General features: G+C 31.8%; 3 protein-coding genes and 1 long non-coding RNA gene across 4 annotated transcripts; 1 reads left to right on the forward strand and 3 right to left on the reverse strand.

Annotated features, from left to right (window-relative positions):
• Positions 1-9,107: 9,107 nt before the first annotated feature.
• On the reverse strand, positions 9,108-10,573 carry LOC136980750 (uncharacterized). The gene is made up of 4 exons (XM_067276943.1): positions 10,040-10,573; positions 9,883-9,951; positions 9,706-9,795; positions 9,108-9,224 (listed from the first exon to the last, which is right to left on the reverse strand). The coding sequence occupies exons 1-4, from the start codon at positions 10,571-10,573 to the stop codon at positions 9,108-9,110; spliced, it is 810 nt and encodes a 269-aa protein (XP_067133044.1).
• Positions 10,574-13,886: 3,313 nt separating this feature from the next.
• On the forward strand, positions 13,887-93,766 carry LOC136980769 (HCLS1-associated protein X-1-like). Its single transcript, XM_067276959.1, has 7 exons — positions 13,887-14,033; positions 18,053-18,255; positions 29,114-29,214; positions 57,911-57,962; positions 90,624-90,763; positions 93,353-93,506; positions 93,572-93,766. The coding sequence occupies exons 1-7, from the start codon at positions 13,972-13,974 to the stop codon at positions 93,676-93,678; spliced, it is 819 nt and encodes a 272-aa protein (XP_067133060.1). The 5' UTR covers positions 13,887-13,971; the 3' UTR covers positions 93,679-93,766.
• A 19,080-nt stretch (positions 93,767-112,846) lies between these two features.
• LOC136980770 (adipokinetic hormone/corazonin-related peptide receptor variant I-like) lies at positions 112,847-114,480 on the reverse strand. The gene is made up of 2 exons (XM_067276961.1): positions 114,313-114,480; positions 112,847-114,088 (listed from the first exon to the last, which is right to left on the reverse strand). Exon 2 carries the CDS (start codon positions 114,036-114,038, stop codon positions 112,908-112,910), a length of 1,131 nt encoding a protein of 376 aa, XP_067133062.1. The 5' UTR covers positions 114,039-114,088; positions 114,313-114,480; the 3' UTR covers positions 112,847-112,907.
• Positions 114,481-118,148: 3,668 nt separating this feature from the next.
• On the reverse strand, positions 118,149-124,894 carry LOC136980771 (uncharacterized). The gene is made up of 3 exons (XR_010881599.1): positions 124,749-124,894; positions 119,172-119,337; positions 118,149-118,254 (listed from the first exon to the last, which is right to left on the reverse strand). It is a non-coding gene; the product is annotated as an uncharacterized lncRNA (long non-coding RNA).
• Positions 124,895-137,083: the final 12,189 nt, after the last annotated feature.

Here is a 137,083-nt window from a genome sequence, read left to right on the forward strand (position 1 = left end):
TAATGATTTACTCCATCCCAACATATTCAAATTCGTATCCATTCTCTTACAACAAGACAAAATTAATGCATTTACACATCATTTTGCCGTTTAAATGTCACTATCTTTCATATCGCTACCACAAAGCAATTGAAACTCTCGAGGACAAGTTATACCTCGATCTTCGCAAATTTAAAGCCACTCGTAAAAAAAAACTTTATTATAATAGACGTTTTTAATGTTTATTTATACGTTTATATTTTTATTTTAATTTGTTCTATGACGTTTAGCTGGGTATGTTATCTAATTGTCGTACCGGGAATAGCACTTATTGTCTTTTTCTCTTTGTAAAAATGAATAAATCAAAATTTCATTAAGAATCTCTAAATTCTTTAGTATGGTAATCAAATAAATGCATGTATAATGCAATTAAACTGCATGCATGCATTTAAAAATGTATTATAAAATGACATGATAGTATAATATGAAATGAGTTTATGCATTTTAAAATCCATTAAATGCAGTTACTTGTTCACTATACTAAACAAGTAAATGCATCCATTAACTAGGAATGCATTCGTGATGAACATCAGCTTATAAGGCACGACAAAATTTAATTTAGTTCTTCTTAAAGCAACTTTATAGGCAGATAGAATTATGGATGATCAAAATTGTGTTACGTAACCTGCAGATACGAGTGAATATTCCATAGTCTCACAGTTTGTGCCACTACTGCAAAATGAATTCGAACATCGAAGAAGAAATTTGCACGAGTTGTTTCTTGAGACCCTGTTGGACAGCAGCCCTTATATACGGTGTCGACTGCTACAGAATTTGTTCCTGTAAACAGCCAATATATTTTTTTCAAAGTCAAAAAGTAAAAAAACTCTATCTTCAATGTATTCAGTTTTTATTGTGGCAATTTTCTGCCCTCTTTTTATGGCAATGGTTACCGGGCAATGGTACGATATATTTAAGAGAGATGCTAAAATAATGAAAACTTCATTTCTATTTATATTCTGCATCTACTCAATCATCCTGACCTTCATCAACCGCAATAAGCTCGATTTAATTACTAAATTGAAAAACAGATATTTCTATGAGAAATTGATTTTGGAAAATAATACTCTAATGAGAAACGTCTCTTTTTTCGTTTCGTTGATTGTAATAACATTAACGATTACTTTTCAAATTCTCAATCTGACTGTTAATTATCCTGCTCTAGTAAACAAAGAACAGTTTCGATTTGAAGCTCTCATTTGTACAGTTGAGATCGCATTTGTAGCGAGTTTAACTATAGGAGGAATTGCGTACAGTCTACTGTTAGGCGCCTTATTAATACTTGTTCACCAGAAAGAATTTGAAGAACTTAATTACGAAATGTCTACGATAAGAAGAAGGGACAGAAATTTAGATATAAAATTACAAAATTTGATGATCCGTCACCAAGAATTGTGGATTAACATCAATCAGTTCAACACAAAAGTCGAATTGTCATTCGTAATCTTTTACTTCTCTATAATTTGGGGCACCAGCTTTTTGTATTACGCATATTTCTACGTTGATATGCCTGAGAATCTTAGAATTTGGGTGTTGGCAGTGATGATTGTTTTCTCATTCATCTGCATTATCTGTGGCTGTTTGCTATGCTGCATCGCTTTCACGGTACTTCGTTATTTACACTTAATTAATTCTTTACATTTTTAAACCTTTAATTTAATTTTCGATTTATTAATATAATTTTGATAATTTAGATGCAGAATGGATTTCAAGAAATTCGTCAATTTGCAATCTGCCATTTGGAACTGGAACGAAAGCTGAAAGTACAGATTTATTTTCATTCTACTTTTATTATAACTCGGATTTACTTTAATAAATTTAATATTAAATACTAATTTTTTTGTTAGATATTGAATTTCATGAAAAGATTCGGGAAAGTGTCTTTGTGTCTCACTATAGGATGCTTCTTTTGTGTCAACAAGAGGATTCCTCTGAAGGTAGGTTCATCGATACCTTTAAAAAGTTTATCAACGACACATTGAAAAATTTTTTACTTGTCTGACTGTTGTTTTTATGAAAAATTTTAATAATCTCTTTCTGCAACTGACCAGTCGACTCTCTTCTTAAATTAATTTTTGTCTGCAATTTACAGCGAAATTAATAATAATAAATAATAAGGTAACAATTATCATTATAGAATGTTTCGTTTTCAAGATTGAATTTTCATGCCGAGAAAACATTTTGCGATTTGTTCTTTGTTCGCATTTTATCCATGTTAAAACTATTTATAATTACAAAGCGATTTATCATTTTCATGTTTTATCTGTTAGTAGAATTTCACTTGCACAGAACACTACTTTCCAATGTTTCATTATGTAAAATTAAAATAAAAATTGAGAAATTATACAAAAAATCTGTCTAACATGTTAATTAATAGTATAATTATTTTTAATAATATTTTATATTCTTCATTTGCAGATGGCCACAACGCTGCATTCTGTGTTTTCGGGATTATTAAAGTTGAAGAATGCATCCAGAATTCCTCGGAGCTGTCAGATCTTCACAAACATCTCTCATTCGAATGAAAACAGCTGAATTTTTTTTATATTCATTATAACGTGAAAAATAGATTTTTTTAAATTCACAATCACCAGTAGTGAAATAAACATTATTCAATAATAAGTGAATCAGAATATCAGAATGAATAATGATTTAATTGCAGGTTATTAAGACACTTGTACTATAATTGATTTACGGTTCGGTCTCGAAATTTTTCAGTTTATTTGATTTATTGATTTTAGTTATCTTTACGCAACCCAGTTTTAGTTATTTTGAAGCGACGTGTATCAAAAATCAGTTATCTGAATTCAGTAGTTTTTATTTGCTATACTGATTTATTAATGTGTAAAGAGACAAAGAAAAATGGTAATTATTGCATCTACCAAGTAACGAATGGAATATCAAGTAATTATTTTCGGGTTACTGTTAATAAATATTATGTGACGGTTCATAAATTACAATAGCGTATTATTATTCAACACAGTGTGTATATGCTTCTGAACTGTTAATAAACGATGTATAATCACACTCCTTAACAGCACTGTTTTTTGCGACATAGTAACTATGTCGCAAATAATGTAACCACTAATACGTAAGTAGTGTAGAAGACACAACACTAAATATATAAAGAATACTTTTTACTATCGAAAAGATTTTCAGAAATTTTGTAATGTTTTCTCCTTTTTAGAGGTACCAGTGCTCCTTGGTCTTCCTCTGGGTGCGTTACTAACGATGTCTCACTTTCTGCAGTTTTTACCCTTCTCTCCGTCCTGATAGCTATGACAAACTTTCATTCACTTCTCCCTTCTAAAGTTACATCTCGTTTGCATTACTCCCTAAAACTGAAATCAATGCTTTTGCTATCGTGTTCGAACTTATTAATTACTCAACACACGATGACATCCGTTGTGGGAAAACACCAACTGAATTAAAAAGGCAATTTTATTGCCCACAGAAAACGAAAGCAAAAAATAATAACTTTTCCTGTCCTCTGGGCACAAAGGAAACCTATTATTTTACTGTCGTCGTGTTCACACCTAGTTCACAAACGGGTAACGAGGAAAAGGCCTGACATCCTAAACAGACAGTTCACGAAAAGTGCCCAAGCACCCATCAGGCCGACACCGTTAAAGCCTCGACCATCACACTTCAGTCGTTATTACACATGCATCAAATTCTCAAATTTAAATAGGAATAAAAATCAGAAATTAATCATTAACATTTTCCTTCGTTTTCATTTAATACGTAACAAACGAACTCAACAATTGACCGATTGTTGGTTTGCTCTTATTATTGAGAAGAGTGCGAATTTCGAAGATTGCGAAAATGAATTTTGATTTTGCTGGGTATCGTCCCTTGGCTGATCCCTTCGGGTGAGAGATTTTTAACATTTTATTATAAGTTACTCAAATAAACATTTTCCGAACAAATTATAGGCTTAGAGTGAAAAATCTCGGTGAAAATTATAAGTAATTAATTGAAATATAATTAACGACAATTCTCTTCTATAAATTTGAAGGTTTTTGATTAGAGGAGATTTATAAAAGTATATTTTAATCGATTTTAAACTGAAATTGTTATAACTATTCTTAATGATTAGCGGAGATTCCAAGAAATTTATCTTTGGATGTGATCATAAGCTTAACAGGTTACATTTAGGGGCCTCGAGTTAAGATTTACGAGACTTAACGTAAAATACGCTAATTTTCTTAGTGGGAAACAGCAAATTTAATAGCTTAAGCAATCGGACTTTCGGCTTTTAAATTTAACTTTTATTTGAGGAAGGACTCAAGGTCTGTTTTATACTATAGTTTCACGCCTCTTCGATCGTAAACAGTAACTAATATTTTGAAATTTACTAAAAATTTAATCTATTTATAACTCATATGCTCGAAATGAAATTTACAAGAGTTTAAAATTTCAATACATGTAATAAAAGAACGGCAATGGGCTTAGCTTTATCGATAATTTATAAAAAGCCCTTCCATTATTCTAAATGATAATATATTTAAAGTACGAAGCCCTAAAATGTACTTGGTTTAGTTTATACTTTGATGGAAGTTTTTAAGATGTTCTAAATAAAAAGTTTTCTTAGTGTAATAATTGTTTTATAATATTTATTGTATTCCGATGTTTCTTTTCTTACATTTAGGGAGAGATTGGATATGCACGGATTCGTCAATCCGAATAACATGGATCATTTTAGATTCCGTGCAAAGAAGAAGAGAGGCCTCCTACAGCAGGATAAGTCAATAGAAAGTACTTCTGAACGTCTTAATGTATTTGACAATAACGTCAAACCAGCTTGTAGAGAGGTTCGACCTTTGTACAGGAGAGTCTAATGATGTGTTCACTTGTTTATAATCGATCAGCGCCGCCGTAACTTATCCGTTACAATTCCCAGACACGCACCTGTTATCAAAGAGTTGACCGTTACGATTTGACCGTTACGAGATTGACGGTTGCGATTTGCGCTGATTGATTATAAACAAGTGAACACATCATTAGACCCTCCTGTATGAGAGAACGTGCGATCGTCTGAAAAGGTAAACTATGCTACTGATTACATACATAATAATAAGTAATACAGTACAGGTATGAATCGCTTAACGACGAAAATGTGTTCCGAGAAGTATATTGTTAACAGTATACTTGCACAAAATGATGCAGTAGGCTATATTATTCAATCCATGCATTCTATATGTAACACAATAATATGTATAGTACGGTATTTAAGTATCTAAATAAATGTAAACACTAGAACAGGTAGCCTGTAAAAGTCTACGAATTATTCGGCTCCATTCTAATCTCACGAACCCTTCCGTACGATCCGTCGTTTAGGGTTGCATATCTATATATATAATCGAGACGAGAGCCCAAACGGTTAAAAGTTGAAAGTTGAAATTTGGTGCACAGTTAGGGTACCAGATATAAGTTCCAAAGTGTTAAGTAACAATGGAGAACAAGAGAAAGCGACGTGCGAGATTTACCGGTCGCTGGAAAAAAAAAGAAAAAAGAAAATGAGTAATATGTTAGAACACATTCGATTTTCAAATTTAAACAGATTAGTTCGGTTTTTTTCGACCTTTCTTCTTTAGAACATTCGATGAAAACCGAAGGATATAATCAGAACACGTCGTGAAAATCGAACAATATTAGAACATTCCATTTTTAAATTCGACCTTTCTTTAGAAGAACTTAGTTCGTTGATGAAACTACTCTTTTTTTTGTGACTGTAATGTAATAATCTTAATCTTCGCTATCGTTACTTTTGCTCGAGCAACGCCGGGCCTACTTGCTAGTATATTGATATATATGTTACTAAATTTCCATACAGTGTTACAGTTGTTTTGCCTTTCAGAATGACATTAATTAAAGTAAAGCACTAAACCGAAGCACTTCGAACGATAAGAATTATTTATACAGGATGGACTAAAATTCACTTTACCATTTAAAAATGAAATAACTATTTTACTTTTAATTATTTTATAAGGTTATTTTTAAAGTCATAATGTACACATCTTGGAGATTATTTTGGCCTAAACAAGAAAGATAAGATCTTTCAAATGACCCCGTTTTCCTCTTCGCAAAGGGGATCCCTTCCTTTGGTATAGTGGCTTTTGGCCGACTCCGAGTTCTACACACAAATTTAGATTCGACTTAGAATATGCTCTACACCTCCACACAATAATAATAAACTTGCTAAAGCGACATGTAATTACTTTTTAGTATTGATTAGCGAATATATTAAAATATTGTATTTAAAATTAACAAGAAACGTTTCAAAATCATGTATTTATTGCTAAGTAAATTCTTACTTTCTATGCTTAGTGAGAGATTGGTTGAAGAAACTACTGAAAGTAACATCGAATATCGTGAGAAAAATCCATTGAAAAAGGTCGGATCTTTCTTTAAATCAATGTGGAAGCCGGTTAAGAGGTATGTTTTTCATGTACATACAATCGAAGCTCGATTTAACTCCGTCAATTTTCCGCCTCTCAAATTAGAATAATTCGAGTGCGGCGCTAAACCGAAATACCGCAAAAAAACAATATGTAGTATTAAAATCTACACATAAGTTTGAGTTCAGAAGCTATGTGATTTGACGAGAATGACAATTTTCTCGTTTTATTTAGCGCTATTTGAATGCGGTATATCGAGATTTGACGGTTTTCTCTTCATCCAAACAAGTGCCATATCCAATTCAATACAAATATCAGTTAAAACTGAAAAACTAAAGATTTTTCAACGGTAAACTGAATTGAAAATCTTACTGAAACACTTAATAGAAATTTGTTTGCTAACTTTTCCATGAAATATAATATTTGCAGTCGATCAATAGAAATAAGCTTGAACCTCGATATAGCGCACTCAATATTTTCTGATTTAATCGGCATTCAGTTAAACGTTTTCAATGAGGAATATCCCTTGTGACGTTTTTTTTTTTTTTTTCCAGAACCGTGTGTAAGTTGAGAGGGAATGAGGCATCCGAATATGCTCGGTTGAATTAAGATCTCTTCGACACTATTTGAATAGATTTATTTCCGATTTGATCCGAGTTCGTTTTGGGTAAGTGTTTATAGTAATATTTTTCCATTTTACGTTAAACATTTAAAACTTTTTAAACACTGTATATCACAGTCGATGATCCAGTTATACAAACAACACATAATTAAAGGACGATATGAACAAGACAAAAGCTAGAAACAGATTAATGCTATTGCGATGATATATATAAGTAACATAGCTAGGCTTTTAGGCCCTCGGGCTTATATATGTATTATTGTCTCTGTATTGGACCAAAACTGGAATCCAGTATTGTGTCGATATTTTGAAAGATCTTACACCATATCGTATCACACGGCTTTACATTGTATACATTTATACAAAAGGGCCTCATATTTCAATGTCTAGCTAAGGACGAACATTCTAACATCGCTAGTGATTTGATGACATACTTGCCTAACAAGCTCGCTGTCGAGAAGTGACCAGAAAGGTCATTTGTCTCTCCTGAAATACTCCTTCCTTTTATTAGAAAAATAATTTTAGAAATATGTGAGGTCTGTAAGAGTAAATATAATTTAATTGCCAACGCATCGAAACAAAGTAACTAATATCTTTGTGCGACAAGATAGACCCTATGAGAAGATAGACTCTTTTAAATCCTATGAGAAACTATACTATTTGCTTGTGTTTTACGTGTTTATTATGAAGATAGATGAGAATAACATACTTAGAAGAAACCTATTTAAGAACCATAATTTTATTTTATCGGTTTGTTACTTTATATCATTAGCTCTCTGAGAAAAAATCCTGGGATGCACTCGACTCGTAACACTGCAAAATAACACAAATGGATGTAAAGATAAAAGTAACTATAGAATACATTTAATCACATCATTCATGGTTTACTTATCAGATTACCAGATTTCAATTTAATTGTTGATCTCGTAAGTGATTAAGCACAGGAATTTTCCTCATCTAATTCATTTTGACCAACTAAACTTCGGATAGGATATTTTTTCTTTTTCAAAAGGCTTTCATTCCTGAGAGAACTAAGAGGGCAATTTCACATGCCCATTGTGGATTCATCCAGGCAGTGAAGAAATGGGACCGCCATAGCCCGACTCGCATAAATACTAAGGATTTTTGATTCGACTGAATTTGTTCCCGGTGGTTAAAAAATTAAAATTTGAACGATTTAATTACAATAAATGTCGTTAGCTTCGATTTTAAATCGATTAATTATCGCCAATGCCTGATAATTTTAAAAGAGATTGAATAATTTATATTCGGTACTGAATGAAATGTAATTAAAACGAAAATTTATGCACAGTCTATATTTTAAATTATGTCTAATATTTAATTAATTTCAAATATTTTATTATTACATCCTTAGAGGACACATTGTGTTTGGAACGTTGGTTGAAATATTGAGAATATTAAGTGAACTTAATGTATTTAACACTGCATTCAATCCGTTTAATTACAAAATTTGATCTGCTTTTTTGCCTTTATCTCAAGAATACGTCTTAATTAACAATATGTTTCGAAAAATAAATAACAGTGCTGTTAAGGAGTGTGATTATACATCGTTTATTAACAGTTCAGAAGCATATACACACTGTGTTAAATAATATGAAATAATATGCTATTCTAATTTATGAACTGTCATATAATATTTATTAACAGTAACCCGATGATAATTATTTGATATTCCATTCGTTTCGTAGTAAATGCAATAATTACTATTTTTCTTTACACATCGATAAATCTGCACAGCAAATAAAAACTACTGAATTCAAATAACCGATTTTTCATACACGTCGCTTCAAAATAACTAAAACTGGATTACATAAAGGTAATTATAATCAATAAATCAAATAAACTGAAAAATTTCGAGACCGAACCGTAAATCAATTATAGTACAAGTGTCTTAATAACCTGCAATTAAATCAGTATTCATTCTGATATTCTGATTCACTTATTATTGGTTGATGTTTATTTCACTACTGGTGATTGTGAATTTGAAATAATGATTTTTACGTTATAATGAATATGAAAAAAATTCAGCCGTTTTCATTCGAATGAGAGATGTTTGTGAAGATTTGACAGCTCCGAGGAATTCTGGATACATTCTTCAGCTTTAATAATCCCGAAAACACAGAATGCAGAGTTGTGGCCATCTGCAAATGAAAAATATAAAATATTATTAAAAATAATTATACTATTAATTAACATGTTAGACAGATTTTTCGTATAATTTCTCGGTTTTTATTTTAATTTTACATAATGAAACATTGGAAAGTAGTGTTCTGTGCAAGTGAAATTCTACTAACAGATAAAACATGAAAATGATAAATTGCTTTGTAATTATAAATAATTTTAATGTAAATTAAATGCAAACAAAGAACAAATCGCAAAATGTTTTTTCGGCATAAAAATTTAATGTTAAAGACGAAGCATTCTGTTATGATAATTGTTACCTTATTATTTATTATTATTAATTTCGCTGTAAATTGCAGACAAAAATTAATTTAAGAAGAGAGTCGACTGGTCGGTTGCAGAAAGAGATTATTAAAATTCTCCATAAAAACAACAGTCAAAGAAGTAAACAATTTTTCAATGTGTCGATGATGAACTTTTGAAAGGTATCAATGAACCTACCTTCAGAGGGATCCTCTTGTTGACACAAAAGAAGCCTCCTATAGTGAGACACAAAGACACTTTCCCGAATCTTTTCATGAAATTCAATATCTAACGAAATAGAAATTAGTATTTAATATTAAATTTATTAAAGTAAATCCGAGTTATAATAAAAGTAGAATGAAAATAAATCTGTACTTTCAGCTTTCGTTCCAGTTCCAAATGGCAGATTGAAAATTGACGAATTTCTTGAAATCCATTCTGCATCTAAATTATCAAAATTATATTAATAAATCGAAAATTAAATTAAAGGTTTAAAATGTAAAGAATTAATTAAGTGTAAATAACGAAGTACCGAGAAAGCGATGCAGCATAGCAAACAGCCAAAGATAATGCAGACGAATGAGAAAACAATCATCAGTGCCAACACCCAAATTCTAAGATTCTCAGGCATATCAACGTAGAAATATGCGTAATACAAAAAGCTGGTGCCCCAAATTATTCCGAAATAAGCAATTACGAAAGCCAATTCGAATGTTGTGTTCAACTGATTGATGTTAATCCACAATTCTTGGTGACGGATCATCAAATTTTGTAATTTCATTTTCAAATTTCTGTCGCTTCTTCTTATCGTAGACATTTCGTAATTAAGTTCTTCCAATTCTTTCTGGTGGACAAATATAAATAAGGCGCATAACAGTAGGCCGTACGCAATTCCTCCTATAGTTAAACTCGCTACAAATGCGATCTCAACTGTACAAATGAGAGCTTCGAATCGAAACTGTTCTTTGTTTACTAGAGCAGGATAATTAACAGTCAGATTGAGAATTTGAAAAAGAATCGTTATTGTTATTACAATCAACGAAACGAAAATGGAGACGTTTCTCATTAGAGTATTATTTTCGAAAATCGATTTCTCATAGAAATATCTGTTTTTCAATTTAGTAATTAGATTGAGCTTATTGCGGTTGATGAAGGTCAGGATGATTGAGTGGCCGCAGTATATAAATAAAAGTGAAGATTTCATTATTTTAGCATCTCTCTTAAATACATCGTACCATCCAAGACAAAATGCATATTTGCATAAACCCGGTAACGATTGCCATAAAAGGAGGGAAGAAAATTGCCACAATAAAAACTGAATACATTGAAAATAGAGTTTTTTTACTTTTTGACTTCGAAAAAAATATATTGGCTGTTTACAGGAACAAATTCTGTAGCAGTCGACACCGTATATAAGGGCTGCTGTCCAACAGGGTCTCAAGAAACAACTCGTGCAAATTTCCTCTTGGATATTCGAATTCATTTTGCAGTAGTGGCGTAAACTATGAAACTATCAAATGGCTACTCGTAACTGCAGGTTAAGTAACGATAATTTTGATCATCCATAATTCTATCTGCGTACAAAGTTGTTTTAAGAAGAACTAAATTAAATTTTGCCATTCCTTATAAACGGATGTTAATCACGAATGCATTCCTAGTTAATGGATTTTACCAATGGTAAACAAAGTAAATTTATTTTATGTATTTTAAAACGCATAAAATCATATTTTATGATGCTATCATATAATTTTATAATACATTTTTAAATGCATGCGTGCAGTTTAATTACATTATGCATGCCTTTATTTGTTTACCATACTAAAGTATTTAGAGATATTTAATGAAATTTTGATTTATTCATTTTAATACGAAGATAATAAGTGCCTCTGCGGTACGACAATTGGATAACATACCCAGCTAAAAGTCATAGAACAAATTAAATTAAAAATATAAATGCGTAAATAAACATTAAACACAATAATTATAATAGAGTATTTTTATACAAATGGCTTTAAATTTGTGGAGATCGAGGTAAAATTTATATTCGACATTTTCAATTGCTTTATGGTGGCAATATGAAAAGGATTACCTAGTGACATTAAACGGCAAAATGGCGTGATAATGCAGGTGTTTTGTCTTGTGGTAATAGAAGGGATACGAATGTGAATGTATTGGGAATGGAGTAAACCATTAAAATATTAATAAGTATATATTTGATCAAAGTATTGTATGCGTTTGAAGAAGAAGAGTAAGCGGAAACAGGCAATGCCGGCAGAGTCTGTAAAAGCTAGGCGAGAAAGTTTATTAAGAGTTAAGTAAATTTTAAACAATTAAGTTCATACAATAGGAATACTGAGGCCGAGACTCAAACGGATAAAAGCATAATCAACAACAGATTGCACATTAGTAAAAAATATTGCACGAAATGCATATTGTTGGATACACATTTTAAATTACACTAGGTCATTCTCCGACGAATAGAAATTTTTAAAATCAAAGTTTTCTACGTGTAATTTCAATGACAGTCTGCGATAGATTATTAAACAGAGATTTGAACGCTATTGGCTATTCGTAGATTTTGGCTATCGAGAACTAAATTAATGCTGGAGAGTTTTTTTTTTTTTTTTGGTATTTATTGAACAATTTAATGTGTTGAACGATTTTTTTATTTTATTTATACCACTTTGCAGTATGAGTTGGTTGTAATTAGCAATTTTCATGTTATCAGCGTAGGGAATGAATAAAGAGGAAATAAGGGATAAAGATTTATTAATACAAGCGATAAACATAAGATTACTGAGAATTGAACCTTGCGGTATACCAATTGTTAGATAAAAAGGATAAGAATGAATTAGGATAGTTTGACTTTATACGTAATGGAGAAAAATTATTACCCTTTCCGCGCCTACTGCAGCTGTCAGAGGCTCAAGTTAAGATCGTTCCATCACTTTCTATTGATCCTGAGGACCTATTCTGAGTTGTATCGGTCTACATGCATCACCTCACCGGCCGCCCATTCTCCCAAACCACTCATCAACAAGCCCACCTGGACTTGCAATCAACACAACCTCGCCAATGAACTCTTTGGTAATGACTTTTTTCTTAGCTACTGCCCATGTTGCACTAGCTTTTGTTCCCTACTGTCTTCGGACACCTTCTGTGTATACTATTGTACAGGCTGGCATTGAGCCCATGGAACGCGGTACTGAGGGGCATATCCTACTCTCTGTAAATACTCTGCAGGCCATTGGCCCTCGAAAGGCATCTTCGCGTCTTTCTTTGATTCAATTACTACATAACTACTTATCAGGCTATGTGCCCTTGTACCCGCGACGATTTTTTGATTCTTTATATACTTGTACACATTTTTGAACTTGACTTTAATAAAAGGCACGTGACAAAAATATAATGTTAAGTAAACTGTGATTGGTTAAAGCGTAACAGCTATCAATAGCATGGAACCCAGACGCATCTCGACCGACTACTCGTAGCGAAACCTACTTAACGTGGAGCACAGAATAGCGATTTGTCTAGAAATTACTAGAAAAATTAAAATAGATTAAAATTTGATTAACTTTTGTGCCAAACAATACTAAAAGAATTTCTATAGTTATGTTGCAAAATAAAAAAAAACAGTGAAATGACCACTAATACATTTAATTTATATTCTGTTTTATAATAAAGTATTAATTGATAAAATATACAGTATAATATTAAATTTACATAAATTCAAGCATCGATAAAAATTGTAGGAAACGGAAAAAAAAGAAGCTATTTTAACGTGGTTACTATGGCTGTCACCAGATACCGCATCATCGCAGTCTTTCTGCTCGTAAAAGCAGACGACTATTTCAGACAAGAAAAGAAGTCATCTGCGCATGTGCAAATGTTTTTTTTTTTTTTTTTTTTTATAGAGAGAGGCAGACGGCATTTGAATTTTACAAACTACTAAAAATTATTAATTTTATAAATTAATTAATATTATTTATTAAATATTATAATTATTCACATTTTACTAATAAATATAATAACTTTAAAATAATTTTTTGATGTTAGTTTTTTTTTGCTAAATGTATCGCTATTATGAATAGAGAAAAGAATTAAAAGTTTATTTTGCATTAATTAAATAAATAAAATAATTAACCGCGAAAAGAAACTTTTTCTTATGAAAATAAACATAAACATTTTTTCAGTTAAACAACAAAAAATTCACTAGAAAAAAAATACTCTCTTTGATTTTCGATAAAGAAAACGCTAGACAAAAAAATAAATATAAGAAAATTTTATTTTATATTATAATAATATATTAATATTACATTAATAGGTACAGTAATATTTAAAAATATATAATTTATAAATAAATGATTCGTATACGAGACGACAGATGGCACTGTAGACGTAGTCGCCATTAATGTCGGCTTACGCTTTTACTCGAAGAGATTTCGTCATTTGAGGAGATTCGAAATGGATTTCGATCGTTTCTTCCGAGGTTTTTTCAACATTCCTCGGAGACGCGAGGAAGAACAGTAAGCATTACCGATATTAACCTTTTAAATCCGAATAAATGTTTCCATTTAAACGTGTGTGTTTGCGCGATATTTTACATGATTATATAATAAACAATATTTGTACGGATTTACAAGAACTTTTCCCTAAATGTTTAGGTAATTATTCGGACTGATGGGGATAAAATGAGTTTAATAACCAAGAGACATTTGATAATATGTCATTTGTACGAAAATAAAATTAATTTTTGTTGCAAAATATAAAATAAAACATTTGTTTCAAAGGGAATTTTATTTATTATAAGTCATTGGAGTTACATAGAAGTTAGGGAATTCGTTAATATATGTGTATATACAGACAAAATATCTGAAAGAAATTCCACTAGATAACAGAATATAGAGTATATTCAGCATTTAATATTCCTTTTTCGTGACATTCTTTCGTTAAAAACACATAATTAAACTTAGATTGACTGTACGAGGTACGACTGTACAAAGTGACGAGTGGCGATATACCGAGGGGAAAGTGCCTTTCGGGAAGCTGCCACCCATTTATATGTGGATATGCAAACAAAACTTCGGCCGACTTGTCGGCAAGGTAAGAACGTGCTAACGACTTCCGATATTTGGTGTTTTTTCTGCTCGGTTGCAAGTAAAAGCACTAATTCGTCTCGACGAATGGAAACGTTATATTGTTTCTAAGTTGCATTTAAGTTTTTCTGTGTTGACAGTTTAATACAAAAGAGTGTTCTAATCGCTGTACTTGATATCGTTTTTGTCGTCAAATATTGTGCCCGATGCCCAATGAAGTGGCTTTTAAAGTCACTTTATTGGCAACTGTTGATGTAAATGAATCGAAACCATTGACATAATACCTTTCAAATGATCTTTTGTCATTGGCTCACTTATCCAAGCAAAGTGCCTACTGTGAAATACTTTATGTATTAAAATAGAGTCTTTGGTAAAATAGACTTGTAGCTACTTTTTTTTGTCCTGTTTTTGTACAGTTTGGTAAGATTTTATCTCTTCTTGATGCCATTGGCAACCTGCCAAGATTGTAGACAATTTCTATACAAGTAAAAGGAACAAAAGAACCATAATGACCATGAACTACAGGAACCACTTTGTGAGATAAGACCCACAGTGTTGAATCATTTCAAAAATTAATGAAAATTTGAAATAAAGGAAAAAAAGTAGTGTGTCCTAGTTTTCCTGCTTTTGTGGCATGAAGTGAATTGCTAATTTATGAGGTTATTTGCTGATATCTATTTAGTACAAAAAGTCAATACTATGTGGTACTTGTGCTATCAAGCTGTATACAAAAGTTATATGATAATTTGATTATTAGATTTTTTTTTACAAACTGTTAAAAGGAACTTTGAAGGAAAAAGAAACAGTAGGATTAGTTATTAGGTATGACTTGTCTAGTCAAAAGAGACGTAAGAAGAACATTTCATAATCATTCCTAGATTTATAATTTGGCAATTTTGTTCATATTGGGATGTAAACCATCCCAATACGAACAAAGCCATAGCCAGCGTAATGGGGATTAACTTGTACATTCTCATAGAAACCCATGCATAAACAGCCTCAGCATCTTCAGAAGACTTCACAATTATATTTTTTCACTCGGTCCCACGAAATTTTGAGCTAGTTTTATCTACAACGTTATAAATATTCTAATTATGGCAAACATTAATTCATATTTAATTATAAACTTTGATATACAATTTTTTCTACTTATTTCTGAGCTAAATGTATTTATATTTAATAATAATAAATTATTTCAAATTTATATAATCTGTATGAATTATATAAATTCAATAATTATTATTTGTAGAATTAAAATGTACTGCGAATCGAGACCTGTCTGTACTAGTGCGAGAGTTATTTATGCTTGGAAGATTAATGATGTGCTTGCACTGAGCACCTGCTAGTGTTGTATATCTTCTTTGAAATTTAATCATCAATGTAACAAGTAAAAATAAAAAATTTAAATACTCTATGATCAAGAAATGTTTATCATTTCTTGATTTTAATGTAGAGAGTTCATAAGAGCATTGTTTAATAGCTTCTTTTAACTGGAAGATTAAATGAGAAAAATTATCACATCATTATCAATTTTTATAAACAACTATAATAGTAACAATTTAGAAGTGCATTAGCAACTTATACAATTACTAATAAAAATTTCGACATTAAAAATCAAGAGAAAAGCCACGAAAGAAAGCATTTGGATTAGTGTTTGTCATTTCCCAGTCTTTTGCTTGTCCTGGGATTTCGGGATAAAAGTGAACTGCTATCCAGGATAGAATTAATTATTTTTAAGATATATAAAATATCTTGAAATCAAATGATATAATTACTTTTTATTTTTTAAAATAATTTAATACATTCCGCAACCTCCAAAATCATATTAATAATGCTGTGTAAGATGTATATTAAAAATTACCTTTGAATTACGTAGAAATTTTCACAAATAGAAAAAAATTTATTAAAGTTTGCTGGAAATTGCATACAACAACAACAACTTTGAATTAAATTGAAAATTTAAAAAAAAAATGAACTTAGATAAACTTTTAACTTAAAAAGTAATTTTTGTTTTTAAATAAAACATAATACAAAATATTATTGTAAATTTTTATAATAAGATTTTAAAAAGCAAAGATGGTCAATATTCCTATCACTTGATCTGGTTCTTATTTAACTGATGAAAAGCCTACTACCAAGAATGCCGTTTCCAATTCAATTCATGTGGGTGGATTTGTCTTTAATGTATTTAAGAGAAAACAGATTTTGTGTTTTTTCACCTTTAGCCTGGAAGATTTCTAGTTTATTTTCAAGATCGTAATACTTCGTTTACTCTCTAGTTTTTTGATTTGTCTACCTCGGCTGCTCTAATGGAAACATCAAGCTTATAGCCAAATAATTCGGCAGTTTGTTTGTATTTAATAATCAGGTTTATGAAGAAAAACTTTGTACTTGCGGACTTTGTACTCGTTTGTATCCTTGCCCAATTTGCACAACCTGGCGTTACGCAGTTATTGAAGCTACTGGGCACGGTTAAAAATTAAGACAGCATAAGCACAATTATTCCAGATATTACAGGTTCTGACAAGTAAAGAATTTTTAGAGTCCATTTGTGATAAACCATAACGAGCCAAAATTTAAAAAACTAATAAGTACTCATTGTTTTAAATAAATTATTTATTTCTAATAAGTAGGTTTAAAATTAATAAATACAAATGAATTGTGACAGTTTATGAGTTAATTATACTTTCTATTTACAAAATTTCCTCAACCTTAACACAAAATAAGAATAAAGTGAATTTTTAAGAAATTTGCGGGATTTCCCGGGTTAAAAAACAACCGGGATCCCATTCGAGAAACCCTAATTTGGATTTCACGGTAAACAATCTACAATCACGTTTTTACACAAATAACTCAAGTTTTATTCATATAGGAACTTCACTTAGTCACCTCTTATGCATGTGTTATTCAAGTATTTCGTGTGATATGAAATTGATCAATGAGACTATTCATTATTCTACTACACGAGTAATTAAAAACAGTGTTTAGATTGGTGATGGCCAACCTGTGACCTGACAAATTTTAGATGCCTGTATTGAATGTTTTAAAAGTACTGTGTTAGGTTTCTATAAATTATACAAAGTTTAAAATTTATCAAATATTTTTTTTTATGTAGTGTGAAAACAAGATCCTAAAACTGTGATGGAAAGTCTTAAAGGAGTCTCACATAAAAATATCAAATAAACAGGAGCAGATTTTTCATTAAATGAAATGTTTGAGCCAAGATTTGAAGTTAATAAATTTCAAATGCATTTTGACCCACCTCTGGAAAAAGGTTAGCCATTGCTGATCTAGAACCTATCCAGAAATTTAGTTTTTTGAGAGTTGGGGTCTATAAACAAGGATTTAAACATAGTTGTGGCATTTTCTACAAATCAGTCTCATTTTTACTTTATTAATATAATAAAATTTGGCAATAATTAATATTTATTTACTGTTTAACTTTTCAGGAGAGATCCTTTTCAAGATTTCTTTGAACAGCCAGGATGTTCGGAATGCGAAACGTGGGAAGATGACCAGTCCGAGTTCTTTGGCAGTAGATTTGGATCTTTTGGTCACGGTTCTCTCTTTACGGAAGCTTCGGAAATGTTTAAGCACTTTGAGGAGATGTTTCGTAACATTGGTTTAGCGGAATTTCCGTCGTCTGGCTTTGGTAAGATAGTTGTAAGAACGGTACTGTACATTATTTCATTCTTAAAAGAATTGACACACAATCTCCTAAGATTGGTATTTTATTTAATATTTCTGTTGCCCATATTTGATGACATATCTTACTATGAATTGGAAAGTACACAAATACTTTGTTTTATGTATATTTAACACATTAGCTACTCAAAGGAACAAACACGAAAACAAAAAAGCTATTTGTAAAGTTGATAAATTGATTATTTATTGTTTTAAATTACTCTGATTAATTTTACATACAAATATATTTTTAGATAGTTTGTCTTTGTCACATTTTACAAGTTATTTAGGTGTAATTTTTAATTTCATTTTATTCTACACTTTTATAACAATTTCAACAAATGAAACAAATAAAATTTTGTATCAATGAACTGTGTATTGGGATGAACGAAAAGTTTTTGCACTTTTTGAAAGAGAGCTCAAGATCATTTTTGAAAATAAAATATTTTTATTCAATCAACAGTGTAATCTCCATCACTTTTCAATGATTTACAAGTTTGTTTATTCCGCCTGCATAAAACGTTTCTACATGTAGTCACTTTTGATTTTAAAAAAATGACTACATCAAATTTTACTTCAAACCAAATGACTGCAGTAATTAATTGGACTATTTTATGCTACAATTAGTAATTAGAAATTAAGTATTTTGGTACTAGAGGTAGACGTTAGGTGCTATCTCTTATTGAAATTAATAATTATAATAATATAATATTCATTAAATAATTTAGAACAGTCTGGAAGAAAAGAATAGGCCCTGAATGAGAGTCAAACCCTCTGCTTACCATGTGGCGTGCTGTCCAGTTATGCTACCTTGACCTCCGAGCAATTCTTTGCTTCCAGACACATGTAAACCTTTGATATAACCATTCGTGGTTGCTCACAGTGCTGACTAGGGATGACTCCTACACCCATAACTTGTGTCGTTCCCAGTCAGCGCTGTGAGTAACCGTGGATAGTTATATCAAAGGTTTAAGTGTGTCTGGAAGCGAAGAGTCGCTCGGAGGTCAAGGTGGCATAACTGGGTGGCACGCCACATGATAAGTAGATGGTTCGACTCCCATTCAGGACCTATTCTTTTCTTCCAGGCTGTTCTAAATTATTTAATAAATACTAAGTTATTATAATTATTAATTTCAATAAGAGATAGCACCTAACGTCTAACTCTAGTACCAAATTACTTAATTTCTAATTACTAATTGTAGCATAAAATAAGCTCAATTAATTACAGCGGTCGTTTGGTTTAATATTAATACATCAGGCTTTGGGATGTTTGTATATAAATTTCACTTCATCAAATCTTTAAAACTAATCTTGTTTTTCCTGTTCAAATAAGTTTGTAATGCTCAGAATAGATAAAAGTTTGATTATACTAAATTAGGTAAGTACGGATGATGGTCTAAAGTTTCCCAATGTAATTGTTTTATTTTTTGTTGCATAATCAAACTTATGTGGGTGAACATTATCTTCAGGAAAGATATTCTCTTTCTGGTTGACCAGGTGCAGGCATTTCTTTTTAAGATTTTCATTTACCCAATCATTGCTGACAATAGATGTCAGAAATTTATAGTTTTGTTTGGTTCTAAAAACTTATAATAAATTATACCATTCATATCCCACCATGCACAAAGCAGTATTTTTCAGAATGCAAATATTGATTGGAGATTCGAAATTGCAGACTGTTTTCACTTCAACCACTGTTTAATAACATTATGATAAATACCAATTTTTCATCACAAATTACTAATTGCTTTAAAAATAGTCTTTGTTTTTGATGATTTCTTAGTGTGGTACATTTTAATATTCAATCATTTGTTTTTTTTTCACTTAATATGTAAAAAACTCAAACATTATGTTTTGCAATCATTTCAAGTCAAAGTGTCTCAACAATACCTGTTTGTGACACATTAAGATTTGTTGCAAGTTTGAGTTGTTATTTGTTGATTCTTAATAATTTATTTCTGCAATTTTTCTCTTTTGACAGCTTTTGGCTGTTCCGTTTAGTGTGTATCGTTTAGTTTAAAATTTTCTGAACAGAACTTTTTAAACCACAATTGACATGTTTAAAGTTTAGGAGCATTTTCTTTGTACATATTAGAAATAATTTTTACTGTTTGTACAGCAGTATATCCTTTCTGAAATTCATAATGCATAATATGCTGAATAAGCATTTCATCTGCAGATTTTTTGACTTGATTTTATTCAAACAAAACATGAAGTAAAAAGTTTAAAGTAAGCTTCCAAACAAAGAATACAATCTCACATCATCAATAATGTGTTAAATTTCACAACTAGTTGAAATTAAATCGCACATCTGTGTTAAGTAGTGAGAGCTGTTAAAAATATGCAAAAACTTTCCAGTTTAATTAACCTATATGTACAGTGGAACCCTAATTCTTATTACCCTAATTATCAGAGGTAATGCAGACCAGTGCTGTCTTAGAGAACTGAAAACACAGATAAAACAGATATCCATGGCCATTTTGGATTAAAAATTCTAAATATAAAAGATTTATACAATATATCTTAGTGAATTTAATTATCTAAAGGACAGCAATCTATACATCACTTATTATACAGCTAGTATATGTAAAACTTCTATAGTTTTAAGAATAAAAATGTATATTGTAGTTACAGTTTAATATGAATGGATTGTCTCACATTGAAATTAAATGATAAAAAGTAACAGAAATAAATCATTCTGTAATAAATGTCACTTTTTTTTAAAAACTTTCTCTCTTGAATTACACCATAAGAAAAGTAGCGTAGTCACTTACAGGTTTGCTTTGGATAATGTGGAACATCTGTTAATCAGAGCTCAGATAATTGGAATTCTACTTTAAAAAATTTTATACTTATTAAAATGTATAAGTATTATAATTTTTCATCTATAATACTTTTCCTTGAAATAAGCAACATTAAATTTATCTTTAGTGATGTAAAAATACATTATTCAGATTATTTTCATTATATTTTAATCTGTAGATCAATTTGCAGCACTTGAAAAATTAATGAAGTATGTATACATGTTCTAAATACGTACATGTTCATTGCATATATTTTTATACTTAATTTATAATACAGTTAAATATTCAATTTAGATGATTCTTGTCATCATTATTGTTAATATGATGATTAATTTATTCCTTTCTGATCACAAAAAATACAATTATTAGCGAGGTTGAGGCCGAAGTATTAAACTCAAAAACGTGTACGTCGGGCGTTCGGCGCCGCTTTCCTGTAAGCCTAGAAGTTTGACAATGGCGTTTGGAATGTCGAACACGATTCCACTGACTTTCCAAACACCATTGTGAAACTTCTAGGCTTACAGGAAAGCGGCGCCGAAAGTCCGACGTACACGTTTTTGCGTTTAAAACTTCGGCCTCAACCTCGCTACTATTTTATTGCTTTACTTAGTTGTATTGGAGTTACAATGTAAATTCCTGATAACACTTCATTCTAATAGTGCTGGATTTTATTTGTCAATAAATTAATTGATATATGATGTAAATAATGTTCTTAAATTAATATCAAAAAATTAAATGTATCATAATTTTAATAAGAAATTATATTTAGACTTCCATCCCGTTTTATTACCTAAATACATTTGATATTTGAATCAAAAATGAAATATCTTTTTACATGAGGATTTTTACTTTCCTGGCTGTTATAGAAGAGGGAAAGTTTGGCAGTCCGGCAAAAATTAACCCTCCCGAAGATTTTTACACTTTTGGAATTAGGACACCTTGAAATGTCAACAAATGCATAAAAAATTGGGGGTAATTTCTGTATGTATAAGTGTTGGTGTGTGTGGGGGGAACACAATTTTGTTTACTCTGTCTAAAGCTTAATAAGTCTTGTGCTTTTTGTTGAAAATTGCTGAAATTTTGCAGAGAGCTTAGTGTATTAAGGGGATTGATGCTATTAAATTTAACCCATCTGATTTGATCCCTGATCCTCAGTGGGATAGTCTTCTACCTAAACTGCTCAGTTATCTGACCAATGTGATCTAATAGCTGTAACCTGTAAATACCATAAAGTCATCTTTATACTGTAATACCAACCAATAGCCAGATTAATAATGCTGCTATTAATATTTAAATTTAATTATTAATAGTAGCGTTATTATACCCTGATATAATATGGCAATTGTTTGGCTTTAATCAAAAATTGGGTTATTGGATGTTTGTATTTGCACTGTAATATTCTCTCAATCCAATGTTTAAATGAAATCAAAGTCAGATTGAAAAATAGATCATTTTTAAATGACCACAAAATTGCATTATTCATAGTAACATTTTTGATTTAATTTATAAAAGTTAAAATTTAATATTTAAAGTTTATTAAATTTAATTTCAGACTTGAATAATTAATAAATAAATTTCAGTTTACATAATCACCTGCAAGAAAATAAACCACAATTTATTTTTGTTAAATGAATTCAAATTCTGATAAAATTATTTAGTTAATATTTAATAATTTGATTACATTGTTTATTTACTGTCATAAATAGCAGTGGCAGTAGTAGAATGTCTAAACTCCTTCACATAATAGATTAAACTAATCAGCATCTGTCAATGTAAAAAACATTTTGAACACTCGAAACCCACAGCTTCCACTTGCCAGTTGCGCCACCCGAACCCCAGCAAGCCTTTGCTTCCAGGTGTATTTAAATTTGGATATAACCTTACGTGGTTATCCAGCCAATGCTGTGATTAACTGCTTAAGGTTATATCCAAATTTAAATACACCTGGAAGCAAAGGCTTGCTGGAGTTCACGTGGCGCAACTGACAAACACTTGAAACTGTTGTCGTGCAGATTAGATGCTACTTTTATCCTGGACTTATCTTGGAGTTTCTTTGATTAAATTTTCATTGCATCTGAGTGATTTTTCAGGATTTTTTAGATTTGAACACAGTAATTTCAAAATACATTTAATATTCTCTGTTATATTTTATTTTTTACTATTTTCTTATTAGTAAGGAAATAAATGTTTCTTATTTTGTTATCAAGATTAATTTTATAATATATTTTAATAATAGTTTAATTTATCAATAATTTTTAGAACTCCTTATTTAATCCAGCTGTTCGTAAAGTAGAGAAGGCAAAGTACTTCGCAGAGGCGGAACTCAACCTCTACACAATGCTCCTTATTTAATATAAATAGGGGATAATATTAATGTTAAAAAATATATTGAAATGTTTTACATATTTATAATCAAAATTGTTAATTAATAATTTTTCTATTGTCAGCTTTATATTGATTGATCATTCTGCTATTGGCCATTACACTGTAGCTTTACGAAAGTTTTTTAAGTTCTATTTTTTATTAGAAGCTAAAAATTAGTTAGGTTGAAATTAATTAAATAATAAATAAAGCACATCTGGTGAATATTTTTGCTCATTTATACGGTTCCTGGATGGTACAGTTGATTGAATCACGGAGTAATGCAAAGGGTATGGGTTTCATTTCCCGTACATAAATTTATTTTTCCCAAATGAGAACAAAATCTTATTGTTTAATCCTTTTACTGATAAGAATTAGAATTTTTCATGCTTGTAATTTTTGATAATATCGGCTCTTCTGAGAAATTCTTCTACCTGAAAATGTTGATTAACTTGCTTTGCAAAATCTACCACTAGACCCTACCAAGCAAGAACCAAACCTGCTGTTGAAAAGGTTAATAAATCCACTTATTTTTTACAAATAATTTAGCAAAAAATGAGTAATACATCAAAAGTAGCGAGTGAATTAATCACTCACCTTTCAGTTTTGCTTCTGATCACTCTTACTACCTCTATTTCATTTATTTATTGTCTTGAACCACACTTTCTTTGCCTAAGAAGTAATTCCTATTTAAATACTAGTTAAGTCACATTCTTGTGTAAAGATTAATAATTAGAAATTGATTTTGAATTTAATTAAATAATTTAGAAAATTTTATAAGAAAATAGATTTTAAATCCCTGCACCGGGTTGATCGTCTACATGATAACCTGAAAAAGCATTAAGCATTTTAAGGTTAAGTTTGGATAACAGTTTGGGTCTTGGTTATATATACAGGGTGTCCGAGAAGTTACTTTGCAGTGAGAAGTTTGTAATGACATTGAAATTAAACATACAACACTGCGTAAGTCCACGAAACCCATAAGTCGTGTGTCCTGCATTTTCACTTTGCAGTAGATGTTGTTACCACTCAGTCACAGACATTCTGGTTTTTGGACTACAGTTTTGAAAGACTTCTTTGCAGATCACATAATCTTCTGTGGAATCTGGTCCTCTAGGTCTGACCTCACTCTCCCAGATTTTGGGACCTCCATAGGACATTTCCAGCATTTGCTGTATGAGAAATTGCAATATCATATGTAAAACTTTACTTAAACCTTTTCTATTGCTTTTCTTTTCTATTTTCTATTTCTACAGTAACTTTTTTGACACCTTATATCAGGGGTGGCAAACCTTTTCGAGCCCACGTTCCCAATAGTAAGCGTACGTAGCTTTAAAGTTGTTTATGCATGCCAAAGTTTTAGACTTTGAATAATGATATTTAAATAAAGTAAATGAATATACTTTAATTAGAATAAATGTAAAAAAGCTGTTTGAAAAAAGGAGGATCAAGTGATAAATCGAACAGATGATAGATCCTTATGTCAGATGATTTCTCCTTATGCACCGCAGGTTCGCCACTCCTGCCCTATATGAATATTCTTGAAACTTCCATAGGAAACCATTTCTGTAATGTTCTAATTATCATTCAGAATTTTCTGTGTTATTAATGGTAATCCTATAAATTTACAAAATTTATAAAATTCAGCCATTTAATGATTTTATTACAAAATATTAGAAAGTAAAATTTAAAAAATAATCATATGGCTTCTTATCTTTTTAAAAGATTAAATTTGGTAGATATTTTTGATGGACTAATTAGAAAACTTTCTATAACTAACACTTAACAAGCAAAGAAATAATTAATTTTGGTAGTCAATGCTATATTCATTAAAATAAGATCCAAAATTCTTAATTACATTTTAATGTGATTAACTCAAAAAATATTAATATACAGGAAATGGTATCATTCTTCTTGAAGTATTAATATAATTCGAAAAGAATCCTACCATTTTAAATTACTGTAATTATATTAATTGTCATATGAGAAGTATGTGATGTACAGTACTGTACATCAATCAGTAGAGTAACTGTTCAAGTTTCATCTGCCGTCTTCATACAAACGTTTTTGCCTCTACTGCCTCTAAGAAATGTTGTAAACAAAAACATCAACTCCACAACGGAGAAGGCATTTTGTGTTCTGTAGTTTGCAAAGTTGGAATCAGTCTTTGTGAAATATGAGTTTCTCGAACATATTCAAAGAGATTCTTCATAAAAAAAAAAAATTCTTTTTGTGCAATGATGACTGATATTGACTTTGCGAACTGCAGAACACAAAATGCCTTCTCCGTTGAGGAATTGATTCATTTTTGTTTATGATGCTTCCTAGTTTTTGTTCGTTTAATTACGACAATGCAACATTCGTATTGTTAAACACAAGATCGTGTTGTTAACTCAATCACTTGGCTTTTGACTCCACCTTTATTTAGTTGAACTAAATAAAGGTGGAGTCAAAAGCCAAGTGATTGAGTTAACAACACGATCTTGTGTTTAACAATACGAATAAGCAATCTAGCACAACACGGTTTCTCTATGACTGACAATGCAACACTTGGGCGATCTGCCTAGGGTGATGCTTTCCAGGGGTCTTTTTAAGGGTAGCTGGCCCCTATGTGGAGAAAACCCAGAAAATTCTATGTGGCCAGCCCGTCCTGGCGAGGTGTGAACCTTTCACCAAACTACCAGTGTTCAGGGAATTGAACCTCTTGGCCACTGGTGGGCCTGATGCTTCCTAGAGGTAGCAGACAAAAGGATATTTGAAAGTGGATGTTAGATGAAATTCAAACAGTTACTCCATGAAATGATGTAAAAACCAATACTTCTCGGGTAATTATGTTAATTATTACAATAATTTAAAATTTAAAATAAAATTCTTTGTAGAAGACCCTGTACTATGTTTATTTTTCAAAATGAAATTGTTGTTGTTATAAAGTAATTAACACATGAAGATAGCGTTTCAAAAAATAAATATTTGAATTTTATGTTAATTAATTGATGGCTTTTTTATGGTTAATAGTACTTTCAGCTAGTTCTTTAATTGTTTTCATAAAAGAAGATTCCAATGCTTCTATATTTTACACGTAATCCTAATATTACTTTATTTATTAAAATATACATGAAGTTATATGGTTTCTTTTTTGTGAAATTATTATCTATTGAAATTACTGTCTTGTCCTTTTGTAGGAAATTTGAGACTCAGAATATGAAATTTTAGTTCCATTTTGAAGAAATTTAGATCTCTAATGAGGTCATTCAGTTGTGAATAGGATTTGAAATATAGAATTCTATCATATCTTGAAATAGCTGAATTTTATTTGACAATTAAATTTAAATGCAGAAAACAAAACCTTTTAAAAATCCAACAGCGATTTAATGCATATGAATGTTTTCTATTGTTTTCAATCACTTTCCTTGGGCAAATACCTCAGAACAGGGAATGAAATGAAAAACAATGTTAAAAATTTAAAATTCCATTTAACAGAACAGTGTTCTGTAAACAATTTGCAGCAAATCTGTAACCTGGAATTTTAAATTTTTATACTCTGTTTCATTTCTTCTTCTGATGTATTTACCCAAGGAAAGTCATCGAAAACATTTGCATACATTAAATCGCTGCTGCATTTTGAAAGGTTTTGCTTTTATGTCGTCGTACATATCCAGTCAGTTCTTCTTTTACATTTCTGAATTACTAGAAAATATAAAAATTGATGTGAAAAATTAGATATATCATCATCATTAACAAGTGTATCTCATTTTCACTTCAATTAAATTTTTTTTTTTTTTTATTATTATTAAATATTCCATTCAGTCAATGATAAGTGAAAAAAGTATTGATTGTTTTTGATTTTGATCTAATCTTCATGCTATAAAAGTCTTTCATAACTAATAATCAAATGTTATAGCTGGATTCTTATTGGCTACAATATGGCTAATTAATTAATCAGATATTAAGCAATTTAGATTTGAAGTAGACTATTAAGCTGCTATCTTCCGTTAAATTTAATACTTTTTTAGAATATGATTATAACACTTACGTGTTGTGGCATTACAGGAGTGGAGTCCTGGAGAATGAACTTGTCCGACAATCAGAGAATGAACTTTTATACTTTTTTAGAATATTCTCAAAGAAAAGATTGGCGTGGAGTGAGAGATCCACAACTTCCCTTTATCAAGCAGTTGCATTTCCAGTTACACTACCCAAACCTCTGACAGATCTTTGCCTTCAGACCAATTAATTCAGACCATATTGGTCGCTTATTTGCAAGACTGGGAATGGCTGTGTCCCCACAGTCTTCTGGGTAGCATAACTGATAATACATCGTCACTGGCAGGAGTTGCAGGTTCAAGCCTCACTCCGAGTCAACTGTTTCTTCCAGAATACACTAAATTAAATTTATTTCAGACATTTTACCAGTGCATATTATGTAAGGCTTGTGCTTTTAGCAACGATATGGATATGCAAATAATCCAATTTAATAGAAAATGTTATGCCGTGAAATATTTGTGTGTCGTATTTGATAGTGTGTTCCAGATTTCCACTTGATATTTTGGATTACACTAAAAGGAAATAGTATATACTTTTTCGTGTGGTACAATGCTATAATCGACAATATTGCTCTATTTTCATTAATGGCTGAGATTACTATAGCTCTCTTTGATAGAAGGGTGGAGAAGGCGGAAATTTGCACTATCATTCAGTACATGCCGGTGTAATATAGATTGGAAAAAGATCTACAGTAATTGCCCAATCAATTGTTGAAATAATTAGCTATGATGGACTTTTGTTACCACCTCGTATATATACAGTACATAAAGTTCTCAGTTGTAGGAATTGAGCCACTTTCATTAGCATTTTTATATCTGTTCAAGCAGAATCATCAAATAGGTAAAAGTAACCAAACAGTGGATTACTCCATTCTTGTATTAGAATTTATCAGAAATTTTAATTTATATTTCATTTATAATTAACTCAAAATACAGCTAAATCCAGTAACAAAATACAATTTAATAACCAACTGATGTTTTCAATCTTGTTTAAAAATCATCTTCAGGTTTTAAAGATAGAACAGAAAACAACTTTGAAAATACAAATGATTGAATCATTTGAATCATATTACATATCATATGCACAAGGGTTTATAAAATGACTCAAATTGTTTGATAATTTGTATTTCCGGAATTTGTTTTCTGTTCCGTTGTACTTATATGTTTGATTTACAGTACAGTACAGTAGTTTAAAATGTAAACTTGAAGATATCTTATAAAATAAACTGAAAATATTCATTTTTAATTAAATGTATGTAGAAATCGCAAAGGTATTTAGTTACTTTCCTGGAAAAGGAATGCTATTCTAATATTGTATATTATAAAATACTTTTATCTTAACTATATAATGAAGATGTACGTCACATAATAGGTTAATACGGGAACTTTTGGCTCTATTTTTAATTACTGTATTAAACATTTCTGTTTTCGATTTAAAGAAATTGATGTATCTAATTAAATTATTGTTTTTTTACTTATGTAAAATTCTAATAATTACAAAATAAATGTTATATTTTAACTAATTAATTACAGTTGATTTGCCTAATTAAATACTAATTACATTTATTAAATAATCAGAGGTACTTATCTGAATTAATTTAATTTTTATATTATACAGGTACACAATTTCCTCAGATAGAAGAGGCCAATCCAAGAGACAAAATGTTGAAAAATCCCGACACGGATGACGGAATGAATACAAAAAGAGAGAACTTTTCTGTAAGATTTACTTTTTATATTTCTAATGTGTTTACTATCAAATAGCACGAATATAATATAAATAATATATTTGTGATTTAGTGTACAGTAAACTTTTCTTAATTCACAGTTCGATTATTGAAAAATTTCTAATATTTTATAGATTTTGTCATTGGTTTCCTTATTAGTTCAAATTTTTAATAATTGATTTGGATAAATTAAACAAAAATATATTACATTCATCTTAAAAATAATATTGCTTTTACAAATATGAAAACATTGCTTTACTTGTAAGTTAAATATTCTTTACATCCACTCTATGCACTTATTTATAATCTCTATAATTTTTCTAGAAGTAAAACTACCTTTCTAAATTTTCATTTCTTTGATTTAGCAAAGCTGATAATTAAGTTTACTATATTTAAAGTAGATGTGTTTACGTTAAGTAACGTTAAAGTACTGATGGTCCTCGACTATATTAAAGTTCTACTCCGGGACTCCCATTGTAATTTGGAGGAAAAGTAATTGTGATAATGGTGCATGATTCCCAAGGCCATTCCTAATTCTACATCTCATCACATAAATATGTATATTGTAATCAGTTGGTGTGTACTGTACAATACATGCTGTTATATGATACAATATCACTTAGGTGTATTGCATTTCCAACCAACATTTAATATTTTAATTAATTAAATATAGCATTTTATTAACACAGGGATTTGTTGAATTAAACAGGTAGATAACATATTCAAAGCCACCAGAAATCATACTGAAGGAATATCAATCTTTTTGAGGAATTTATAATTAATTCTTAATTATTTAAATTACTCTTTTACCTTATTATAAAATTGAAATTTGCATATTAACTTTAATTATTTTGTTTTTGTGGCACTTACAGCTTATTGTTATACATTGTGTATTTATTGTACAATATTGCATTTAACACTGAAGCCAACCATTGCTGTATGCTATTGGGCTAATTAATGGCTATAATAATAATGAATTACCAAACGGTTTGATACTAGATGGAGGCGTTAGGCACCGTCTCTTAATAAATTTAATAGTCATAATTTTTAATCGAATAATTTAAATCTACCGGAAGAAAACCAATGGAAGAAACCAAATAAAAATGAAGTTGCTTGAGAAACTGTCATAACAACTGTTTTTTTTTTTTTATATTGGTGATCCTTTCATTTCTGGTTGGTATAAAAAGTAACCTTGTGAATGGTTTTCTATTTTGTTTTACTTTTTGACTAAGACATCCTCTCTTTGCTAATTTGAAACTACACCAGAATAATAAGTCCTATTTATAAACAAGACCTATTTACATTGATAATATAAAAAACAAAATTGAAATATTAAGACAGAGGTACGAAGAATTAATAGTAAAATATTAATTAATATTTTAGTCATATTTAAACCATAAATTATTGGGATGCAATTCTATTGATTACAATGAAATTACACATATTAGACTCTAGTTGGGAAGTATTGAGATAGCAGTTGAGATTTAACATAACCCCAAAAACTCAAAATAACTAAATAAATAATGTAACTAACTAAACATATAACTATAAATAAAAATTCTCCTGCTATCTCACATTTTTATACATCACTGCTGTACTGTGCTTAGGCACAGTGAAGAAGTCCCTGAATCATGTTTTTCATTACGGATAAAGACTAAATTGACCCAGGATTGCTTGTATGGTTATTATTATTTGAATATGTTTTTTTTCTTTTTCATTGTAATAAATAAAACCTAATACTAGTGTTGGTAATGCGATAGCTTAATAGTGGACTAATAATTGTTATTACATACAAAACTTTGTAATTTCTGGAATTAGTGCTCTCTGAAGTCATTTTCAGATAATTGACGCACTATTGTACAGTAAGAAATATCAGAATAATAATAATTTGATTTTTTTAATACTTCACTGTGACTTGATAGGGTAATCACAAAATTTTTGATATAAATGATGAAATTAAACTTCTATATTTGATTAAATTAAGGAGAATTGATAAATTATAGATAATTTTTTTCTATTTAAATTTTGGGCAGGTTTTCTACAGAAACAATAAACCTAATTGAAACAAATCCATATTATGGAAAGAATTTGTTTCTGTAGAAAAGTGACTTTACTGTTAATTTTTGGAATTGATATACTTTTTGGGCATAAATTATACCAAAAAATTGTCACAAAATTTAGAACTTGTTTATAATGTTATAGAACCATTAAAATTTTATTTAACGATGGGTTAATTCTAGTATGCATCAAACGGTTCATCGATGAATTATAATGTACTAAAATGTGTTCCGGTATTCACCAACAAGGTTCGTCAGTGCAGCGATCGATTCACGTCACACTTGTCGGGCTATGGTTATGGTGAGCTCTGACAAAGCGGTATGGCCTTTTCCATGGTTTTATCAACATCATTTTTACTACTAATCTATATTAATCCAAAACTATTTTGATAAACAGTCTGCAAAAACCTATGTAGTAGTGCTGTTTGCTTCTGCCATATATTCCAGTAAAAGCTTATTAAACCATTCACAGGTGCATCGGTTGAGGCTGAGATTGATCCATTCTGGAATCTCAATATGTTACTTAGTTGAGTATAGGTATTATGTTTTTAAAATAAACAAATTTATTCCATTTTCTTATTATGTTAGATGCATCTTTCTGGTTGAATATCTTTAAAGCTGACAATTTATTTAATAAAAGTATCAGAAATTTTTTATAATCCTTCACATCTAATCCTTTTAGTTTTCTTTTGAGACTTAACATGAAATTATCCCTTGATATAAATTTTAGATATAACATTTGAATTTTAAAAGAGAGTAACAAATAGAATGGTTTACAGAAAGCTAATTCACCAATTGTACTATATTTATTACAATTAAAATAGTTTTTCAAAATACTCATAAGAAAAGTGCAAGTACAGTACATTGCTTTGATGTAATGGATATGTGGGATAAAATTGTTTGCATTAAAACATAGTATCTAAATGTGATGTTCAGCTAAATTTGTTGTTGTTTAATTAACTGAATGTATACTATAAAGTTTACAAATCACATGAAGCCAAATATGAAAAATGTATAGAAAGATTACTACTATGACTCAAGGGCAATCTACAAATTTGCATCTTTTAGTTTTCTCTCCGCAATGTATTTCCATGCTGATGGTAACTCTTCAGTGTCCCTAGCTTTCAGACACCTGTCCATTACCCTGCTTCTGTATATTTCTAACTTTTCTGTACTCATCGCTAATGATCACAAAAAAATCACACCTTTAATTAAAATATCCAGCAATGAATTTAATAAAATAAGAACATTTTTGTCCAGTTTCACTGATTTTCTTCAGTTACAATAGAATGGAACAATTGCTTCGTCATTGCTGGCTTTTAAAGGTGTGATATTTTTTTTTTTATGATGTCTCTCCAGTTAGTTCAAAATATATGGATAATTGCTAATGATGGTGAATGCACCAGCTTCATGATATTGGCCTCCTCCCATATTACAATTGAGCTTTCCACCTGCACCATGATGGACAACACTGTCCTTTTTGATGATGTATTTATGTTCTTTAAGGCGTATTTCCAGATTTCTTTTTGTGACTCCGGTGTATTTTTTGTTGACCCCAACTGTTTATTTTCATGCAGAATTCTATAGACTCCTGCTTGTGCTTCTTTTTTTGTTTTTTCTTTGTCATTTCGAAGAAGTCTGTAAATGGTGTGCAATCTTTTGAATACCAGTTCTGATTCTTTACAATTTGCAATCTCATTTATGATGCTCTTTAAGTTTTTATTATATGTGAACTTAGATATCTTACTGTTTCTTTTCGTTCGTCTTTTGTCTTCCTTAAACCTTTCAATGGAATCTTTGACCAATTTCTTTTTGTATCCCAATGTTACAGCAATATTTTAAATTCTGTTAAGCTCTCTTATTCCATCATTGATGCTAGTACAATACAGAAAAGCTCTTTCTGATCAGTGGTCAAAAAGCCAAAAGTTTATACGTGTGCAGATCACTGGAGTATGACAAGATATATAGGTGCAAGTATTGTCCACTGAGGTGCATATGGAAGGCTCAATTGTAAAATGGGAGGAGGCTGACATCATAAAACTGGTGCATTCACCATCATTAGCAATGAGCACAAAAAAATTAGAAATGTACAGAAGTAGGGTAATGGACAGGTATCTGAATGGCTAGGGATGCTGAAGGGTTACCATCAGCATGGAAATACATCATGGAGAGAAAACGAAAGTATACCAATTTTTAGATTGCCCTTGGGACAAAGTAGAGTACTCTTTCTATACATTTTACATATTTGGCTAATCATTGTATATTTACACATTGTAATTATATTACATTTCATTTTTTATTATTAATTCGAGTTTGGTTTTGTGTAATGTTCATCTTTTTAAAGTTGTTTTGTGTTCTTTTATTCGTATTTAAATTTGTTATATTTGAAATTCTGTTAGACTGTTATATTCTAATGACACAATGTAATTTAACTCTTGAATATGGCTTGCAGAGCAAACCGAAAATGTTTTCCTGGAAAAGTAAGGTGTATGTGATTTACATTACTGTTGAGGGTGTGTGATTGTAGAATTGGTGATTGTAAATTTTTATTAATGCTTTTATGCATTTTTCTAATAATTTAAATGTTTCAATTTTTTTTGGAATTTGAATTGTTTTATTTCTATAGTGTGAAACACTTATACATAAAATTTTTATATTACAAAAAAATTTTGCAACAGCAAAGCTTATTTAACTATACAATTATATGCTATTAAATGGTACTGTTTTAAATTACTATAATTATGTTAATCATTATCTGAGAAGTATGTGACAAACACCAATCAATACAGTAACTGTCCATGTTTCATCTCTCATTTGCATTCAAATGTCTTGTCTACTGCCTCTACGAAGCACGATAAACAAAAATAGCAACTCCACGACAGAGAAGACATCTTGTATTTTACAAGCCAGAATCACTCATCATTTGCAACACAAGTAATCTGTGTGGACTGTAGAATTGTGGCTGCCATGGGAGGAGTGACAACAGAGGAAGAATTTGAGTATCGGTCAGAAGTGTGCCATATGATGCGAGGTACACAAATTGAAAAATTGTAATGGGCAAATGTGAAACTTGAACAGTTTTCTAATATTTTAATATACATTATAGTGTTCTCACATAGTAATTAACAATTAAAATAATGTAAAATGGTACAGGGTCTTCCTAAAAGAATTCTATTTCCTTAGCTAAAATTATACTTGATTGATATTTTTAGTATGATTTATTGTAAGTTTGGATGCGTATTACAGTATTTTGGGAGTGGAAATACTAAAACTTTTAAAGCATTCATTTCTTATTGCATAGAATTTATAGTAGAATAATATACACACATATATGCAACAAGTAAATACTTCTATTAAGAAATTCATTACTTTTTAAATTATGAAATTAAGAAATATAATTTCAATTACATTCTCAGAACAACATACTCTAATGTGTGTTATTCCGAGAATTACGTATTGCTCTAAACTCTAAAATTAACTTCAAATTTATTCTGATTAGAAAATTCAGCTGTTTATTTTTACTGTCTCATAACAAAGTTACCATGGCAATAGCCTTTATTGATTTGTACAATCCAAATAATATATAATATCAAACTTTCATATATGATATTTTAAGCAGAAATGTAATAAAGTTTTAAACAGCAACTAATTATTAAATATTAATACTCTTAACTTTCAAAAATATTACAGAAATACAAAAAATTCTCATTAAATATAATACTGAAGAACTAGAATGTCCCTTGATATCATATAGAGAAAGATGAAGTCATTAAGGAATTTTTATTTTTCTATAATTAATTGTTTAAACTTGAGAAAAATATGTCATTGAATGCTCAAAGATGCTTATTTCAACTACAATCAACTAAAAACTCAAATTATTAAATCTCTTCTTCTTTTTTTACCATGATTATTTTTTCTTTGAAATCATTCCAAATACAATATCTTGCCCATAGATGGGGTAAGACAGGCTGCGTTTTGGGGTGATGTGAAGTGGTTCAAATTAAAATTAGTTTTCATAATTATAAAGATCAAAAAACATCAAACTAGCAATGAAACAATATTTAAGGTTTATTACAGAAATTTTTATACTATAGCAGTTTATTTTTTCTTGAAGACATTAATGCACAAATGTGAATATCATCATCAACTTCACCAGCAAATGAGCAATATGCCCAGATGATGTTCAACCTTCTGTTGAAACAGAATACAAATATCCACAGAAAAGGCATTCAGTGTCAAGAGAGGTATGAAGTAACTTCATTTTGATTAATTATTATGCCTTTGTGTCCTTTCTATCTTAATTTAAATTTATTTTGTATACTAGTACTTTTTATATATTAACAGGACTTATTATACTGGAAAATATGGATGCAGATATTTAGTCTTACAGATCAAAAAGAATGTTTTTTATTTAGTTCACCCGAACACATACACTTTAAACTCGTGTTTCGGACTCGTTCGTCCCTCCTCGGCAGGCCTTTAAACGACGCTTTCTACAATTAACAATAAAAAAACACTTCTCGGTACAATTATAACTAAAATTAATTAAAACACAATCACTTCACGACAATAAATTAAAAATTTGTACAAATTCTGCATTTCCGAACTTCTTTACATTTCCAATTAAACCTACGATCCACAGCAACCATACAATTCGACGCATTCCTAATTTTTATACATTAAAATCAGTTTAAAACGATAAATTTAATTATTATCTAAAATATTATTATTTCAATTGACTTACTTCGTTTTGTTTATTTGTTTCTACTTAATTTCTATTCTAATTCTTTCCTTTCTCTTCTTTTATACCTCTTCCTCCCCCCTTTTATAATGCTTATCCATGATTGGTGAATCTCTCTACCGTTGTTGCTATTCATTTTATTATTTTGCCTAATTCTATTTAAATGCTCATACAGTTGTCTTTTATAATTGTTTTTTTCCTTTTTCCTGATTTTTATCGTATTTAGATCAATTTCACAACCTTCTGTATTACAATGGTCAGCTACTGCCAAATTTGCATATTTTCCTTTGATTGCTCTGATAGGTCCAAAGTTGGCCGAAATAACAATGATACAAATAGACGTAAAGAACAAAAATATAGAAAGTATTGAATTTTACAGCAGGTATGTGGATGATTGCATAATAATTTTTGATAAAACGAAAACAAATGAAAATATAATTATAAATAAGACCAATAAGATTAAAGAGAACATCAAATTTGAATTGGAAAAAGAAAAACAGAATAGCATAAATTATTTAGATATAACCATCGAAAGAAAAAATAATAGATTAATTTACAAGAAATATGTTAAACCAATACAAATACCCAAGATAATTAATTATAAATCTGTTATCCCAGTCAGTACGAAATATAATATATTTAAAATGTATGTGAATAAAAAGCAAAGAACAAGTGAAATAGAAGCACAGAAACAAGAAGAAGAAGAAGTAATTAAAATGTTTATTTTAAATGATTACCCAAAATGTATATTAAAAAAATGGCTTGGAAAACTAGGTAATGACAAACAACCAAAATCAATAGATAAAGAGAAAAAATTTATTAAGATATGTTCCAAAATTATTTGAAAGAATTAAAAATGTAATAAAAAATAGAATCAACTTAATACCAGAAAAAATAAATTCAACTAAAAAACAATTGTGTTACAGAAAAGAAGAAAAATATGATATAACAGAGGAGAAAGGAATAGTGTATTCATTTGATTGTAATTGCAATCCAAAGAAAACATATATAGGAGAAACTAAAAGAAAATTAAAAATAAGATTAAGTGAACATATCAGAGCAATCAAAGGAAAATATGCAAATTCGGCAGTAGCTGACCATTGTAATACAGAAGGTTGTGAAATTGATCTAAATACGGTAAAAATCAGAAAAAAGGAAAAAAAACAATTATAAAAGACAACTGTACGAGCATTTAAATAGAATTAGGCAAAATAATAAAATGAATAACAACAACGGTAGAGAGATCCGCCAATCATGGATAAGCATTATGAAAGGAGGGAGGAAGAGGTATAAAAGAAGTGATAGGAACGAATTAGAATAGAAATTAAGTAGAAAAGAATAAACAAAACGAAGTAAGTCAATCGAAATAATAATATTTTAGATAATAATTAAATTTATCGTTTTAAAATGATTTTAATGTATAAAAATTAGAAATGCGTCGAATTGTATGGTTGCTGTGGATCGTGAGTTTAATTGGAAATGTAAAGAAGTTCGGAAATACAGAATTTGTAAGAATTTTTAATTTATTGTCGGAAAATGATTGTGTTTTAATTAATTTTAGTTATAATTGTAGCGAGAAATGTTTTTTTATTGTTAATTGTAGAAAGCGTCGTTTAAAGGCCTGCCGAGGAGGGACGAACGAGTCCAAAACACGAGTTCAAAGTGTATGTGTTCGGGTGAACTAAATAAAAAACATTCTTTTTGATCTGTAAGACTAAATATCTGCATCCATATTTTCCAGTATAATAAGTCCTGTTAATATACAAAAAGTACTAGTATGCAAAATAAATTTAAATTAACTTCATTTTGCCTCACACAACAATTCCTGATCTTGCCTCAAGATGCCATTTTGATGTCTTGCTTAAACTCCTTGATAATCAACAATAATAATAAAAGATATTATACAGTCATGTGAAATTAAAAATTCTCTACTTATAGAAGGTATCAAAATGTTAAGAAATTTTGCATTACTTACATGTGGGTGTTTTCAAACTGTAACAAATTATGTTAATTATTGTAAGTATTGTAATTACATTACAATTATTGATGTAATTTTTGATGTCAAACACATTTATGTCTCCAAAGACAAGAAGCACTGAACAATGACATCGATTTTACCATCATTTACTACTTTTGTGTGCAGATTTACTTGTAATATTTCTACTAAATTAAAGCATTTATTAAATGCCGTACGTGCTATACTCCTATCTTGCCTTACCTTCCCCTGTATCAATACAGTTCTGTCCAAAATGTGTAGTTCAGGTTCTCCTTGGGATTTATGTTATCCTGAAATAGATTGACTGTAGTATCAGGAATGCAAAGCATAGTGATGAAAAGATAGATGTACCTGTTTTAATGAAAGAAAGGTGAAGAATATGGTGAAGAATGGGGTGATTACAATGCTTTAATCAACACAGTTAAGAGATAACAAAACTTTGAATTGCAGTTAAAATGACTTTAAAATTTACACGTAGGAAACCAAGAGATTACGTATAAACCAGCATAACTTGTCTGGTTTATAATTTTGCCTTCATTTTTGAAAAATTTACACTCTGCAGTTAATCATATTGGGTTCTTTCTACAGTAATTATGTTACACTTATTTTGTTACACATTCAGATATTTATCAATACAAAGAGTGATTTTCCTATATTGGATTTTATATCCTTATATCCTATACTGGATTTTATGATCGATGAATAGTATAAATATATAAATAAAATATAAATATACCCACATAACAACTCTCAATTGTATCTGGTTTGCATATTTTTGTGCAATTAGGGCTTACAATACCGAACTAAAATCTGAATACAGGCATTTGATATTTGAAATTTGAAATATCGGGATACCGGTATTAAAACCGGTATTATTAATAAAAAATTTACTAGTTATATTTTTACCATTTATATTTTATTTATATTTTTATCATTTTTAGAAGGTGAATTTTTAAATGTTTTCACTACTTTTCGAATTTTTGAAACTAGAGATGATATACCAGTATGTCTAATATTTATATTACTTGTAGTAATACTAGCATCTAACTCTATAATAATTCCATAACCATCTTCTTCGTCGATATCGTCGTCATTGTTGTCATCGTCAACATCATTAACATCGTCATCATTATAATTTTGCTCCACATCAATATCCACACTCGGGTTCAAAGTTGACTTATACGAAACATCAGTAATTGCTAAATTTATGCAATTTGCCATACATTGTTGATGTTCAGCCTCTATAATTTTTCCTAATTTTACCATAACCGACGCACCGTCAGTAGTTACTCCAACTATGTCTTTAGATATATCTAAATTAAAATCTTTCAATTTTTCTTCTACAAGGGATAAGCATTTTTCTGCTGGAACGGATCCGTAAGCGCGCACTAATCCTATATTCCACATTGTTCCTCCAACAGAATGTACATTAATGTTTATGTAGCGCCGATTACGAATAGATGTCCATTCGTCAAATGTGATACTGAAACGTTTACCTTCAGATTTCAGTCTAGAAATTTCATGCACTGTAGACTGTTTAATAATTTTACTATATTCAAGTACCATATTTCTAATAGTGACTGCAGATTTTGGTATGTCTTTGAATCCTCTTGCCTTTAAGCCTTCTCTTATGTCATACAATTTTATAAAAATATTAAAAGACAAACCATCACAAGCTGTCATTCGGGCAAGCACTTCTGAAAGTTTTTTGTTTTTATTATTTCTAAAATACTTTGTCATTAACAATTTAGGCTGTTTAGAAACACTTGATTCGACATCATGGGGGGATTCACATTTCTTTTTAAGATTTAGTCCATGTATCGTTTTTAAGTGAGTATGAAGGCCACTTGTGGATCCTCCTGTACACTTTATTTCTTTCGCGCACTTTTTACATTTAGCAACCTGTCCGTTTTTTTCAATCAAAAAATGATTCCAAACTGAAGTTTCGTCCTGTCCTTTTCGGTGCTCCGTAAATGTATTCATCTTTCAGGGGGTATAGCAGTTTATGCCTATTAATTTTAATATTTGTAAATTAATTACACTCTAACTTACGGTAAGTTTATATTTGTATTAATGTATCATATAATTCATATGGATTAATCAGTATTTAAATACCGTTATATAATTTTCAATTATTAGAAATAAAACCAGAAAACAAGTGCACATAATCCACACACCACAAGACACAACGGAATGAAAAATAAAATTGAAAATATAAAATATAATTTTACTTGTAAACACTACAGCTGATTTGCAAAATTAAACAATCTAATCTAAACTATTTAATAATTTTTGTGTTACACACTTTATCTATTTGTATAAACGAGACCTATTCATTGGGTAGTAGACGTAAAACATAAACAATCGCTTTATATTGCCGACACCGCCGCTTCTCGATGTTGCCATACTCGGTTCGGTATGTGTAATAAATGTGCCTGATATAGATTTTAATACAATGAAATTGTTTGTATATCTTCAAAAAAATTTCTTGTAATTAATTAATATTATTTTAAATTAGATTTATATTGTGCATAAATTCAATTTTTATCAACTAATGTAATACCAAAATACCGGTATTTTTACATAAATACCGGTTTTTAATAACGGACAAAAATCGTCCGGGATTCCGGTATTCGGGATCCCGGAATCCCGGTATTGTAAGCCCTATGTGCAATCCTTACAGTGTAAAGCCATAGATATAACTGAAAAAAACAGTATATGGAGTAATATATAAGTGATTGTCAGTATTGACCATCAATATAATCGATCATTGAAATGAATTCTCAAACTCATTGGTGTCATCTGGATGATGTGACAAAGCACATATTGATGACACACCATTTAACAGGATGTTGTCAATATGTGTGCATTAAATAACATTTAGGTTTATTATTTAGTGTAATCAGTTTATTATAAGTTTTATATTTTTGATAAAGATTAAATGATCACTAAAATAAATTTTCTCTTAAGTAAACTAAATAAATAAATATTATCATTACATTAATCATATGATGTATATTTAAATTAATAAAAGAGAGCACATGATTTCAATAAACAATGTCAATGTCCTACTTCAGCTACAGTGTTTAATGTGGCCATATTATGGTCATTCTGTACAATTCTACAATTGATATTTTTTTAGCATTAGTTCAGAATCACCCTGAAGCATTCAGTCTGTAACAGACCACACATTCTTGTTTAGTATTTCTGTAAATATTGTTTAAATAAATTGAAAAATAGCACTAATAATAACTAGCTGCGTGTTCCTGCCATTGCTCAAGTGAGGAGGTGGAGATTGGTGAGGTTGAGTTGGGAGAGGATGATAAAAATAATGATCTTAATAACTAAAATGTACATTTATTGATTTCAGTGGTTACAATAATGAAGCTGCGAAAAGTTTCTCGGGCTAAAGTTAGCAGCAGATAGTGTCTTCACATAAATGTTTATATACAAAAAATTCTCAATGACGGGAATTAAATACTAAGCACGATCAACTAAACCTTTAATCTCTGTTTCTGCATATCCCAGTTTTGAATATTGTTTGGGACCTGATGCAGATTTTGATTAAGATTGAAAATGTTCATCAATTTGACATTAAAATTTTTGTCGCTGGAAGTTAAAGGTTTCGTTGATTGTGCTTAGTGTTTATATACAGTTAGGTCTTGTCAGCATTGACAAAAATCTTCAAATGGTCAGAGTATTGTCTTTACGGGTATACCTCGGGTTACGTTGTTTTGAGTTGTCGTTCTCGATTATACGTCATTTGTCAAAAAAATATATGGAAAAATAAAAATCGAGTTTAAATCATTTTATTCGATTTTACATCTACCACATCTACTTGACTTAAATACCGGTTAACTTAATACACACTCACTTCGTTTAACCTTAATATCCGGTACTTCTTGATCGTCCCAACGAACGTTTTCGTCCTCTCCGAGGACTGCCTCAGGTTATTCGAACAAAAGAATAAATTAGAGCAGGATTCCAATTTTTTGAATTAATTTCTCGAGGAACTTTCAAACTATTCGAATATAATTTGACTATACGCGTGCGCTATGACGCGTTGCCTTTTTCGTATTCGTCACACACGTAACGCCACGCGTGCGACAGAGTGTTGCCGTCTTTGGTGTTTATGCATTTTCCAGTGCGTCCGGCCCTGTATATTTCTAGGGCCTCTAGGGCTCTGATGTCATCCGTTTGCAATGCTGAGTTTATCAATTTGGCGTTGTTCAGGTCAGCGTGTATTTCTGGATCTGTGGCGTAGGTTGATAAGGCGGTGGTACACCGTTGATGGCTTATATCATACCTATGTTCTTTGACCCTTTGTTGGATTGATCTTTTCGTGGAGCCGATGTATATCAGTTCTTGCCCTACTCTGTCATCTCTTACTGGGATACTGTATACCCCCGGTGCTCTAAGAGGGTTCAATTTGTCTTTGGCGTTGCGCAACAATTTGTAAACATCTTGTGATCTTTTGTATGTCACCTTGGTACCCGTTTTGGTTGCGATTTCTTTGTATAAGGTCTTTAATCGCTGGTTGTACTCGACTACTGCGTATCGGCTGGTCTGTTCCTGCAACCGATTACCGTGTGTATTTTGCGTATCTCTTGGTCTGGCATAGGTTCCTGCTAGCTTTCGTATTAGACTTTTTTCGTATCCATGTGCTATCGCGATGCGCTCTATCCTCCGTAGCTCCCTCTTCGTATCTCTCATCTTGGAAGGGCATATACACACCCTTCCAAGATGAGAGATACGAAGAGGGAGCTACGGAGGATAGAGCGCATCGCGATAGCACATGGATACGAAAAAAGTCTAATACGAAAGCTAGCAGGAACCTATGCCAGACCAAGAGATACGCAAAATACACACGGTAATCGGTTGCAGGAACAGACCAGCCGATACGCAGTAGTCGAGTACAACCAGCGATTAAAGACCTTATACAAAGAAATCGCAACCAAAACGGGTACCAAGGTGACATACAAAAGATCACAAGATGTTTACAAATTGTTGCGCAACGCCAAAGACAAATTGAACCCTCTTAGAGCACCGGGGGTATACAGTATCCCAGTAAGAGATGACAGAGTAGGGCAAGAACTGATATACATCGGCTCCACGAAAAGATCAATCCAACAAAGGGTCAAAGAACATAGGTATGATATAAGCCATCAACGGTGTACCACCGCCTTATCAACCTACGCCACAGATCCAGAAATACACGCTGACCTGAACAACGCCAAATTGATAAACTCAGCATTGCAAACGGATGACATCAGAGCCCTAGAGGCCCTAGAAATATACAGGGCCGGACGCACTGGAAAATGCATAAACACCAAAGACGGCAACACTCTGTCGCACGCGTGGCGTTACGTGTGTGACGAATACGAAAAAGGCAACGCGTCATAGCGCACGCGTATAGTCAAATTATATTCGAATAGTTTGAAAGTTCCTCGAGAAATTAATTCAAAAAATTGGAATCCTGCTCTAATTTATTCTTTTGTTCGAATAATTTGAGGCAGTCCTCGGAGAGGACGAAAACGTTCGTTGGGACGATCAAGAAGTATCGGATATTAAGGTTAAACAAAGTGAGTGTGATTTTACATCTGTCCGCCACAAATATTGAAGTGGTAATATCACCAGAAAAGTGTTAAAAGCGTGCACATTCATATTAAAATATGTACATTTACTGGTACAGTAAATGTTAATATAATCATGATAAATCCTAGTGAACGAAATATGAATACAACACTGTGACTCTGTGTTGTCATCTTATTTAGCAGTCTTTAAGTGCTTAATGTTGGCATTTTCCACGGTAGTTCCAATATCTACCATTTGGCATCATTGTCAGCGCCACTCGATATTGGTAAATTTAACAAAACTGTATTTGTTATTTAACCATACAAAATCATCTTATTTTATAATGTCTTAGAGCAAACCACATTCACAAATAAAGAGTCCACGATGTACTGTAAACATCTGCAAATTGTAAACATCATTTACAAGTATGTACCATTACATATATGTATTTGTAAATTTAGATTACTTTTTTCTTGTACTGTTTTAAAAACTAAAATTTATTTGTTTGTAAGCTTAAAATAGCTTATTAACCATATATTATTAAAAATGCATTTATAAATAAAATACAGAACTGGGAATGGTTATTTGTGGTTTAGCCCAGTGACAAGTAAATTCGACTTAAGTCGCTTCTCCTGGAACCAATTACCAATGTAATGTGAGGTATACCTGTATTGACAAATCTCAGTTCTGCCTGGAAACAGAAAAAAGAATTTTAATGATGTGAGATACTGGAGATAGGGAATAATTTTATTTAATAATTCAAAAATTAAAATATTATTTGTTCATTAAAAACGACACATTTTTATAATTTTATGGAAAAGGATGAGAAAAGGGAAATAAACCTTTCTTTTTTCGACTCTCAATTTCCCATGGCAAGATGTTATCGCATATTTCCGACAAACATCTGTCAGTTTGAGTCATGATGAATATTCTGTCATATTGATAAAAAGCCGCCACCCAATTGGAAGGGGTCGCATGGTAAAAGGGCAGAGATCCGAATCTTGGTATGGACAGTCTCCTAGAAGCTAGTAGGTCAAGTCCTAGTCCGTCTGCCTCTCCTAACCCTCGGGCATTTCCAGACCTCGACCCTCTCGTCGACTCTCATCGCCTCTCAACAAAAGATTCGTTGAACGGAAAGAGGTATTATGCTTGAACCATTGTAAACTCTCTCTCGGTAATTAGAGGTGTACTTAGTCTCTCGACCTAGATATATTTTTATACCATTTTTATTTATCTATCACTTTACTTAACTCATTAAACTTTTGTTTATTTGATGTTGATTGAATTTATTCGGAAATTGGACCCTATCGACTTATCCACGGCACTCCCCGCTCGATGTTACTTGACGAGGATGTCATCTATTGTTATGTTTATTTCACACCTCCTCTAGCAGCTGACTTATATGACTGTCTACATATCAAATTTTGATTTCTTTATTTTTTATAGAAGTATTTTGAAGAAAATGTTGCCCTGAAAATATGTTATCCCAAGTACATTCTTGCTTTGTTAGTGTCTAGAGCTGGCCCCACTTGCTTACAGTAACCATAGACAATTATTATTAGTGCAAATTGTTATTTTCTCATTTGTGAATTTATATACAAATTATATTAGGTATGTAAAAATGGCAAAAAAAGTGTCATGTATGTGTACAAAATGCAGAACAGAATAATAATTAATAGTTCTGATTTTAACGGACAAAAAGATTAGATCACAAATTGACAGATATGAATATACTGTAAGTGTCAGGAATGTGCAAGTTAAAAAACAAGTTGTTATTGTGCATGCACTTGTTATTAGCGTAATAATCAATTAATGTGTTTGATCAAGATAACTTTACCATGCATTAGACATGGCCAATTTGGCATTTAGTGCAGATGATTCAGATTAAGTGTATAAATGAAATTAATTTAACCAATTAATGCCATTAAAACTTTTTCCAGGGCTTTAATGTTAAGTTTTGGACTTGGGTGCCTTGCATCCACTGAAATCCCGTGTTCAATCCTATGTGTGTGAAGTTGTTTCTGATCAGTTCTACACTTGAATAAGTGAAATGGATTTAAATTGTTTTTATTTAACCTTCTTATTTATTTCATACACTTATATTATTGTTACACTATTATTTTGAAATTTGACTATAGGTTCTGTGAAAAAAATGCACATGGAAAAAGTTATACATAGAAAAATCCCATTGTAGTGTAATGTTACAATGTAACATACTTTGTCTTACGGCATTAAAACCAACATTTTATTCAAAAATCTCAAATACTTTCTTGCTCTTTCCCTCTAGTCAGGTAGCAGTTGATAAAGAGCTGCAGTTAATATCAGTTGCAGTACATAAGGTGGGTTATACATCTGCAAAATTCTTGCTTGGTTTACTGCATAAAAAGAGCATGTTTCCATTATCATCTGAACACACTAAAAAAGATACCTTGCCTAAATACAGCTTGCAATACCATACTTAAAGTCACTGTCATTAGCTATTGAATGCATACATACATACATACATACCCTCACATTAATAATTCAAAAAAGGGTGAGCAGCAGGCAAAAGGAGATTGCAATCTTATAAACTATCCATTCTGCAACTTTCTCCACACCTTCCTCTCCAGACATACACAAACTCATGCCTCTTCTAGCACACTTTCTCACATTCTCTGACTGAACACCTTATGATCTTTCAGATACTCATCCACTTGTTCCAACCAAGACTCAAAAAATTCTGGTTTATCATTCTACTGGCTCTGCCCAACCTATCTTACATAGGCTTTTATTCAATGACAGAGATAATGTTGTCTTGCTGGAAAAATCTGGGATAAGTGCTATATCTTTACGAAACCATCTCTCGGGCGACAGTCAAACTGCAGATTATTACAAAGAGTGTTTTAGTTAGCTATATTATAGAAGTTTATTAACTTTTATTTTTAATAGTTTCTAATCTCTATTTTCAAGTGTCAAATTTCTTACATTCCATGGACATACATCTCAAACATTTTTAAAAAGTGTTGTCCATTATGTTCTTATTTTATGTAAATATGAAAAATGCCTGAAAAGGATAGTTGTAAACTATCAAAACTACTTGCAATTTTTGAACAAAACATTGGTTTTAATGTTTTAATGCTATAAGACAGAATATATTCCATCATAACATTACACTAGATCATTATTTGGCATGCAATTAACTTTCTTATTCCATTGTGATATGTATGTGCACACAAAAAAATTACTCACACCAAAAAGGGAGTGTACACACAAAGGTGAAGATGTATACACAAGTTTGGTTACCATAAATGTTTATAATATTAAATAGCCATTTATCTCCCATTTATAAGCATGAATATGTATTACCTATATTTTAAATTATCATCAATATCTTATGATTAAAATATTTCATATTCATATGCAACAATTTACATTGTGATTTTTATAAAGTGTAATTAAGTAATAATTTTATGGTATAAGTATATTAATTTGTTGGTAAAGTACACAAAATTGGCTTGTGTGTGAAGTAAGTTTTAATGCTTTTGAGTATAAATGTTTGTAAGGGAAAATACAGGAAATAAAAGTGAACAATTTTTTGTCAAACATTTTATTGAGAAGAAAAGGAAAAAAAATAATAATACACGCAGTTATTTATTGTGACATGGTCACAGTGCCGGGCTGCAATTTTCAATCTATTCAATTTAAAATATATACTCGCCGCTTAAAGTTAGTAGTCGCTTTCCCCTGTACATTGTAACAATTCCTTACTGTTCAAGTTTTTCCTATTGTAATACCAGCATCACTGTGCCTATTTTGTGGTACTCGGGCTATTACTTTGTGCATCTGCCTTTATTTCAGTTATTATTTTTGAATTTTGTTTTTAACTGCATATATTGTTCTTTGTTTTCTATGTTGTAACCCATCCAGTATTGTAAATATCTGTGTATTCATCCCATTTTGTTATTTTTGTATAATTTTAGTTCCAATAAATACCGATGCAGCTCTTGATGCCCCCCTTCATTTCCACTTTCCAATCAATCTTTCTCTTTCTTTTTCTCGATCTTAAGTTCTTCCCAGCCTTCTTTCTTTTCAACCCTTAGGGTAAAGTCGGTTTACATAACAGACAGCCCTCTAATCCTTTATAACAACAACAACAATAGAGTCGTGCCAGTCGTCTATCTAACACCTATCATAGGAAAATTTTTGAATTAAAATAATATGACTTCCAGTTTGGACCAGATGTTTATATATAGTTGATCAGGACCTCCTGCCCTCAGGTTTTCATATCTGTTGTTGTCTCTCATCTATCTAACTTCATTCTCAAGATTAAGGAAAGACAGACGGACAACAGTGGGAATTTATAGGTGTAAAATATTTTAAAATTGCAGCTCAATTAATAAAATAAATTTTCTCAGAAAAATAATTACTAAATGTTGTGACACTATTGACTCCCCGTTCCCATTAGTTTTGAGATGTCACGATTCTATGGAATCATGTTATCCGAACCTTCAACCAGGACCTTTACAACTACAAGAATTCAAAATTTTTTGTTTTTTTAATGTCAATATGAAGTAATTTCTGAAGTAAAGAAAGATATTATTTTAAATTTAAATTACGTATGGCCTGTCTAGTGTACACAACTTTTTAAAATAACCATATTGCCTAAAATTCTTCAAATACTTAATATTATTTGTGTTATTTTGTTATTACAAAATTAAAGTTATAACATAACATTTAAAACTATTAATGTACTTTAACAAGATGAAATAATTTAATAAGTGGATTTAGTAGCTTAATTTTTCTTCAGCTAATTTACTTGAAGCTTCTTGTCCTCTAATTGTTGTTTTTAAATCTTATAGTATATTGATAATTTAAAGACGTCGTATAGGAATGTATTTTATTTAGACGGACAAACTAAATTGCATTTTGGGTCTCGACTCCTCTTCGGCTGCAAATTATACAAAAAAAGATAACAGAATTTCTGAGTAAGCCCAAAAGGAAAATTGTTTAAAATAATGTAAAATTATTCAAATTATACCAAGTTAATAAACTATATAAGACTGATAGTATATTAAAAAAAAACATGTGACTGACTTGGGAATATTTTTATTTACTTATTATTAATTATTTTATAAAATTATATAAAAAACAAAAAGATGGTTGGAATAAAATTGATTGCCTATGAAATTTTTCTTCAATTTTATAATATTTATTGGGCCGCAATTTGAAAAAATTGTAGATCTATAAATTCCCACTGTTGTCTGCCTTCCTTAATCTCAAGAATGGAGTTAGATAGATGAAAGAAGAGACTAGATATGGAACGCTTAGACAGGTGGCCCTGATTAAATATACACAAACTTCCAATACAAACTGGAAGTCGCATTATTTCAATTCAAAACTTTTCCCCGTAAGGAGTTAGATGGGTGACTGGCACGACACTATTGCTAACAGGAAAAGTATAATGTATGGGGGCAAGACACTACTAATTTGAGGTGGAGAGCATATATTTTAAATTAAATATATTAAAAATGATAAAAAGTTTCATCGTGGCATTTTGACCGTGTCACAATAAATAACTGCTTGTTTATATTCTTATTAATGTAAAAAAAGGTAAAAAGAATATTAAAATGTTAAGTAAAATAAACAAACTTTAAAACTATAAATACCTTATTTTAAAGAAATTAATTATAATGATGGTTGAAAGAGTATACAAATTATAAAACAGTATAAATTTATGTTAAAAGTGTCATTTTATGCATTAAATTTATCTTTGTATACTAAGTACAATTATCAATTAACAGGACTTTATTATACTGGAAAATTATGGATGCAGACAAATAGTCTTACTGATCAGAAACAATATTTTTTATTTATTTCATCTTTATTTAAGCTATAATAAAGAACACAGAGGCATAATAATTGTCATTTTATGCACTTTGATCAAATAAGAAAAGACGCTTATACTCGGTATCTTGTTATACTGGGTGACCCAAAAGTCTCTGTACAGTAACAAATCAAGCCCACCAGCGGCCGAATAAATAAACCATTGAACGTTGGTAGTTGGTCATTAGTTCATGAATGACCGATGGCCACCATGCAGTGTCCTGGGTTTTCTTCCTGTGTCTAGCAACTAAACAGAATCCACTTTCCACATAGGAAGTTCTGCTAGAAGTTACCCGTTTGGCAGATCACCCATGCATTCCATTGCCTTACTCCATCAATCCACTGACACAGATCTTAATAGTAACATTTTAATGTTTTGTGAATAAAGTTACATTTCACCTTTGGTATGTATGGAAACTTTTGGAACACCCTGTATAACAGTTTTAATTCCCTTTATTTTTAATTGGACTCTTCCAAAATCAAGTTAATGAACATTGCCAGATCTCACTTAAAACTAATCCATTATTTAGATTAATTTTATGTTTATAAATCATGTAGTATATTAATTATTTAAAGACATTCTAATTTAATATATTCCTTTCATCTGTTTTAACAGATTTATTGTTTGCATAAAATGCATAATGACTTCATGGACTCCTGGTGTCCTATATTAACTGACGAATTATGCTGAGATTATTCACAAATGAAGAAAATTGACAGTACAAAAATGCATTATTTTTTGAATTTGCATAATTGAACATAGTGCAGAAAACTGTAATTTTTTTCTTAAACCTGTAAACTGGCTTTTTTAATAACCAGAAAGAAGGTCAGTTAAAGCTCAGTTATACTTTTTGATGGAACCGTCTGAAAAAAACTTATAGCTATCCATTCTTTACAAATAAGCCAGGTCAGACAGCAAATCTGCATTTTGGGAGCAGGGATGCATTTCAAGAGGGTAATGCCAAAATGGCTGATAATTACGCTTATAAAACAGCAAATTGCACATCCCAAATAATAATGAAAAACCGTCACAGGAATAACAAGAAAGTAAAATAAAAAATATCATAAACCACAAAAATTGCAACAAATTATATAAAATAATCAGTAAGTTTAGTTTGACATTTTTTGTTTGTATTTCATTTGTGGATAGTTCTAAATTGCTTATGCATTCAATTTTCTGAAGAGAGTATTCCACATAGGAAACTAACACAATATAAAGTTGCATTTTCAGAAGAAACAGTGAATAAAAATAATGTAGGTTTCTGGAAAAGTATGAGGCAAATAATACCAGAGTTTGCTACTTCTGCATTAAAGGTATTGTCAGTGCCATCTTCTAGTGCTGTGTTGAAAGAATTATTTTAATTGAAAAAAAACATTGTAAGACCCGATAGATGTAATCTCACTTAAGAAAATTTAGGTGTCTACATCAGACTGACTATTAACTCGACAGTAATCAATAGCATTCACTCTGATGAGATGTATCAGAATGACAATAATAATTAAAAAAAGTAGTAAACCTTCACTACAAACAAATACCACTATGAGAGTTTTTCTACAAAAACAAGAAACATCACAGTTACAAAAGCAGTAACTCTAGCAGATTTAAATAACACCCCATTAAGCAATGGTGGGCTCGAAAGGCACTCCGTGGCAGGCATCCCTATGACTTGACAAAAATACGTCAAACAGCTGGTTAGCTTGGGGATGCCTCTTTTGGAGACAAAAGTGTTCATGATTGCCATACAAGATTAGGTCATAAATATTAAAACTACAGAAAACACATACTCAAAGATACAACACTCACAAATGACACATGCAGAAAATGTCACTTCATGCCAGAAACTACACAACACATCACTTCTGGTTGCAAGCTCTTGGCATAGACAGATTATTTACACAGACATAATCAAGTAGCAAATATAATACACCAAGAGCTTGCAAAGAAACACAAATTAGTAGACATCCACGAACTATACTACAAATAGATTCCACAGACAGTACTGGAAAACAACACACACACTGTGACAGAGCCATAATCACAGATAAAACAATTTACCACTACAGACCAGACATCACACTTGTTGACAAACATAATAAAATCACATACCTTATAGATGTATACATTCCAAACACTCACAATATACAAAACACATGCACTGAAAAAATCAGCAAGTACATGGAATTCGCCCAGGAAATAAGGCATCTGTGGAAGATGGATAGACTGCTTATTGTACTGTCGTTCACTCCTGTACAGGTGTGATACCACACACACTACACAAAAGCCTGGGAACATTACAGTTGAATATAAATGCATACATCACACTACAGAAAGCCACTATATTGAATACATGTTGTATTATTAGGAAATTCCTGAATACAAACACACACACTTGATACATTTATTTTTGTTTTGTCTTGGTTGCTGTGCTTTGACTCTGGTCTGGCATAGTACACAGCCATCTGTGTCAACCAAATATAACCTATTACACCCAACATAATAATAACAACAACAGCAATCATTTAATATTGAAAGATTTTATCCATAATGGGAGATAAGCCTGCAAAGACAAATGAACAATATCAAACAACAACTTACAACAAAGTTACAGTCAAATCCCACACACACAGACTTAATTTATTATAGTTTTTTCTTTAAAACATATAATTTGTTGTCAATAAGAATTCTTCATCTTTAAACTTCAGTCTAGCATATACATAATTTAAATTTTATTACCTTATAATAATATGACAAGGAGAATTTTGTGTACACGTATGTGATAGCGGAGGTTTTTTTGTGCACACTAAGTTATTTTTGATAAAATTTCAGCTCTGAATGAGGCAGTTGGTACTTTACCAGAGCTGTAGACCATGCCTGTATGAGTAAAAAGTCAAAGGAACCATTGGTCTTCTTTGCAAAATACAGTCCTTTTGATTGTTAAACTCATAGTAAGCTTAATGGAACTCGTAGCATGGCTTTGATTTCACCCTGAAGTACAATAGTGTTTGTCATGTTTTTTTGAACTTTCAGCCATCTCTAGTAAAATGGAAAACAGTTGATTTTTAGCATTGTTTTGAGAAATATTTTCACTTTTAAATTTTACCTCATTTTTTTTGAGGATCTTTTAAGATCCTCAAAAAAAATGAGGTAAAATTCTAGATAATTTCAAGGAACTGTATTAAACCGAAGTTAACATGTAGACTATCAGTTTTTTGACTTTTTTACGCTTGCAGACATGGTCCACAGCTCTGATTAGGTTTTCTATATAGTATCTATGTAATAAAAATGTGTTTTTTACTTTTTTATCCTCAATTTGAATGTTCTATATAATTCTTAATAGAAATGTTTTCTTTATCATTGAGTATTTCATTAATTATGAGATCTTTTTTTTTTGTAGTATAGTTTATTTTTTTCTTACTCTTAATGCATTCCAATCCAGAACTTCATATCTATCTTCTGACAACAAAACTACATTTTATTATATGTTGTACTGTACATATTAAAAATTAAAATTACAACTGAAGAGTTTGTTTGTTAAATAAAGAATAATTATTGTAGAATTATGATGCAAGGTATTTGCATATTATCATAAATTTAGATAAATGTTTAATAATTGTTTAGATTTGTTATGGTTGAGGATGGGGAACATTTTATTTTCAGAAAATTCATTTATGCTAATGGAACCTCACTGAATGAGCGATGTTTCGCATAATGAGTGATAAGGAGAGTGGAAGTTCTAGATTGTGCGCATGCTCCATCAGTTTGTGTTTAGCACTCGTTCCGCTAGCATCTTAGTGTCGCTTGTGATCACACATTTTTCCAAACTTGTGTTCATGCATATTACTTATAAACGTCAACAACCATAGCCCGTTATATAATAAACACGCCAAACAATATGCCGAATTCTCGGGCTACGTAAACGCTATAATTAAATATTAGAAATTAATTAATTCGACTAGACGTACGCAGTTATACTGCCATCTCGTATTTAATGTAATAATTATAATTAATTAATTTTTAATATAGATATTTCTAAAATTTAATTTGGAATTGATCATTAAATTTAATGCGAGATGGAAGCGTAACTGCCTACTTCTAGTCAAATTAATTAATTTCTAATATATAATTATAGCCTTTACGTAGCCCAAGAATTTGGCATATTGTTTGGCATGTTTATCAGACATATTATCTGTGACTTTTTTCTTTTCTGCAAATCGAATTTGCATTCAGGTTGGTTCATTCCACGCTAGAAGAAAAGATGATGATGATGATGATTCATGCTCCTTACCAATGTACATTGTATAATTTTCTTTGTATAAACATTATACATAAAATATTTGAGTATTTTTTCGGCATGGAACGCATCATATTTTACATCAATTTATATGGAAAAAATTGTTTCGCATTACGAATACAATTCTGGAATGAATTATGCTTGTTATGTGAGGTTCCACTGTATATATTAACTGATTAAGATGATTTATATTGTAAAAAAATGAGTCATACTAAATTTCTGATTAATTCTAAGCTTCAAAGAATAAAGCTGTAAGATTTGCATCACAAATATTTTCAGAAAGTGAATAAAATATTTAATTTGAGAAAATGTTTATATATGAAATGGAAATAACCTTTAAATCCAGCACAGATTTATGAACAAACAAACGTTTTCGGCTAACGTCGGGTCAAAGTTACAACACATATATTTATTATAGAATGACTATATTTTCTAAAATAGAATGTAAAATCTATAGGTTGTAACTTGTTGGCCTATAGGTTGACCTAATGTTGGCCTATAAATAGGCTGAAAATGATTTCTATTCGTTAAATTTGTACTGGATTTATGAAAATTAAGGTCGTTTCTCTACAAATTGATCTTTTTACCAGTTTTAAGTTGTATTGTTTTACGAATTAGAATATTTTTGCTCTTTTATTTGCATCGGGTCATTTTGATATAAAAATCCAAATATCATCATTTTGCAAAATTTGTTAAAAAAAGAATTACTTGATTTATGAAAATTTCAATGCAAATTATCAGTGTAATTGTATTTAATTGTAATTATAAACACATATATTGAATTTATGATTTAATTAATTAAGCTCTACACGTAAAACCAATAACAATAGTCATTTTCAAGCTAAAAAAAAACTCTTTTTTAGCGTGATTATGATCATTCAACACAGGTGAAAGTGTTTGCTTTTGTAGTTTTGATATTGTTTTTGTGTGTAGTGCTTAATTATGTATACACAGTTTGAGTTGTTGAATTTAATTAAATAGATGTATTTATATATGAAATGGAAATCAAGCTAGATTACTTTCCATGATAAAAAAAATGCAAGTTTAAAACTACATAAATATTATATATATACAGTTAAACTACTTCAATAATTGCTCATCCAGGTAAATGGTCATGTTTTCTTAATCCTGTCAATCTTCTATAGACATTGGTATAATTTAATTCTCATTAATTTATCATTAGATCCAATTATAACTTTACTTAATTGATCCAAGTTAAGGTCAAGGTCAAGTTTTTCTGTGTTCATTTTATTCCAAAAATAGGATTAGTATTATTATTATTTTCACAAAAACAAAAAAGGATAAGGATTTTTCTGCTTTTTTTTTTAACTCTCCATCTTCAAGAAGCCTTTTAGTCATGCACATCATTGATTCAGCTAAGCTTATTATAATCAGGGTGGTCAGAAAATGAGAAATGGGACTGGACATGTCAGGATCATCTACAAATTTTCTAACCCAGGCTTAAACTTGGGTCTCCCGATCGACAGTCGTCGGCATTTACCACTTCATTTAGCTACCAGGTTATGCTTATCAATAAGCAGGAATTTATTCTGTTCCCTGTTCAATGTGCCTCAAATGACTTTGCAGCACACCTGTGTCTTTTAAACAAATAAACAAAATTGCTCCTTAGGAAATGTTGTTAATGAAATCGAAGGCTTTGTTGAACTGCAATTTGAGAAAATTGTAGACGTATAAATTCCCAATGTCGTCCATGTGACCGTCTGTCCTTCCTTAATCTCGGGAACGGAGTTAGACGGGAGAAAGCCGAGATCAGCTATTGAAAGTCTAGCGGATGGAGGCCCCGATTAACTATATATGAACTTCCGGTACAAACCAGAAGTCATGTCATTTCAATTCAAAACTTTTCTCCTGTAAGGAGTTAGATAGATGACTGGCATGACTCTATTGCTAAAAGAAAAAGTATGTTGCACAGGAGCAAGACACTAATTTGAAATGGAGAGCGCATATTTTAAATTAATTTTATTTAATTATTTGTGCGATTTTCGTTTATACGGTAGCCGCGTAGATCTTGTTTATAAATAGGAGTTATTATACTGGTGTAGTTTCGAATTTCAAAAAAAAAATAAAGATATTGTAAGGGAAACAAAGATATGTTGTCTTATTTTTGACTAAGTTTTCCTCCTTTTTGCTAATTCGAAACTTAAGCCAGTCTGATAAGTCCTATTTATAAAAATGCTTTGTTTACTTTCCAGTTAAACTTTTTCCAGAAGTTCTTAGTCAGGTTAGTACTTTCTGACTAAAATTTGACAACACAGTTTGTGATTTTCAGCTTAAAGAAGTCATAAAGATGAAAATACATTATAGTCTTTGGAAGAGAATGAGAATTAATTAATTTTGATAGAAAAATCAAACTTTTTGAGGACAGCTTTTGAAAAAAAGCCTGGATTTCCCTGGACTAAGTTTAATAATCTGTCAGCAAAAATAGCATCAAGGTAGTCAAGTGCAAAGAAGAGAATAGGAAACAGCCAATTAATTCAAAATTTAAAAAATTAAAATTAAAAATTGTACACTAACTTCCTCCATTATATAATATGAATACAATTTTAATGGTGAATTGAAGTGAGTTAATGAGCGTCAATAAAGCAGATTATTTTAAGTTTATAATTATAATGTAACTTAATAGATAACTGTATTTTATTTGTTTCCATTAAAGAACTAGGTATTGCATCTCTAATAGCACTCGATAGATGAAATATTTCGACCCCCATTAAAAATTATTACTCTGCCTAACTGATCAATATTTTCCGGTTCTGTGGACAACCAGTTGTCAAGGTTGTTCCACTATGTATTTTAATTGAGAGAATATTTTCTGAGTATTCCACAAAGCATTAACAGTTAATGAGTATATTTATTTAGGTGCCAAGACAGTATTTGGCAATTTTTCAATTTTATCATAAGTTGTATATTTAAGTAGAGTATATTTTAATAATTTGAATAATATACATTTAAAAAATAGTGAATAAAGAAACTATAATATGCCTGGCTTTTCATATAACAATTGTTTAACACAGATGTAATTTATGTTAACTAACTAATCACTGTATTGACTATTCAAAAAAATTACTCATATATTACTATGACGGAAGAAATGATTTGTAGCTTGTTGCAATTGCTATAATAATTATATTTAAAAATATTCCATATGAATTTGCAACTGAAGATGAATCATCTTGGCTTTGAAAATATTAATACAAAAATAAATAATTAATTATTTTAAAGTTTATCAGATGTATTAATGTGGAAATACACCTAATTCATCTAAACAAAGTAAATTGAAAGCAAACGCATTCTAAAATATATATATATTTCAAGTTTTTAAGTTTAAAACTTTGGACACACAACTGGAGTAGTAGTGATGTCCAGTTTCTTAAGCTCAATACACAGTTTGCTTGGCTTTTTGACAAATCATTCTCTCCGAGATGATTCATTAACCAATTACTTCTCATTTAACCATACCAGGAGGAGTTTTCCATCTCGATCGCACGCAGTCTCCTGGAGGTCAACGTCGTCACATCTTTAACCACATCTGCTGCTCTAATTGCTTATTGGTGCATTTAGACTTTGACATCTTAATTAAAATGGCCTCCAGATACGGCACACGTGTATCTCTTTCATACTTCACAATAAGTTCTTTTTTCACTTCAATCATTGATATTACAACCTTCCTTTTGGACTACTGTTGTAGTTGTAGATAGGGGTTATATATATAATCAAACACGCCTAAAATAAAGAGAAAAAATATACACTAAAACAAATGACAAAATACAAGAGATGCTTTCACGGGGAAAGACAACTTAGGCACATAAAAGATGGCAATTACACCGAGAAAGCATAACAGATGACACTTTTCATTGTACATGCAGTTTGAACTTCTCTCAAATTTAGTGTTCAAAGTCTGGAACATTCAAATTTAATCAATGGAGGTACGAGATACTATCCTATAAAAAAATATTGTGAAATTTTAGATGTTTTCAAATTTGTTAATGGAGATGGTCAATACTGTCTGTTTACTAGGTGTTTATTGATTTATAATCATTTATTTTGTGCATTTAAAGTATTTAATTAATTAATTTTTTCTTTGATAACTAATTGAATAATTCAAACAGTCAATTTAATCAAAAACTTAAACAATTTGTTTCTTTCAGATTGGTAGTTGGATTGATTCTCAGAAAAATTTACAATCAAAACAAGATATGGGTAAATTTTTAAGTAATATTTTCTCAGTGTTTTCTCAATATATTTATAATTTCACATAATAAATTGGCAGTTAATAGCTAGATATATATTATCTAATTAAATATCTTAGTTTTTGTCAACTTAATTACTTTTATGCACAAATATCAATTAATCAATACAACGATTTTTTCATTTTTTCATAAAAATATATAATGACCCTACAAATTAAAATATAATTGATTAAATAACAAATCTGTGAAGTTCTTATAATTAGTTTATATCAGAAAGACAGACAAATTAGGAAATTATTAAGTGAAATTTTATTGTAAATAATAAGTTTATTACAGATTCATTATATATTTTTATCAATTAATTAATCAATATGATATTTATGCACGATCGTATATTAAAAATAATCATTTCTAATTATGATATTTTCCTCTCTTAAATGATAGATTTAAAAATTTATTAATTAGAATGCACGTTTTTCATATTATTAATTATCAAAATAAAAAACAAATAATTATTTTGTAGCAATAATGTTCGGTAAGAACGAGTCACATTCCAAGAAAAGCAATCAATTTCTGAGTCAGAACGAAAGTGGTTTTTCCCACGACTACATTATTTGGTTTAATTTTAACCTTCTTCGGAATTGATCTTCTTGTTACGCAAATTCTATTCCTGTTATTATCGAGGAATAAAATGTTTCGGTCGTAATAATTTTCTCGTGCGCAAAACGAATTTAATTTTTTTTAATATTAAATTTACAGGGTATCGTATGTAGCGATATAAAGATGTTTTTTTAATTTTAAAATAAATCACTCTCGTGATTTATTCTATAAGCAAATATACTTAATAATAGTTTTAATGTAATGAAAAATACTTTTCGATTTGAATATAACAACCACCTTCGTGTAATACTTATTTCTTTTAATATCTGGAATTTATTTTTAATTAATTTTCTCCATTTAGATTAAAAATAATTAATAGAGAATAGTTTTGTTGTACACTAAATTGATTTAAAATAAAAATTTATAGTATAAATGTATATGTATACGACTTCTACTTTTGTAAAAAGTGTGCGCACAAAATAGCCGATGCCATTATAATCAAACGAAAGGTAGTGAAACCAATCTTGTTAATTCAACTCAAACTACTTTTTTTTAAAGAGTAAAAAATCGTTTTAGAAAATTCGAGCACTTTCAAATTCAAATTGCTTTCTCCGGTATGAAAACTAATAATTTCATTTGCATTTGAAGGACTTTCTCGACAAATGCATTGTCCAATTTGTTAATGTGCGTCATTCGGTTTTTACTTCTTATTATGTTTTTATGCATATACTTTTTTTTATTTAATAAATTAGGTTCGTTAATTTCAAAATTTTGTATTAAATAAGGAATTTAGATGTATCAGTTTTGACTGAAGAAGATAAATATAGGCGAAGAGTTTAATCTTTTAATTTAGAGTGTGTTTTACATCCAGTTTTTTTAAGTATTTAGAAAACCGTTAGTTTCTTTTTACGCGGAAAGAAAAGAGTTTAGTGTCCTCATCACTATTCTGGCTTTAAGGGGATGAAACATGCTAGCTTGAAATATTAAAAATCAAGCATTTAAATGGTATACTAGTAGTTAACTATGAATTTTAGACAAGAATAGCTTAAAATTTGAGAAAAAGTTTCTTAATTACGCAATATAATTCAATTACTTTAAGTTATCGTTGTTATTTTAAACATACAATACATTTAATTCTTTATCATTTAGAGCAGGGTGGTTTAAACTACTTTTATTCACCAACTCCTTTTTACCTGAGACAATCTGATACAGGATCTGTTATATAGATACACAAAATAAGTATAAAAATAAAATCACTTACTGGTAATAAATCATAAAACAATTTATTTCAAAACATCTTTTTGATGTACGTATTATTTTACGACTTATTACAGACATAAAAGTGAGATGGATGTCCTTGTTTACTTTTACATTAAGAATTAAATTTTGGCCAAATATTTTACTGCAGAAGGGCATCTTCAGAGTTAACCGACATTTGATTTTATAGTTGTCGATGCGAAAATGCCGCTTTACATAAATATGTACTACAAAATTTTACTGTCGGCAAATTTTTCACGACTTCCTTTGGGTCACGATTCACAATTTAATTAATCTACATATATAATCGAGACGAGTTAATAATAATAATAATCAGCACGGAGCCTAAACAGTTAGGAATTGAATGTTGAAATTCGGTACATATCAATAGTTAGGGTATGTAACGAGAACGCACACTAAGAAGGGATTTTTCAAAATACATCCCCACGGGGAGAGGGACAAGATTAAGTCTTAACACTTCCATCAACAATGGAAGTATCAAGTTGGAATTGTTAAGAGAAAGCAACATGCAAGATGTAGATGCAGTTTTTTTCGTTTTTACAGGAAATCGAACATATTTTTAGACCCATCTAAAAATTCTCTAATTAGTCCGGAAACAGGGGGACCCAATTCTTGCATTCTGTGAAAACGGGTAAGGTTGACTATAACGTAATAATCTTAATCTTCGCTATTGTTACTTTTGCCCGAGCAACGCCGGGCCTACCTGCTAGTTAATTTATATTTAAATCTTTACAGAAGAAACATTAATTTTAAATTGCATTTTATTATGTTAAATTGATGATAATTGAAACTTTTTTCCAAAACATGTTTTACTATTTCGATTTTGTATATATTTAATGAACATCAATAATATGATTTGTTTAGATTCCCAAGATAAATTTATTAAATTTGTTCTAAGCTGATAAATAAAATTTCGAGCAAATTGAATATTTGACACGATTGATTCAGTTTTGTAAAGTTTAAACCAATCACCAAATATAAGCCTGAAGCGGCATTTTAATTTTCAGGCTATATTAAGATTAATTAAGTTAATTAATTTTGAAATTTGATACGACAATAGTTGGTTAATCAATACGGTTTGTAGTAATTCCAAATTAATTTGTCTAGAAGTAAGATTGGACAGAGATCTTGATCACATATAACTAGTAAAAATGTGTGGCCAATAGATAAGTTTCAGTTGAAGATTTGATTTTTAATTGCTAATTCTTTTTACGAGCTAGTGATGTAAGTGACTAGCTTTAGGCCAAATTTCAATAATTAATTAATCAATCAATAAGTCTGAAAATAAAATGCTGGTTTAGGTTTAAATTTAATTTTAAATAATTCAGAAAAATAAAACAATACTTTGGTTTTTAAGATAACATCAAAGAAATGCATTTATGTGATTAATTAATAATGTATTAATTTTTTACTGTAGTTGTACTCTGATTTATTGAAATAATGATTTAAAAAATGAATATATACTCTATTTGTTTAGTAAAAGTATTAGTCAGATTCAATAAAATTTATTTGAATAGATGAAAATTTCGGGTAGAAAAATAAAATAGCACAGTTGAAAGCTGACATCAAGTATGTTATCAAAAATCCAAAATACCAAACAAAATTTTATTCAGTACGAGACTCAAAGTTTAACACTTGACACCTCACAGAATGCCATAGCATCCAAGCTATCTAATACTTCAAACACAATTTGTCTATTTTTAAAGATGTTTATAATTTGCTTAATGTTATTGTAAATTATATTAAGACAAAAGAAAATGTTATCACTTATTATTAAATTTTCTTAATATTGTAAGTTATTCAACATGCATTAATGCATGTGCATATATATGGTGATTAGAAAATCTCTGTATAAACTTTAATGGGAGATAGAGAACACAAAACAAACCTTTATCATTATTAAATGTATACCCACAGATGCCACAACCAGGCTTAGTGCAACTGCTCACATGCTTATGCCATGATTGTTTTCGACCTACTGTAGGATTCCTTTTTCCGTGTCAAGAGTGTACAGTACCTAGTTCTCTGCCAACTGATATCTTGCATGTTTACTCAGACTCTTTCACTTTCACACGGTTGCCAGTGCAAATGTGTAAGTGTTTGTTGGCTTGATACATGTCTATTAGGGTACAATTCATGGTACACGCTAAAAGGGGCTTCTCCACTGGCTACCCGATACACTAAATGCATGCCAGCAGTCTTAGCATTTGTGAAATGTGCCATATTACAAATGTGGAGTTTGCATTAAGAATGATATGGTGACAAATAGCTAATTGCTATGCTGCCCAATTAGTCTCTCTAGCACTGACAGCAATTGTGACATTTGTGGACATACATTTAATAACAATTGGTTTAGTGTTTCCTATTTCCCATTAAAGTTTGTACAGAATTTCAAGTCACCCTATATGTATACATGGTGGTTCATTTTAATCAATTCACTGGAATAACTTCAAAATTACACATTCTACAAAAAAATTCATTCACTCAAAAATATTAGACTGTAAGAGGTCCACAAAATGGTACTGTTGGTTTCATCATAGATGACACTGAAATTGCTAAAAACAGGGTGAACTGCAGTTTCTTAAACATATCCGCAGTTGAATCATGTTAATTTAAACCCTCTATTATTTTCCTTTAATTTATAATTAACTTAATGCTACAAAAATACACAGGTGATTTGAAACTTTTAGTGTAATATATGCTAGTGTATAAGTCAAACTCAAGATTTGTCAGCTTAAAATTCTGGTTTAGACATCAGTTGATTTCATCCCAAACCTGATACACTACTGTTTACGTTAAACTAAAACTGGAATATGGATATGCTATACAGTAGTTTGTGTAAAAGCATAGCTCACTCCACTTTCATTGAGAAACTAACTGTAATATCATTTAATAGATGCATAAATATTCAATAAATCAGATATATGTATATATATTTTATATATTGAATATTATATTCAGTCAGTTTTGTTTAATTGGGGCAGCTGCTTTATTGGGTCAAATCTCAAAGAACGGAAACCAAACTAATAAATTAATACATAATTTAATCACTTAATTGGGACAGTAGCAGAAAAGGAATTTAGCAAGTTTTGATATATTTTAGTAATCTTCTGGAAATATGTGGGCACTACATACACTAATGTCCTGTAGGCCTAACCGTTGGCAAAGACAAAGCGATTTCGTCTTTTTCTCGGGCAGTTCGGTTTTTCCGGAGAGGGTCAACATAGCGGGACGTATCACACGGGAATTTTGTCTGAGGCAGACCTGAATGCAAGTTACTGACTCTGCTCTGGATTGGATCGGACAATCCCCTTAAAAGCAAAGAGACAAAGATTGCCGTACAATTATTCAAGGTCTCTCAACTGAGTTGGAAGACAGCTAGAGTTTCCTTGGAAAGTATTGTGTGCATAATTACGTCTAGATTCAGACAGCACACATCCAATTGTTGAGACCATGGCGAATTCTACAGACACTCCCACCAAGTGGCCCATCTCCAAGTAAAGGAAACTGTGCTTAAAGGAAGACCATAAAATGACTTTTAAACGAACCCTTTTCTTTCTCCCTTTTTAGATAGAACATGTTCTAACTAAAAAGAAAGAAAGAAAAAATTGTTCAATCAGGAACAGATTGAATGGTCAACCCTTGTGTACATCACTACTAATATTTGGCAACCCTAGCATTATGCAAATCAGTTATCTATCGTCGTGAGTCTGGCAAATTTATAGTACAAATATTTTCTGTACTTTGGTTTAATAAAGCATTAAAATAGGTACCTAATTATTATTTTTTAACTACAGTAGAGCGTCGATAAGTGGAACCTATTGGGGACTGGGGTCCTTCCAGTTAATGATTTGTTCCAGTTTCCGACTTTGTACGAAAAATTACATTAACCTGTCCGATGTTCAAATTTTTCTCCATTGTGTATCGCTTCCTGTTGAATTTTTCTCCGTCGCGTGTCGCTTCCTGTTGAATTTTCGTCGATTTTAAGCCTAACGAAAATTTTTATAATAATCATCGAGGCTATCGTATCGTTAAAAATTATTTCTGCATTTTGTACAAACAAAATAAATATATTAAAGAATATAAAAAACATGAAAATTATACTTTAGAAGTAAATTTAGTATCAAAAACATTCGATTCAGCACGACACAGTCCGACTGAAAATCGTTCCACTTTCCGGCCATTCCACTTACCGACGTTCCACTTATCGACGCTCTACTGTACTTATTTATTTACCTACGTATTACATATTTTATTATAGAATTTATTATTAGTTTATTTAATTGGGGCTGCCACTTAACTTGGCCTAAATGGATTAGCCCCAATGTGTCCAAATTAAGCGGAATCAATTGTATATAGCAGGGGTGGCCAACTTTTGTGCACATAAGATCTACTTTTTATCGTAAAAATGTGTCGCGATCGACTTGTTGTCATAGGCATAGTCTAAGTGGGGAGGGGAAAGTGTGAAATACATACTATGTTTATACACTGTTTCAGTACGAAGTGCACTCATTGCTTATGAGTCGAGTTATAACTGCATGCATACAGTTGCGTTCGGTTACAAATATAATACATTAAGTCAAGACATCGCTAGCGATCGACCAAAATTGGCATGGCAATCGACTTGTTGGCCACCCCTGGTATATAGTATATAATATAGTATGTGTATATACAGGGTGGGCCAGCGAAAACGAAACAGCAGAGTGTTCGTGTTCGTCCAAGCAAAGCGCTCGGACAGGTCGATTTTACTCTCAAGGGGACATCTTTTGCAATAAAGTTTTTGCGATTTTGAATACAACAGACAACAAAAAATTTTAAAAACTCATTTATTTTGTATTAACTAAACAAGCATTTATTTTGAAAAAAATGTTTGTTTAGTTAATATTCAGAATCGCAAAAACTTTATTGCAACAGATGTCCCCTCGAGAGTAAAATCGACCTGTCCGAGCGCTTTGCATGGACGAACACGAACACTCTGCCGTTTCGTTTTCGCTGGCCCACCCTGTATATATTACATACTACTAATTGTGGAAGTGCCTCAAGGAAATGGAAATCTCATCACATCTTACCCAGCTCATACAATCGTTATATACTAAGAAGACACTGTAAGAACACCATATGCTGATACAAACTGGTTCAAGATCAGAAGGGGTACCTGCCAGGGCTGTATCCTTTCACCATCACTATTCAATCTGTATGCAGAGGTGGTGATGAGGAAAGCAGATTTGAATGAGTCTAACATTGGAGTGAAAATTGGAGGCAGGAACATCAATAATCTCTGATGTGCAGGTGATACCATGCTGCTCGCAGAAAGTCAGGAAGATCTTGAGCAGCTGCTTCTGAGAGTCAAGCACGAAAGTGCAAAGGTAGGGCTGCTTCTTAACTTCAAGAAGACCAAAATAATGACTACTGCATGGAATACAGAACTCAAACTAATGATCAACAGCGAAAAAATAGAGGTAGTGGAAAATTTCATATTTCTCGGGTCCAAAATCAACCGTAATGGAGATTGCAGTCCCGAAATCGGAAGACGCATAGCCCTTGGACAAACCTCGATGATCAGTATGAACAGCTTTTGGAAGAGCAAAGACAACATCTGCCTCTAAATTAAATGCAGATTACTTAGAGCGATTATTTTTCCTATTGTCATATATGGATTGAAACTTTGAATCTAAAGAAATCGGACAGAAGGAAGATAGATACTTTCGAACTGTGGTGTTGGAGACTGCATTTGCGCATTCTATGGACAGTACAGATCACCATCAAAATTGTCTTAGATGGAGTCAACCGAAAATATCACTGGAAGCCCAGATAACCAAACAGAAATTATATTTTTTTGGTCATATAATAAGAACCAGCTCCCTCCAGAAGATGATCATGCTGGGGATGGTTAGTGGGAAAAGAGCACGAGGCCAACCAAGGACTCTGTGGCTCGACACAATCAAAAGTGACACTGACTTATCTATAACAGAATTGAAGGAGACCGTGCAGGATAGAGAGGCATGGAGAGCTTTGATCCATAGAGTGACCGAGAGTCAGACACGACTAAACGGATAAGATAGATATATATAATAGTATAATATATTATGCATATATTATTAAAAGATATATCTTATAGCATAAAAAAACAATCAAGACAATAGGATCTACATAAAACATAACTTACTAAAGATTTCTAACAGTTACTTATCTTGGGAAGAATTTTGTATTACTTCAGGCCTATGGGTAAACACATCAAAGCCAAAATCAATGTCCCCAATAAAATATTAATAGTTTACACAACTTAATCTCTTGATATTACTAATATGTACAACATACAAAGTGTGATCAAAATGAAATCAGATTTGGTCTATAAAGATTTTAATATACTTAACTAATTTAAATTTGGCCACCATTTTCTTGAAAGGACTTTCCCTGAATTCATAAAGCAATCTCACCGCTTCTGCCAAGCCTCAAACATTCCTCGGAAGTCATTATTTCAAAAATTTCGAAGCACTCATTGCAGTTTGGACTCCCAACTGTATTGAAATGCCGATCTGCCCCTTATGTTCAGCTTCATTTTGTGGAAAAAGTCATAAGAGGCTAAATCTGGCTAGTGAAGAGGGTGAGAGATGACTAGTCACGTTTTATTTGCTAAAAATGCTTGCATTTTGAAGGCTATATATGAGAAATTGCCATGATGGTGGAGCCAGGTTTAGTTGTTCCACAGTTCTGGTCTTTTGCAACAAAAATCTTCATGCAGTCACTTCAATATGTTGCAGTAAGAGTCTGAATTCTTCGTTTGACTGGGAGGAACAAATTTTCAATACACAACCCCCTAGGATTAAAAAAGATATAAAGATCAGCATTCTCTTTGCCTGATTTGTCTTGTCTTCTTGGATCTTGAAGATAGTGGCTTACTCGTGGTTTAATTCCATACCCTCCCAAAGCATTTTGAGAGTCTCTGCGGCAGATTTCCCAAATTTAATGCAACATTTAACATTTGCTCGTTTTCAAGTTCCTTTAGAATTAATTCTTTTCTTGAACGCTGAAAACATTTAAAAAAAAATTCAATTCATGTTTTAGTATCATTGTTATTTCTAAATTAATTCATGTAAATTATAAAATAATTCCTTCTACATCCATGCTTAAGTAAGAAATTACATCATTAAAAAAAGCTAATGAAATAACACACACTCACATACGATGTTAAATATAAATCAAAATTACAATAAAATAAATGAGACGATATAACATAAATGTCAGTTCAGTTTTACAAATGAATTACATAACATGCAAAAACATTGAAAAATACATTAAAATAAACAATTTGCAGTAATAACATTCTCGACCCTTTGTTTTTTTTATTTGATCGATGTAGCTAAGCGATAAGTTATTTGCCACTTGATAAATAACTTTGATTCTAAGAAATGCTTTACGACTTAATGTTGTTTCAGTAATTGCTAAACATTAATTTCCACAGAGACCAAAAAGTCTCTTCCTCTTTACAGTTAATCACTTTTCTTCAATAATCTTATTATCTTTTTTTTTTTTTCATAAATCTACTATTAAGATCTTTCTCTTAATTAAAATTAGCTTTTTTTTCTCTTTAATGCTATCCCGTTTCTTCAAAATTTGACATTTTTTACGTTAACTTATTTTTGTAACTAATTTATTTATTGTGTTATTGATGTAATCTTACTTTAGTATTCATTCTCTCTAATACGGGTATGAAGTAAGTTATTCTTTTCTATTTCAGATATTGTTGTTCCTAATTTTATTAAACATTGATGAAAATCTATGTTATCTGGTATTGATACTGTAGCTTCTTAGTAAATTGACTGTCTGGTATCTCGTCAAATTTGTCGACGGAGGCCCATTTTTATATATGTATTTTCTAATTTTATACTGTTATTCTGTATTTATTTTCTTTTTATGTTAATTTTATTGCGAGATGATGATCATTTCTGTAACATCTTTTAAAATTATAGCTTTTGTACAGCCCTTTTTTATTTTTAATATTTTTAAAACAGTAATTTTGCTTTGTATTTATCAATTAAATAAATATATATATTATTATTTATTTACAGTTTAAAGTTGTAAGAAAATATTGACAAATAAATTACGTGAATTGTCATTAAGTTAGAACTGTAACCTGCTGATGGCCTTTCAATTAGGTCAAAAATGTTAGTTAAAATAAAACGATTTTGTTGGAAATTAAAAGATGTGTTAAGTATATGAACTTGATCAGTAGTTATAGACACTTAGACCCTGTCAAGAAAGGCTTTGATTTTATTTTTTACCTTGCCTCCATTGATTAGTAAGGAACACAATCCCTATTTGTTTATTCAGTATACCAGTAGATCCACAGCATGTGGGTTCCTGTCCGTGGTGAGGGGACCTCCCAGAGATGGTTTAGTATCTCTTCTTTACCATCCCTGGGATCTGAACGCCCACCCACGTGTTTGCCGTGCGTGGTGTCCCGTATGCCGGAAAGGGGGATCCTGGTAGTTGAGGGGCAACATACCGTCCCCAACACACTGCTTTGGCCCCTGCTTCGGATAAACGGGAGGCTCAAATCAGGCTCCGTTTGAGTCAATCGGCTGGTCGTTGAGTCATTGTTGACCTCGGCTTGGAGTCAACCGATCGATGCAGACCGGGCAGACACGTCAGACAAGATGTGCTCTTCTTGACTGCATTGTGAGGGTATAGCTCCTGGGAAACCCTGGTGTGACGGTCTATGGGAGTCTCCCATGTGACGGCATCCCCTTGTTGGACTCCATGGTGGGTGGGGTCACTAGGAGCTGAATATTAATTCTTAAATATGGATCCTAAAAACAACAAACAAGCGACAAAGAACCAGACCTCCAGCCAACCCGCTTACTTAATAGTACATGCAACTGGAGAAAAACCCCTTGCTAAGTGTTCTCCTTTTTTGATTCAAAAGCTATTTGAATCAACCATCGGGCATTTAAAAAAAACGCAAAAATTGAGGTCAGGGGATCTACTAGTAGAAACAGCCTCTCCTCAACAAACAGTAAAGCTTTTGTCAATGAAGACTCTTGGAGACATGGCAATTTCGGTCACACCACACGTAAGTTTGAACTCATCACGTGGTGTGATATCTGAGTTTGACTTAATGTCTGAAGACGAATCAGACATTCAGATCGGCCTCTCAGACCAAGGTGTCACTTCCGTTCGACGCATTTCGATCCGCCGAGACGGGAAGTTGATACCCACAAAACATTTAATCCTCACGTTCAACAACCCTGCATTGCCATCCTTTGTTACAGCCGGGTATCTGCGCTGTGCAGTTCGTCCGTATATTCCAAATCCGCTGCGTTGCTTTAAATGCCAGCGATTTGGACATTCTCAGACGTCTTGCCGAGGCAAAAGCTTATGTGCACAGTGTGGAACTGAAGGTCACGACAGTACTGAATGTAAAAGTACTCCACACTGTGTGAACTGCAAAGATGCCCATCCTTCCTACTCCCGGAAATGCCCTGCATGGCAAAGAGAAAAAGAAATTCAACGGGTAAAAACTGAGAAAAACATATCATATCCAGAGGCTCGTCGCATGGTCACTCCAAGTGCACCTATGCAACAAAAGACATTTGCTGCCGTGTTGAAATCTACTACGACACGTGAGGTTCAAACAGATATTTCTGTATTCCCAAGCGAATCTTTTACACGCCATGCAAGATGCTTATTGATCCCATCTACCCAATCAGAAGAAAAGGAGATCACAAAGACTAAAACCTCTGTAAGTAAATCAGGGGTAACAACCAGAAATGTGGGTTCTAAAAAAGCCAGTAAGAACCCACTTAACAAACAAAGAGTGAAAGCAGCCCTCTCTAAAGTTTCAAAAAAATCAGAAGCTCAATCTGTGAGTGAGTTTTCTGACATATCTGACGAAGAGCCTAATACGGAGGTTACGAAACCAAAGTCACCTCCAAAAGAGAGACCCCCTGTTAAATTAAAGAGGGATACCCTCGCAAAGAATGCTACCTCAAACACATAATGGATTATAAAATAATCCAATGGAACTGTCGTGGTTTCCGCAACAACTTCTCTGACGTTAAACACCTGACATACTCTACCTCATCTCTCTGCGTGGCACTCCAGGAAACACATCTAAAACCTGGAGAAAGAATTTCTTTAAAAGGATTCGATCTTTACCGTAAAGATGACGACAGCCACACCCGCGCCAGTGGAGGTGTGGCTGTACTGGTTTCAAACCGCATCCCGTCTTTACCGGTACAAATAACAACAGAACTGCAAGCTGTGGCAGTCAGAATTTCAATTGGCGTTACTGTCACAGTTTGTTCGATATACTTGCCACCAGATGTCAGAGTCAATGACGATGAATTGGATGCCTTGGTTGAACAGCTGCCAACTCCATTCTTTCTACTTGGTGATTTCAATGGTCACAATCCAATGTGGGGCAGTCCCGACATCAATCGTCGTGGCAGGGCCATTGAGAGATTTATAGGCAATCACCAACTGTATATATTTAATACCGGAGAAGTGACATACTTCCATGCCCCAACAAGAACATTTACTGCCATTGATTTATCATTAGCTAGCCCAAACTTGTTTTCAGCATTTACATGGGGAGTTGGATCTAATCCACTCTCTAGTGACCACTTCCCAATATTTTTAAAATATCGAGGCAGAGAAAGCTGTGAAACAGCCTGTCCACCACGCTGGAAATTTGAAACGGCAGATTGGCCTACATTTTCCTCTTTGGCTAACATCACTGAGGAAATGGTCAATACTGCCGATATCAATGATGCAGTAGAAGTTGTCACATCGAGTATTATTCAGGCAGCCGAAAAAACAATGGGGAAAACGTCAACCAGATATCCAAAACATCCGAAACCATGGTGGGATCAAAATTGTGAGGTAGCATTTAAAAAACAAAAGAAAGCATGGGGGATCTTCAGAAGATACCCCACTGCTGAGAATTTGATAGCTTTTAAAAAAGCAAAGGCAAATGCCAGAAAAATAAGGAGGCAAAGCCAAAGGGATTCATGGAGGAAGTATGTATCTAGCATAACATCTTCCACCAGCTCAAAAGCGGTCTGGGATAAAATCCATAAAATTAATGGAAAATATGCTTCTCACTCTCTGTCCATGCTGGAAAATAATGGCACAATAATCAGTGACATAAAAGGTATTGCTGATTGTTTGGGTGAAACATTTTCGTCCTCATCCAGCAATAGTATGTATACAAAGGATTTTCAGGCTTACAAAGTGCAATCTGAAAAACAATATCTAAACTTCCACTCTCCATCTAATGAGGAATATAATGTGCCATTCAGCAGAATAGAACTATGTACAGCAATCTCTCGCTCGGGGAATACTGCTGTAGGCCCGGATAAAATCCACTACAGCATGATTAAAAATCTATCAGACAATTCCCTCAGTAATCTTCTGAATCTGTTTAACAGAATATGGACAGAACATACTTTTCCAGACTCTTGGAGGCTATCTATCATCATTCCCATACCCAAGCCAGGTAAAGACCACAAGAATCCCTCTAATTATAGACCAATTTCTCTGACTAGTTGTCTCTGCAAACTTTTCGAGAGAATGGTAAACAGACGCCTGATGTTCCTCTTAGAGGAAAAGAACTACTTTTCACCACATCAGAGTGGATTTCGTAGGAACAGAAGTACCACAGACAATTTAGTAATTCTTGAAACATCTATACGCGAAGCGTTTGTTAGACGGCAGCACTTAGTGTCTGTGTTTTTTGATATAGAGAAGGCCTACGATCGCTGCTGGCGATACGGTATACTCCGTGATCTGCACAAATTCGGATTGCGGGGTAATTTGCCAATTTTTATAAAAAACTTCCTGCAGAATCGTAGATTCCAAGTCAGGATGGGCAACACTTTTTCTAGGCCTTTCACACAAGAAGAAGGTGTTCCTCAAGGTTGTATTTTGAGTGTGACTCTGTTCCTAGTAAAAATTAACAGCATAGCTAAGTGTCTTCCTCCCAGTGTGAAACACACTCTGTATGTGGATGACTTTCAGATCTCCTGCCAGTCTAGTAACATGGGTTTCATCGAGAGACAGCTGCAAACCTCGCTAAACCGCATAGACAATTGGTCCAAGATCAATGGTTTTACTTTTAATGCAGAGAAGACCTCCTGTATCCACTTTTGCCGAAGGCGTGGTTTGCACCTGGACCCGGAAATTCACCTAAATGGGGTTAAAATCCCAATAGTCAATGAGGCAAAGTTTTTGGGTGTTGTGTTTGACCAAAAACTGACGTTTTTATCACACTTGCGCAATTTGAAGAGTAGATGTTTAAAATCTCTGAACCTTTTAAAGGTACTGTGCTGCTCATCCTGGGGAGCAGACAAATGTTCTATGCTCAGGATTTATAGGGCCCTTGTTCGCTCTAAGCTGGACTATGGATGCGTTGTGTATGGCTCTACACGTGAATCTACTCTTCGGATGCTGGATCCAATCCACCATCAAGCATTGCGTTTGTGCACTGGTGCGTTTCGAACTTCTCCTGTACAAAGTTTGTATGTGGATGCTCATGAGCCTCCACTATCTCTTAGGAGAGAACAGTTGTCTCTTTTTTATTACATTAAACAGAGATCTCAAAATAAACTTTTAGCTGATTGTTCAGATAGTCAGCTGAGGAGATTATTTGCAGCTCGCCCAAGTAGTGTCCCTACATTTGACATAAGAATGGAGAATGTAAGCAGCACGATTGACCTGGACACAAGCAACATTTCGCAGGTCGAGGTCGATAATATATCACCTTGGTCAATTCCTGTGATAAACGTTGATTTAAGCTTAAAGCAGTTTTTAAAAGAAACCACTCCAGACTACGTTTATAGACAGCACTTCGCAGAAATTCAACATCGTGACAGGAATTTAATTCCTATATACACCGATGGATCTAAATCGGATGACTATGTTGGCTTAGCCTTTGTTTGCCAGGATGAAATCGTGGCAGAACAAATAGCACCGAATTCTTCCATTTTTACTGCGGAGTTGCAGGCTATTTATTTAGCCCTAAAGTATATAAATAGGAAAGGTCATCGTTGCTGCGTGATTTACACTGACTCAGTTAGTGCACTTCAGGCTTTGATCTCGTATGAACCTAGTTTTCACTCCATAGTGATTAAAATTCGTAAGCTGATTTGCCATCTTTTTGCGAGGAATTTCTCTATAAAATTTTGTTGGGTCCCAGGCCATGTAGGTATAAGAGGGAATGAAGAAGCTGACGCAGCTGCAAAGTCAGCAAGTCCTTCTCAGCATACAATGCATATTGAAGGAGGTGACTTGAAGCTAGTTGTTAAAAAACGACTAGAGGAGAGATGGCAAAATGTGTGGAACGCACAAGTCCACAATAAACTACACGAGATCAAACCTGTGATAGAAAATTGGACACAGAAGAAACCTTATGACAGGAGATCTGAGGTCATTCTTACTCGTTTGAGAATTGGACATACTCGACTGACTCATCAATACCTTTTGAAGGGTGATGACCAGCCTGTATGTCAGTATTGCAACTGTAATGTAAGTGTTAAGCACATACTGAGCAATTGCATCGCCTCTGAACGGATTCGTAGGCAGCATTTTGGAAATGCAAGTTTTAAAGAGATTTTGGGCCAGAGGCCAAATGTTGATAAATTATTGAACTTTCTAAAAGTTACAAATATTTATAAAGAAATTTAATTATTTATTTATTTATATCCATATACATGTTGTTGTTATACACAGTTTAACTGTTGTATATTTTTGTTATTGGTTTTTTGTTTTTTGTTTTGTTCATTTTTATTGTTATTTATGTACATATATATACCGTAAGTTGTGGCGCAGCTTGGCCTATGTGGCCCTTGTGCCAATAAACTTCAACTAACCAACCAACCTTGTTTATTCAGTATACCAGTAGATCCACAGCATGATCGCACCATCATAACAATAAAGGAATTTAGCATGATTTTGTATTCACATAAAGGGAATTGGAGTCTCTCTTAGCATCCCGTTCACATTTCACTGTAACGGGCCTGCTTGCTCGATATGCAAGAGGCTAAGTGGCAGAGCTATGTGGTTGGCTATGTAATTGATTTAAAACTGATGCAACTTGCACAAAAATAGCAACTACATTGGTCGGCTAAATGTGATTCTTAAATGAAAAATGCTTGGGCACTATGAAAACTCTCCTCCTCTACTTTCTTAATGTCCTCAACAGGTTGGTTCCTATTCTCTGGTGTTCAATATAACTAACATAACCTATCTGTAATATCACGGTTGTCAACTGTCCAGTCTTGAACCAAACTGTATGATTCTATGGGTCTTGTCTGGTGTCCAATTGAGAGATCAAACCAAATACTGGATGATTTTATCCAAATAATGTACTGTGATCATTTTCTAATAACTTAGTAAAAGAAAAATTATCATAGTAAACTGTTTTTAAGTTTATTGACATTGATTCAAGCAATATAATGTTCTATTATCTTTTTTAATGTAGAACATGGATTATGTATACTTCCTTGGTGATTTTATACCGATGCCATTTTGAGCAAATAGGTGCAGTGATTTTCTGGAGGTTGCATTTTTCCATTATGAATTAGTTTACTTTGCATCATAATTACTTTCACACATCAGCATTCTTTCATGTGCAATGTAGTTAACAAAACAATATAATTGACCATGGTGCCACTGTTTGACAAACATGCAAAATAAAACTTAGAAAAATATGCTGCCAAGGGGTATAAAAGTGTCAAAAAAGGTTAGGAATCGCTGCCATAATAGAACGTCTTCAGTTTAAATAAAAATTTCAGGCTGAAAATACAAATACAAAAGACTAGTGGTTTCTACAAAAACTGGATGCGTCGCCATGATTATTCTGGATTATCATTATTAATAAAGTTATCGTTTCTTTAAACATTATTTTATTAATGTTAATTTCTTCTTAAATTAAAAGTTATTAAATTATGTTTTTCTAATTGACTGATTATTTACTGTTTAATTGGTGGGAAATACTTAACGAATATTGGAGAATTAACTGTCACTTAATAATTAATTATTGGAGGAGCTGATTGGCACGATTAACAATTAGCAAATAATTAATCGGTACGTCTCTAATCTGTACCGTATTAACGTGAATGCTAATAAACTAATTCGATACCAAATAATAACAAAAAACAAAACTCGCTGTTTTAAATAAGGATATTACAATAGACTTAAAATAATTTAGTTGGATGTTAATAAACTCAACTGTTTGTGTTTACAGGTTTTCTTTATATCATTTAATTTAGTATTTCATGTTTTGTTTCCATAAGATGATAAAAAAAATAACTGCATTTATTTATTATTTGATTATTTTTATCTATAAAGTTCTCATAATGAGTCTAGGCATTGTTATATCCACACCTTGATGTGCCCAAATTTATATTATAGTGGATGCCTCTTATTAAAATCGTGTTTATTGTTATCATATACTCTTATTGTGATCACTTTTCAAAGTCCCAAGATATATGTGCAAAATTCATTGTTTAATGTGATCGATGCAAAAACATTGTTTACAAATGGATGCACGAAGATGCAGATTTCACATCATCAAAACACTAACAGATGAATGGCCTAAACTTCTGAATTTTCACATTGCTTTGTTTATAATGCTGACGAGATCTGGCCTTTATTTTTGTGCTATGTCAGAACAAACCTACTTTACTTATTGAAAAATGAACATGAGGCTGTAAGATCTCCAAAGAGTATCTGACAGTCATGTATTGTGTAAACAGGGGAGAGGAGGAGGATTTGACCAGTGATAGGAAAAACTTTGAGGGGATGAAAGTGTTATTGAAAAATATAACAGTTTAGTCTAAATGTTACTTGATAATACAATTAAAAGAACTAATATAAAAGTCAAATTATAATCTTTCGTAATTGTAATAATAATTTGAAATATCTGATAAGTTTAGTGTTGTCATATTTTCTTGCTTTATATATTAGCTCTAATAATAATTTTAATATAAAGCAGTAATTGTTTTGGACGTCTTTACATCTTTATTGAGCTGCAATTTGCAAATTGCAGACCTAGACATTTCCAGTGATCTCTCTCTGTCGTTCATTAATATCAAGAACAGAGTTAGTTAGATGACTAGCATAATTTGATTGTTATCAGGAGAAGTATGATGTACAGGGACAAGACATCGCTAAAATGCATTCCAGATATGAAAAGCTCGAGAGCTAGAGATCCCAATTAACTACCGTATATCTCGGCGGATAAGACGAGGTATAAATTTTCGTCGAAGTTGTATAGTTTTAGCTTATATCTGTCCTATAAGACGACCCCAAACTATTAACGACCTATGAATTTAGTTTAGATCAGCGATCATCATCTGAATAATAATACTGTATAGCGTATACAGAATTATGTCCTATTTGTAATTTTTCAAATAAACAAATTTATTTTCTTGCATCTGGCAGCACTGCCTTACAATTGTTGCAAGTATTCGCACTGATTCGGCATTCAGGTAATGACCTTGACTATTCACAAAAACGTCGTATGGGCTATTCTATTTTGTGGACATGCCCTACTCTCTGCTAGTAAATAATTACGGTTTGTCCATTTTTCTATAATGGTTTTAACTTATATAAATTTCAATCTAATTTTTTGTACCTGTCCTATAAGACGACCCCGGATTTTCGGGGCCTTTTTTTATGATTTAACTATCGTCTTGTCCGCTGAGATATACGGTATATACAAACTTCCAGTCTGGACCAAAAGTCACGTGATTTTGTTTTTTAATTGTAATTATTTATTGTGACATCACAATAAATAATTTCTTCTCATCCATAACGCATTGCGCAGTAAAATCATAACATGTATTTAGAGTATTCACAACATTTATCTGCTGTCAAAATGCTGCAAAAAAAGAGATCCAGAAGCTCTAAAAAGAATAATATACAGGAGTTATATTATGTTTAATTAAAGAATGATATTTATAATCATAATTGTGATTTTTTTAAGGTGTTACTGAAAAATGAGTATTATATTTTGTTGATAATCAAAAATACAACATTGTAAACAAAATTGAAATTTAATATGTAAAGATATTTCAAATGCTTTTTATAGGAACTTACTTATGTTATTTATAGTTTAAGAAGAAAAACTGATGATTTTTTTGTGCATCTCGCACACAAAATACAGAAAACCGAACACTTGCATTACTAATATTTAAACTTTTCAGAAATAAATTATTAAACCAGTACCTTAAAAATAGGCATGTAAATTAGCTGAGTAAACATGGTATTTTTCTTTATGTATTACAATAGTATAAAGAAAGATAGAAAGTCATATTCAAGATTAATCTATATATGTATAAGCAAGGACGGATGTTTGTTTGTTTGCTCGCTATACACTCCTAAATCATTCGACCAATTGCTACAAAACTCGGCAGTTACATTAACATACTTCTAACTTACATAATGTCATACACCCCATCCCGAAATATTGATTTGATTCTGTTTACATTGATTTGCTGGCATGAGATTTGAGAATAATAAACTAAATATAATTTTAAGAAATATATATTATATTCACTTAATTACTGTAACAATGATATAGTGCAAAATAGATGTGCCGTTATGCTATTACTGCAATGGGTAGCACAGAGCACTTGCCTGCATGGAGTGTAGTAGAGTTTTGCCCCTGTACATCATACTTTTCCTGTTAGCAATAGAGTAGGTCTGGTTATGTATCTGACTCCATTTGGGGAAAAATTTTTGAATTAAAATAACGTGACTTGCAGTGCAAACCAGACATTCCTATATAGTTAATCTGGTCCTCCTGCTCTTATGACTTTCATATGTGGTCTTGACTTTCATCTATTTAGCACCATTCTTGAGATTAAGGAAGGACAGACAGACAAGAACAGTGGAAACTTATAGGTCTACAGTTTTATCAAATTGCAGCCCAATAAGTACCCTCCAGTAACCAAGTGGATAAAACCACCGAACACCGGTAGTTGGTCGTGAGTTGACGCATTGCCAACAGACTGAACACAGAGTTTTCTGTGTTATCTTCACATTTGTAACATTTAAATAGAGACCAGCTTTACATAAAAGTCTTTCTGGGATGTCTCCTCATTGGCAGATCACTCGTGTCACATTGCCATAACCAAATAAACCAAACCAATTTTAATAATTTTCTATAAACTCAGTATTTATGAGGACATGCTTAACTATCAAGAAACCTGGACATCCCACCTCCTCCCGATTTTATTTCCCCATATGAACTCTTAAACCCATTGCCCCAAACTTCTTTCACTGATACTGCTTAAAGATGTTCTAATGTTCAGCCAAAGTAATATATATGCAACGATTTTAAGGCACAAAGTACAGCTATAATCATTTTTTTGTGTGGATTTTTATTTTCCCTATTTATTATCATAGCAACATTGCTTCATTCAAAATTTCCTGCAGTTGTAGTTTTATGTAACATGCACTTCATTCACATGTTGAGTCTTACTGTCAAATATGCTTCCATTATTCTTATACCACTCTTTGTATACAAAGATTAACTTACATAAGGGTTTATCACACAAGCGAACACATTTTAGAAATTCTTTAAATTGTGTACAGTAGAGGAATTATGAATTTTTAAAATGTGTTAGATCAGTCACTCGGTGTGATAAACTCTTACATAAATATTGTAAATATAAATCAAATACTATAATGTAATATAATAGAATGGTTAGAGGTATGGAAATAATCTAATAAATACAAATACGTCACACTAACCTTATATAGCTTTGCAGTTAATTTTTGAAACATAACACTAACGTTTTCGGTCCACCCTGGGACTTTCTTCGGGTGGAGTTCTATAAAAATAATTTTCTGGTGCGAACCAAATTCTATTTAGCTTCTGATTCTAATTTAGGCATTCGAAATTGGAACAATTAGAATCAAAAGCTAAATCGAACTCGGATCACACCAGAAAATTTTTTTTATAGAACTTCTATTATTTTCTTCTCCCGAAGGTCCTAGGGTGGACGGAAAACATTAGTGTTATGTTTCAAAATTAATCGAAGGCTATATAAGGTTAGTGCGACATATTTATATTTATTATCGCTTAGTTCGTCCTACGGGTTTTAATCTAATAATCTTAATGTTTGTACTTATTATTTTCCCAGACAATGCCGAGGTTACCTGCTAGTGTCTTATAAAGAAGCAAAAGGCTTGGCTTGCTAAGCATTAACAAAACAGAAAGTGAGATTTTGTTAAGATAACTTAGGTTAATGTAATTTTTTGGGAATTTCTCAGAATATAATCCATGTTGCAAGATCTGTTGATTTTCAAATAATAAACCAGATAATACGACAAAAATATTGCAAAGGTTTAAATGTCTATCTATTTAGTGATATTTATTGTGGCTTTTGTTCCGTAAAATATATTTCATTATTCATTTTAATATCATTCCTAAGAGTAATATTTATCATAATACCTTGTATTGCAAATTAATTTATTGTTGGTTGCAGGTTTTCAGTATTAAGTTCTATTTATTTACTTACAAATGATAAGCTCAATTTTTTGAATAGGAAATATGCTTCGTAAAATAATAAATTTAGTTTCATTTATGATTATTTTTATTTATAAGAAATTAATATAATGTATAATTATTAAATTTTATATTTTAAGAATTATTAGGGATTGTTAAGAACCATTTTGTATTTATGAAAAAACCTTCCAGGATTGATGAATAACACAATCAAAGTAAATTTCTAGTAGATTATCAGAAAGACAGAAATACGTTCTTAGAAATACACCCATTAATAAAATTTTTAGTTAGGCCAAGGTATAGTACATGAAGCATTAATTTTAAATATTTGAGTAATTAATAAAGACATCCGAAAGTAATCATCACTCATGTTAATAACATGAGAGTGATGATTACTTTTGGATGGTCTCTAAACCATATTTGCCATCATATATGTTTTTAAAAACAATGCTTTAAAGTTTGAACAAATGAATTTTAATTTTTGTCACTGGGAAGGGCTTAAGCCCCTTTAGCCTCCTTGAATCCACCCTAGCTAATAGGCCTATTTTTTCATATCTTTTCTGGGTTCAACTAGGTCGGCATTGAAAGATGGGCCGATAGATCTAGCTCAACTCACCTTGAAAATTTTTCTGGATTTAACTCTTCCTTGAGCCCAGCTCTCTTAAAGCCACAGGTTAATATGAGGGGAAATCAAAAATTCTGCCAACTGCATTTTTCTGGAAATTGTATATTTTGAAATTTCAAAATTGTAATATTATATGTGAGACGACAGTTCTTTCTGTGTTGCCTTGGCAGTTTCTAACATTATCTGGTGAGATGCAATGGAAATTTGGATATTTGAAAATGGCGAGTGTTCTGTTGATTTCCGAGCCAAAAGAATTCAGAAGTATGATTTAGTTTTTGTGGTATCTGGCAAGACTGTAAAGAAAATGTATTGACAAAATGTGTGAAGTTCAGAAACAAAACAGCAAGCATCTATGATGTCTCCAGATCAGGTTATTCTTTGTCAACCACAATACAGTCCAGATTGGGCATCTTTTGATTATCACCTGCTAACTCCTTCTTAAGGATACCAAAAGCCCTCAAAAGGATTAGTGGGTCACCACTTTGATAGTGACAATAATGTAAAGATAGCAGTTTGACTGTGGCTGTATAAGCAACCAGACACATTGTGAGAGTGACACCCAAAAATTTACCAAATGGAAGAAATGTTCAGTCTATCTTGGAAAGTATGTGGAAAAATAGGGTATGAACTGAGTTTTCAAATGTAAGTATGTATTTTGAAATTCTAAAATAACATTCAGCTTTTGAGAAAAATGCAGTTGGTAAAGAACTTTGATTCACCCTTGTAGCTTTGCTACCTCAGTCATTTGACTGTGTTCATGCTGTATGGGCATGGACACACCACTATGTGTTTTACTGGTTCAGTAATTCATAATTATTTTGTTTATTTTTTCCTTTATTTTAGTTTGATAACATTCTTCAGAGGACTGCAGGGTGTTGTGCATGAAAAATTCTTTTTTTTCTTCTTGACCTTAGGGAATGCATGATGGAATGATTGCATGTTTTAATTTTAAATGCCTCTTTAAAAAATTTTTGTCAGTTCTTATTATTTTTTTACTTTACTAAATTATCAATGCTAATACTTATTGTAATTACATGTTTTCAACCTGTTGTCATGGTATTCTTCATAACTTTGATGATTAATACTATAAACTAGTATAAACAAATAAATAATGCAGAAATAGGCACATTTATTATTTTATTATTTATGTTAAAATCTTTTCTATTATTAATCTAAATAATTTTTTGTAACCTGCCACACTTTTTGGGTCATGATCACCCCTGCTCATAAGAGCTTCACACTAACTTCTTTTTCTTTAATGACAATAGTTAATGAACTATCTGTAAAAACGTTTGATTACAGAATGTCTTGGATTTAGAGACAATAATTAAGAGACATCCAAATACTTCTTTTAAACTGAAAAATAGATAAGTTATATAATATATTAAGAAAAGAACAATTTCTACAAGAGAAATTTTCGAGAATACAGAAAAAAGGAATACAGTAAAACCTTGTTAGAAGTAATCATAAGATTGCTTAGGAGAATTAATTGTACGGAACATGACGATGGCAGATTATACAGGCTTTATTGTATATTCCTAGTCAGTTTTTTTATTCAATATACAGGGTGTATCAGTATGGCAGTTACAAACTTTCAGGAGACGCGTACACCGGCCAAAGACATCCCAGCATCTTTGCTGTACTAAGAATAATAAACGTTTTCTCACCCTGTTCGTGTCTGTCCTTTCTTGTGTTTTGTGTCGTCGGTACCGCGCCAGGAAAGCGTTTCCGACCATGCATTGCTATGTGATTTCCCATCGTCTAGGTGTATTCTATCTCTCCTGAAAGTTTGTAACTGCTGTACTGATACACCCTGTATATATGGTTAAAAACATTAAAAGTTTTGTATTACAGTTCTAAATATTATAAAAGTAGTATAGTATTTAGAGAAAATTAGGATTAGAGAACATTTAAGACTTGTTAAATACAGTTATTCTAACTCAGCAGTCAGGACACACTGCAATCATGCAGGTTCAAAGTGTCGGTGAGACAATGTCAAAATCCTTAAAATTACTGGAAATAGAGTGAATTTAAATTACATAAGGAGATTTGGCAAACAATGTTATAGCTCTGAGAAGAGTCCATTTTAAGATACTTCTCACCCTTCTCATTCCTTTTTTTAATTTAATATTATGCATATCAGTTTCGGTATTTTATTAGTATTATTATTGTGTTACTGCTTTTATACTTTATTTTTACCAATTTTATATATATTACATTTTATAACTTACGGGTGTTTCTTTTTGAACACTTTTAGAATAATTATTTATTACACAATAAACGTCTTTGTGTATGTGTTTCTGCTTGTCTAATTGTTTGACTCCAATGTCTGATTGTAGTGTTGTTTCTGTTGATTGTGGTGTTTGATTGTTGTGTTGCTCTAAGGTTTGTTTCTGATTGTTGGAATTTACTCTTATTTGGCAGCTTGTTCTAAGTTGACTGGTCTCACGGGTAGTGATGACAAAAATCTCTCCATTAATAGTTCTGTTAGCAAGTAGCTATTTGACAGTAGTGTAGCACAGTGGTATTGTAGTACTTGATATCCATCATTGCTTTTCTTTAGGTGCCACCTTTCTATTATTTTTACACTCACCTCTACTAATCCATTGCTTTGTGAGACATTTGGGTTGATGCAAATTTTGAGAACTATGAGGAGGATGTATTTGAAACCGTGCCGGTAATTCCTGTTGTTTCTTGAACTCTGTAAGGTTCAGATACACGGACACTTGGCAATGTTCATCTTAAATTTATTTTAGTCGAGACATGCACCTGTATTTGTGTAAGTTTCGGGCAGCATAGGCCCCTCTTCAGCCAACTAAAATACATAATACATACAAATCAGTTATAAAATAAAATAAAATATATACACAAAAGTTTTCTGTACATATATGAAAGCTTATTAACAATTATTCAAACGTACCATAAGATTACAAATCCTAAAGGGTTTTCCTTTAAAATCCATGTAGTTTACATTATCACATAACAAATGATCCCTTTGGGTTCTGACAAAAGACCTGATAAAGCTAAAACCAACACAAATTAATTAAATTTAATTCCGTATTAATCCATTAAACATTCGAAACATACCTTTGCGAACTTTATATTCAAACATTTGAAAGGCACTCTCCTTGACTTTTATCTTGCGGGAAGTAAGAATTCTTCACAGAAACCAACTAAAACGAGTAATATTTGGTAAAAACATTTTTTGCATAAAGACATACTGACGTACCTTTACATGTTCAAGTATCGTAAGCTGGTTGTTCTCAGATGTTATGTGATAGCAGTGATACATTTTGTACCTCTAAACTCATCATAGTTTGTGTAGAAAGCTAGAGAACCAGGTGTTATGTAAGATGGGACGTCTTACATAACATCTGGTTCTTCGTATTGTGGTATAAATCCTTAAATGCTTTTTTACAGTGAAATAAAAGATTAATTAAGACTAATCTGCCAACAGTTCTTTAACCTGTGATTGTAACATACCTTGTTGGTTTTCCTTTTGGCACATTAATTCATGGTGGACTCTTATACTTTCCGCCGGTACCAGTTTTCTCTTTATATGTCTTTCTGTGGGCAACAAAAAAATCCTATTTCTCAACGAGCCTCTGTCTTTCGTTCCTCTCTCCTATAACACGTTCTATTTTCTGCTGGGTTGTACTAATTTCCATATTTCTACGTGGCAGATGTGCCACCTCCTGGGTGATTATCATCAATGAAATTGAAATTCAATTTTGATAAAAATTTTTCTTCTTTGTCATATGGAACAGCTTTCCGATGTAATTGTAATTGTATCCTATACCTGTTATATAATTCTATCCTATAATTCCAATTCTATAAATAATTCCAGATAGTGCTCTCTCAAATCAAATGGCATCTTTTTATTATCTAGCTTTCTACACAAACTATGATGAGTTTAGAGGTACAAAATGTATCAGTGTTATCACTTAGTCTCCTTGCTACTATAGTGTGCAAAGATTAAGATGCTTCACAATTTGAACTTTAAACCATCTATGTTCACAGGGAGTAAAATTCTGTGACCACTAAATATCATTTGCGATTCAGATAACATAGGTCCATTCTGAAGTTTAGCCACAGCCAATGTGGGAACACAGCTGAGATTAAGGATCCTCAAATGTTTTGTTATTCTTGTATTCAATGATCACAACTTTTTATTATAATTGCTATCTGTGCAGGCAATCCTAGTCACTATACTAACTGTTGTGCATAGACCCAGTATTTGGTTATCCTAAGATGTCCCTGATTAATTTTGTCTAGAATTTCTTCTAATAATGGTATTGGAAAAATTATACATGATCCTCTCATCTGCAGCCATTATTCTGATATTTCTACTCTATACAGTCAGCATGCTCTTCATGATTTGTCCTTTTTGTGCCTTTATGCCCGTCCTCTCTTACTGTATTTAATTTTTGACACATTTTTGCTTTGTGTTGCAATTTCTAGATCTCACCCAGACTAGAGTCTGATGCTAATGCTTTTCATAGCTGCTCTCACATAGGCTCTTATCTCATTATTCAGTTTGTCACTTTCTGTTTGTTGTAACATTCAATATGATAAAATGGCTGCTGTACTGAGTTTTCATGGGAGTGTAGGGATGACATAAGAGTATTTTGTGCTTTTCATGGAAAACATTGAGATGAAAGGTTTGTGTTCGATTCGGAAGGTGATCATCAGTCCAGTAATAAAATTTCTGAATCTTTCGCATGCCGAACTAATGTATATCCCACTTTTTTTTATTTGATCTTACTGCCTTTGATAGGCATTGAACCTCTTTGCTATACACAATTGATCAAAATTAATTGTCATCTTGTTTCTGTTTAATAAACACCCATATTGATATCTATTTTGCTCCTACTCCATATGATGACACATCTGCCATGATCACCATTTGTCTTAACGGTTCATACTATACAAGCATCGGTGTGTATCTCCTGCAGTTTATCAAATGCTTGTTCTTGTATTTTGCTCCCTAGGTATTCTTAGGTATCAAAAGTTCATTAAGTGGATGAATGATTGGCAAAAGTTTAGGTTGAATTTGGTCCTGTTCTTTAATGATCCTAATAAATTTCAAAATTCCATTATATTCTTGGAGCCTTCGATTTTTCTATGTATCTCTATCCTTTTCTGATCAATATGGATGCTTTCTCTGTCAATGATATGGCCCAAAGATAAAGTTATTGCTATTTAGTGTCACTGTAGCTTCCATCAACTGTTTTAACACTGCTTAGTATTGTTTATTGTGTTCTTCCATATCTTTTCCATTTACTAGCAGATCATTGGCATTTGTGTGTACCCCATCTAGACCCTTAAGAGTTTGACACATGCATTTCTGGAAAAACTTACTTCAAAAAGCAATTATTATATTTGAAATGTCTAAACAGTGTGATGTATGTTGTAAGACACTGTGAATCTTCATCTAAAATATTGATACATTGCCAAAACTCATGATTTGCATCCATTGTTGAAAAGCAGCAAGTTTCTCTTAATTGTCCAACTAAGCTTTTGTAACCAGCATGCAGTATTTCTTATGTAAGATGTATCTATTTAAATGTACAGTACATATTCAATGAAGGCATTCTACTCAGTAGGTTCTTCAACAGCTTTATCACTCCCATTTTAACCATATTATCTAGGTTTTCTTTGATTTCTTTCATGAGAGGTAAAGGAACTCCCTGGGGAAATTATGTCATATGGAACAGCTTCCTGGTGTAATTGTAATTGTATCCTATACCTGTTATATAATTGTATCCTACAATTGTATTGATTTTACCTGTTCCAATTCTATAAATAATTCCAGATACTGCTTTTTCAGATCAAATGGCATCTTTTCATTATCTAGCTCTTCATCATTTCCATATACCTTGGGAGTCTGTTTCTTGATTTGTTCATTTTGTTTTGTCATCGTTGTAGCTTTCTCGAGTGTCAAGTCACTTATGGTTGCATTGGTTCAGATAACTACATGCCACGTATTCCAACAACTAAATGACCATGAATTAATTCAATTTTCAGATTTCCACATTCACAGCATTTGGTTAGACTGTGTAGTGTCATTACAAATTCGTTGATCAGTTCATCCTCTCTTTGTATACATTTGTTGAACTATATCGTTTTGTTTCCCAACAAAATATTACTTGAAAGCCACTTTTATTTCATTGTAGCTTCTTTCTGTTTGATGTAGTGCAAGGTATGATACGTTATAAAAGAGCGTCTTGTCTCGAAAATTGTTGAAACTAATATCTCAAATACTATAATAGAGATAACAGAGACTTATCACACTGCTACTGGTAACATCAAAATGACACTTCTATCATCAGAATGCAACTTTATTACTGGTTTTTATGTATTTTGGTAATAAAGTACAAGACCCTCATAATATCTTATCATAATATTTTTTGTTGTATATCTACAACAAAAAATATTATGTTTATATACAATTGAAATAACTCAAAAAGTTTAAGAATCCATTGCAAAAGAAAATTCCTCGAAACTAACCAGTAATAAAGTTGCATTCTGATGATAGAAGTGTCATTTTGATGTTACCAGTAGCAGTGTGATAAGTCTCTGTTATCTTTAGTATAGTATTTGAGATATTAGTTTCAAGGTATAATACACATTGTATACTTGTTCTTCCATGCTGTAGATTAATGTGTTTATTTGTTCTATTTGTTGTTTTCCTGTTAATCTGGATACAACACGATAACATTCAAACCGTCGATAACATTTGGCCGTTTTTTTCTAGCTCTTTTGTAAAATTCGAAGGCTGCGAGGATGCCATGTGTCGATCAAGGTCAACATTTTGTGATCGGATCTGAGTGTTGGGCAGTTAAATCTATTTGTTTCACTGTATTCTAAAGATTGTTTTTTTTACTCTGCCACCATTAATGACAAACAACTGATTAAATATCATTTATCTCTCTACTAAAACATCGACTTTACTGACTATATGCTTTGTTTGTAGTCCCAATACTTAAGTGTTGCTGCCCAGCCCCCCTTAGTTCCCTCAGTACAGACACTCAGTTCTTGCTTTAGAAAATGGGCTTTAGTGTTACTGTTTATTTTCATATGCCTATTTTACAGATAAAATTTTGAATCTTTGTATATTAACTTGACTTCAAGAATAAGGCAAAATTGCATAATATTATATAAAAATACTGAAAATATTTTAAAAAATAGTGCTAAAACCGAGGACTCAAAGTTGATAATAAATAACTCCGTCAGCTGTGGATATATTAAGCACCTGACACTTTAAAAAACGATAAAGATAACTACAACTTCAACAATTCAATTAGTTTGTGTAATTATGTAACACATTTAAAATAGTTGTTTTTTTATGTAAAGTTACTTCCATTACAAACAGTTAAGTGCCCCAACTTGGCTAACTGGAACATTTAGTGTGTTGTTAAACAATGTGTTTTGAATACCATCTACAGTCAAAATATATATTTCTGCTTTTTTTCAGATACAGTAGATAGACCCCCCCATAACACGGTAGATACGTTCCGTGTTGTACGAGTCACTTAAATACATGAGCCAATCACAGCCCAGCATGTTTGCAGTTTAGGGACTACTTTTGTTTGAAAGGTTTTCTTCCATAAAATTAATCGATTCTAGACTAATTTGACTCAACATTTCCAAATCACGTATAATTTTTTGGGAATAATCCATATAAACTATGCTATAAACAAAAAATTGTAGGATTACTTACCGAGTGTGCACCGTTCGACAATGTCATTGCTTAAGCTTGTTTTCGTTGCAGAGTGGCTCGTCGAACGGCGGACGCGTGTTTCCCAATCGATGAATTTTTCGCGGAAAAATAACTGAACTTTGGAGACATCATTAATAAAAATATAATTTTTATGGCCGTTGAATAATAAATGTTTTTTAGTAGGTCCATTGCTCATTTAAACTCGACGGTTTGTACAATATCCGCTATTGGTCGGCGATGTTTACCGTGTTATACGAGTCTCTTTTAGCGTGTTATACGAACCCGGTGGCAATTTTTTAGCCACGTTATACGAACCGGTGTTATAGGGGGATCTACTGTAATTTAACCTGGAATTTACATACAATCTTTTGAGTATTATCTATTTAAATATAAATTTCTGTATACAGTATTGAAATTTAAAATATTCAGAAATTACTACTTATCTTGCAAGTGTAACTGGTTTTAAAGCACATCACTGATTTAGAGCAGTGCTTTTCAATTATATTCACATTTACTTTGTTTTATTTTTATTCTATTTATCTTTGCATAATTTTTATTTCTGGTTTACCACTATTGTGCACTTCGTAATGTTTTAAGGGCTTTTAAGATGCCCGAAAGGGGCAAAAAAATGTAGCAATTTGGTAGTGCTCCGAAACTCTGTTAGGTTGCGTGTATGCCCATAGTATTATATCTTATCATAACTATATGGAATAAATATTTTTAAAGAGAGCACTAGATGTATCGATCTGTTTTGTCGTAACAACAATAATACACATGATCTTGTATCAATTAGACTAGTCAAAATGTTGCCATATTTTTGTTTTGACAATTCTCCACAAGAATTGGGTGGTTTTTGGGTACTTTTGAAGCACTTTTGACAAATGTGCCAATTGAAAATATCTGGCAACTTATCCTTCACGCCTCTAGTTGGTTTGTTACCACGCTTAGGTCTTTCGTACATTAGTTGCTTCCGTGCATAGGCCGCAGACGACGAATTTTACAATTAACTTTGTGTAGGCTGCAGTCTGCAGCTGAGGTTTTGGGGTAGTGTATAACATTGGCAGAAATAAAGAAAAATATATGATTATTTTGATATAAAATGTTTGTTCCTGATATTATCTAACTACAAGATCATGCAATTGCATGACTTTTACAGCATGACTTACCAGACTTTTACAGCTCTTTGTTACAGAACTTAGTTCTTATGATAGTAAGTTCTTATGGTGGTAACAATGAACTGTAATAGTTTGGTAAGAGCTTAGTAATGTTGAATAATCTTATTACTAAATACTTGCCTAAATTACCAGACTATTTTCAGATATATTAAGGCACATTCTATTAACTAAATAATTATGAAAATTTGACCTAATGGTAATATTACTTGTTATCCAATATAGCCCACCAGTGGCAGAATGGATAAAACCACCAAACGCCGGTAGTCAATTTATGCCCAAACAAATAGGACGACCACTGAAATTTTCCCATAGATACTCGTTCTGGGCTGATCTGCCACGGAAGAACTGGCTCCAAATGTCGTGTCGCCTTGTTCCGTCAACCAACAATCTCCTACAAAACTTAATAAATTTTGAAAATTCCGGAAGGAAGATTGATCCAGAATAAAACTCAAACCCACGACACTCACATTCAAAATGGGCACACGCTACCACGAAAGATTAATAAAGATAAATATCCAAAATTATAAAAATACAACATAAGATTCGGAATCCCAAACGGTCAATTATTGGCCATTAAGCGGTATTAAAAATACAACTGTCGTCTCTGTCCGTATACAACACTGTAAAAGGTTTTTTTGCCGGCGAGTTTGTGTTACTGCAGTGTTAATAGTAGAAGACGTTTATTGTATTAAAAATAGTTTTAAAATCTAATAATAGAAAAAAAAAATTTGCTTAGGCATTGATAATTTAAAATATACAATACAGAGAAATTGTTTAGGACAAAAGAATAGGCCTAAATATTTTATTATATTGCTATAATTTGGTATTATTTACACAAAATCCATTAGGCAAGAAATTATTTTAAAGAATGAATATTTTATTAATGTTGATATTTATTCAGTTACTTTCATTCACAATAGTGTAATATTAAGATAACATTTGAAAGGGAAAACTAATACAATTTAATGTTTTTTATCTCTAATGGACGAATGAATATCAGAAACGTAATTTCAATTAGCCGTAAATAACGTCGGACTAAAAAGTCACCGCTAAAGGTATTTCGTATGTTATATTCCTCCTCCTGCGATAATTTTTAAGCTGGACGCTTTACCGTTATTGCATTTCTCCACGGAACGGTGCGAGATTTAAAACAGAGAAATCGGTCGAAATTGTTCGGACCCGCCTCGAGACCTTCGTCGATTCGACACAGAAATAATTTATAATTAATTATGGATTTGTCGAGAGAGGTTAAGAAATTTTCTAAACGATGTGTCGATTCGCAGCATTTGGACGGAATCAAAAGCGTATTGGGTAACGAAATTTGCCCAGAAACTTAATTACAAATTTGAGGTATCGTGTTTACAATGGAAATGAATTTCGAATTTTTGTTTCCTGCGAAGGAGTCTCGATGACATTTCACTTTCACATAGATTTGAATTGTTACGAGAGTTAAATCAATAATCTTAAAGAAATACGATATTACTATATTTATGAGGCCAAAGAAATTTGTAGCGGTAACTTGTTTGTTCGATTTTTAATTAAACGTACTCCTTCGAGAAGCCAATACAGTTTATTATTACAAATAAAAAGCCACTTTCAGATTACTTATACAATTAACAAATCATACAACGTCATAATTACAAACATCCACGGTTAAAATAAGATTGGAATAACGAAGAAGACTGCAATCGACGTAGTTTTCTCGACTATTAATTAAGTAACTAATCATTTTGATTCTCTTCCCCGTGTAGATTTGGACGACAGAGTGGCAAAAGACGGTCTCTCTCGCCTGTTGAAAGAGGAAACTCCGGAAGGACCGTCGCAGAATTTGCCCGGGAGCCGTACTTTTAGCAGTTTCGTATCCATCCGGACCGTCACCACCGCCGACGGGGTAAGAGACGTAAATTACAATTCGGAATTAGTTTATAAAATTTAAGACCAGAAAACACAAACTCTTACGTTTGAGGGTACATAGAATGTGGATAACAACACGCAGAATTTTATATTAGTGCATTTTCAATCTCTTTAAAAACTATGTTTACACATTTGCTATACAGTAATTACGATTGCAATTATCAATTAAAAAGTCGTTGGTTTTCACGAAATTCAAGTTTTAGACAATAACCGTGGATACAGTAATATATGTATATATATTAAACCCGCATTACAATAGATTCTACTTAACGTTATCGTGTGGTCTATACCGATAACAATAACCGAATGATAATATTAAACAGAGCAACTAAATAAGTGGAAATTCTGGTTTTACTCAGTCGTTAAAAGGTCACGTCGGAACAATTAATAAATCTTCAAGTACGGAATTTTTAATTAATACGTAATTCATCGCGTATTGTTTGTCGGCTAACACCTTTAATGCCAGCAACGATTAACGTTTAAAGCACATTATCGGCCACGTATCGAGGCAACGACAGCTTAAAAATGCCGAGATAACGATATCAAAATCGGAAGATGGTCGTTAAGTGGAGTTTCGATATGCAGGGTTAGTAGCCGTGGCGGTAAAAGTGGAATTTTTGGGAAAATAGAGACGTTTTTATGGAAATTGCCACCCCTTATTAACGCTACAGGCTTTTATCCAAAATAACTGATTAATTAATGCAGTGGGTGTACGAGGTTTGGATTGTGTCGAATGCTTACGAGTATTCGCGTTCGGAAACCGAGTGCTGCTTTCCGAACGGATTAGTTGGCTCCCAGTATAGTGCTTTTGGACCACCGGGCCAGCATCCGTTAAAAAAAAATTCCTGGCTTACGGAAACGAGGTACTGTACAGTGTGTTTGGTGGCACGGGCTGTGGTAGACGATCGCCCTAATGTGTAAGTTTAATTATGAACTTCTGTCCGTCACTTGGTTCCTTTCCGGTTAGAGTCGGTAGTGGTATTTTTGCCGATGTCCCAGAGGTGGTGTTTTGTGGTCGAATGTCTGGCCATTGAGGCTCGATCCGCACTACCGGACACTTACGGTCCCGTGAAATGTTTATTAATTTGTCCATTGTACCGGACGGAAACTGGAACGTTACTCAAAGTTATCGGTTGTGTCGATTTGAACGTTAAGTATTTGGCCCGACCACCGGCGGCCGGGTAGTGTCTGTTGGGTGTAAAGTTAACGTCGACATTAGATTGATTAGTCGGGGTTAAGCGTTACATCAAATTCGACTCCGCGCCGGTTGGCAGGAGGTGACAATTTACTTTTGTCAACGAATGTACAAAGAATTTGATATTATTGCTGGGTTACGAACTTAATTTTGCCGTACGTACAGTTACGCTTCGAATCTAACAGTATTAGGGCACCGGAAGTTATGTGGAATTTTACAACGAATAACAGCTACGAATCCTGCTATCGTTACGGTATTTTAACTTATCGTCTGCAATTACAATGAGCAGATTGTACTGTGGTTGTTATCGTCATTTTAGAAGTAATTAGACTCTTCTTCCAAAAAACAAATTTAATTTTTAGGCTAAACCGGGGAACAACGTTTTTGATTACAAGGAATCCAAAGCCGCGTCACATACCTATCTAGTATACACGCGCCAATAATACAGGTCCTTGTCCGGGAAGACAACCCAAAACGTATTTTCGTAACAAACAATACGGTAAATTTAATTTTTGCTGCCACGAATCATATGTTGTGGGGCGGGTAGAAGCCGCCAAGGGTGGCGGGTTTCCCATCCCCGGGCTAAACCGAACGGGGAGCGATAATTTGAAAATTAGCCCCTCTTTCTTAAACGTTCAAATGTCATCCGAACGTTTCCCAAAGTTAAACGTGTCGACGAACTCCCGCCTAACACTCCGCTTATTCTACAACTGTATTTCGGACAGTTTACTAACGGCGGTCTTCCACGAAGGTAAATTTGGGTTTTAATCTCTACCACTGCCGGAAATAACAGAGGTCGGGCGGGTGGGTGGTGAGGAGAACGCCTTCCATCTGTCCTTTTAAATGCGTTAAGAGAAAAGTCGACCGGGGTTCCGGCCACCGTCGAAATTTTCCCCGTTCCCTCGGCCGGTATGGGAACTCCTAACGCCGCTCGGCGCGTTAAATAAATTCGTAACGACTTCCGGATCCGTCGGAATTATCCTACTTCCGGGCGTCATAGGCGGGACGGCCCGTAACCGGATCGAGACGATAAAAAAAGGGAACCGAAAAATTAACGGCGGTAGTTAGTGGGTACCAAACCGCGATTTCGATCCACCCGCCATATTTTAATAATATCCCGTCCCCGGGGAATAACCGCCGTTCTTGCACGGCTTCGGCCCTATTTCGTAATTGCGCCCGGCCCGTTTTCGGAAGAGGGGACCGGCGCGGAGTCTTCCCGGTAATAATCCCTCGACGTGCCTTTTGGGAAAAAAGGGGGAGGGAGCGGAAGGACGTAACCGTCCGATCGAACCGCCCGGACTGCGCGCCTCCGCCGGCGTTGTAACGCCGCACCTTGCTGGAATTAACGCCGCCTTTCTATTACCTAATTAGAAAACGGAAGAGAGAAGAACGGTGAGGGACGAGCGAGGAAACGTCGACACCCTGGTACGCAGGAGCGTGGGAGACGCCACCCATTCCGTGGTCACCAAGACCCAGGCCGGCGGTCGGACGGAGAAGAAGGAGGAGTTCGTCAACGTGGACCAAAGTGAGTCGAAAAACTTCCCTCTCCATCCCCCTCGTCTTCCTTTCACTTTCCCTTTTCTTTTGCAGACGATCCGGACTCCTTCGAAGAGAAGTGGCGCGGCTCGACTTCCCTCCGTCCCTCCTACTCGGACGTCTTTCGTCGGCTGTTCGGATTCCACCCCCCGCGAGACTGAGGCCGGACCCCTCCCCTTCCTAGACGCACTCTGACGTAAACGGATGTAATTTATTAACTGCTGTGGAGAATAAAGATAGTTTGGTTAATGGTTGTGCCGTCGGGATCTTGCCGTCGTCGCTTTTTCTCAAACACTGTTGGAAGATAGTGATTTCTTGTTTGTTTCCAATAAAACAACAAAATCACTAGTCTTCCACACAGGGAGTGAGGCTCCATTTTCTTCTGACTCCTCCTCGCCCGCTGCAAACACAAGAAACAAACGCTGGTTAGAAATCGACCGACCGTCTAATTTTCCGCTCGCCTCCTTCCCTTCCGGGTTCGAAGGTCGATTCGACCGGAAGTGAGTAACCGCGGACCTCCGGAACAAAGGGGGAGGGTGAAAAATCGCTCGCCGGCGGATCGATATCAGAGGAGGGAGGAAATCGCCGAATTTCGGCCCCTTCCATCGAAAACGGCGGGTGGTGGCGTGACCTTTCCCGACGCGCTCCGGGTCTCGGGTGGGGTCACGGTTTCTACGTCGGTCCGTCGCACGTGCTTTACCCGGGCCGTCCTCTGGCACGGGCTCTTTCCGTACGGAGGCCCGGCCCGGGGCAAAACGTCTATTCTAACGAAATTAGGCGGGTTCCGAGACTTACGTGCCGACGTCGGGGTGGAAGTAAAGCCTTACGGATAATAGGGAGACAATCTAATTAGTCGGTGGATTTGGTGGAAGCCTTTCCCGTGACTGGCGACTCACGTGGACGGCGGTTTTCCGCAGTCCCTTCCCGCACCTTCCGTCTCTTTCCACCCCTCGGCCGCCTAATTGACCGTCCGCGCGTGGCGGAAGATTGGAGGACTTCGACTCCACCCAACGGACAGGTGGAGTCGAGTTACTACTCGACTACTACCTTCGATTTTTACCTTTTCGGATGGGAACGTCGGCGCGCCAGATGGCGACACCGTCCCGTGGGGGACACCGCCTCTCCCCAAAATCACCCGAAAAATATTCAGCGGGTCGGGCCTTTCCGAACGTCTATCGCTTACCCCGCAACACCGTAAACTAATTTAATTTAAACTCGGCACGCGCCGTCGATTCCTCCCTTCGTTAACGAGTCTATCGATCGGACCGATCTCCGACCTTTTGGAAATTTCCAGAAAAATTCGAAAAACCGACCGGCGGCAATTAGACCAGCGGCCCTACCGGGCCTAACTAATCGATGGCGCCCGCCCGCCCGCCCGGCGTGACCCCAATTAGGCCTAACGGGGCGGAATCCCTGCCGAAAGGGGAGGCAACGGCCGACTAATTCGCCGGTTTAAATTAACGGAGACGGAAACACTACCTGGTGGGGTTCCTCCGGCAAAGTTTTCCGGGTCCGGCGTGGCCTGCGTCCTGGGCCGAAACTGAAAGAGAAAGACGAGATTTAGAAAGTGTCTTTGGTCAATACTCGAATAAAGTAACTTTTTTTCCACGTAAATGTTTTTGGAACGGCAACAAACGCCATCGATTAGCAATTGTTTGAAAGCGTTCTCCGGTTGCTTGGCAACGCGCAAACACAACACCGTTCGACGCGGTTTTCTCGGCCGAAAGTAGGGGAAAAAAGCCATCGGGCGAGAAAGTCGGGCCGGAAACGATTTTCCGAAGACGGGGTTGGAAAAATCTCACCTGAGATCCCGGAGCGGGGGCCACCTGTAACGAGCGGGATGACGGTGGCGCAGGGGGACGTGGCGCCCCCCGGCCAGACACGCCGTCTCCCCGGCGCTAGGCACGACGGGAGCCGAGCCGGCGTCATCCCGGGACGAAACCCGATTGGTTATTTTATGACTAACATCGGGACGCGTTTAACCCAGTTGCAACCATTTGGTTATTGATCTCCGCCGGTGCCATGTGCCATGTGGTATCTGTACCTGGTTCTACTTTGCGTTGCCTAGCAACCTTACCGACAACAAATTCGCCCAGTCGTCTCCTTAATAGCGGCTATCACGCGATGGTAACCTTCCAGTTCTTAACCGGGCGCAAATACTTTTATTCGTCTCCGACGCTCCGCACTGGCAAACGGGCACCAGCCTTAGAAAAAACTCCGCCAAAGCCCGGCGGTGGCCCGGTGACGGCAGCCAAAAAATCCCGCGGAAACCTGGAATAAATCTTGCAAAGTTGCAAAATACGGAAGTCGGGCGCAGACGGAGTCTAAGGCTAGAAGAGAAAGCGAAATAAAAGCGAAACAAGTGGATATCTACCTCGTGTCGGACGGGACCCTGCGGGACTCGAAGCCGGTCAGCTGTTCTGATGTGTCCGGACGCTGTCCCTACTTTTATACCGTTCGACCTCCGCCGTGACCAATTGCAATTCGCCTTTTAGTCACGAGATCGTCCGGGATAACGCCGCGTGCTTCTATAGCAGTAAATATTCGGATGATCGAATTAGATTTTGAGCTCGGAAGCGGGCAAACATTCGAAGGCGGGGCCTTGTGGGTCCGATATGCTCCCCGCAACAGGTATACTCGCATAATGGTCTCTACCTGTCTATACTGTACCCTGGGTTGCCAAGGTAACGGCGCCTTTTCAAATCCAAACAATTCGCCGTGCGCCGAATCTATATCGAAAACCGTCTGAAATTCTCACCGTCTTCCTCCCGAATTAAGACGGAAAAAAATCATTTTTAAGCCTTACCTAATCCCGCGTGTCTAACGAAAACCCGCGCGACGAATTTTCCTCCGACACAAATAATGGACGGAGTTCCGCCCCTGTAAAGGTTTCTTTCCCGCAAACGAGTCTGTCATGCGGGGAAGCCCAACTTCGTATCGAATTACGTCGATACGGAGACGGGTTTTTTGGCGTATAAATTTCCGCAAAAGACTTTTTAAAATTCGCTTATTGGAAAATAAGGGCGTTAACACTATTTAGCATTTGCCATTTTCTCACGAACGGATTAAAATTTAAAGTTTAGAAAAGTGGAAACGGGTTGGACGAGTCTGCGGCAATAACTCTTACCACCTTTCGGAGGTGGTTATAACGACTTTTTCAACTTTACAATCATCACGCGACTTCTTTATTAAATATTTAACTCCTCCAACGGTTTAAAACCGGAATGACTAAATTTTTAAATGGTCGGAAAGTCGGCGGTACACCCCGGTATCGTTTTAATTATCACCACGTTATCTATCGAACTATCCGCATTATAGATGCAACAGTTTCTCATCTTCTCATCACGCAACCTTTCCCTCTTTTTTTTCCTGCAAAAAAATGCAACAACCGTTCTTTATAAAATAAAAAGTAAAAATAAGTAAAATTTTATAACAACGAAAGTGTAATTTATATATTATTCACGAAGGTTTTCGATTTAGCTCGGCTCTCTCGGAAAATATCGAGAATATATATATGCAACCGGAAACACATTTCGTGCACTTTCGCTTATTTTTTCCTTTTATCGTCATCGACATCGGAAACATTCGTAATAGAGCCGCGCTGTTATAATAGTAAAAGAACAAGGCCAAGATCAGATAACAATAACCCGTACTACCGCTACTACTACTACTACTATAGGATTAATCAGGCCGAAAGTCTTTTTATGAGTTATAGAAATTATAAAAAATTTATCGTCCGAGAAACTTAAATGTTTTATTATGAACGAAAGAAGAAGAAAATAAAATTACATTTATCTTATAAAATAATTATTAAGGATGAAGATCGATAAGCGCTTCTTCCCTTCTTCTTCCTTATAAATTGCCGTTCTCCCCTTCCCCTCATCAATAAAAGTTAGGTTATTAAATGAATAAAATGTTCGTTGATTTAATTTGTTGTTGTTGTATTCTGTTCGTTAAAAATAATCATCGACAAAAAGATCCATTGTTATGTAATGTAAAGATAATTAAACATTGGAGAGAGTAAAAAAACATAATAATAATTTAGAGCAATATTGTAATGATGTATAAATCTATAAGTGAAAAGTTACACCGCTCGTTTTCTAGATAACTATCGTGCTTTTTCGAATTGTCTAAATATCGTATTAAATATATTTTATATTATTTAAAGTGTAATGATTGAAATGCACGCAAACACAGTTTTTCCCCCCCGGCTTCAAGATCAAAATCCTTTCGTTTAAAAACCGATAAAACTGGAGTTAAAAATTTTAAGGGTATTTTTTCATTATTTATTAGTAAGTTGTGATTTTAACGATAGAACGGGACGTATATTTTAAGCGAATGATGGAAAACTCTGAAATAATTTTAAGGGTGGAAGTGACCTCGTGATATATTTTTATGCTCTGAGAGTTTTTAAGGACGAAAATACGCTCAAAATCATATTCTTCCCCTATTATTCGCTTAAAATATATCGATAAATATGAAAAATACCTTTAAGACTCGCGCTCTTGTGAGTTTAATGGTATTTTCTTCGTTTAATAAATTATTAAAAGTAATTTATTCCTCCCGAGAAGAAAAGAACTTATTTTTATACTTTACATAATTCTATCTACGTAGACAGGATAAACGTTAAATTTACCAACGACCGTCAGTCTGTCCGACTGTAAAGCTTTAGTAAGAACAGTAAATGGCTACTGAGATTTGATTAATTAGCATCGTTTCTTTATCACTCCATTTTACCCGCTGAAAGAGAAATCGAATCCGAAACCTAATTGGGATAATGGGTAGATCGAACTAATTCCATTGGAAGTATAAAGATAATATAAAATCATTTGTTTAAGGACGTGATGTTAATGATGATGATCCTATATATACTGTATCGCTGGAAAACTTAAACTAATTTATAAAGATAGGTTAAAAGTAAACTATGGAATTTTAAATCAAAATTATGTAATAAATATAAAAAGGGGTGGCCCATAGTTAACAGTTTCGTAGCTCAGACGAGCACGAATTTTAAACCGAGTTTAGAACACTTCATTTCCTTCGTAGAGTGTGTTAATTATGTATACCAGTATATAAAACAGATCCTACGAGGGGACGAGAAACTAGTGGTAGTCTTTCGGGTAATCTATATAATAAAATGTTAATTATAACAATAGAAAATCAATTTAAGCAATTTCAGGTAGATAAAAGAAAATGATTAACAGTCACTTAAAGGATGGAGGGGCCTCTCGGGGCCTCTGGCCCTCCTCCGTAGCCTTGTATATACATACACATATGCCAGTAAGCAGACTACATATACTTATATAACTTATTTATAGGTATATTCTGTTTTATATAAGAACACGCGCTATTCTTATACAATTTCATTATATTATACACGCTGTTGTATATTCTATTTCCCTCTAACGAGTTTTTAAATTAGTTTTTGAAATATTAGATTTTTTTCAATTAATCTTAAAAGTAGCGAAATCATAAAATTTGTTTATTGTTTTTTTCTGTAATACTAAGCCTTACTATTTCGTATTCTTCACAAAGGGATTATTTACAACCCCCTTAGGAGAACAGAATTCGATTCTTCAATCGCTTTTAATAAAGGAAAAAAAAAAGAAACAACGTCCTCAAAAATTTACTTAGAATTATATTCTAAAATAAGAAAAATAAATTGTCCTGGTTGTTTTTTACGATTTTTATTTTTAATAAGCGAATAATTACATTTTTTTTATTTAATCAATGCCTGTTGATGCGCTCACCCCTTTATTATGACCATAAAATTTAAATTTTTATAAGGGTAAGTGATTAAGATTCTTCACCTCATCGAATACATTAATTGGTAATTCTTTAATGTCGAAAACGGAGAATTTAATTGTATTGAAAAGTTTAGCTGCCAGCAGTCGAGCGCATTCGTTGTTTTTTTAAAAAGCGCATTTTTTTCTGTCTTAATAAAGATACGTAATTGCAGATTTTTGCGAGATTGAAATAATTAATGTCTGTCACGTGTTAAATAAATGGATAATGAAAATAATTAGCGCCGTAAAGTACTTGGCGTCGCTAAATCGAAATGGTAGAGGCGAGCGAATAACTTTTAATGTAGTTTCGGGTGTGAGAAGTGGATCTAATTAATCAAAAATGATCGAGTCGCGTTATCCGATACTGCGAGTTTCCTTTTTAAATATTTAATTTTTTGAAACTTCTCGCTTCGTACGGTGTCGCCGAGAGGTTAAGACAAGAAGGGCCTTTACTCGGGTCCCAGAATTTTGAAGAAAAAAAAATAGTATTTTCTAAATTGACAACTTTAGTATACCGTAAAATCGATAGAATAATCTAACAAATATTTTTGAGACCTTCGTAAATGTCAGGCAGCTTTCGTAAGAGAGTACCCTGTGTGTAGCAATGCTTCCCAAATTTTTCGGGTTACGCCCCCTTTTAGTGCGTATATAAATAAATTTTTGTCCGTCCCCCTTGCCGTCTAGCACTCCTCGAATCTTCTACTAGTCTATAGGAGCGATAGAGCCTACTTTAGGAACCACTGGCATAGGGTTGGATCGCAGATTAAGAATTAAACCTGGGCTACGATTTAAGAAACGTCAATTTGATGTTTGATGTTGAGATTTTCGTTTGTTGGATTCACGCGTAAAACTTCTTAATAAGCAATTTTATGTTTCTACTGGTGTGTGAACATTTTTAAATGTTTTCTTGTTTTTCTGATTTGGCGTGTAATTGCCAAATCAGAAAAACAAGAAGAGAGTAACAAGTAGCTTCCTGGCAAAGGTACAAATTTTGTAAATTTCTTTTGGGTGCTTAAAATTTGGTGAACGTGGTGGAAACGAAACATAAAACGCCATTTGAAAAGTGGAAAATATTAGAAAATGGAATTTAAAAACTTGCTCCGAAACAAACTAAAAACTTAGGCCCTATTGAGAATTTCTGAATGTATTAGAGAAAGTGGGAGCGTTACATAAAATGGTAATAAATGTTAGGAATGTATGAAAGCGGCAGTAAAACCCATGCAAATTCCTAAAATTGTTTGTCTACAAACAACATTTTAATAGCAGAAATCGTGCCAAGAAACCGTAACTTAGAGTAGAAGCGATCGGAATCGCCATCGATTACCGTTCCGGTGGCTTTATTATGTTTGCCTCTAAGTGGACGTCGGGTGCATCACGCGTCTTCTGTACACAAATCGCTGCTAAATACGGAAAAGGTGATGCAACAGACTTAACATGATCGACGTTTCCGCACAATTTACTGCTTCTATTGTCGTTATATAAGTATTAAGCATCTTCGTTATCACGCGAAATCTATTCTCATCGATCTAGTTTCGTAACAGTCGTCAAAATGTCTAATCGTCGGTTTACACCCGTCCTGGGCCATCCAAACTTAATCATTTTTATTCCAAAAAATGCTATCATCTTCTAATTATTTAGGTCCCTTCCTAAATACTAACTCGTGCCCCTTATTTTCGCCATCTTGTTGTAAAAGACGGGTGAAAGAGTTCGTTTGTCCCGAATCCCAGGCACGGAAAGGGACTTAAAATTTAATCTTTTAGGCCCCTTTTTAAATTTAAACGCGATGCAAAAGTGATATAAATTAAAGTCTTTGTTATAAGAGGCGAAAGATGAATCTTTCTCGTATATTTTATGACTTGACTTTTGGAAAAAAATGGAGATCCGCATTTGTAATTTCATTTTTACCTCTCGTAGGCCTGCGTGTCATATTCCATTCTCGTTCTTATCTCTCTGTTACTTTACCCCAAATTTTGCCTAAGTCGTTTTTATTTGCATATAATTATACCCTACATTAGGATTTAATATAGGACTCTAGATTATACTACATTGGGCCTAAAATGATTATAAATAGAGCATAATTTAGGCATGATAGGATTGTAGATTACGTTAGGCCCTGATTATTGGGCAAGGGCATAATCTGTATATAGAATAAATTGACAATTTTATGTCTGTACGCCTCATTAACTGTATCCCCCGATATTCTCAATTATTCCTCCTAATAATGTATGTTTTATCGTTCTATAATATTCCCCCATTTTGAGTTTATGAATTTCTCCGGTGTGTTAAGAATTGTACCTAAATATAGGGAAGTAACAACTATTTATAACAAAACGGACAAGTAAAGTTTCGTGTTGTGGGTTCGATGTACATTTTGAGTTAATGTCGCTAATTCCGAGATTTCGTTTCCTGGCGAACACGTGTCGTAAGTAAAAATGGGCGTTTTCGAAACATTTTGTGATAGGTATTAGCTTTTCTCGTGTCAAATGCGTCGGAGTAACGCGTTTGGCATTAAAATACAATGAGAATGAGATTAAAAATTCACTAATACTACTTAAAACAAATAATATAACGATAATTGGAACAGTACCATTAACTTTACGATTACCTCTTATTTTACAGACTACTATGTATCAAATATTGTTTTTGGCCTTAATCCTTTACACCAAATCCTCGCTACAGTCGTGTTATTCTACATAACTTATATAAATTGGAACGTGTCCCTTAAAGGGCTTGTTAGTTTACTATCCCTTATCGTAATTTTCCCTGTCTCTACAACTGTACCCCTGACACTTTCAATTATCATCCTAAATATTAAATGTACTATTACTTGTTACGATCATCTTAATTTTTTGTTCGTTAATGAAGAGTTTAGTAGGTCTAATACATAAAATTTTAGTAGCGTGATAACTTCTATAGAGCCTAACATTAAAAATTTACATACTAAACTTTCCAAGTTAAACATTATAAACATTTTTTTCTTTTTTTAACTAGATACTTCTTATATTAAGTTACAGTAAAATATACGAGTTAATTAATATTAATAGGATCAGAAAGAAGTTTTTTTTTTAAATTTTATAATTCATCAAATTTATAATTTTCTCGTCGATAATCCGAGTATTAATTAATTAACTGTCAAAGTCACTTTTTTCTAAGGGAAAAAGAAGTTCATTGTAGTCTACTATCGTAATTAAAATTAAACACTATCCTACTCACGAAACAATTTCGTATTTGCTTTAAGGGCTTTTCTTTTACGAAACAAAAGCTGTCGACTTCTTTATTTATTTATTTATAATAAATATTAAAAATTAAAAAACGAAATGCAGAACTCTTTCAATGCGCTTTTTAAACTAAAACATGAATTAAACATTTAATTTGAATAAAATTAGTCTGAGAAAAACTGCCAACCAAAAGAGAAATTAACTAGTAAACACTAAAATTAAAATATCCGGAGTGAGTTTAAGTGATTTTAAAAAAAAAAACAAACACATTTTTAGATAAGAAACCTTTTAATTTTAATTATTTTGGACTGTTTAAACTGAAAAAATCAATTGGATCCATGACGAATTTGAAAGTAACTTAAGTGTTAACAGAATCGAGTGTCTTACGAGGAACGGCATTTAAAATGCTATTCCTCGTAAGGCATATAATCCGAAGCTGAATTAATCCCGCGCTATTATTAGAAAATGTATATTTTGCTTTAATAATAATATTCAAAACGCTTCCCGAAAATCCAAGCCATTGAGAAACTTAATACGTAGCTAGACCAAATGTTTCAGATCTGAAAGATTATTCTAACTTATATTATCTACTGAAATAAGCAGATAAACTTTTGATTTGTCCGCATTTTGAAATCGTGTATGCACGTATGTGTGTGTATGTATATATATAGAGAGAGTCTACCTACTTACTAATGGTTAGAAACTTAGGCAAATGTCATAAATTTGAGGCTACTGATGTTCCAGGCCCCTAATCGGATCAAAAAAATCTAAGTCCTAAATTGAATAAAATAGAAAATTCATTAAAAATTATGTAGTTAATTACATAAAAATAAGAAAGGAAAGCTGTCGTAATATAAATCTTTCTGTAATTATCGACAGTTATAACTATGCACAAATAATAATATCTCGCGCTTCAGTGAGAATTTTTTTAAGAGTAATTTTGATATTAAGTACTTCGAGAGCGATAAAGTTTAGTGGAACGACTAATAATTGTTAATACGGACGAATTAAACTTTCCTTTAATACCGTACCGATCGTAAATGTACTAGTAAATGAGAAATGTATGTAAAAAACGAGTTAAAAAAAGGTAACAGTAATTTATAATAGGAAGAGAAGATGTAGAGTTGGGATATTATAAGATATCGAGAAATGTTTAGGAAAGTTAAGTATGATTAATAGAGAGAAAACAAACGAAAACAGTCGATATAGAAGGCAATCACGTGGGATTTACAATTAATACGAATAAAGAAAACGCGAATAATAAAAAAATATAGAGCGCGGAAGGATGAAAGAAAAACATAATTAATACAAATATCTTGATAAAAATGCAATGCACGAAGGAAATTTTATATATATATTAGACAAACGTGACATGGCCGGAAAAGAAAGAAAAAAAACTATTTATTTTTAACATGGATGGCAAAATAAAATAAATATTTTTTTAAAAAAAAAGAATGATAAAAATGCGTAGAAAACACACAAAAAACTGGAAAATATCAATAAACGAAGACGAGAGGAAAAACACGTCGAAGCTATGAATAATCTAAAATAAAATTCGGATAAAGATTTAAAATTTTAGTAGTATTGAATTTATGAATGGAATATTCGGGGTAACATAAGTGAAAGTCAAACAATAAGAAGGGACGTGTTGCATGGAAATTTCGAAAGAATTATTTCAAAGTTTTTCTAAGGTCGCAAATATCAGTGATTTATTGAAATTCTACTCAAACAACAGAAAGATATATACAGGAAATGGATTCAATTTTCCTTTCTCCGGGGAATAAAGCCCAAAATGTATACATATATATAGAGAGAGAAATTTCAAAATTAAAATATATTGCGTGCGGAAATGAGAAATTATAATGAAGAATAACAAAATATTGCGGCAGTTCGCAACGAATCGCACCTTACACACGAGAAACTAATTAAAAAAATATAACAAACACGCAGTAGAAAAAAATAATAATCCCGGCTTGTAGGGAAAATTAGGGATTCGAATCTTTAGGGAATTAATTCGATTTACAATTTCGAATTATCCGAACTTAATTTAAATGAATACAAATGGAGTAAGGAGAAAAATGATTATCGGCCTTCGAAATTTTTCACGTTGAAAATAATTTAATTGTGTAATTAGACTTTTAAAAATCCGATTGAAAGTGAATTTGTTTGTGGCGATTTTTCCGTAAGAAAAAGGAATTTTATCGACGGGGAGGGCAGATAAATTGAACCTAAACCAATAACAGATTTATTCTGTAATCAATCAAACGCATTAAAGTGGAAAATAAAACGATCGATAAATCTAGATGTTTAGAAAATAGTTGGTTGGTCGAATTCGATTCCTTCTTCCTTTTTGTGCGGAATAAAACTGCGAATATATTAAAGATATACGCGAAATGTTTGCCTCGAACGTTTAGAGATGAAAAAATGACATCTCTTACGCATTTATGAATCAAAAAAAGAGCTGTCAGAAATATTTCTTCCGTCGAAAAGAAGGGTAAAAATGTAATTTTTATGATAAACAAGGCCGGAATAAACGAGAATCGTCCACACATTTCTGTAGAGAAAAAAAAAATTTCATTCCGTTATCGATCCGAACACGTGCAGGATGTTTGGCAGAGTAAATAATGTTACGAGTATCGTAACTAGATACAACACCGCTTCATTAAGATAAGAATTACAAACCATCCAACTAATTACTTTTTCGTTAGTTACTACATTAGTTTGCGTATCTAATTTCGACCGCTGGCCAAAGATATTCTTATTAATAACTTCTATAAATAAAACAGGCGGCAGTTATATATATATATATTTAAAAAATAAATTTCCATAACAGTTTGATACAACAGGTAGAATAGTTGCTATGGAGACGAATGAGCTCCGAGTTCCGTGCACAACAATCAATGCTAACTTCACCCATTGGTAACATTAATTAGTCTACGTAAATAAATACACTTAAACGTCGATAACTTTAAATACGAACTTATGCAAAGATTTTAAGTGGGTAATTCTGTTTTTAAACCATTCGAGTGGCGGGGTGAACGACTCTGGCAATCATCTCTTAGGAGGAACCCCCCTTCTATAATCGTTGGAATTTTGTGTGATTCATAACGCGTGGATGTGGAAAGTTTATACGAAGTATTGGATTTTGATTCGTTACGCACGGATCTAGAGAAGCTGATTCGTATTGCGTAGAGGTATACTCGTAAGTGAATGGCTCGTACCCCAACCTTCGCATCCCGGTTACCGAGTACTATCAACGGGGTTTATTATTGTGTCATCGCACTTCGTCGCCGATTAGCCGGTTAACGGGTTTTATTCGCCGGGTACTTTTGCTATTTTCGGCGCGATTAAGAAAATATAAATGGGGGATTTTTTGTTGTAATTTAAACAAAATTTAAAAGGTGCAGCCAAGCTATTTATGGGCAAGTACATGGAACTGTTTTGTGTGACTGAGAGCGGTTTTGTTGCAATTCCGCTAAGCGCGTGCCAGTTTGCGCCGTCCGTTGCGTTGCCGGGCAACGGTCTCGGCAACACAGAGCGAGCAAAGCTAATTTGCATAGCTGCAGCGGAAACAAAGTTGACCAGACCGTCAAAGGGGAAAATTGCATTCTTTTTAATTCTCATCCATTCTCCCGATGTAATTAACCGTTTGGGGAGAGGTGGAAAAAAAGTATTCCGACGTTAAAAGAGAGTTTAAACGCTCCCGAATTTATAATGAAATACCTCCTCTAGCCGTTCTCCAATTTAAAACCGTAAAGAGAGTGGGATGCTCTTAAATCAACTGGCGTTTGCGGGAGTGAAGAAACGCTTTGCTGATTTATGCCAGTTAAAAAAAGTTGGAGCCAAGTTTCCATCCGATTTTTCGATTTGTGTTATTGTTTAGCATAAACATTTATAGTTAGTCTGGCCGGCCACGTGACAGTCTCGCCTCCACACGTTCGATCAATGAAAGTCCAACAAAGATGCTTGTCCTTCTGTTGTCCATTATCGAACGCCTTATAGTGTCAATTTTCTACGTTTAGATGTTTTTAGAAATTATTAATTTATGTATACGTACTTAAAAAATAATAATAATAAGGTAGAGGTGTGATAGAAACTAATTTAACACTGTACATTAACTCTTTGTTTAATATAATTACTCGTTTAATAAACTATAATAATTTTAATCTGCTTAATTAATTCGAATAAATAAAATTAAAATGAAATTTAATTAAGTATAAAAAGTTTATCTAAATTATACAAATCGAGTTAAAAAGCGAGGAATTTTTTCCTTTTATTTTTTTTTTTAAATTTTGTGAATGGAAAAGAAACTCTTTGATGACTTGTAACGGAAGTAATCAATTTCACTTAGCGCGTGCAGGAAATGATGTAAATACCGCTAGACTATTGGTGGATTTTCGAAATGATATCGACAAATTAATATTTAAAAAGTAATGCACGTGACATAATTTAAATTTTTATTTGCCCTTTTTCAATTTTTATAAAAGATTTCACTAGAAACGATTACGTACGAATGCATTTATATATATAAATTATAATTTATTAATTCCAATTCTCTGATTAAATATTTACTTCCCTCCCACGTACGTTATTTATCCTTAATTCTTCGAGTTTTGCATCTCGACATGATTTATGAGATTAATTAGAAAAATCGAGAAGTAACAAAAGGGAAGAAGAAAATGCGAATTTAAAATCATTTGACAGATTCTGAATCGCTAACGATGTTTACATTTCTAATGTCTGCTTCATTAAAAGAGAACTCGTTTGTAATTTCAAGTATTTTTCATTTGCATGAAAATGAAAAGACAGAAAAGAATTAAGGGGAAAAAATGCCCGCCCGTGTAGAATTTATGAAAGAAGTTTGAAGAAAGACTCGCCAACTTATATTAGGTCCATTACACAACAATATAATCTCCATTGAGTCGAAACAATTCATTTATCTTCGATTACAAATCGTCGTCTACTACGTTAAAAGCTAATTTTCGATTATGAAGAGTTGATTCGTAAATCAATGCCCTTTTGCCGACTTTTTTGACATTTTCCCATCTAAACAATCCCATTTTTTTGCCCTATTTAAACCAATAATCTTCTCTCGCGGATGATTTCTCTTTTAAAATAACAAAAGAATTGATGCAGATAACAGAAGAATGGGCGAATTCAATGAGGAAGGAGTACTGCAACTGATCCGTTACTATAACTACATTCTTAATAGAAAATAGGGTTTTGGAATTAAAAAAAAAATTTTTTATACTTTAGGTCTGCTATAACAAATTTTATTTTTATGGGGGCAACTTTATATATTTCTCTATTTATTAAAAAAAAAAAAAAATAGTAGTAATAATACCAAACAAAATCTGTCGAAGAGCATAGGCTATGGAAAAGGTTTTTGGGTAAAGTGAAGTCAATTCTGCTTCTCTTTATAATGTCGTTCCTATGGAAACGTTACGTCCAACGACAAATCAAAAGGCTGTTTATCTATTTTACGAACCTACACTTTTGTTACTAAATGCAACGTTACGACCGGGAACTGTATTAAAATTACCCTTAGAGCCGGCTAGCATTTTCGTCATGGAAATATGCAAATTTCGGTCTAGCCTATTTTATATATATAATCCGTTATTGCATTTCTTTGTTTCTATTTTTGTAAACACGATATCTACTTTTTTTTTATAATATTTCTATGATACAGTACAGTACTGTAAATGAAATTTGCAATATAAAAAAAAATACGAATGTTAATTTTGTTTTGTATTATTTCCTTTCGTTTTAAAAAATAAATATGTTTTCGTTTGTTATCTTACTTAAGAATATAGTTTGTATACCAGCCCTTAAAAAAAAGGAAGGAAAAAAACCGAATACAATTGATATAATGATTTCATCCGGTTCACGATGTCTTAGTGTTTGCTCAGAAAATACAATAAAGTTAACGGATTAAAGACACAAATTATGAACGAAATTATAAGAAATAATCCCTAAATCGGTCAAACAAACAAGATAAAAGCTTTAAAATAGTCGTAAAAGATGTTCACCTTTTATCTAGCAGATAACATCTTTCTGCAGTCTGTCATCCTGGCACAATCCTGATAAATTTGTCGGATAACACAAACTGTTTGACTTTCTTTATCCAAAGATGTGTTAAAACGACACCATTCCATCCAAAAACAATGATTTTTAAGATGCACATTCCGAACATCACGGGTGTGTTGCTCACAAATACAGCATGTAGTCTGAAGATGCTAGGGAGGAAGCTACCCGGTGCTCCCTCTGTTGAAGATGAGAGGCTGAATGATGCTGCTGATTACAGAAACAAGCATCTGCAGCTACATCCTCTCTTCCGATCATAATTCATTCCTTGTTATTCTTATCTCCTGCAAATAGGTAAATTATCATCATTAGTGATTTAATAAATTAAAAAATAAATAAATAAGAAATCATTCTATAAAATATTTACTAATTTATAAAATGTATTTAAACGTATTATATATATATATATATTTTTAAAAAAACTTTTGCCTCTTTAAATTTCCGAACTGAATGCACATTTTATTATTTATTAAATAATTTTATTTCTAATTAAATAATAATAATTTACTATTTTATTCTTCAGAAGTCTTTCTAAACTTCAAAATATAAATTTAATTAGCATCTAAGTAAATTCAATCGTTCCACGATTAACCTAGTGATAGTAGCCTATAATAAATCTGTAATAATCTATATATATCCCTAAATTATTAAGCGAAATCAATTAATTACATTTATCAATGATTATTATATTATAATAAATTTATTATATAATAATTTCCCTATTAATTACTATAAATTTTTTCCGTTTTAATAAGTCAACCGGAGGAGGGTTGGGAGAGGTGATTAATGGCTCTAATTTGGTCATGAGAATGTTTATAAGAATATAAAATGCATTTTAATTATCTAATGATTATTTTTCGATTTATGAAGTGTTTTATTGCGCTTTTATTAATATATTATTTCTAAATTTAAAAGTTTATTTGGAAGTGAAGTTAGGAGATGTACATGTAAAAACAACGTTCAAAATGCCATGTCAAATTTTACGCTTTTTAGTCTGTTCAACGTGCAGTGCAGACCTCTTCACTGATGGCAAAAATCGATCGAGTAAGGAGGTCAATTTTGGCAACTTTACTAGCTAGTGCCATCTATTGATGGAATTCATAAATAATTAATATTCAATTTTTGTTTAAACTCTTTAAGTTCCCTTATTGTAGGATATACTTCTGCTTAGATTTCGTAGGCAAAATATAGAAAATTATGTAAGGTTCCGTTATAAAAATGAACTGAATAATCCTTTGCAAGAATGTTTACTGTGGGTAGGTGTAATTAGCTTATATGAAAGTAACCGCTACGCTTATTTTTTTTTCTTGTTATACGAATGTATGGATGTTATTCGTTTCGTATCTTAAAAGGACGGAATCTACGTTTGATGAGAACCAAAATGGAAATTTCTAGCGATGTTTATTAAATCAAACTTATAAAGGTTGCCAAGGCGATGTATAAAAGACCCGAAAGAGTCGATAGTTCATTATGAGGATGCCTTAGACAATCTTGTTTACATAAGAGAATCGAGGACATTTCTGATAGAATACATAATTTCCTGTGCAAATAAAACTCCCACGTATAATAATTATAAACAACGGTATAAGATGATGAAAATATAATTAAATTCGGTTTTTACAGAATTCGTTTCTGCCATAAATATCTAACTTTATGTGGATTTGCTACGAAAATTAATCATTAAAAAATAGTTCTTATAAAATTCCTTAGTTACGTTCATATTCGACAGATGGCGGCATTTAAGTAGAATATTTTTATATCCGTTAGATGGCGTTTTAGTCATTAGATAGACAGCTCAATTGTTTTCTGGAAAATCCAAAAATCGAGCAATGTGATTGGCTGTTTAATCTACGTTTTAAAAATGTCGCCATTTTGGATCTATTTAATATGCAAACAGCATGCAAACTGATTAAATTGTGTGTTTGTATGTGTTTTTTTTTCAATATAAACACTACAGCTTTTTCATGTCTAGTGTTTTTGTTTTCAAATTAGATTAAATAAAAGATGGATATAATATACTAGATATAAATTTAAACGGCAATGCAGTAAAATATATTTTTATTACATTTTATTAAAAAAATTATATATTAAATAGAATATTTGTGTCAATATTGTGTTGGTATTGATGTTTACAATAAGCGGTATTTTTCTTTCATTACTTTGTGCAATACAAATTAAAAACGATTTTAAAAGAATCCTAGAATTAATTATATAAATAAAAGTAAATTAATAAAACACAAAAAACTATGCTTATATCGAAATAAAATTTAATTAAATATATCCGTATCAAATAAATGCATTCTTTCATTTCTTGAGAAAGCTCTGATGTTCAGAAATAAAAAAAAAATCATCATTAAACAAATAAAAGTAATTTAAATTTATTAATTTTAACTGTTTTATATAATAATATATGATATAGTACGTTTTATTCACGTTATAACGTTTATAAATATTGATGAACTAACTTGTAATTATTATTAATAATCTTAAATAAGGAATATAACTATCTTGATAATATATTTTCATCTTGTGTATTGTGCACATAAATAATTGACATTACATCAATTATTTATGTGTACTGTGTATACTGTATATATATTTTATAGCAAGCAAAGTCATTAAGTTTACACATTTCTCATTGATCAAGTGCTGAAATTACACTTTTTTACCTACAGATAACTTAAAAAATATTTAGTTTTTCACGTAATTGAATCATTAACGATATTCGATCAATTAAACCACTCAATGTACAGTTATTTTATAAAATAATTTGAATATCTTACTGTTTTTCGCTTTCATTCACACGGCCAATTGCCGAATTGTTGTAAAATATTATAATAATGTATTTCATAAAACAAAACTCCGTAATTCTTTAACACTTAAGAGTATAAATGATGCTTTAAATAATTAAACCAAACCAATTTCCATTTTCAACTGAATTACTGTTTAATAATTTATTAAAACTAGAATTAACGATAATATTTATTACAAATGATTGTTTATAATTATTACTTATTAAACATTTCAATTTAATATATTAGCGATTCAGAGATTTTTCTTAAACACGAGAAAGGTATTTCAGATATTTTAAAAAGAAAATAATCTTATTTAATTAGAAATTATGCAATAAGTTAAGGATTTAAAAAATTTATTAAGAAAATTAATGGATTTATAAATGATATAAGAGATAGGAATATAACTGATAAATAAAATGGCGGAAAGATTCTTCTTTTCTTTTCCCTCTGTGTAATGACTAAATTGTAATGATAACGCCAGTTCTTCTAGCAAGGATAAATTTCATATTTTAAAATTTAATTATTGACTTTATCGTTAGATGACAGGATAAATAAGCAATTCGTATATTATTTACAGCACTACTTTAATATTGTATTTGGAGTTTAATATACAATAAACAGAAATAAGAGGGGGGAAATCGAAAGATTGGAAAAGAATCCATTACGTTGAAATAAAATATTTATAAAAGGAAGAATATATATATATATGATAAGATAAAAAAATCGATTTTTTTGATAGTGTCTAAATTGATAAATTTTATATTGATTTTCTGCTTGTAAGTTACTGTGCAAATTTCAAAATTGAGTTTATTTAAATAAGTTTCGTTAAAAATTAAATAATTCGATTAATAGTAGTTAATTAAAATAAAATTAATTCGAGAAAGAATATAGCTAATAGAAATAAAAACTCGATGTTTACAATATTAATTAAAATCTGTGGTACTGAAATGATTTTTAAAAATGTAAGATGGGAATGGGAAACGTTAAGAATATTTCCCGAGAAATGTATACAAATTGTAAATATGTTCATACATTTCTACACATGTATGTATATACTGTAATAATTGTATAATTTTATTGATAAATTTGTACGTATATTTAATATGTACAGACAGCCACACACACACGAGCACAAAACAGAAAAAAAATTTCAAACGAATTTTACAATGAAGAAAAAGTGAAATAAGAGAGAAAATCTTGTAAAAACAGAACTAGTAGACAAATTATTATTAGCACAGTTTAATTAAAATTGAGCTTATTACTCATTAGTTGAATACTTAGTGGAAATTTCATTTTTTAGTAAATTTTTTAAAGCGGAAAGTTCATTGGCATCTTTCTTTGAAGTATGATAGTTGGCGGACATTCATTAATTAAAAATTCTTTTAGACAGGTAATTTGAGAGAGAGAGTTTCGTGCAATACTTAATCTACAATTTTAAATATTCACTTGTTAATAATTATAAAATTTATTAAAACGACTTATTAAAATATATCGATGTTACAACAAATTACGTAAACAAGTTTTTGTTAAGTTTTACAACTTCGATAGATGACCATTTGTTTAGGTGAACAACACTATCGTGTGTGATGGTGAAGGGCGCGACTGGAAAAGTAATTCTGGGATTTGATAACTTTTTGTTGGATACGGTCGAACGAAGTGTGGTTCTCAACGTGTCGGTAGATCTGGCTGTTAGGCACGAAATTCCGTCTTTATTGCTCTTTTTAACAAAATATTTCCCTTTGGCATGAAATGTGAGGTAAATGTATGGATTCAGAGCGCTGTTGCTAGCCGATATGACGTCCAACAGCGCTACTAAGTTAGAATCTAAAATTTTCTGGTTGCTAAAGGCGATGACAAACTCTTCTATTATAGAAGGAACGTGAGTGATTATAAATGCCATTAAAATTGTTAAAGACATCTTTAAAGTTTTCACCTTAGCTCTGGGCAGAGTAGAAGCTGTAGTATAATGTAAATCCATAGCGGACGATTGTTTCCAGATTTCGATCAGTATCCTAGAATACAAACTAATTAGAAGCAGAAGAGGAATGAAGAATATCGATAAAAATACAAAAATCGTATAAAGTTGTCTGTAGCTTTGTGTCTGGTCTTCGTGTAACAGGGTGCAATAACAGCGGCCTCCGGAGTGTTTTATCTTTTTGTAGAAATAGAGATTCGGTAACGATGGCAGTAACGAGAATAACCGAGCCAAGAGAGCCAAACGGGTCGGTTGTAGGCATGGTGTAAGTGGATGGACGACGGCAAAATGTCGATCTAGAGCAATACTCACTAATAAATATCTAGAAGAAACCAGAGCGAAAGTCTGCAACACTTTAAAAATCCTACAAAAGGCATCGTCGGCGATCCAAGAACGATCCATTATCTCCCAAACTAATTGTGATGTCATAGTGACGAACGTGACTAAAAGATCGGCCACTGCCAGGTTGAGAAAAAGTATAGTAGCCTTCGCGTAACGATTCCTGCGATTGGGAAACAGTCGACAGCATACGGTGATGTTGCCAATAAGAGAAATGACGATCATAGTTATTATGATGGCAATTTTGATAGTTTTATGGTGTTGCGAACCGAAGATGTCTTTTACAGTCGAATTACTGTTGTCGGAAGCGTTGCTAGAAGCCATTTTTACACCAGCAAAATCAAATTGGCCATCGGCGATTTGTATTTTTATACCTAAAAATCAAACAAAAATAATGAATGTTAGTTAAGAAAAATTAACTTTACAAGTTTTGAAAATAATGGAAACAGAAATTTTCTTAAATTTAAAAAAACAACATGTATTTCGTCGGTTAAACTGCGAATTTAAATTAATTCATTATATTCTCTCGAACTTCATAAATTATACATTTCCTCATTTATAATTATTTTAAAATTAAATAATGTTATATTCACTTTACATTTTAATTCCAACTAAATAAATATTCCAGAGGTGGTACCGAAGGTGGAAGGGATAAAGGTAAGCGTGTCAATATAGCTATATTTACTCATCCTTTCGATACTGTGCAAACGTTCTTTATTGTTAACTATATTTTGCGCCTTATGTCCATAAACCGCATTAATTAGGTTGTTCCAAAGGAAGATTTTACATATAAAAGGAATCCTCTATAAAATTTATAACGTCGTAGTCAATATCTATTTGTTTTATTACATAATATCTATTATTTCTGAATTTGTTATGAGATGGATATATTAATATCAGAAGTTTTAAATATAAAAATTCACTATAGATAGAGCAGCATATCTGTAATTCGCGAGAAAACAATATTACAAAAATTATTTTAACGTATAGAGAGTACTTTGAGGCTTATAATATGCAACGAATTATTCAAATAATAGACCTATGTCAAATATTCATTCTGAAGTTATATTGTTAAACTAGGCGTAAGTTGGATCCTGCCGTAGGTTGATTTTGAGGGTCAAATTTGGAAAAAAAAGCGCATTTTATATGCCTCGACATATGCAATTACATTAATTAATGGCGGAATCGCACCTGGATATCCGTCTTAATCTCTTCTGACCTTTACGTCATTACGTGTGAGAGAATTATAGTAAATATTGACGATAAATGTAACGAGAATACTTATACGGATCCATAATTAGCACGCACAATTATAGCACCTTTTTAACTTTCTGCAATCACGTGATCATATACATCGACTGTTTGGTCAAAAGTTAGTTACGGTCGCATAAATTTTACCGGAAAATTAAATTCCTTTCATTCATACAAAAGGTAACAGGTTTGCAGAATTGCCAGTTTTAAATAACCTGAAAACAGCAAAGCATCTATTCGTTTGCGCCAAATACATTTTTAAAATAAAAATTGTGAATCGCGGGAATCGAGGAATCCAAAATGGCGTGGAAGACTTATTCTACCTAACGGCGTTTGGCATTATAATCTAATAAGAGTTTTATAGTTTTCTATCGATTCCTTTAATATTCCGTCGGAAAGTATTTCTCTGTTACCAAAATAGTACAGATACAGAATGCAAGTAAATCGGGAGATTGTTCATTCACTTATGAAGCGTATAATTTAATCTGTAGTTTCGAGGAGCGCATCGATTTATTTTGCTTCCAAAAAATACATAAACAATGCAAAATACGAAATAGAAAAAAAACTATTTCCCACGGGAACACCGAAAAAAATAATTCACAAATTGGGTTCGTCTCGACGATCGCGGGGAAGAAACAGACGTAAAAAAAAAAATAAAAAAGAAACAAGGCTAACAGTCGGATCATTCGGAAACCGGTTGTTTGACACAGATCGATTATCCGGTAAATGAACAATCGAATCAATCGAACACTCGTACATCTCCGAGCGGATCTAGAAATATATCGAACCTAATTCATAAATTGATACCTTTCCTTTGATAATGTCCCTCGAGTGATGAGGTCAGTTCGATATCTGTGCCATTTTACTTCTATATATTAGTATAACAGATAGATGCTTCGACTGACAAAATCCTGTACAGAAATATGGAATAAAGGTGAAACAATTTAAGTAATTAAAATAATTCCTACCATCTGGTGTTAAGCGCATAATAGTATTAATCAAAAGTAAGCCTGCTGTTGATATAAAGATCGTATTAATTGAAATATACTCAGTTCGTTCGTGCGGATGAAATTATTATAAAAATTACTATAATTAAAATACAGTATATACATTTAAACTAAATAATACTTCAGAGCTTACTATATAAGCATTTATTTACTATGTTTAGAAGAAATATCATCCTCGATATTGCGGCGAGTTTTTTTTCTCGTTGTATAAATTTTTGTAATTAAAGATGATTTATTTTTATCACAGAAAAACAAAATTCATAAATGTTAAGTGGATATTAATAGGCAATCGACTCGCTATTCCGAAAATGAATTTTATTATGAAATTGTTTTTATCTATGATCGATTACGAGAATCAAAACAATTGAACGTTTTTTTTTTACCTTACGAAACAAATTTAGAAAGAGTGGATATAAATAAAACTTTTTAGATCGAAATCAAAAAATGTATGTCAGATCAAATCAAAATTTGACCGAAATTTCGTCGGTTATAAAGAATTTTCCTTATTGTTTTCCTTCGAATATAAACAATAAAGACTTATTGAACTAATTACACTTCCTATTTTTATTATATATTTTTTCTTTTACAACAAAACTCCCATTTGTCTTTTATCAAAAATGGTATTAAATGTCTTCTACTAAACCGTAAATACTATTATATATAAAAAAAATATTGTTTATTCCTTCACCAGCCTATAAAAATAATTTTAGACGGGAACTATTTATAAAAATTGTTATGTAGGAGGTAAAATCGAACTCTTCACTCTTGACTTCTCGAAATTTGTAACCAGAAATAATATTGTATTTTTATGAGATTTTTGAACTTCGCTTCGAATGATTATTAACCTTGAAAAGTAGATATAATTTCTCTCCATCGAGACCGTACGATTATCAATAAATTAATGCTTTTAATTAAAGTTATTATTTAACAGAACGTTGATCTCGATTACTCGAGAGAGTTCATTCTGTGCTACTTATTTTTATATATATGCTTGTTTATTAATAAAATGTATTAAGAATAATTAATGAATCATTACTTGTTTGTTCTCTTATTCTAACTACTGTATGCAATTTTGGATTTGTAATTACTGGTAGATTAATTCTTGTAATTTATTCTGGATTTCTAATGATTTTCTTTTATATTACAAAATAAAAGTGTGTTTCTCTTTTCAATTTTGAATTCAAATTATATATATATGTATACAGTAAATTGTCATTTAAGCTAAAGCGTTCACTATAGTGGAGTATATCGAGAGTGCATTGTACGAGTGTTTTGTAGGTAAGTTAACAACATTCCTAACAAAATTTCATTCTAACGTTTTGTATTTCGGTACTTTCTATATTAATATTTTCATAACAGTTTATAGTCAATATACGAGCTAAAACTATATATACAGTGAAACCTGCGTAAATGGGAATTGCACGGTACCGAATATTTTTTCCGGTTTGGCAGGTTTCCGTCTTGAACAAGTTTTTTTTTAAACATAGAAAATCATTCTGTTTCGAAGAATTTAGCAATTTTAGAATTTTTCCATTTAGGCAGGTTTTCGTTTTATTCGGGTTCCGTTTTTGACAGGTTTCACTGTATTTTTAAAAATTGTTAAGTCTATTTATCATATAAAATTTTGTGTTGTAATGCATTTTTAGAGTTTTCGAGCTATCGTATATATTCCCCCCCCTTTTTACATTAAGAAGCGTTTTACGACTTCAAAATACTTTTTAGAATATTTTTAAAGGCTGCACTTAAAATTTTCAGTTTTTTTTTCAATTTTGTAATGATTTTGCGTTACATTTTTAGACACAGTAAAAGTTTAAAAATGTTTTTTCCTATTAAAATATGTCTCATATTTCACCCGTAATTTAGATGAAGAAATTGTTTTTCTTTCGTCCTTAACCTTAAAAATATTAAATGTCATTTATATAATCATTTGTCTTTTCTATATTTCTAAAATTTGGAATTCTTGTAAACACACAAGCGCTAAACACTTGCAGACTAAAAGAGAAAGGGAGCACTAGCGATCTATTTTCGTTTACCTAAATATTTTGGACCTCTAAATTCAAAATGCAGAGGGTCAAAGTTCTATGTAATTAGGTTAAAACGTTATATATATATATTTTCTGTCATATTCTTGCTTTTATTTTAAACTATAAAAAAAATTATTAAATAACTATACTTACTCTCTTACATATCACCTGCATTTGAAATGTACTTTCGGATGAACAGCTTAATTAGCAAAGTCATCTTATATAGTTTTGATCCGGTATTGAAAATATGAGCAGCATCTGTAGATTTTGAAATGAATAAAAATTAATTTGAAAGTTAAAAACGAAAACAATATTTTAAAATTATTAATACTTTATTTAAATACATATTTCACAATTCAAGTGAAAATCCTATTATAAACTGGGAGATTTAAGAAAAATTAAATTGCGTAATCAATTCTCTATCTTATATTTAAAAAAATATCTTTCAGCTAGCCTTTCAGCACTTTTTGTTTTTTAATTTATAGTTTAATTGTTACAGTTAAACTGATTTACGTATACATTACATACAAGCAATTTATCTAGAAGAGCGTAAAATAAAATAATGCCTATAATTCAAACAATGAAGAAAATAAAATATATTAATCTTAACTCTTATACGAAGGATTTATTTCGAGATTATTTCATAAATATAAGAAAATGGAATTTATCTTTTAAACTCGATGTATGAATTAAGAAGCTTGAACAATGGTTTCTGCAAACTTTGCGAGAATATAATGCTTCGGGCTACATAGCCTATCCTTTGTGGATAAGAAGTAAAGTGTGAAGTCAAAATAAAAGAAGCTCGTTTAATAATAAACCTCGGGCGGTTGTCGATAAAAACAAAGTTTCGAAAAAATTCCATTTATAAAAAGTTTTTTTTTTGTTTTTTAAAATTACAAACTATTAAACAACAACATTCAAAAAATTGTCATATAATACTTTTAATAAAGATCTAAACACACATTTCGGACAATTTTAACCCGACTTGAAATATGAAATTAGATTTTACAACTTACTATAAAAGTAAAATTACAAATTATTGAGAGTTAATATTGTAGATTTTTAACTGAATCGTTACGAAAATTTAGTGTTTAAATTCTATTATCATCAATTTAATTAAAAGGAAAAAAAAAAAAATCGAACGAAAATGATCTCAAAGAAAGTATATTACTTACGTGATGATTAAACAAGTCATTCTCTTCGTGATCTTCTAGTGGAAGACTGAAGGAGGAATGAGATGCGACAATACTTTTCACCAACATCCACCGATCATGCGCAGTTTTGTTTTATCCCACTTCCAGTTTAGATTCTTTCATATTGATTAAAGTCAGTGACCTGCTTCTAATAATTCTTCACAACTTACTATTTTATAGAGATGAAAAATTTCGAAGTTAAAAATAAAAGTTTATATCACTAGCGATTAGTGGAAATTTGAATAAGCTGTTTGAAAACATTCTGGAAGAGTTCGACACTATGTAGATATTGAGTAAATCTTACATTTGCTCTCAATAATTCTCGATTATGTGACGTGTCCATGGCAACTAAAATACTTTGAATTAAACGGCCTTGACCTTAAATATTGCGAAAAGAAAACTCTTTTCTGCTTCATTCTTTACATTAGGATAGTAAAATGATTTTAAACTCGGGCATTACCATATCTTACGTTTCGTTCGAGGACTTTAAATTAATTTTGTTAATGCGGAACTTTCCTTACGAATTAATTATAAATTCAATTTATGGTTTATGTTGCAATCACTTATTTAATTCATTACACGATAATTTAACCCAAACGTTCAAAATAACCTAATTTCAACTATTCCATTCTTTAAACAACCGTATTTTCTTATCACATCGGCATTCAGAGTCAATTAAATACGGGATTTATGTTAAATAAATCGAAAGTCCTTTAGTTATAATTTGTTTAAAAGCAATAATGTGGTTAAAAACATGTAAGAGAATTCCTGGTTTATCCAATAATTTAATATAAACTTTATATATATATAGATTTTTTTATCTTCTGATCGCTCTTCTGCAACATCAAATAATCCCGATAACATTTTTATTTTAATTTATATATTAGGATTTAAGCCAAATTTCTAATATCTTCTACTTTATATAACACGTAACATCATTTTTTTTTAAATATGTGGCAACATACTTCATAGCACTTAATCGGTAGTCGATTTTATAATCAGTAGTCGTTCGATAACACTATAAAATCCGTATTAATTAATCAAAGTTAATAGCATGATAACCGAGTTTATGGCAAGATAATTTGATAAACATCTTAATGAATTTGGGAAACTGTTTACGAAAGTTTGTCTCGGAGGGAAGCCAAATTTAAATTATGTAGTCCTACCATTTTATATTGAGATCTTTCTGTATGTGAAGCCATAAATAATTGGAATAAACGTGTATTTACGAATCTATTCACAGTACATTCACTTCAAAAGTTACTGTTAAAATATAATGTTTCTATAATAGTAATATTATCATTTTTGTGTATTTACCAGAGACACAGTCAATTAAGAGTAGGATTCCTCCTTCCAAATATATATTAGTCTGGCTAGTAACATAATTTTTAAAAATTGTACAGAATATCTTTTATAATTTATAAACAAAGCCATTTATTTTAAAATATAAAACGTCTCGTAAGTAAATGAAGAAAATTAAATGTCTTAAAAGGGGAATATTTAAAAAACTAAAAAAAAGGTAGAAAAACTGATTTTTATTGTATAAAAAATTCAAGAAAGAAAAATATCCTTGTTGTAAGAAGAAATATTTTTATGAATTTAAAAACTTGAACAATATTTCAAAACTACGTCACTTGGTTTTTGAGCCATTTCGAAAAAAATCCAAGAAAAATAAGCTTGAAAAAAAAAATCTTCAAACGTTTTGTCGATACTTTGAAGTATCGTTGAACCATTTATTTTCGCCACAAAAAATTAAAATTGTGATAAAATATTATTTTAAATTCTTAAGGTCGAAAATCTTATAAAAATCAATACATTTAGTTAATTAATCTCTTGTTTACCTTACGAAATTTTTATTTATTACCGAATTAATTTCAAATAACGTTATCAATATTAAAAAAGGACTCTGGTAGTTCGCCGACTTAATATTGTTATAATATGAAAATTCTTGTATTCTATCGGATTTATTTTTAGTGCGAAATTAATTGATAACTGGCTTTCAATACAATTCGTTCACCCTTACTTTTATCAGAATTTTTTCTTTCATTTCTTAAGAGATAGCAACTATCACTGCTCGTGGCTAAGGACCGAGAAATTATGTGCATCGGCAACATGACTTCATCAGTAACTCACTTTGGATGAAATCAGATGGGAATCATTGATATATATATATACATATATATATAACAAATTTAATCCTTTCTAAAATAATACCTTTAAAATTCCTTATTAATGTAGACAAAACAGAATTTTTAAAAATTTTAAATAATCCGAAGAGAATTATAAAACTGCAGTTATTGTCCTGACTCGATAGAACCAATTCTTAACGAACGACTGATGGAAACGAAATGAGAACATGTCTCCCCTCTAGAGAGAGTTGTATTAATCTATTCACTATTATGTCATTTATACTGTATGTGGTTTAAACATAAAGAAAATTGGAATGAAATTTCGAGTAAATAAATCGATATCTCATATAATTTAAAATAATTTTATCAAATTAAATTTTGTATATTTTATTACTTGGATAAAGTACAGTGGGAATATCGTAGAATATTAATAATTCCAAAACTGAGTTAGTAGTAGTAAAGGAGTAAAAAAACAAATAAAACTAGGTCAAATTTGCAAAAGAGCAAATAGAAAATGTTTTTCTCTTATAACGAGTGAAGAAAATATAATCCTTCTGAACTACTCATTTCACAAGAGGTTAGCGGATATCATTAAGGAGTAATGACGACTAATCTGAAAATGTTATCAAATTTCTTCGATGAATTCTTTCGCATCTGACATGTGTATTTTCTACCTCGTTGTAATACTAAAAATATTCTATAAATAACTGTCACATCAGTTTTTTTTTTACATTTTACTAAAAAAGCCTTGGATTGATTCTTAATTCAGTAAGTTATCGTATCACGAGAGGCTTCATTTATATCGTGTATCAACCTAAATAATTTCTTAAGATATCGGGAAATGAGTTTTTCAACCTAATCACTGTCACTTCATTGTTAGCTGATTATCTTCTACTGTTTAAAAAAGAGGTGTAAAATCCTAAACATGGATAAAAATACATGATATTGGAAATTTTGTAACGAAGACGGACAGTTTCGAGGAAATCGGTTTTTTTCATTTCAAATGACAATTTACAGATCTCGAAACTGCAGTATTCTGGTAAAAATAAAAACGATTTATTTTAGACGAGTCGGAGTGATGTATAGGTCGAAACTAGAATCGTTACATAACAGAAAACTAAAAATATATCACCCAAAAAATAATATTAAAAATTAAATTTTTATCTTTTCCGACCTTAAATAATTTTATTCCATGCAAATATAACGTACAAATGAAGCCCTCTGCTATATTGTAAAGGTACAAAATATTATGCAAAAGTATATGAACAATAATTACAGTTTAGAATGTTTCATCGTGATTATTAATATTATTCAAATACCATGTTCGATATCTGTTGCAAACATTATTATTTACAATAATAATATAGATATATTAATGTACATATTTCATTATTATAGCTTTATCTTGTCTCCTTATAGGTTATGACCCGCTGTCTTCTCTTAAGATGCGAGGATGCCGTAGTCTTATCTGAATTTTTTGCCTACTTACATATATATCCCTGGTTTCTATAGCACATATCATTGTAATGAAACTCTCGATAAGATAATAATGAGAGATATGATAAGAGTATTTACCATGTATTGACTATACTATTCTACAATACTGTAGAATATTATACGTAGCAAATATAATATGTGTAAAGTATATTAAATCCGTTTATTTTAATTTATTCTATATCACTAAATTTTTAGGATAAACCCCCAAAATATTATTTGGTTTGTCTTTGGCATCGGTTTGACATGAACTTGGAAGAACTCTAAACACTGAAAACAACAATACTCGTTTGCGCTTTGCCAAGTAATGTACGGTATGAAAAAAATATATTACTTGAATGTCACTTTATAACAGGTTGTTTGATATCATTCGCTATGATTTAATTTATATCTTTGTTCAACAAATTAAATATTTATATTCGCAAAGGGTTCATAGGTTAATACATCACCAAATAAAGCATCTTTTTATTTAATTCAAAGTTTAATATAGAGTTTAAAAGCTTATTTAATAAATGCATTACCATTAAATGGAAATTTTGTTTTAATATTAGTAAAGCAGCTTTAAAGTTTAATAATTAAATCCTCTTTGACAATTTTAATGACTAGTTCTTTTATATAGAAACGTTTATTTAACATCATTTAACAAAATTTGTTTTATATAGCAAAAATAATGTAGGCTGTTCATTAAATACTTTATAAGGAATTCAAAGATTCCTATCTTAAGACATTTGAAAATTAATAAATTGTAATACGTTTGCTCTTAAAACCAAATAGTACGTGTGATTACACAGATTTTTAAATCAAATCTTTTCATGAGTCTTGAAACAAACCCCCAAATCTGTTGCCTGACACCACACAAAATTTAAATAGTTTGCTACCAGTACTACTTCGATAAAACACCGGTTTGTTTCTGTCAGAATAGGCTTATAGATCACTTAATGGGAGTATATATATATAAAAGAATAGCACAAAAGTCGAACCCCCTTACTCTAAGTAATAAAGACACGGAGTCCGATATACGGGAGTCACAATAAGAGGCTAGAAGAGCCAGTTTGTCCACCATCGTATATAAAAATCCAATGTTAATAAGTAGCTGTTACTTTTGTAGACACAATTAAGTGATCTATAAACGTATTCGGGCAGAAACAAACCGGTGTTTTATTGAAGAAGTACTCGTAGAAAACTAAACTTTGTGTGGACTCGGGCAAACAAATATGTCAGGGTTGAAAAGGTTTGTTTCCAGACTCATTAAAAGATCTGATTAAAAATTTGTGTAATCACGATTTTTAGTGTAACCTAATAATCCATTTCATGAAAATATATCAATATAAAACGTTGTTCTAATACACGATATACTTCTAATACGCGGTATGTGGCTCCTTTCGTGACAACCCCGGTGTATACTGTATTTACATTTTTAAATATAATGATAAACAGTGTGTGCCTCGTACTTCGAATTTAATTTTTTCCATTAGAAATAATGGAAAGCGAATTCACACACATGCGATTTAATTATAACAGTTGTGACATTTAACACATGATTGCTAATTTTAAACTGTATTCTTTGTTCAAAAGCTTATTTTACGGTTGGAGCACGCGGTTCGAACTTTAAAGCATCGATCGAGCTCCGAAGCGAAATTTTTCGAATTTAGCGTTCGAACTCTGAAGAGTTCGAAGTACGAGGCACCACTATACCACTTTCAGCCTCCATGTTGTTAAGATGGAACTGTCACTAAAAGTTCATTTCAATAGGAAATGTATTACATTGAACACAAAGAAACATAAGTGACAAGGAGCCAAAGGGCGTTCTATAGATTTTGAACTCGTTATATTGATAAACTGCCTCGCTCCTTATCGAATAACAATAAATTTACGTCCTAGTTTTCGTTTCATTCACTTCTTATGTACGTTCATTTATCAATAATAAAATACTTACCGATAATACTTCGTTCTTCTAGAGTTTCTTTCGGTTCTTGAACTTTAACAAAATGTCCGCCGCACGCCCTTCGTCTAAGAAAAAGTTCGTCTGTCGTCATTTGATTGGTTAAGACACGAAATCGCTTTATTACGGAAAAGAATATCTGTAATTGTCACTATTATTTAGCCGATTTAAAATTTAAATAATTTTAAGCGTAATTAACTTTTATGTATATGTATATTTTTTAAATTTAATTATTTTGCAAATTACGTGATAAACTGACTACTTCATTTGTCGGCAATTCATTGGTTTTTCTTTTTCTATTTCCGTTTGTATTAAAAGCGGTCATTTGATTGGCTAATAGATGAAACTTTTAAATTATTTAACGAAATAAAAAATTTGTTATATCTAAATTACTCAATTTAAAATTTAAATAATTTAAACGTATTTTATTCGTATACTTGTATTAAATAATAATAATAATAATATAAAATTTAAAATGACAATTTTTCAAAACTTAAATTTTAATGATTATTTTTGTATTCACGCGCTCGACTCTGCAGTTCGTCTGCCGGCATTTCATTGGTCAATATGCAAATTACTCATACTCAAGTTATAGAAAAACGACTCTCATTGGTTCTTTTTAAAATTTAAATAAATCAAACATGAAAGATTGTAATGATTCGATAAATGTACCATTTAGAAGAGGGAAAAACTTTATTAAAATGATTTTTTTAATGTTTATGTAAAATTTGATATTTTAACATGTCTTTACCGACTTCATTTTTTTTTATGTGTCTATGAGAATATTCCTCAAGAACTGGAAAATTGTTATTAAATATTCGATTCCGCTCTGCTAAACGATTTTAAAAGTTTAGTAACCTCAGCGGTAGAACCCTCCAGAATATATATATAAATAATAAATAAATATATTTTTATACATTTTTTTTTTTTTTTAATGGAGATTGACAACAATTTGCACTTAATTTAAGATTTCTATGAAAATTTTATATCGTTTTTATGCACGGGTGAGTAAAGTATAGAGAATTTAGGAGAAACACTTTAATGACTTCGAGCAACGAATTGATTTAAATTCCTGAGAGATAGAAATATTACCAGGCCTCTGGAAGATCCATTAAGTTTCCGAACACTTGCCTTTATAAGGCCCCAGTACTGTACAGTTCAGTGGTTTTATCCACTTTAGTGGGCCAGAAATATTCAAAAATCGACGAATTTTTTTTTTGTTTTAGATCTCTTTCTTTTCGGTATAAAAACTATTAAATCAAATTATCTTATTGTTTGATGCTATATACTAAAAACAATTCAAAGATTTAATCACTTGAACACGTGTTTACACGTTAAAGTATTATTTCAAGGACTCGAGATAATTATATAAAATATGTTTAAATTTTAAGTATATTTGTATATGGATATACAAATTTTTAAAGTTTGTCACGTTTCTTTAAATCCTAATTGTTAAATACGATAAAACGCTATTATTTTTTACATATTTTCATGAAAAATCTATATTGTTTGCCAGAGATAACATCTAGTTATTATTATTTTTTTCAAGTTATAACAATAGAAGCAACAGCTGCACTTTATGAACTATCAGGAAACAATGAACCGATAGGATTTAATTATTTAAAAAGGAGAAAAATAGAAAATCGAAGCTTATTCGCTGAATTTTTTACTCGCGAAAATGGCTTTAACATACGTATGTATATATTATACGCCACACATTTAATCACGAAGAATCGCCACTAACCGAAACTTTAAATGGCTCTTTACGGTAAGATTTGAGAAAGGACTTTTACCTTCTCCCTCCTACCGAATGTTTGGAAGACAAATCAGAAACGTTCCAAGTTGAATGACATATTGATAATGTTTACGATCTCTTTCCAGAATTCTCTCTACGGATAATGCATTTTACAATATCCTTTAAGTTTTCTCTATTATGTCCGATAGGTTTTTGCTCTTATACTGTATTTTTATAAGAGAAAGAGGGGAGGAGTGTTTACATTCAAACCCTTCTATATAGGGATTGGGCATAGAGAAGGCCCCACAATTTAACCTTTCATGCAAAACAACAAGCTACAAGCGATGTAAATTAATGTTTCTTTCCATAAATAAGGCTAAATCTACTGTTAAGTAGTTCATTTTACTTTCCCTGCTGTAACATATAACAGAGAGAAAGTGTGGCAATCAGTCAAAATATGAACCCCCCTCGAGATTTTTACACTTTTTGATTCAGGGGACCTTAAAACGTCAAAAAATTTGAGAGTTTTTCCTGTATGTATGGACGTGGGTGGGTGGATGGATGGCACGTTTTTATTCACCCAATTTGAAGCTTAATAGCTCCTGTGCCTTTTGCCGAAATTTTCTTAAAAATTTCAGGAAGGTTTGCGTATTAGGGGGATTAATGATATTAAATTTTGGTGGTTGGTCAAGGGGTAGGAAGATAGAAATGGGTCACTTGTCACTTGACTTAACGACGATTTTATTCATTATTATAATTTTTATATAACTCATCTCCATCCTAAAAATTAATCTTTTTGCCATTTTATAATAATTAATAATATAAAAAGATTTTCAAAATAGAATCACATAACAGATGGCGCCACACGCAATTTTAAAGTTTGGCCGGGAAAGTTACGCAACTCATTTCTAGATTTTTAGTCATTACGTAGTGTTTTTTAACATTATAGATTAAATGAAAATATTTCTATTTTATTATATAATTCATTCAATAAAATTAATTAATTTATATACAATAAAAAGAACAAAAATAATTAATGAATTTATTAACTGTTTCCATTAAGTCTTCATTGCTCCAAGCATTAGAAACGAAAGATTTATTTGTTTATCTAACTGTTAAATTATAATACAAATAAAAAAAGGACCCATAAAATTTAATTAATGTTTTATATACATTTTTTTTCGTCTGAAAGAGTTATTATTGCGTTTATTTACTTCTTAAATAATAACTTCTAAAAAAAATATACAAATATAAATTATTTTTCGTATGAATTATTATATAATAGAAGATAAATATTAAAATAAATTATATTTGCTGTTTTTTTTCTAGTATATATAATTCAATTTACATGAAACGTCGATGGGATTATGTTAAACATCATCAAGTAAATTTAGTGGAATAATTTTAAATATCAGATTTCTAATAATTCTAGAATCAAAGAATAAGCAAAATACACGTTATTTAGATAAATAAAACCCTTTTCTTCAAAATTAAAAAAAAAATATATATATATATATATTATAATAATAATAAAATAAGCTTAGAAGAACCATTCTTAAACAGAAACTATCGACTTTTGGAACCATTAATTCTATAAATAGAGAATCGTTTAAATAGTTTCATACAAGAATACCTTCCAAACTATTTTCTTGATTTTTCTTTAATAAATATTCCACAAATGTCATGTTTTTCCCTTTGAAGAGTATCATCACGTTTGCCCCTGCCAATGACACTTTACCTCACGACTTAAAAGTCTCCAGATGATGATTCTTAAAAAACATTTTTTAAATACATTAACTGTATTTTTTGCATAATAATACGTAAAAAATAATAGAAATTTAATATATATTTTCTTAATTTAAAAACCGTTAGAAGTAAATTATATTTAATTCGTATAATCATAATTATCTGTGGATAATTTAGGGAGGGGGAAGAAACGTAAGTTATGTGGAAGCGATTTGCGAATTTAATTAATATTTTTTATAATAAAAAACCAACGTTTTCTTATGAGATTTTAATTACACGTATAAAGAGGTAGCAGTGTTTTTGAAGAGGGAATTAATAATAAGAAATACTGTGGATAGTTCTATAAAGAATTGTTCTTCTTTAGAAGCTTCCACAGTCGAGATTTTTCAGATAATACATTAAAAATCGATAAAATATTTAATTTAATTTTGACAAAATAGAAACGGATAATTTATTTAAAATGCACTTAAGAATATTTTCTATTTTAAGTCGAGACGAACTTTCAGTCGAGAGGCAAAGTGTCATTGGCAGGGGCATAACCGATGGCGGGTGTTAAGCGGAAGATTTTGTCGAATTTTATAATAATAAAAATAATAAAAACATTAGATAAAGAAGAAAAAATATATACTAAAATAATAATATAATAAGAGTAAACATATTAAAGTTCCTCGCACCGATAAAATTGATTAATGGAGTTTTTAACTACATTAAAAATACGGTACACTTCTCGTTCATTTAATAAATTTCACTTTCCAGGCTGTTGTGTATAACAGAAAGTGCGGCCATGGGTGAAAAAATGACCCCCTCTCCCCCACGATTTTTACAATTTTGGACTCGGGGAATCATAAAACTTCGAAAAATGCAAAAGATTTCAGGGTTTTTCTGTATGTATGTGGATGGCGCGATTTTGTTCACCCTCTTTGAAGCTTAATAACTCCTGTTCCTTTTATCGAAAATCTCTGAAATTTTGCAGAAAGGTTTGGGTATTAGGGAGGTTAATGCTGTTAAATTTTGGTAATTAAAGGTGGAGGGGGTGGGGAGATAGAGTAAGTCACGTGTCGTATCACGAGTGGGGTCGGACTTACAATTTTTTTATAAAACTCATGTCTAGCTTCGATTAAGTTTTGCCATTTTATTTATTTTTTAGGGTGAAGTTGAGAAAATTATATCAACATCGCTTAGTAGATTTAATTATAAATTCATTTATCTAGTTTAAAATAAAACATTCGCCAGCTAAATTGTTTGGAGTTCTTATTAAATTATACACGTTATATACCGCAACCATCTTTTAAAGATGTTTTACCTTCTCTATTATTAGAAAAAAGGAATTTATTTTATTTTTTTAACTTTAAACGTTTCGAGTAATAAGATTTTTTTTTGGTCGAATGAACACAATGCCTTAATGCGCTTTATATTTTGAGAAATGTCGAGTGAAGATAAAGCTGTCGCATCTCGTGACCCGCTTAATCCCGTTCTATCCTCCTATATTTATATATATTTTACTGCCGGCAACAACCGGTAAATCGGTTAACCGGCTTCAAATCAGTAGAATTAACGTTTTATCATCGGCATTTGCTAAATCCGCGATTTACCAGACACCCGGTTAATCGGTTTTGTCGTCAACACGCATCAATACATACTGTAAAACCTGTCATAAACGGAATCTGAATAAAACGTAAACCTGCCTAAACGGGAAAAATTCTTCGGAATGGAGAGATTTTCCACGTTAAAATAACGTTTTTTTTACTGAACGGGGGTATTAAGGAGGTTAATGCCCCCGTATTAAAGCAAGTTTAACGCTGGAAACGGGCCTAATGATTAGATATGGAGAGCAGAGAACTATTAACTGGCCTGTACCTTTCTTAAAACGTCTAAATTACGTACACGATGTATACAATTAAAACATACAAAACGCATTAGACACACTTAAAGAACGGAAAGTTTATTTACTAAAACGTTTGATCTATTCATCAATTGAATGATAGTTAATTTTGCAATCCTTTCAAATACCAACGACAGTTTTATTATCAATAAAACGTAGACCTAGATTTTACGACGATGATAACTGACGTCATAACTTTATACACCTTCCAACCAATACCCGATGCGGTTACGCAACAAAGTGCTATTGACCGAGAAGTGTTACCTTACGAAATATCAAAGGAATTATTGTTACACATTCCTCCGATAACAGCTATCATAAATAACAGAAATATTCAGAATTTTCTTGGATATCAATAACAATACTATACTGTATTACATTTATGTAAAATTCTATTCACTTTTCGACGCTGTTATAACTTAGATTAATGCTTATACACAGTATTTGTGTTAAGAAGTTAAATAATAGATGACATCGATGATAGAGTAACCGGGGTAAAGGCGATCAATATCTGGAAAACGTAACGGTAATCATTTTTATGTGACGCTATGAATATTCTTGTTGCATGTTTAAGGAAAAAACAATTATGTGCTTGCATAATTGAGATATTTTCGAAAGAATAACTACAAAATACCGTGTATCAAAGCATTTTCTGTACAAAAATAAGCAATATTTTGTACAGAAAAATCAAAACATGGAGTGATCTCCGCACACGTGGAACTCCATTTAACTGAATGCCTTTAAGAAAACTTTCCTCCCTCTCATTCAAACGCATGTTAACACATATTACGTGTGTTTCTAATGTCACGCATCACAAAAGAGACTTAAATTCATATCTCTCATTTATACAAGCCGTAAATTAAGATAAAGCAAAACTGGGGCTTGAGAACAGATCGATTATACTGCTGTATATAATCATAAAACTAGATTTATATGAAATTAAGACATATATTCTCTTGTAGATTACTGAAATATAACATAAAAGCTAATGTTAACACACAAAACATGTGAATCAACTAGTATAGAATCAGGGAAAAAGTATCTGCTCCCGAATAAATCCAACCCACATCCAAATTCTACATCTATTATACATTCTAATGCGACACGAATATACTATTATACTTTAAAACACGAAAGCTGCACCACGATAAATACAAGTGAACGTGACAATATACTATAAAATTTTAACGGGAACCTATAAAAATTCGAGCGTAACGCCTATTTTACAGTTAGAATTCTCGTTTCTACAACCAATTTCTATTTTATATAACAGAAAAGGTATAAAAAGAAAGATTACTTCATCTCAGCGTAATCACATGTTATTCTTCTAGTTATAACTTATAACTAGGAGAATAACACTAGGTATTGAGGGAGTGAGAAAGGGTGATAAAAACAATGGTATTAGTAACTAAAATGTACATTTATTGACTGAGTATTTAAGATAATTAAACTGCTCGAGCTTAAGTTAATAGGGATGAGGACCCAAACAGTATCCATGCCAAATTTTGTGCTTGATTATAAAACACTTGACCTAAGTTAACAGGGATGTTCTTTAGGGATATTTGGGCATATATACAAATATATTTTGACTTTTATATATATGTATATATATAAACGACCCTCTAAAGAAGACGACTTTAGCATAATTACACAAACTGGAAGCGGATCGATAGATAAAGGCACTATTCAACAGTCAATGCATAACTTATGTAAATAAAACAGCAAAACAATCTGCATTGTGTCATTGAACGAGTTAACAAACTTGATTTTAAAGAAGCAAAAGTATATTAAGTTATCTTTACTTAAAAATTCACTTATTTATATAAAGGGAGCTGCTCCTACATATTACACTTCGCACATTTGTTTATATTTAAACATTTATATCGAGGTTTAAACTGAAAAAGAAGCTCGAATAATATATTTTCCTTATCGGGAATTTGATCACAAATTAAATTAAGAAGTTTAAAGGCTTAAATTTAGCTTATCCTTCGAGGCATTCGCTAATTAACAGACGTTATCGCTAGTTAACAATATCCATAAAACATAACACAACTGTATCGATTACTTAAATTATTATTAATATATTTAAGAATTAACTTAGAAAATATTTCGTTACATCAATAAATTCTTAAGAATTTCGCCGTTACAACCCAATCAAATCTATAAATTTGAGAAAATTTATCTTCTGTACTAAAACTAGGCCATTTAAAGCTTGCTTTAAATGAAAACTTCATTAATGCCATTGAGTATAGGATTTTCTAATTGATTTCATAATTTATCAGCTTTTCAAATTATAAATGGCATGTAGAAATATAACAAGAAAGACATTAAACTGTTTGTGGAGGCTTATAATGTCACATAATCATCTTTACAAAGCTTCTAAGTACTTGTTACATACATTTTTATGCTTAAACATAATGCATATGTCAGGGGTGGCTAAACCTTTTCATGAAGGAGCCACACACACTGCCTATTAAAAATACACCAGAGCTGCATCACCTATTTATATTATATACAGTTAAATACTACAGTTATCACTATTCTATAGTAAATATTACCTTTACTATACTGTTAAGTAAACAATCATTTAGCTCCTTCCACTTTATGAATGTAATCTTTCGGTTGCCTGTTGGATGATAAATTGCCAGTTGATCTTCAATCTCTGTGTGTATTACACTACTTAATAGTCAGAAACTTTTAAAAAAATATATTATTTATGTGTAAGTAGTATGTACAAGTTTATAAAAAGAAATTATATAAGTATATGGAAGCCACAGTGGCTTCCATATACTTATATCCATATACTTGTGGTTTTAAAATCCTTTATACATTTCAATAGAAAAATTGCTGGTTGAAATGTACAGTCCTTCCAACATAAGTTGGTATTAGACTAAACCACTTTTCAACCAGTTGTAGGGATATATTTCTATATTAGTCGTATATAGTTAAGTGTTTATTGCAGCCCCAGGGCATTCGATACCCCTTTCTCCCCTACGTATGGTTTAAAAGCGCCGACTTATATCGGAAGGACTAATGCCATTAGGTAGCAAATATAATTAAAAACAGACTTTCTATTTTTACATCAACCAACATGCATATAAAGTCACACGTGCTCAAATCTGTAACGACAATAATGAAAACAGAATATAGACACAAGCCCTATTTTCATTTGTTTTGTATTCAAAATAATAATCTGTAATCTTAAAAGCCTGGGAACTATTAACATATTAATCAGTAATGTATATAATCATTATATATCAAAGAATTTTAATTCACATGTTAATTAGTTTATAAAACATTATTTTTACCTATTCTTTTATCTGAATAAAGATACCAACTCCCATCTTTCAATTAACATTACTCATTTTAAAAAAATATATCTTGTCAATGACAGTTAAAAAGTACAGCAAAATGTATTCTGTAAGAACAAAATAATTTTATTACTTAAAATATTATTAATTTATTTATATTAAACAACAGTCTTACATGTATTTATATTTAAAACTACTTTATAAGCTTATTTAATGAGCTTTATAAAATAGTTTAAACAACAGAAAACAAGAAATTATTATTTTAAAATTTAATTAATATTTATTATATAAACAAAAAATATTCACTACGAATTTTTTCCCCCAAAACTAAAGACGAAACACGCAAGAAAAAACATTTAACATCTTTTGCTTTTAAGAAATGAAACGAAAATAATTACAACTTTCGTCGACGACCTAAATTTTATATCCAATTTCGTAAGAATCTCTTCGTAACTTTAATGGAAAACAAAATTCTAAACATTCAGTTTTAAATATTTTAAGATCTTGAAATGCATTACCCGAATTATATAAAAACATTTTCGAAGTTAAGTTTCAAAAAAATTTGAGATGAGTTCTTCAGAAATTTTTTTAAAACTTACTTTGAAAATGTTTTTATATAAAATAATAAAACACCCTACCCTAACCACTGATAAAAATTAAAATTTTGTAATAATATTTATAATCAACTGATCTTCAATTATCGCTTAAGATTACTCCACACGTAATTAGTTATTAGTTATCTAAATCCTTTTAACTATTTCTCAAACACCCGAGTACTTTAGGACTTTAGTTAAATGTCCGCCTTCTATATGTATTTGATGAATTTTGTATCCGTGAATTGTCTACTCTTGGAAAGAATAGAAGATTTGCAATTTAAATTGTGTATTTTAAATTATGAATATCTACTGTATTCCCAGACTAAATCGGTATACCTCCAAAGACAGACATTTACTACAGTCCGAAAGTAATTTGGTGTTTGAGAAACGGTTAAAAGGAAAAGTATACCAATGAAGCAGAGATTTTTAGTTAATAAATATTTATATAAATAAAGATGTAAGTGGATGAAGGTGTTGTTACAAAATATAATTTCCAGTATATAATTTTTTTTCCTGTGTAAATATATTCATAAAATAGTGTGTTGCAGTGAATATTATAGTGTCATTTAATTTGAGATCTTTGGTGGTATGTGAGAGAAATTCATTATACTTTCATCCACAAAGGACAATTATGACCCTTTACTTGTGTCTTCAATTGTTTATCTGGAAACACTAATGTATTAGAGATAAAACTAGAGGCATTATCATCAAAAATTATATCACAACAAATTAATAAATTTTGTTTTGAAATTCTTAACAATGCCGAATTCACTGTTTTGATCTCTAAGTAAAGAGATAATATATTTTCTTTCTGCATATAAATATAACTGTATTAATAGCTTAACAAAGTTTTTACATTTATAAGTTCTGTCACAAAGTAATGAGACTTATCTTACTAAAGAAATTAGAGAATTTTGTAAAAACAAGCAATTATTTATTGCGACAGTATCACAATGCCAGGCTGCAATTTTTTGTCACACTGCTCTTAATTTTCATAGTGTCTTTCCCCTGTAAATTACACTTTTCCCTTTAACAGTGGAATAATCTATCTAAACTCCATTCAGGAGAAAATTTTTGAATTGAAACAACACGAATTCCAGTCCAAATTGGAAGTTTGTATATAGTTAATCAATGCCACTAAGCTTTTTATATTTGGTCTCAACTTTCATCTATCTCTGTTCTAAGATTAAATAAGGACAGACAGAAAGACAGATGCCAATGAAAATTTATAGGCATACAATTTTTGAAAATTGCAATCCAATTATTACTTATTAACTCTATCTCTTTCAAACTAGTCTTTTGAAAAGTAACATACAATTTCTATCAATTTTTTTCACACACCCAGAAGCATTCCCAGAAATTTTCTTCTGTGAAAATATAAGTATCAATGTATTGGCTATGATTCATTGAAGATTTCAAGTAATTTTTCAACTTAAAAATGTTGCAAGATGACCATTGCACTCTCCTGAAACTTCACACAAAAGTCAATACTTGCTCAATATTCTCGTGTTCTACTTTTTACAGGGTCAAGAAGCACGTTATTTATTTCACAATTGCTCTAAATAAAAATAATAAAGCAAATTATAACAATTTTGCTATAGTTTATTGATTTTAGCAGACAATATGGTCAATTGAATCCAAAATGACAGTTAAATATAAATTTAGATATGGAAAGTCACAGTTATATAAAGTTTCTTTGTTGTATATTGATAGCGTATTACATCAATATAAAAAGGTATTGTAAAATGTTTGGAAAAAAAAGAGTAAATTTCTGGACTGATGTGTAACCATTGAAACTAGGAGGAAATGATAGATAATATGATGCACTGTAGCCTTTAGCTACTACGACTGCTACAAATATTCATTTGAAAAGAGGACACGTCTGTTACAAAAGCCAATTATAGGCATGAATCAAAGAAAAGTTTGGAATAGATTAATAAATTCAAACCATCCAAGACAATATATTGCCCGAACCATTTGGATTCCTATACAATTACAGATGCTCCTCAACTTAGAATGTTTCGACATATAAAGGCTAATGCAAGTGAAATGGAAGCACAAAGACTGTTAGAATTTCAATTCAAGCCACTTGCACCTTGTCCAGAAGTGTGACTCAGAAGACATTGATAGTGCTGTTGCCATAGCATCTCCTTCATCAAGCAACCAACATTCCATCATTCCTTTTAATTGTATTTTTTAAAGTTTTATAATAAAATTCTATTGCATACTTTTCTGGTGGATGTTACAATATTTGAAAGATTACCGTATGTGTAACATTAAAATAATATATTTCTGTACATTTTATTTTGTTTCATTCATTCATTCTTTCTTTTTTACTGTACAAGTTGTAATACATTACTTACTATATAACCTTGCATATAGCCTTTTTTTATTTATGGTATTTACTTTTATTTTCAACTTCAATTTGCAATATTTTTGACTTACAATGTGTTTTTTGGAACGTAACCCCATTGTAAGTCAAGAAGAGACTGTATTTATACCCAATTGTTTCTAGACATTATATTCTTTACACATGTAATACATGTAATACTGGATAAATTCAATATATATCAAACAGCAATATCTTTGGTGAACCACAATGTACTAGCATGTTCCTATATTCACTGACGAGTTCATTGGTGCAGAGATCAACATGTAAGGAACTAAGTCCGAGCGTTATTTTTATTTTATTATTATTTTTCGTTTTATTATATTTTGTTTGGGGCTTATGTTTATTTAGGATGAAGGTTCCCTACCACTCTCTTATTAGTAACGAAAAAAGAAGATAAACCAACTCACAAAGGAACGAGCGCCGTAAGAAAAAAAATCTCGCGCACTTGCGCTGCCCAGCGGAAATAAACAATCCGCAGAGAAAAAAATGGAGGGGGGAATCCCCACACTCACTAGTAAAGAAATACTTACTAAACCGTCATAACATCCCAGAAAATTGTGCTAAATACTTTGTAAACAGTTTATAAGCTGCCAGAAAGAAACTTAATGTTAGAAAACTAAGTATGTAAATAAGGGGAGTAACCCAGCTGAATTGTGACGTCACCTCA

Source organism: Centruroides vittatus, unplaced genomic scaffold (genome assembly GCF_030686945.1).
Source record: "Centruroides vittatus isolate TY-2023 unplaced genomic scaffold, ASM3068694v2 contig_723, whole genome shotgun sequence".
In the NCBI taxonomy this organism is placed as follows: Eukaryota; Metazoa; Arthropoda; class Arachnida; order Scorpiones; family Buthidae; genus Centruroides; species Centruroides vittatus.

Bases quoted from the DNA above. Each gene is read 5' to 3' on its own strand.
- LOC136980750 (XM_067276943.1), bottom strand. From the start codon at position 10,573: ATGAGAAACGTCTCCATTTTCGTTTCGTTGATTGTAATAACAATAACG. The intron at 9,952-10,039 runs GTACTTCGTTAT...TTGATAATTTAG, and splicing joins TATGCTGCATCGCTTTCTCG to ATGCAGAATGGATTTCAAGA. The intron at 9,796-9,882 runs GTACAGATTTAT...CTATTTCGTTAG, and splicing joins AACTGGAACGAAAGCTGAAA to ATATTGAATTTCATGAAAAG.
- LOC136980769 (XM_067276959.1), top strand. From the start codon at position 13,972: ATGGATTTCGATCGTTTCTTCCGAGGTTTTTTCAACATTCCTCGGAGA. The intron at 18,256-29,113 runs GTAAGATAGTTG...TATATTATACAG, and splicing joins ATTTCCGTCGTCTGGCTTTG to GTACACAATTTCCTCAGATA. The intron at 57,963-90,623 runs GTAAATTTTTAA...TTCCCCGTGTAG, and splicing joins ACAATCAAAACAAGATATGG to ATTTGGACGACAGAGTGGCA.
- LOC136980770 (XM_067276961.1), bottom strand. From the start codon at position 114,038: ATGGCTTCTAGCAACGCTTCCGACAACAGTAATTCGACTGTAAAAGAC.